At 32.1% G+C, this 140,199-nt stretch overlaps 5 protein-coding genes across 14 annotated transcripts in view; 3 read left to right on the top strand and 2 right to left on the bottom strand.

The window, feature by feature from the left end:
• Positions 1-21,753: 21,753 nt before the first annotated feature.
• Positions 21,754-28,272, bottom strand: LOC111030455 (transcription factor 25). Of its 2 annotated transcripts, XM_022309951.1 has the most exons (11): positions 28,112-28,272; positions 27,805-28,028; positions 27,530-27,721; positions 27,250-27,470; positions 26,251-26,336; positions 26,061-26,191; positions 25,803-25,996; positions 24,437-24,847; positions 24,092-24,344; positions 22,459-22,634; positions 22,170-22,386 (listed from the first exon to the last, which is right to left on the bottom strand). In XM_022309951.1, the coding sequence occupies exons 2-11, from the start codon at positions 27,940-27,942 to the stop codon at positions 22,170-22,172; spliced, it is 2,019 nt and encodes a 672-aa protein (XP_022165643.1). In that variant the 5' UTR covers positions 27,943-28,028; positions 28,112-28,272. The 2 variants fall into 2 exon arrangements, with proteins under 2 accessions (XP_022165644.1, XP_022165643.1); XM_022309952.1 differs by lacking the exon at positions 28,112-28,272 and having other exon boundaries at positions 21,754-22,386; positions 27,805-27,942.
• Positions 28,273-28,403: 131 nt separating this feature from the next.
• Positions 28,404-30,015, top strand: LOC111030457 (histidine--tRNA ligase, cytoplasmic). Its single transcript, XM_022309960.1, has one exon. The coding sequence runs from the start codon at positions 28,427-28,429 to the stop codon at positions 29,909-29,911; it is 1,485 nt and encodes a 494-aa protein (XP_022165652.1). The 5' UTR covers positions 28,404-28,426; the 3' UTR covers positions 29,912-30,015.
• Positions 30,016-30,481: 466 nt separating this feature from the next.
• Positions 30,482-120,275, bottom strand: LOC111030456 (ankyrin repeat domain-containing protein SOWAHB). 9 transcript variants are annotated; one of them, XR_002604113.1, is made up of 17 exons: positions 119,958-120,084; positions 119,825-119,889; positions 119,552-119,760; positions 119,312-119,477; positions 119,007-119,141; positions 110,361-110,399; positions 110,201-110,302; positions 65,174-65,185; positions 52,032-52,037; positions 44,475-44,564; positions 39,505-39,510; positions 37,950-38,022; positions 37,503-37,595; positions 34,291-34,309; positions 33,550-33,579; positions 32,438-32,580; positions 31,542-31,652 (listed from the first exon to the last, which is right to left on the bottom strand). XR_002604113.1 is itself a non-coding variant. In XM_022309953.1 (16 exons), the coding sequence occupies exons 1-16, from the start codon at positions 120,082-120,084 to the stop codon at positions 31,452-31,454; spliced, it is 1,500 nt and encodes a 499-aa protein (XP_022165645.1). In that variant the 5' UTR covers positions 120,085-120,272; the 3' UTR covers positions 30,482-31,451. The 9 variants fall into 9 exon arrangements, 6 of the variants coding, with proteins under 6 accessions (XP_022165645.1, XP_022165648.1, XP_022165647.1 ...); XR_002604112.1 differs by having other exon boundaries at positions 31,546-31,655; XM_022309953.1 differs by lacking the exon at positions 34,291-34,309 and having other exon boundaries at positions 30,482-31,655; positions 119,958-120,272.
• On the top strand, positions 49,741-52,015 carry LOC111030458. The gene is made up of 2 exons (XM_022309961.1): positions 49,741-50,035; positions 51,171-52,015. Exons 1-2 carry the CDS (start codon positions 49,741-49,743, stop codon positions 51,629-51,631), a joined length of 756 nt encoding a protein of 251 aa, XP_022165653.1. The 3' UTR covers positions 51,632-52,015.
• A 13,351-nt stretch (positions 120,276-133,626) lies between the features above and the next one.
• LOC111030459 (homeobox protein caupolican-like) overlaps positions 133,627-140,199 on the top strand; it is a 67,027-nt gene continuing 60,454 nt past the window's right edge. The window contains exon 1 of the mRNA XM_022309962.1: positions 133,627-134,519. Within this exon, the coding sequence (XP_022165654.1) occupies positions 134,250-134,519 (270 nt within the window). The 5' untranslated portion in view covers positions 133,627-134,249. The remainder of the gene's footprint in view (positions 134,520-140,199) is intronic.

Raw genomic sequence — 140,199 nt, 5'->3', positions numbered from 1 at the left:
AAATAGATACGATACAATTTATTTAAACAATGTACACGGATGAAGCCAGGTAATTCGGCTAGTACTCTACATATATTAAGAATATTACAATATATAGGTATAACCATTAACTATTACAATATGTTGATGAGTACCTATTATAAAGGTAATATTATACAAATAATGCATGGATAAAACAAGGATATTTTAGTGGTTGTATGTTATAAACATATAAAACATCAAAAGTAATGTTTTTATAATATTATATTATGTTTATGCTACGCAAATGTGATCCTGCCCATGCAATTTGAATTACGAATGAAAACAAATTCTTTTTTGTGCTTTATTGTTTATTCAGTTTATTATTATATACTAACAATTATAATAAAATGTCGATGAAAAAAACAAAACAAAATATTTTTAATAATTGTAATTATATTATTACCTATTTGTTATGAGCATATTCTTAAAAACAATTAAACAACAACAATAATTATCATACACAATACACATAGGTACTATTGACAGATGATCGACGAACTTGTACGCATCTTAGCATAATAGATAAATGCAAGTTTAGGAGAGTTGCAGACACGCTTTGAAATTCTCAGTGCCATATATTATAATCATGCACCTACTAACAAATTGGTAATAACAAAATCTGGTAGTACAACCGGGGATAGTAATAATACATTTTTGTAAAAAATGTTGCACGAAAGATAACTGCAGGTTTGTAGTTGCGCTTCAAATTTCCCGGGCAGTGCGTACAATGTATTCGTTTTGGTCGTAATTAATCGGTCGACGTGAAATATATGTTTAATATGATACTCACGTTTTAATACATCTAATATATTGAAGCCAACTGCTTAAGAGAATGGAAACACGGTTGAATTTCCGTTTTACTTAAGCTGGACATTTTTTTTTTCTAAATACCTATATTCTCAAAATACCACGTGGAAATAGATATCGGGTGAAAAAAGTTTATCATAAATTCTATACGTCACAACTACAAACTACAGCATAATATATAGGTACGTAGATATTGCACACACCCTAAAACCATCACACAACACCAACCATACTGCAGACCATACAGCAATATAATGTCCTTTTACGACTTATTTTTGTTTATTCGGTATTCCTAATAGTATTCCTTACTTATTTCTTTACATGTTGTATTTTTTAGTGTTGTATAAACTACGCGTTCACGTATAGAATATTATAATATAATACGTATTTAAAAGCGGGGAAATACCAAAATGTATAATAATAATGTCCACCTACACGGGAACGAGTTAATCTAATATGATAGATCTCGGTGAGTACAGTTACACGGACTTTTTGGAACAGAAGCGATAATATATTCGGATGGGAAATATAATATTATACATTTGAAATGAATACAGCTGCAGTGTAGTTGTAGCAGTATGAGGAGCGGCAACATCTCAATTTGACTCAGATGTCGGTTTGAGATAATCGTAAAATGTATCGCACGGATAGAAATATCCAACCATGAATATATTATGGAGAGTGGGTAAATGCGATACCGCTGAAACGAAATGCACAGAACTCGAAGACCAGTCCGTCTGAGGGTCGAACAAATGTACGGACAAGATGAAAAATGTTTAAATGATTGAAAACAATTTTTAGGTTTTGCCACTCAAAGAGATTGAGTTCTCGTAACTATTGAGTACATTGCAGTGCAGGTCGTACATAAAAACATTGTTTTTCTTTTCCAACGCGGCCGATCTGAGTATATACATCCACCGAACAAGGCCCTTTCTGCTAATTTCCACATATCTAATCTATTATCACATAACAGCTATTGTATACACGCGCACACACACACCTTACATATGCGGTGTACCCGGTACTTACACATTGCTATACGTATAATATTATGTCAATCGAGCCATAATCATAATAATATTGTGGTATACAGCGCACGTGTTATGTAGATTATGTGTGCGTAGTACCTTTTCGTATTTTTCAATGTCTTCTCGCGTAAAAATAATAAACGCCGTATAATATTATTACTATGTTCGGTACTGTGTAGTAACATTGACAATATAGAGTATATTATACTGCAGTATATAGACGAACAAAGATTCGCAATAAATGGTAACTACCACCAAATACAAATTTTAGATCCTGAACAGAGCGATGAATGTATTGATTGATTTTATGACGATGTGTGTTTTTTTTCTTATTGTAACTCTATATGCACTGGTTATAGTCGAAAAAATTTGTTGATTTTCAACTTTGACGCGTTTTCTTAGCCCGACAGTGATTCCGATGGGATACTTTTGGGAGGCAAAATTAAAACTGCCAGCGTGTAAACTCACCAAAATAATCGGAAAATCAAAAAAAGACACGGAAAAACGGGAATTTTTAAGCTTATTACTACGTGGTTTTCGATACAATGGTTTTTCTTATTTTGATAAAAAATTCAAAAAACAATAAACTATACCGCAAAATGTTTATATTATAATATTCTATACATGCGGTATAATGTTCAAAATATTTTGACACTTTCTGATTTATTTATAGACAGTCGACATTTTCGATTTTTTAACGAATAATGATTTTAGTTTTTTTTTTTTGTTGTAAGTACTACCTACATAATTTAAAAATATTTTTCGTGGGGATTTGAAACTGCCACGTATATTATTATACTTTTTATATTCAATGACATGGCATATAAATATATCATAGACTGACAGACTGTCTTCTCTCAGAATGATTTATCATTGAATTCGAATTTAACACATGTATTATGAAGTGACCTACTCTATGAAGAAGTACATCTACTGTTGTATAGCTGCAGAGCCGCGGTTACCTATATTCCCACTTTTTTGAATCCATATTAATTACCGTAGATGTAATTAATATAACTATTAACTATTGAGTATAATTTAATGATAATTTCGAGTTTATGTAAATTTTAAATACCATCAACTTTTTTATTATAAATAGAAGACCTCCACTCGATTGGCCGCTATTAGTGTGTTAAATATGTGTTTTTAGTTAATCATTTGTATAATAAATTGTTAAATTTTAGAAACACGAGAGAGCGTGATTTTTGGTGCTGACCGTGCCAACTGCCAGCCTACTTACAAATAATAGTATTTCGTTGTATAATATTTGAGTAGACACTTTTGTGTTATTTAAGTACTCTGGCTGAATATATTACCCCTATATTATGTCGGATGACGTATTTTAAAAATCGACGTTACAAATAATTATTTAAAATTAAAAATATCGTGCGTCTGGTGTCGATAACATTTAACGACGGACAATCTACGGTCAACTTTATGCCTACGTTTTTTCATTATTTTTTTTTTAGCCATGAACGTACGTTGCCCACCCCCGAAACGTGATGGATGCGTTTACACGTTATTGTACGAGTATATGTTGTACAGATACTCTCGTATACGCATTTCATTCGGCCGACCGCGACCGCGACGGCATGGCGCTGTGAAATTTCAAAAACGTATACCTACGCAGCAGCAGCTGTAGACTGTTACGCATTGATTTTGGACCACAATATATCTGTATATTTTAAAATCAACGATAGTAGTAGTAGTGGTAGTAGTAGTAGTAGTAGTAGTGGTAGTAGTATAGTCTGTACAGTATATATCATAAACGCCCGTACAACGCTGCTGCAGCAGCTTTGCAGCGGCACGCGATTCGATAACGTGTATTTTCTTTCGTAATAATAATAATAATAATATATTACATTATATTATTTATATACTACGATGCACCAATGAAATATTCAATCGTCGAGAGGATTGTGAAATACAGTGAGACCGAACAGTCGTCTTCCGATCGGTTGCCGCCGCCGTCGACAGCTAACAGTGTGCTAACACACCATGCAGTTGCGTGGTATACATATAATAATAATAATAATAATAATAATAATAGTATAATGTATAGGTGTTAGACGTATGGTATATATATGTATATATGTATGTATGTATGTTGCATTTTACAGATCAGTTTTCTTCCGCTCGTGTTCTCGATCTGTGTGTTATTATCCATAGAATTATATTTAAAAATATACATCGCTCGGTCATTAGGGTCGACTATTTATACGGTCTGACTAGACTTTGATCGGTTTATTATTAACGACTCTGACGAAATGTTTTTTTCCCTCGTTTTCGTGAGCGCGTTATGCCCACCGTAATAATGTGTATAATGGTAACGCGGAGAAAGCGGTTGGCAGCCATACCCGTTTTTCTCCAACGCCGATCAACGGAAAATACAGCGGTTTTGCCGATCGCGTGTTATGTCGGGTTTCCAATACCGTGTACTGTTCAGTCGTTGAATACACAATATAATGTTATAGTTCCACTTTTAGGCGTAACGTGTTACCAAAACGTTATTTATTTGTTACCTACCCACTACCTAGGTATTACTGTGCTAGGCATTTTGTTTTTTCCCGAGCAGTTGAGAGCAGCGGTGACTGCAATCGAAAAAACAAAATATAACACAATATATTATTTTCAGTTCGGTTTCGATTAAGCGGTTCGTTTTTTTAGCCCGATTTTGCTCATTTTTCTGTACGCTTGTGAGTTGTCACTCGGGATACGGGTTACCGTATTTCAGGCCAAGTTGTGACGTATTACTCTGTCACCGTATTCCCCGTGTAAGCCATGTGCGGGATAAGACGTTACCACATTATATCAAACAGTTTGAAACATTCAACTACTTGGCCATACTATTAGCCAATAGTTATTAAATGTGGTTTTTAATGACTAGGTAGTGTAAGTACTAATATTTTGTTACTTGGCAAATAACAAGGCAATTCTGAATTTCTGAACATGAACCCACACGGTCTACGCGAAACATATGCGGTGATAGGTTAATAGTACCAACAGTACCCAATGGCGCCTAGGTATACCTACTTTATAATATCAAATTAATTTCGATTTCGTACGACCGCTTAAGTAGCACACTAGCATAATATCACTTTACATCAATTTCAAGACTCAAGCCATACTTCACCCACCATATGGTGACAATATTATATTGTGTGAAAATTGAAACACAACCTTAACGTAAAAACAAATGGTAAAATTCATCGTCAATGAAATCATTTACCCGTAATATTAAGTTATTAATAAATAAATTATTATGATATAAATATGACACGTAATTATTACCTAAATACATATTGGAAATACGAACCATCAAAACGCGGTCGGAGGATAATAAACAATTCAACCTAATAATTTAATTACAATTATTTTGTTAAAATAAGAAATTATTTAAATATTTGTCAGTTATTTTAGTGTAGAATATGTTATTATTATAAAAATATTTCAAAATTTCTGATAATATTATTATATGTTATTAATACTAGTTTGATGTGCCGAAGGTTAGAATGTGCATTCATCGGCTACTACGAGAGTATTTACCTTATATAAGGCCTACAATTTTATTCGGACAGGTCAAATGATAAAATATGAAAAATAATTCTAATTACAAAATAAGTTTTTTATTTAAATTTCAAATTGTATTAAGTCAGTGTGGTATCTAGACAGTATAATTGACCAGGGCCACGGAATGTCTGGACTGACCAGTAATTTCGCCCACGAATAAAGAGTTAGCGACATAGTATAATATGCGATTTATAATAAATTTTAGTATCTATCCCTCGAGGTAGATATTGGACGATTTCGTATGTCAATTCGATACCGCGATGATTCGTCGCTTAAAATTAAAGCTTGTCGATGATGTGAAATCTCTGAGCGCGATTCACTACGTATATACATATAATATGTATTGCGTTATGTGTACTTTCATTGCAAATTGTATTTCTACCAAAAGCTCCCCCGGGACTCTCGTATAATCGTATATAATACGGTATTACATGAATATATGTTTTCGATTTATTTCACTCCGAAAGTTCACACGGGACTTTCGTATTGCACAAATAATTTGGATTTATAAATAAGGTTAGTGTTTACTGTTTGCACTGCACGACTATAATACACGCCCGACATGCCCGACTATTTGATTTTCACGGCGATGATCGGTTTCGGGCAAAATAATTATTTACTTTTTATCGGTATAATATTATTGAATAACACCGTTTCATAACTCAGCAAATAGAGAACCTTCCGTAAATGTTTGACAAAAATCCATTTGGATTTGGGAACCAGAAGAAAACGATTGTTGGTTTTAACTTTTAACAATCATTCTATATATAGCTATGTTTGTAATCAATGTTTTACTTAGTTATTTTGTACATACAACTATAACAAACAGTACAAACAACGCAGTGCAAACATTACAGTGACTCAGAGTTTGAAACTTACATTTCTATATTAGATAGGTATACCTCCTACAGGCTACCGCCTAGCTATACCATTCGAAACGTATTATTCAATTAATTTCAAAATGTTTAATTCAAAATCACTATGGATAATATTATACTGTTTTCAATAGATAAGTAGGTACCATTTATGCGTTTAAATCAGACATTATTTGATGAATATATTTGAATAATAATTAATTACCTGAAATACATTAACGGTACATCTACAAAATCATTTACAATATTTAGTGTGTACAATAGATAACCAAAATTTCAAAACGTAAACTATTGTAAATTTATTAAAATAAAAACCGAAAAATATATTTTTTTAACAAATTACATTTTCACCGAATAGTTAATATTTATAAACATATTTTCCAATTATGTATGTTACATTTGGAGGAATGTATTCAATAATTTTCGTCGGAAAGGAGATTTTTTTAACTTCTTCTAAAATAATATTGGACGTTATTTATGGTTCCGAGGTGCGTAGTTAATACATGGATTTATTTTCAATAATATAATAAATCGTGAGCAATAATAAATTGTACTATAATTTAGGCAACACTAGTATGCTTCTAAGTGAGTTTGACACCATAATTGTTTTCGATATTTTTTTTTCTTGTAAACGACAAATCAAATATTTTTCAGTCTTTGTCAAACCGCGTTCTAAGTGCACTCGTTCGCACCTCGTAGACATAAACGCGATCCGAATGGCGATCGCGGGAGAGGGGTGAAATTGGATTGTAGAGATAAAAAAAAGTTAGAAAGAAGAAAAAAAAATAAAAGCACTTATTGTCACTTTGAATACCGCTGCAGGATCGTCGCGCACGTGTATATTTCTATCGATGCCATTATGCTAAACTGACAAACATTTCTTCACAGCTCGATCAGCTTTCGTCCTCCACCCTCTAGCGATTATTTCGTACAAAGTGCTTACTATTATTTTTGGTGGATCCGTTTATAGTTGTATTTACATATCTACATGTCATAGGCAGTTATAGAATAATAGGTCGACTGACACATATTTTATCCAAATAGCTCTGAGCCCTCAAGCCTAACAAATAGTAAAAATGTAAAAATATCACAGTGAAAAAACAAAATACAATGTAAACTACATTATTAATTTTTCGCTTGAACATTTGTAAATATCATACACATTATATGCGTAAACATATTATGATAATACACTAATAATCAACGTTATTTAATATAATATATTTATACTGCAATTTCAATAATAAAAAAAATACAGCTTGTTAATTGGTATTATACGTATATTATCATCCCATTTTTTTTTTTTGATTTTTATTTATATTTTGTGGAAAAGTAATAATTACCTAATAGTCATATTATTATCCAGGTACTATAATGATTTGGGGGCCCGTGCATTAATAATTGTTTTAATGCACGCATGGATACGATGAACATTTTGTCTTGCAATTACAAGTATTTGAAATAAACGAAAACAATTAATATAACAATAATTAATGTCATTCAAACGTTTCAATACAACAATATGGTCCATGCAGTGACTGTATAACGTAAAAATTCCGGGATAAATAATAATACATATTTGAGTGAACACAATAGTCACTGCACACATACATACACACGTTCATACATACATAGAAGTAAGTATAAGTTTGTTGTATATATATGTGCATACGGAGGAGGCCTTCCGTAAGCGCGTAATGAGCGTTTGGTGTTTATACGAAGTGAGAGCCCATGCGCTGCCGCCGACGACCGGTGGCGGCAACGCGATGATTAAAAACAGAACGTTGAGAATTTTTTTTCCTCTCGTCCTCCGCGCGGACCGAAATATCTGTTCTTCCTGTTTACTCATCACCTCCATAAAAAAAAAGGATTTATTGCCAGTGAACGTACGTATACATATATGTGTGTATGTATTATATTTACGGGCGTTCGACAGCTCGTCGTCGAAGGGATTTCCCTTGTGATTTTTATTGCGCGACCGTCATCGTCTTCGTCACCCGATAAAACTCAACAGGGGTAGTATATATAGTAGTTCTGGTTACTTTCGGTCGCGGCCCGACCCCCGCGTAAATTATTTTTCATTTTTACAACCTCCCCGTATGTATATTATACCAGACTGTGAAATATCCGTCCAGTATTTTCCTCGGCCTCACCTCCCGCCCGCACGTTCCGTATCGGTTTTCGGTACAAGACAAAAAAATAAACACCGTCAAAATCACGACTGCAGCTATACGGTAGACGTCGGTCGATTTTATATCGTCGTTTAGGTTTTTTTTCCTTACACATAATATATAGTTATTACAGCATCTATACGCGTTCGCGCATCATAATATACAATGCTCGTGATTTTATTATAGACGCGGACGACTACGGAAAAGATTTTTATAAATAATAATATTACACTACGCTAGCCATTTTATATGTATGTGTATGTATATAATGTATATATAGTATAATACACGTGTGGTTCGAGGTCGGACGATCCGCGCCATAAAAGTTTACGACGCGTCCGTCGTGGTTGTCATAGAAACTATTTATTATATTATATATACGTCTCTATAGTCTTTACTCATTACATTTATACAATTTTACTAAGACCTGGTTATAGTGAGATGCACCGTGCACTGCATCGATGCGAACACCAGGAGCAAGCCACGCATAAAAGCTCACTGGAACGGAATCGGCTCGAATCAAATTAACTAACGAGATCAGAAATTCTAAACTCACTCACGTGAGAAACACTAAAAAAAAACATATTTTATGCAGTGACTGTCAATAAGGAGGTGATGGGGGGGGGGGTTAATGAGGGGGATAGATTTTCCCACACGACCTTTTTTTCTATGTTTAAGATTTGATGACCATAAAATTATATTTTTAATAAATAGTGCATGTTAAAATATTAGCAATATCCCCAGCCCACGAAAAAATCAGTTGACCACCACTGCATATACATATCTTAGGTATGCTTACCATAACATAAATATAAGTATAGCATCGTCATCCTCGGGACTCGGGAATCGGGATCTACATTTCTCCAAAACGAGATTCTTTTTTACGCACCTGATCAACTTTTGTAATACCTATTGGCTATTTATACATCGCTCCTTATAAGAAAGTAGATCGTATAGGGATCTATACTATTGAATATCGACAAAAATAAAGAAAATGTATTATTACTATATTATATTATTATTATATTAATAGGTGTTATACTTTATTAGAATCGCTGAATTCAATTGGTTTATCGTGGATTTAGGGCAATACATTTTGCTCCTTACTGGCCCTCTCCTGAAAAACGACTTATATGCGAATAATTATTGGTCTCCGTCATAATTGTATTATTTAACACAGAAGAATGTTTGGAATAGTTAGATCATGTGTGGTGAATATACATATATTTCAAAATAGTTTGTTAAATACAATTTGAAGGTTGTCTAATTCATAAATTATAATTAAAAACCTATCAAAATTCGTATCTTATCGTATTCTTTTTTTAAATGCGCCCTCAATGGATGATACACAGCAGTCTTTGTTAGTGATACTAAGTGATAATTCAATTTCAGTTTTTTTTTTTAAATGTATTATTTTGATCCAAAAAAAAACTTCAATAAAATGTGTCACATAGAAAAAAAAATTGGCCGAGGACCATTAACTGTCAGCGTACTGTGTATTACGTTTTTCGGTAAGACTGGCACTGCGGAGAATTCACATAGGAAAGGATTCATCTTAAGCCATAAAAAATATCACTAAGTTAGTCGGGAGTGTCTTGCTCCAAAAATGTGTACTCTCATTGTTAATTTATTTTTTAGATTATGGGGTTTTTCCCATCAAAAGAGAGTTTTTGATTGTATTTACTATAATAGTTTGGTGTTTTGTTGTTTCCATTTATTTTGTGTCAATTCTGTTCCTTGTTAGCTTTATATCTAATGCTCATAATATTTTCGTATATTTCGTTCTAGAATTGGTACGTTTGGGTTGGATATAGGTTTCTATTCTATTTGGTTCTCAATTTCGTTGACTTCCATACAACTGATGGTAAAACTGTCGACCGACATGTTATTTCTTTAATTTTAATTTTTCTTGTTTCTTCGAGCTTCTCTTGAATGAGCATTACCTGCACGATTTAATTGTATTTGATTCTATTTTAATTCTATTTATTCCTATATTAAACAATAACCCTCAGCCGCTCATACATAATAACGCCATGATGTTATTTGTTGAATTGAATAAAATTTAATTTATAAATTCCATCGTAATAAAGTAGGTGTAAACTAATAATTTGCTCACCTCAAAGTTACAGGGTCGTTTTGCGGAATCTACTGCAGTATGTACCCTAGTACATTTAAATTTAGTTCAAGGCCTCCCCCAAGTTCTGCAACTTTGTAAGTACCACAATTATCTAGATATTCCTTAACGATAACACTGATCACGAATGCTGTTTACTCTTACGTATTGCACTGTCGTTATACATACACCACAAGAGTATAGTTGATCTCGTCACAAATCAGAATTTTCATCGATTTTAGAGTAAAACTGTACTCATTTAACTATACTATATGTACAATAATGTAATTAATAATTGTTTTAGGGACTGCGGCTGTTTCAATACATCGTGAGTCATGATATTTTCACGCCTGTCATCGATGAAACGTTAAGTAGATCGACACAAGTGTAGTCGGCGTCACATCATAGCTTCAGAGATTTTCACTTCCGGACTTCCGGCATTTTGTCATTAACTGAACCGCCTGTCGGTTTTCGTCCGTGTCCTAACAATGGTTTATATAGGTTTTGCCTATTATAGAACTAACCGGCGGATCGACATTAACTTAACTCGGTCTGTGTAACGTACCTTTGTACTAAACAATGTACGATTACTGCAATATTAGTGTTAACAACGATTTTCGTTATCCAGTCAACGCATCGGTTAAAGTAGCTTAAGTAAATGCATGGAAATCGAATGTGTATTGACTTAAGTATGCCGATCAAATGCTGTCGTCTTGTACCATTCCACGTACAAATAAGCCTATATTTTTTCGTATTTTCGTTACTATAAATGACGTTGCGCGTAGATGACGTTTGTTTCTTTTAAATTTAATTTTTATTTCATACCTACTTGCGATACCATTGTAATTATTGACTATGCCTACAGGATTTATTTAAGATTTTTAATTTAATGTTTAATAAGGTTTCAAGTTAACAGATTTCTAATATATAGTGAACCCTGCAGTATTATATTATATCCATGGGCAACAATAATAAACTATGCTGATCATGTATTCGAGCTTTTATGGTAATTATTTATGCATAAATACATAAAATTATAACGTTGTAATAATATACACGATTGCTCTGTATTGTGAAATTCATTAAAGCAATACATTTTTTTATAACTTTGCAAGTCGTTTTCGAACAAATTAAAATTTTACAAATAAAGATCTTGTAAAAAGTATAACTAGTTAAATATAAACATTAAACACCCGTTTTTAATTTCCCATCGTGGTATATATTATTATGTAATTTGGAAAACCTTTATAGGTATCCGTGTAATTATATGATGTAATGTGTACACAATGTTTAATTAATATAATATGTTATGGAAAATCTATTTTACCCAGTGACAATGTTATAATATTATTATTAGGTACTTCTTGTACTAACCAGTAATCATAATTCGATATCAAAAATATAATAACATTGATTGTATGTTTGTGCACCGCAGTCAAAATGTCGAAATCAAACAGAAATTCCAAAGAAAAACACTCGTACAATAAACAGTTTTACGCTTGACAGGTTTAATGGACTCTAAATTATTAATTAATAATGTATATAGCTTATGTATAGTTGGTAAAATATCGTTTTAGCCAACCAAGACGAATACTTTTATTATGCCAAGTCCTTTTAAGTTTTAACTAATTACTCAAACCCTTAAAATCCGAGGGTAGAAATAATTCTTACATTTTTTTATTTAAACATAATATTGTAGCTATTGGAGGTTAATAAAATATAAATAATGTATTAACAACACAATTAGCGAGAAATATATTAAAAGTAGCAATAATAAATAAATAAATAACGTCTATCGTATTATAATCTAAATTCAATATTATTAAGTCATAATTCATACATTTAGCTTCTCACGGAGTATTTGAAAAACTAGTAAAACCTAACAAATTGTTGCAGTTAGTGAGAAAACGGCGAAATTCCTCTAGTGAAATTACGAAAAAATATGATGTTAGTACGTAAAGTATCTATGGTTATTAGTTATTAGTTTATTACTTATTAACAAGAAAATATTCTGATATTGTCTAGTTCCTGGTACGTCGTACGCGTACCTACATATTAAAGTAAATATAATATTATTAATTACAACATCACCGGAAGTAAGTTCAAGCAAGCAACGATTAAATAGTTATATTCACTCAGTGGACCTCAATAATATTGTATTATAATTAATTTTAGCGTTTTATATATTATTATCTAATTACGTACATCAATTACTATAGTAGCTACCATATATTATATTTTTTTTTGTTCTTTTTCTTTAATAACTTATCATGTATTTGTGATTAATTATTAATTATACATGCTCTAGATTTAAACTATCACCATTCATCATCCCCTACCACTAACTATAAACTTATTGGGAAGGTGTTCATTGCAGTTGATCGTAATATCGTGATAATATCATATTATGTTCGTTGTTATCTTAAAAAAATAAATAAGCGCCTTTCGGTTTGAACGCGAAACGAAAACGGTCTTTTGCGGTCTGAAAACTGTGTAAAAAGAGCTCATCGTCTCTAATACAATCCCCGCCATGAATATCGCTCGGCGCAAAAAACTTATAAACATTTTTCTTATACATTCGCATACAATCTTGACGGTGCAATAGCGGAGTAGTTGGCACGTCGAGCCGAACGTGGGTGGGCAGGACAGGCGATGGTGTTGTACGTGTGTTGCACTCACGCGGTATTATTCTATACATTATTATTGACCATGTAATAATATAGGTACACAGGTAATAAAAAAAAACGGTGCAAAAGTCGCGTTGGCTTCGAAACGATTGCTGCACGGTGTGTGCATTTCGTTAAAATGTGTGTTCTAAAAAAAGGATACGGCGAAAAAGGCTTCGCAGCGATGACGTCAATCCTCGTCCGTCCTGTGGATGCCATGGAAACGGCGAGTCGCCTGTGACGTCAACCACGGCAGGTCGGCACACTCGGAAGCGCGTTTGGTCGCATAAACTTGCCCCCGTAAAAGGTAACAATCGAAACGACGTTTTTATTACCCAAGTATAATAATAATATTATTGTTATGCCGTCGGTCACACGACTCGAAGTGATGACATTATCATTGTTGTCGTCGTTGTCGTTGTCGTTGCAATCACAATGAATAATATCCAACCAACCGTGAGTTGTGTACAATATTGTTCACTGTATCTGCAGGCAAGGCCGTAGCCAGGGGGGGTTTTAGGGTTCAGACCCCACCCGAAATTTTTTTTAAAAATAATATTGAATAGTTTTAAATGCCTATTATATTTGATACGTGTCACTGTGATAACAACACATAAAAAAATAAAACGGTTTAATGGTATATTTCTTAATGTACTTTTGTAAAACCTAATGTATAGCTCACATAGTGCCTAGTGCCTACAGTATCTAATCTTAATTAAGATTAACCCCCCCCCCCCCCCCCCGAAATATTTTTCTGGCTACGGCCTTGTCTGCAGGTATGCACAGTATTGAAATATTTTGTTTTTTACCGACATCGTGGTAAAGCGTATTTTGTAGACATATATTTTTATTTCACCCCAAACTTCGGTGAGAGGTGGTGGTCTTGGAATATGACATAAATTATAAGGGTAAAACTTGGAGCGCCTAATAATATTCAAAACATACATAATAATATATATTATAATAAAGGTTCACCGCTTCGAAGAAAACGTTATAATTATTATAATCACCGCCGTCGTAGTGTTCTCTGAAATTCGAGACTAATCTAGGTAAACAGTTTGGAAATAAGGCCACAGTGAAACAAAACAAAGCAATTAGTTTATCGAAAAATAATTTCCCCTTTACGTTTTTAAATATTATATTATCAGTTCTATAATAATAATTGAGTCGAATAAAATTTTAAATTACAGATTTTTTTGGGGGACCAAAAATCAAAATGCCACCTGTATAATGAATGAAAAACACTAAACAATTTAAAAATCCAGTTAAATATTCTCTTTCTAAGCCAGCTAAAGTACAAACTGAAAGGTATTATGCTTATACAGTATAATATAATCTTAGTATCGCACATTTATCTCCAATATTTGAGCCTTATATATAGTCAAACCTTGTCTTAATTTCCAAGCCCGAGGTTCATTTCATTTTTATATTTTCACGACGGTTAAATAATACTCCGATAGTCGGATATCATTATTTCAATACAAAAAAGTGCCTATTTAGTATTTTATACTTTTGGGATACGTCTTATTTTATATAAGCTATAGATTAGCTATAGTATTTTACTTATTTCAATTTAACTCTGTTGATTCATTTTTCTATTTTAAATAGTTTTTTAACCCACTATACGCAACACGAATATAATATTATGTGTACCTACTCGAATTTCATGATATAATTTAATAATTGAAATGTTATTTGAACGTTAGTACAACTAACTATACAATATGTTTAGTTCCTTTTTTTTATAGATTACAAAAAATCAAATAAGGATTGTAGACGAGAATTTTTATGCAAAACCAGTATTTAAAAAAAATATATTTGAGCTATTTATTGGCATGAGAAATTTCGATTTTTTTTAGGTTTTTTTAATTATCGTATAAAAATATTTTTTGCTTGTTCAATAAACTTGAAAATTGAATACAATGTCTCATTAGTTGTTCTTAATGTAATTTAAATAAGACTTGATCGTAATTTCACAGTATATTAATTTTATGAGCATAAAATGAAGTTTTGCAAATTATTTTGAGTTCAAATTTCATAAAAATGTTTCTTTTTATACCTAAGATTTTAAAATTTAGTACAAGATTCCTCATAACTCATAAGTTTGTCGACTTTTAACAAAAACAAATTTTACAGGATAAAATAAATAAAATAAACTTTTATAATCGTGTAAAGTTCAGATTTGAACGAAATTAAATATTTATTATCCGTTTCATAAAATGTTTTGATAGTCGATACGTCATAACTCATAATAAACGTATTTTCTAGGGTTATATATTTAGTCTATCCTTCCTATCAAGGCCGTAGCCAGGTGGGGGGAGGGTCCAGCCGGTCATACGGCAGAATATTATTATTTACAGGTATATTATATACCTATTACGTATACCTTTATTGTGTACATGCTTACATAATATTTACATGTCGGACATATGACATGCCTCTGCTTAAATCGTGGCCGTGACTGAGTTACGGTGGTCTGCTTAATGTTGAGGAAATAAGTTTTTTTTACACTTCAGTTGGCAGAAGTGTAAAAAAACCTATTGCTTCAACAGCGCGCAGACCGCCCGTATGTCATTCACGGCCAGAGATTTAAACAGAGACGTGACAAATATAACTTGAAGGTAGGTAGTAGGTACACCATAAATTATAAAACGACGTTTTGATTCGGGCGGCGCCAAGCAGTACATTTGAGGCAGGATGCGCCGTTGCCAAACGGTCGGCGGGAAACCGAAAAACACAAGGGCCCACAAAGATTTGCCACGACGCCGGACAAAACAAACAGAGCGACGTCGTTGGGGCCGGTAGCGATACCCCAGCCACGCGAATTAAATGAGTTTAGGCGCGGCGTACGGCTCGACAAGCTTGACACACAACACACGCGGCGGGTAGATGGCCACGTCGCGAAGCATTATAATTATCGACGATACGTCCCGATAAACAAGCGTGTGCAGAGCGCATCTTTAAACGGGGTTACATGTACAAAACACGGCAAAGAGCCGACAGAGGCGTTGCGGGGTCGGGACTCGCGAAATACATGTATGGTCGCACGGTGCAATCACCGCGAGGTCGAAAAAACGCGGGGCGGGTGAACTCGCATAACAGCTATTCCCCGGCGGAATGTCGGCCAACAAAGGGATTGCGATAAGGGCAGTGTGGATACATCACGTCTTGACGGGTCGACCGGCCGTGCACGGAGCTGTTGCTGGGCGAACTGGTTGGCCGTTGGCCAGTGGCCGCAGGACGCCGATTTGACCCGGGGGGAGGGGAACACGTTAAAAACCATACGATATTATGGGCTATATTATGACGATTAAAGTTACCTTTAATCGCGGCGTATATAGTGGCACAGCAAAACATTAGCCTGACAAACTTTTCGTACGGTTCCAAAATGTCGTCTAGGGACTTGCCATGCTGACTACCGTCTGCTCCGTTGTTGCATATTCACTGTAACCGTCGCCGGATCCCAGAAGCTGGCAGTCTCGTGGATCGCCCGGTTTCGTCGAGCCATCTATAGACTCGACCACACTCTGCAAAATCCACTGCACTAAACTGCAGTACAGCCGTGTTCGGCAGTGAAATCGCTCGACTACACGGCCGCGAACACGCGGCGTCACGACTTTCCGACGTGGGCCGAACCTCTGGCGAAGCCGACGACGACAAGGGCGGCAGGTGTCATAACTGCTGCGTAGAAGCAAAACGCCGGACTCGTTTGGCTCGCCACTTCCGTCGGGTTTGGGTCTGCAAGCGGTTTGTCAGCCACGACTGAAGGATTCGTTGTCGGCGAGTCAGAGGACCTTGCTGCGCCCGACTCCTCGGAGATTGCGGAAGCTGCCTGCAGCACTGCCGAATTGGGCATGCATAGGCGTAATCTGGGGTAAAATCTTGGGGGGGCAGTTTATGGTCCAACTAAAATTATATAAGGTAGGTTGGAAGATGGTGGCTTTTCTTCTCCCAATAAATAAATAAATAAATAAATAAATCAGTAAGTATTATATTTATTAGTTACTAGTTAGTAATAGACAACGTTAAAATATTATAAATGAATAAACAACAAATAGTCAACAATATAATTTAGTAATTTTATTTCAATACAAGCCGTCGACCACGAATTGGTGCACCTTCGTCAAATTCATTTATTACTTGATCAAAATCAACTTCTCTATCTCTTTCAATGTAGAGAGTAGCGATACTACTCAGTCTTGTTTGGCCCATAGTAAGCCGTAGATATGTTTTTAGTTTCTTCAACGAAGAGAAACTTCTTTCATTTGAAGCTGTGTTTGTAGGTATTGACAAAAATATAGTTAAACATTTGCTATAATTTTCAAATCCAACTTTCAAATTATTTTTCTTAAAAAAATCTATTCTATTTTCCAATGAATCTTTTATTTCACTCTTTTTTAACATTTTATTTAAAATAGACAGCTCTCCTTTTAATTCTACTTCGGTTAAACTGTATGTTGTACATACTTTTTTATGAAACTAAATCCTGCAATGCGCCGCAAATCTTGGAACCCTCGGGACCGCGATTCGTCAAAGTTTTCGACCGATTTGTCCTGAGATCGGCGAATGCCCGGAGGCCGGAGCATGGCTTCGGTCGAGGACGGCACCTCTATACCGGGGGCGCGTCGCCGGCAGAAGTCATTTGCACTTCCACATTTGCAGGCATTGAACTAACTGTCGAGCGCTGATCCGCAACACCGCGATTCACCTTCGATTTTGAAGGATTCGACATGAGATCAACGAACGCCTTGTGCACCAGTTCGGTCGCTGAATTGGTAAATTCATCGCAAATGATAAGATACGATTACATAGAACAAGATATTTCAGTCAATTAAATTACAAACGAAAAGTTAGTTGTAACTTATGACTTGTATATAGACTGCAAATATAATTCGTCAGAAGTGTCCTTTGCAACAAGCAGATACGATATGATTACAAGATGCAAACTGCAGTGTCAAACATTTATTAGCGAGAAGATGTTTATTATAGTTTTTGTATATCAGATACAAATATTAGCTTATTGATTATCATTTATAAAATATTAATTGTAATCTTAATTTAAATTGTTTCGAGACAAATCGATATGTCAATTATATGTCATACCCTCAAAAATAAAATTCTCTATATTTTTTTTTAATAATTTTTACTTTTTACTCTAAGATAACCCTAAAGGCTAAAACGTAAAACAAATATTATACAAATATAATTTATGTTATTAAAAAAATAAGTTGTTTAAGTTGCGCGTGGGCCAGAGAGAAAACAAACGGTCGGCTGACATTCTCTTGATGGCGAATCTTGATATGAAGTTTGAATGTTATGTTACTAAATTATTAAACAATATTAACAATAAACATTCTAGGAAAAAAGGAACCTAATTACATGGCGCTCCTTCAAAAATAGTAAGCTTAGTAATGCCCATAAAGGCATAAAATGCAAATTACATGAAAGTACAATCAAAAATTCAAAACATATTAAATTGGTTTTTTACCGTGGACTTTTTTTTAATTTCACCATTTTCACCATTCGAGCACTGAGTTTGTTCAAGTTTATCGTCTCATGAAAAATGCACCAATTATCACATAAATAATGTATCTTTTTGTATCATCTATGCTACTTAAAATTTTTAATTTGGTGTCAAATAAATATTATTATTATAATCACTATAGGTAGGTAGATTAATATGGTCTTACTGTTGTAGAATATTATAAATGACAATTCACTAGTGTTATGTCATAAATTAAATACCGGATTAAAGCCGGATTCGCAGCCACGTCGTGTCGTGCGAGGGTGTGGTAACTATCTGGTTATAACTGGTAACCAATATGGTTTCAATGTTGAGCTGTATTCAATCCTTGGTAGTTGGTAGGTATACTCGGTTGCAATTTGGTTATTAAATGATACCAAAAAAGTAATTCCCAATCACAATATACGATTTGATCGGCACGACACGAAACACGACGTAGCTGTGAATTCGGCTTAAGGGTTTATTTGTACAGAATAATTAAGAATAATTAATATAGATACCTAAACCTAATAACTAAAATAATACACCATATACCCAAGTAAATGTAGGCACAGCTCCTTATTACATGAAAATGTTCACACGTGAGTCAGGAGTCTATGCAAACAGTGTACATATTATGGTGACTGTTTAGTTTCTAGCACGATTTAAGATAGTACTACTATCTTAAATCGTGGTTTCTAGTTACTGGACTATAGTAGATGGTGTACCTACCTACATATATTATTTTAAATGATTACTGATCGGTAAATATTGAATGACTGAAACCATTTATGGTTATTTTTAGAAATGTACGATTCTTTCAGCATTGCATGTCAAATATTATTAGTTCAGCAATAGTGAATAGTGGATTTTAAATTGTAATGTCTGACGCAAAGTAAAATGTACTTAAGTAACAAGCTTTTCAAATGATTGGTAGGTAGGCAGTAGGTACACATACTCAATAACATAAGGAAAAATACAAAGAATCAAAAATGATTTATCAATAATTATCAGTTATCACAAAATATATTATAATATTACCACTTAGGTATCTGCTTTTAGGTATGGCCACTAATAACTGATAACCGGGTTGTTACCAGGTATTACTTAATACTTTAAGTGAGTAAGTAGGTAAATGCATGTACAATTACAGGGTAAGGCTGAGAAAAACGCAGCAAGTATTGTTGAAGATACAGCATTTTTAAATTCGGCCGTTAATTGGGGCGTTATGACTTAGTAACCTGGCCCGGTATTGCCACCAACATTTTTTGAAAGAATTTATAAACATAAATATGCTTTCAAGTATAATATTGTATTAAATAATTCTATATAATATAATTTATAATTAATTATATTGTATCAGCAATTGTTTTTTATGGCATTCTCCTTATAAACCAAGTCCATCAATTAATAGCTCATACCAGCTGTAATGCTGTATAATATCATGTACATCTAAAATAATTAGCAATAGTTTTTTTATTGCAAAATTGACATGGTTTTTCTTTTTTAAAATAATAATTTACGCTGTTTATAATTTGTATATAGGTATTAATGTATTATATTTATTATACAATTATAATAGGATAAATGCAATGGTTTTTACAAATTAATCAAACATTATTTTTTTAAATTAAACACAAACATGACTTTCACAAAATTAAAATAATGTAAAATACAATATTAGGATCAATATTTTTATTTTTTGAATTAGCCTACTACAATGTTTATGTTCCAACATATTCTAAAGTTCAATTTCAAAAACTATAAAATAGTCTTATCTCTTCTCAAAAAATATTATATGAATACCTACTGAACATTTATAAGTATGCTGAGAATATTTATTAAAATATTTTAAACAAAAAATTATCATTATACAAAACATAAATATATAATATATAGTAAAAGAAAATAACATATTTGTTTAAAATTGACAAAAAACTGTTAAGACTTCCTTAGATCACAAATCATAATGATAATCTAAAAAACACCATAATAAATTATATGAGCATACATTTTTGGAGAAACTAGATGGAGAGAAAGAAATTTTAATTTGTCGGAAATGAAAGAGGCAAGAAGAATTTATAAAATAAATTAATATTGTACAAAAATACTCAATATAGTTATGAAATCTTGAAATTTGATAACTGATTTTAGTTTTGGAATCTTGAAACAAATATACTTTGTTCTACCCATGATTGGAGCAACCATATTATGGTCAAAATATCTCTAAATGGGTCTTATATTTCAAGCGTTGAACCCTTTACCCTCATTAACCCTTCAGAGTGTTAAATTACTTTTGATATACATAATTTGGTGAGCATTTGATATACAATATTGTTGAATTTGATTGAATTTTTATTTTAAAATTAAATACTGTTGAATATATTTTATGAAACTTTATTTTCAAATAAAGAATAAAAATGTTGTCAGAAGTTTATAGTTATGTTTGATAAACTGTCTTTAAAGTTTAGCCCAATTCTTAGTGAAACTAGGATTAAATTAGGTAGTTACTAATGACATAATCTAATAAAAAATTAAGATTTTGTTTGTTATACCTAAAGTTTTCATACTGTTGTTTAAAGCCAATTCATTTTATAATAAACAATTTTATTATAATTAAAATCCAAGTGTGGCTTTCTACCGGCCAGTGTACATCAGAACCTAATCTAACTTAATCTACACACGCTACCGTCAAGGGGCACTTTTCCTGAAAATGACTTTAGTCCAATGGTACTCACAGATATTTTTATAAGTAATTCTATATGTGTTACAATAGGGATTGTAATCAATAGTCATTTTTGCATCGATTGATTTTGTAGATCATGTGTTAAAAGTTATAGATAGATATGGGGTTGTAGTATGCAAGTATTTTAAATTGTACGGAAAACTTAAAATAATTTAAGACTTTACCTGTGGTTTAAGTAAAATATCAACTGTTAAAAGAGTGAAAATAAAATAAAATAATGGTAAATAAAATTGTCTAATTCTGTGCTCTAGTGTTATTTATTTAATACACACCGAGAAAAACAAAAAAAAAAAATATATAAGTTAAGGTGAGACATGATAGATCAAATATAATTGGATACACATTACTAATTCCTAATATAAATATAATGATAGCCTAAAGATTTATTTGTAGGCATAAAGAAATAAGAAAATGGTTGTATAGAGTAGTATGGGCAGAGTTAAAATTGTTTGAGATTTGTGATGAAAATAATATTTTTAATATTTTTTTTCTATACACAAATTCAATTATATAGTTAAAATAAGATTACAATAGAATATAATACACACATAAGAATGAGCCCAGTCTTCTAATGCAAAATAATTTAAATTTCATAAAAACTTAAAAATAATTATGATATTCGGAACACAAAAAAAAAAATGTCTGAAAAAACTTTATTAAATTTTACTATTATGCTGTATCCGTCAGCTCCGAATCGTCATCTATATCACCATCAGCCGGTACATTTGGTGAGTGTACATTGGACAACAAATCTCTCATGGCGTCCAACAAAGAGTTGACACTTTGACGTAAATCACTCCTCATTTCTTCAATTTGCTCACCGACCATTGTTATAACAGGTCGTGCAACAGCTTCAGCCTCAGCTGCTAATTCTTCGTCAACATTACTGAAAGTTAAAGATAACACACAATTTTATAAAATTGTATCTTTAGTAATAGAAACAATGTTTATACATTACCTTTCATCAGAAAGGGCTTGAAACACAGGGTTTAGTGACCGGAAGAACGTAGAGAAAAGTGAATGGTTTTCTACAGCCGTTCTACTGATGCTATCATGAGATGATCTGGAATTGTAAAATGATGTACCATCTGGTGGAGGAAACGGGTCCATAATGAGAATTGGATTTGTCACCGCCTGACAACAAAAAAATAAAGTAGAAAAACACTAAAGATAGTTTATGACTATTTCAATCTTTTTTTTACCAATATTGATATAAGAAATGACAATAATTAAAACTAAGAATTATATATAATATTACTACTATATTTTATTGTTAGTTTTAATAGATTTCTGTATATGTGTATAATATATTAATATAATACCATAGATAATACAATGAATGATATACATCAATGATAATATATAACATTATACATTTTTTCTACAAGTTTCTAATTTCCACACACATAAAGGTTGGTTATGTTATCAACAAAAATATTATATGATATGTATTTTTTTTAATGTTGTTTTCTAATTTATACTTTTGTTTACTATGGTTAATAAATATTTCAATTCAAAATTATTAGACTTGACAACTATAATCAAATTTAGTTTCAAAAACAATTTATAAATTATTTGTTTTAATATCAAATTAATATGATTAATCAATAATGTAATTACATTATAACATTGGATAGTGAAATTTATTTAGACTTTAAAGCATAAGTCAGTTTCTCGCCACATCAAACCAATTGTGTAGCTCGCTTAATACATTTATAATTGACATACAATTATACATAAAGAGAACATTACAGTGCTCGTAATCTCAGTTAATGTAAAACTATTTCTTGAATCATTTCCATTTGTACAATATTGTGTAATGCACTATATTTTACAGTGTTTGGTTTAAAGTTTACTGTAAATTGCAGTTAAAAATTTTTTTTCGTATGACACTATATTTAGGGGAAGGCACGAAGGTTAGGTTAGTCTTCAGCAGAATTTCTAATTGAGCAAACATAGATTTCTGCTATGCCCGGTTGGGGGATGGCGGTCTTGCCGCCTAAACAGTTGCCTGCCCGGAGAGCAAGGCCGGACTTCAAACCTGAGACGGTGTATGTTAGAACATCTTAGTCCGTTCCATTAAAAATGATTGTCATAATCAGTTAAAATATAAATAACGACCTATTGATACAAAAAAAATAAAACTTTATTTTTTTGTGGCTCTTGATAACATTTCTTCAATTTATATAGTTGTTCATAGGAATATGATTGCAGAACTATGATATAAGGGTATCAAATAAGACACATTTTTAGAGCGAAACGTGCCTCATAGAAAAACCCTTCATTAAATTCTCTTTTTATTTGAATCATAAATTTTGATTTTAAAAACTAGCTTTTCAGAACATATAATAACGTCTTTGTATTGTTACACATCTTTGAGTATTTTGTGACATTATTTTAAAGTTAGTAAAATAATCCAATGAAAAACCTAAGGATAAAATTTCTCTTTTAACCAAAAAAAAAAATAGTATCAAAACCAGACTATTTTATTTAGTACAATAGGTTTTTCCTTGTACTTTCATTTTATTCCAACTATTTTTTATCAACTATTGAATTTTCAAATCAAAATCAATTCATTAATCTAAAATTACCTCAGCTGGTGGGGCGATCGTGTCTGACATGTCTGACAATAACAAATGTCTGTGTATATTCAATGGTGGTTTGGCACTGTATAAAGTAGCTCGTAAGTTTTCCATGTTCTTCACTGCCGGGTCCTTAGCGTCTACTCTATCAAGAACAATTTGCACGTTGCGTTCAAGCCATGGTAACAGTTGAACTTCTTTCCATATATGATAACTCCTCGTTACATACATGGATATCAAGTAGGATAATGATTTTGGTTGTCTATAAAACCAAATGTTTATAAATCAATGTATAGTCAAACAACTATAATGTGATATATACATTAAATATATTTTATTTAAGGTGTAACATACGTTTCAGTGGCATAAGTCGTGAAAAAAGAATGTGCATTGACTCGTTTATCAGCCTGGATGGAACATTTTTCTAACAAAGGTATTAGAACTCCAGGAAACATCATTAATGCTTCTTGTAACAATGTATGTGCAGTTTCAACGTCACCTTTTTGCCACTTAGCAACAGCAAGAGAGAACTTGATATTAGGAAGCTGTGTTAGATTTCTTGCGGAATCAAAAGCATTCACAAAATGAATGAACCATGTATATTCTGAAGAACGTAGAGCGTAAAAATCAATACATAGTACTACAGCAAGAGGATCATCCATTGGGGATAGAGATAAAAGAAGTTTGCAGAATTCCAAAGCTGTACGATAACAAGCTCTAAGTCCAACAAATGTTAAATGTCTGTATAAGGTCAGGAACAGTGCTCTAAAATCAACAATAATAAGTAAAAACAATTATAACTTTTATATTGACATATTAAAGACTAATCATACATTTAAACTGAATACTTAAGTAATTAGTTAATATCCATATGTATTTCTGACTCTTCATACTCATAAAATTCACTTTAAAATTAGATTTATTTGGGCAAATGTCTATTTAATAAATAAATTTTTTTTTTTTTTAATGAACCAATAATTTTTAATGGACTAAAAAGTTTACCTGCCACTTTTTTTTATTGGAGAGGAAAATTTTTTATCAAATGACAATTTGAAATTATACTTACTATTATAAGATAATACAACTATTAGTTCCATCAGCTATCTATACGAATAACCATTAAGGGACCCCCCCCCCCACACACATCAGATCTGTTAACTACAATAAAGTAGTCATTTTAACATCATTGGGACCAAAATTCTGTACTTCAGATTTATTGTTCAAGTAAATCAAAATAATATTGCTTAAGGTTCAAATAACAACCTCGATATTATAATGACAATTATAAGTGTGCACATGCCACGTACGCTATCGGCAGGATAGAGTTGAATAGTAACTAAAAGCTAATAAGTATTCACATTTACAACTAAGCAGTTAACTAAAGTTGTCAGTCAACAGATGATTTATAGATTTTCATATCAAACGTCAACAATTATGTCTGTACATTTTATACTTAACACTATTATTATTAGCACTTGATGACTATCACCTATATAATATTGTAAACATGAACACCTAAAAAAAAAGTTCATAACTGAGTCAACTACTATAGTCTACTTTGACTCCCAGTGTGCACACTTATGATGACAATAATGTAACAAAATGGCCAGGTTTTTAAAATTAAAACATATGGATATTTTCAAAAATGCCAGCAGTAATAAACCAATCAATGAAAATCTTAACATACAAAAGGTATACTTTTTTAAATATAATAAAGTACCTGTTTTCATGTAAACGGTAGTCTAAACGACATTTTCCGTTAGACAAACTAAACATTGGATGGAATGAATTTTCCAACGAGTACAATGCCTGTTCAGTGAGTTCAGCTGCAACTGGCAAGTCTTCACTAAGTCGTGCCCATTCTGTCATTTGTAACAGTACATCAACGTGGTATGGATGGTTATTGATAATATTCTAAAATTAAATTAGGATAAGCATAAGATCTTACTATATAGCTTAAACCTAATTGAAAACCAACCACCAGATTTCCCGATGACATATGAGACACAGCTGTGTAGAGTTGCATCTGAACTTGTTGGTATTCTGGGCTATGTTCAAAGGCAAAATACATAATGCCATTTTTGCTTTCCAAATATTTCATTGTTGAACCTATAATTTATTGGTATTTTTATGTGATAAAAATGTTACTAGAGTACCAATGTAAGTACCTGATTTGCCTACAGGTGGCCAATTGTCTTTAGGCGTCACTAACCATGTAGTTTTCAAATGATTTCTTCCTCTGAACTTGCGTTTGCTAAAAATTAAAACATATTTGTATTATATTTTAATCACTTATTAGTTGTAAGTATCTATTAAATTAGCAAATACATAATTAGATTGTAGTTTATTACAATACAAACTAAATTTACATTTCATTAAAATGCATTTGCACAAAATCAAAATATGCTTATTCAAACAACTTCATCAATACTACCATCACAGTTTGTTTAGAACTAGTAATATTTTAAGGTAAATTAAATTATTTGAAAATAACATTAAACATGATATATATATATATAATATATATTAAATGCTATTTTTATAAGTAATATAAAGCTATAAGAAAATTAAATTAGGTATATTGTGTAGAGTTTAAATGTAATATGATACTTGATATAGGTAGTAAACTAACAACAATAAATTAAAATTTAAGATTTTTTTACCTATTAATATTATTCTATTGTACGTTGATATTAACATATTATGCAATGTGTTATTTCGCAATAATTAAATGAAATAATAATATAAATATAACAGAAGCTGCCTTTCTTGGTAATAGTAAATGATTCTATGTATCCTTCAAAATCCTGTTTATGTATTCAATGATTTATTATTGAATTGAAAATTGAAAGCATTCATTACAGTTTTTTTCATTATAAATTCAGTTGACTTGGAACCTACTATGGACTATGAAGCAGAGAAATTTATATTTTTGTATGTATGTTATAGGCTTAAAAGCTTGGCTATAACGTTACACTTATTTATATTTGTAACATCGTTATTTATGTACCTGTTATTAAAAAAATAATTTACTTTAAGCAGAAAAGGCAGCATAAGTTAAATGTAATAAATTATACATCTATAATTACCAACTAATACATTTGATTACAATTTTTTTAAATTAAATTGTGTCAAGCTTCAAAATCAATGAAATTATTAATTTTTACCTTAGCTCAGCTTGATGAACAACACGTCCAAACATTTTGCGCAATTCATTATTTGGGTTGAGATTTCGATGTTGTACAGAAAGAATATTTTTGAAAAATATAGTTTCACGGTTGTTCAGCATATTCTGTGAAGAAGTAGCTTCATCGTCTTCATCTTCGCCTTTGTCGGGTACTTCACCCAATATTTTATTCACTTCACGAACACTTCTTTCCACTTCGTCCTAAAGACAAACATTTTCAACTATACTTAATATTATTGTTCAATTTGTTATTTACTTACCTCAACATTATCTTCACTGCTACGAGTATGTGATGACAATACTTTACCAGACTTCTTTCTCTTTTTCTTTTTTTTCCTCCTAATGTTTTCTTTATCGTATGACATATTTTCATCTTTCTTGTTTACGGAACCAGTAGTCTCATGGTCATCATCTTCTTTGACTTCAGACTCAGACATAGAACCATTATTCAGCTGTAAAACAATTGTCAACATAACAATAATAACAATATGGGCTGTCAGTAAAGGTTTCTATTTTGATAGACGTTCACACTCACCAAATCATACATGTTTAAGTGTCGCTTTTTGTTCACTCCACCAGAACTAGTTTCAGTATCATCGCTCGCATCGTCTTTAACAGGTGGCAGGTCACGATCGTCCTGCAAGCCCATTTTTCGCAACACCCTCGAAGACATTGTGAATTTGGCAGCTGACTGAAGCACTCGGAATTTGTATTCTTACATATTTCGCGATGACATCAAAAAGGGGACGATTCTTTAATCTATAATACAGCGTTGGAGATTCAGTATCTCAGTGATTGTAATAACTTATGATAGTAAAGTGATATTATGTTAGGTATAATACCTGTGTTATTATATTCTTTTGGCCTTTTGTGAAAACTGACAATTAAGCAATAATAATAATAATAATAATAATAATAATGAAAAACACCAACAGACAGTGTCGTGGTAGACGTCACAATAATAATTTACTCAATTTGCGTTCACACCACTACAATTTTACTGATTGGATTGAAATGTATTTTATCACGTATCACAATTTATCTTAAATAACAGCTGGATGATTTGTTGGTTAGGAAATTAATTTTAGAAAATTCATAATCAGTGTCGCCAGAGCATTGACTGATAAGTGATAACCCAGTGATAATCAGTAATCAGTATGTTGAAAAGTATACTCACGCTTTCACGGTTTTCGAACAAAGTGAAATTGTATAGCATTCATTCGTGTCAGAATTTGTACTGTCTCAATATGTCTGACGAACAGGAAAAACCTCGGGAAAAGCAGCAAGAGAAGTCTTCCAAAGTCCAGTTGAAGACGCCCAAGGGTACACGCGACTACGGCCCCGAACACACGGCCATCCGGAATGACGTACTCGGACGGATTACAGATGTGTTCAAGCGTCATGGTGCCGTCAACATCGACACACCGATATTTGAGCTCAAAGACGTGCTGACAGGTAAGTACGGCGAGGATTCGAAACTCATCTACGATCTTGCCGATCAGGGTGGTGAATCACTGTCGTTGCGATATGACTTGACCGTGCCGTTTGCACGCTACTTGGCCATGAACAAGATCACCAACATCAAACGATACCAAATCGCCAAGGTGTACAGAAGAGATAATCCATCCATCACCAGGGGCCGTTACAGGGAATTTTATCAGTGTGATTATGACATAGCTGGCCAGTATGATGAGATGATACCGGAAGCCGAATGTGTATTTGTCGCTGCTGAAATAATGAAAACGTTAGATGCAGGCAACTTCAAAGTGAAAGTCAACCATAGACTCTTGTTGGATGGTCTATTTGAATCTTGTGGTGTGCCGACAGAGAAATTTAGGACAATTTGTTCTTCAGTAGACAAACTAGACAAGTCACCGTGGGAAGAAGTTAAAAATGAAATGATTAACGAAAAAGGATTATCTGAAGAAGTAGCTGATAAAATTGGAACATACGTGCAGATGAATGGAACTGATGAGCTGGTCACAGCTCTGTTTAAAGATGACCTGCTTACCAAGTCTAAAATGGCAGTGCAAGGGCTTGAATCAATGAAACTATTTTTTGAATACATTAAAGTGTTTGGAATTGAAAATCTTGTATCTTTTGATTTAAGTTTAGCTAGAGGTTTAGATTACTATACAGGAATAATTTATGAAGTGGTTTTATTAGATAAAGGCCAATCTGTTGGCAGTGTAGCCGGTGGTGGTCGCTATGATAATCTTGTTGGTATGTTCCATCCAAAAAACAAAACCATACCTTGTGTGGGTATATCTATAGGCGTTGAGAGGTTGTTCACTGTAATTGAAGCCAAACTTGCCAAAGAGAAACAAAAGATACGTACTACAGAGGTGCAAGTGTTTGTAGCTGCTGCTCAAAAAAACTTGGTCGAACATAGAATGACAGTGTGCAAGGATTTGTGGAATGCTGGTGTTAAAACTGAACATTCGTATAAGAAAAACCCCAAATTGTTGGTTCAACTGCAGCATTGTGAAGAGAATGCAATTCCATGGGCCGTCATAATTGGTGAAGAAGAAGTAGCCAAAGGTGTAGTTAAATTAAGGAATGTTAATACTAGGCAAGAGGAAGAAGTTAAAAGAGAAGACCTCGTTGATGAAGTATTCAAAAGGTTAAATATTAAAAACTAATATGTTTTTTGTAAGTATCTACCCACACATTTCGGTATTAAGTAATTTTTTTACTAAGTAGTTTGTTTATGGTTCTTTCCTAATAAAAATAAAAACAATCTATTTTTAATTACTTATCTCTTTATTATTCCCTATATATTATTACTTGGTTTTATACTATAATCCCAAGTTTATCATGCTGTATATTTATTTAATAATCCCAGGCTTGTCATGCTGTATTATATAAAGTGTACATGTTCAAGCATCAAGTCTAACAACTTGTCATTTACATATTGTCTATTATTAATGTTAGTTACATTAAATTAATTTTGATAGTTATAGATACACCATAAAAGTTATAGTAAGAAGTCACATAACTAAATTGGAAAATTATAGTTTAATGAGGACATAACGTTAGGTGAAATTGAGAATTGGTCAAAAGGTGATCTCAAACCTGACAATTGGTTATGTTTTATGAAAGAATGTGTCAAACATATAATTATTTACATTGTTACTGACTTCTGAGTGCTGTGATATTATAGTATTATTAGTTCTTAATTATGTTGGTAAGTAAACATGGATGATCAAAAATTATTGAAGATATTTTGCTGTATTTTATTAATTAATGAAAATGTTAAGTCATATGGTAAATTAATACTTGTACAAATTTAAAGAACTTAACAACAAAATACAACATCATCAAATCATAAAATGGATAATATTAATAACAGAGAGCATTTTAACTATATAACCATTATTACTACAATTAATCATAAAAGAGCTGATTGTTAGTACAATTTAGTAACAGCACGGACTATAATCTATCAAAGTCCGTAGTAACAATAACTGTTCAATACTAACATTTATAGTTAAAAACAAAATATAATAAATAATAATATATACCTAATATTATATAAGTACAATCGAATATTGAGATAGGTATCAATAATTTAAACAGTGTGTAAAACTAAACGCCTTTTGGTCCTTTTAATAATATGGTTACTAACATAATATCGTTAAAGTAAGTACCTAGGTACCTTAAAAAAAGTTTGGTAATAATGTCTACTGAACTGAATAGTGAATACATAACTATATATTCGATTCAGCCGATTAAGTTATTTACAGTTAGTACACATTACGTTATAATACAGTAAAACAAAAAATAAAATGTTAAGCGTTTGGGCACAAAAAAAAAAAATAATTACCTAAATTTAAAAAAATAACGACTTCTGACCGACGACATACAATCACAACAGACTATTATTATACTATTATAATAAATAAAGTAAAAGCTAATAACTATATTATCTAGTACACAGACTGTCAGAGTGATCGTTACATATTGCTAATAATACTTGGGGTATGTTGAACGTTGATCGTGATGATATCATGATCCATGTGGATGACTGGATGAGACAATGAGAGAGTATAATATGAGACTATCAATATTGTTATTGGGCCCGGGAACGGCTATCGACCGCAGAAGAACGTCTCGAAAATCAGAAGCAAAGCCATACCACCAACGACCGACATGGACACAATGATCTACACGACATGGTAGTCACGACGGTTGCCAATTCGTGCCGAATCCGCAGGCCGTGTCCGAGTCCGAGTCGCCGGTGACGACGATTTCCGCAGATTTTCTCTTGTCCGGCGACCGGTCGGCCGGGGCCGAGGCCCTCCTCAAAAAGTCTTGTGGCCGTTTGGACTTCCTCTTCTTAATCGTAACGCTTTTCGGAGGGGGCATTCTCTTGGCATCGTTCTGCTTCGAAAACAAAAATTAACTCGAATCAATATACAGCTTCAAATATCATTATATTATGTTGTGTAACTGCGATGAAGGCCCATCCTAGTTGCACTACCCCGTTCCCTCACCCATCAAACTTGGATTTAGCCCTCAAAAAAATTGCTACGGTCTTAAGGTTTTAAGTCATTTTTTTATTATGGTATATCTTTGTCGAGACTAATATATAATAGACGTGGCTACTATATTACAATTAATTACAGGTGAGATTTACAAATTTTGCAAATGGAAATTATAAATCATAATATTATATGATTGCATGGATATAATAAATATAATTACTAGGTATATTATATAGTAGCGAATATATGGTGGGGAGATTTTAAATAAATTCGTGACAGTAGCAGAAAAATGTTGCAGTTGTTAAATTACCAATAAAATTATAATTGATATTATAAATTTAGTTTGTTTTGAATATTTTTTTATACTATGCCTCTGCTACAACTTATTAGTTGTATTAATTAAAATTGAGTGGTAGCAGTCCTATTTGGATTGATCAATTTTTTTTAAACTATAACCAACGTCCGCTAGTATTTTGATTTTTGACCCTAGTTTTGCCTTTAATTTCCTGCATCAAATATGCGGATACGCCACTGCACACAACTGTTACAAGAACTTTACAGACAAACAATAATTGCAGTCAGCAATAATAATAGTTAAAATGGCGTTACAATTTAATATTCTTTTTTTTTTATTGATTTATTATGGTCGCCGTATATTATACGGTCGTGCTTTTGGTAAACCTGTTGTATGTTGTCGGCGGAGCCCCAAGTCTTGTGAATCTTTTCTGCGTTGTGTCCGACGCCCAGGAAGTTGCTGAACGCCTCCGTGGTCCGTTTAACGCGCACGTTCAGGGACCCGATCCTCAGAAACCTTAGGTCCTTTTCTGCATGCCGAGAAGGAAAAAAACGACAAAACGATAAAACGAAACCGACAAGACTATTTTTTAGTAAAAAATTACTGCAGCTCGTTTGGCATATATCACATATATATACATGTATATATAATATCATATAATATAGACTAAATATTAAATAAATATCATAAGATGTATACATTTTTTGATATTTTTAGAATTCTGCCTAATTTCGTCGGTTGATTGAGTACCAAAATTGGCCCTCAAAGCCTGACAGTACGAATCTTGGTACTCAAAAGTACGAAATGAAGGAGTAAAAATACTTAAGGCTAGGGTACAAACCATGTAAAGTTCAGATGTGGTACTCATAGCAGTCTACTTGTTAATAGACTATAACGAGCCGAGGGATTGAGTTCAATAATTTTAATTTGCAGACCACGCTGCAAAAGCACTGGAGTTTTATCTGAGTATATTTCATACGATAATTTATTATAATAAAATGATATATATATATATGATATAATACGGCGTAGTGCACTGCAGTGTAAATAATAAAAATAATAATATAATATGTTAGGAGCGCCATTTCTAAGAGGGCAAATATATTCCTATGAGAGCTAAGCTGCCATAAGAGACAATGTCTATTTTTTCTGAGATCGAACTTAATCAGAACATTTTCCATGAACACTATAACCAACAGTTGAGAAAGAGACCTCCGTTAAAATAACCGAAGAAGTACCAGTATAAACTGAATTAAATGTTAAAAAGTATTCAGTGAAATTAAAAATGTTCACTTTTCGAACACATTTCAAAAAAAAAAAATGATCACATCACGCCTATATGTACGCCTTGTACGTCAAACCTTTAAAATATGATATAGGCGTCAAAATAAGATATCGTTCCTCCACTCCAGAAATGGCGCCACTATTTTATATTTGTGTATTATATTATTTTGTGCTACGTGAAAACATAAAGCGATTAGATGCGCTCGAGACTTACCCATGTGTTTGTGTTTTCGGGCGTTTAGTTCTGCAAACAAACAAACACTACAGTATATTATGAACGAAAGTACAAAAAACGAGACAAACAACAACAAAAAATAAAATAAAAACGTGTCTAGACTTAAAGTTGGAGAAAACTCGATTGGAAACGTAAGACGGTAGGTATGGATACTATTAAATAGGACAGAGACTGCGGTCTGCACCGTGTTAACTAATTGTCTAACCGACAGAGCTATTCGTGCGTGTATGTACATTGTACATATTATATTACAGTAGCTACATACATGCGTACATATTGTTTTCAGCAAACTTTTAGGCGAAGAACGTTGTTATGATATTTCGTAAAAGTTTCTAGATAGAAGAGCTGTTTCAGGTAGTACCATAATATTATAGTACAGCATGCGCGATTTGTATAATTGCATAGCGTCAGTTTAATGTACACACACATATATATATACGTAGTATAATATAATATACGAAGAGACTATACATATTATTATTATTACATACACACATACACACACACACACATGACACATACACTCCCACACTCACACACACACACACATACATATAATATATATATATGCTGTATAGGTTATATACGCTTGTAATAATATATTATATTAATGTCTTTGTGTTATGGTGCAGAGTACTGCTACAAGAGAGCATAGCACAATAATAATAATATGTATACAAAATGAAAGCCACACCACTCTTATATAAAAAATGTACTTGCCTTTCCGCGTCCAACAGCCCTATAAGCAAAAGAAATAATTACGGTTAAGTATCGTCGGGTTTCATCGTATTACACGGTAAATTGTAGGGAAGATGACAATAATATTATAATACATTATTTTCTCATAAAGGGCAGATAATATCATAATTTCATTGAAATTTCAAGTCCGGTGCATGTATAATATGGAAAATTAATTTAACAAACGCGAATAATCTGTAAACGCATTATTCGTTTCGTTAGCCCGCGAAATGTTAACACTAGTCCGAGTAAATAAAACATATAATTAGTATTGTTATTGCATTACATAAAATGGAACAGCAGCCGCATGCTCACGCGTACCTATTTTAAGGTATAGGAGGCATTGCAGGTGAGACACACGGTCTGCACGCACCGGTTATCACAAAACGTGGCCTTATTATAACAATAATTATTACTATTTATACAGTATGATTATACTATTATGTTTAGATTTGGTCATAATTGTAGATATATATATATTAGTCGATATATATTTTAATATGACCGACTGATGATTGCGGCATGCAGCATATAAGTATAGATAGGTGTTAATAATATTATACATGCAATAGCAATAATGTTCATTTGATAATAATATACTATTTTATAGGACAAAGCAAATCGGTGACTGCAGTGGTTGTAGTGGTCTATATGGGATGAGGACAAGACAATTTCCAAATGAATATGGCACGTGCAATGTATTATTCCAAACCAAACAGTACACAATGTAGGTTAATAATATAATAATTTTTCATCGAACATTTACCAGCAGCAGTTTCGCGGACCGGAGAAAAAATATTCAACGTCTCTGGCTGCCCGCTGGCAATTTACTTGCCGTAAAACATTATTTATTGTTTAAGCTTTTCAACGGGCTCAATAAACATCATCTCTCGGGTCGGGGTAGTTAAGTAGTGGCTTATATATAGGTACACTCATAACAATATTTGATTTAAACAATTATTCAACTAAAAAAAACATTTTATTATTACTTTTTTTTTAATCCTGGAATTAATTTGATCGAAACACTTATAGACACACTCTCATTTTTGTACGTATATTTGAAATTATTCATGTAACGAGTAGGTGCATTTACATAAAACGCCATTTTAAACCAAATAATACAACCACGATAACAAGTATTCAGTTACAAAGTAGGTAATTAAAGAATAATGATTGTTGTTTAGTTTTTTTTCCTAGAACTTCTGAAGATAACTTTTTACACAGATCAAAAGAGAATTAACAAACATTTTTTATCTTAGGGTTTACGTATAACGTATTTTATTACGTTTTTTTTTTATCGATTGTAATAAACTTTATAAATAAAAGGACACAAAAGATATTTGTATTATAATTGTGTGCAAAAAAATCTCAGTAATATCTACGAATATTAAAATATTTAGATAAGACCGAAAAATTCATTCAATTGGATAAAGATAAAACATTGAAGTTAATCAATAAAACATAAATATTTGATTAAAAACACTCGATTTTAGAATAAATGACTTATAAAAGATATATGTACCTACAATATTGGACATTTATTATTGAATTACCATTTAGATGGTGCCATTTTGTTCGGATAAATATGCAGGATAATAATTATCAAATAATTTACTAAAAGTATTTATTTGCTATAGTATAAAATTATGGTCGAAGATAATAATTATGTTGTTGTTACAAAATAGTTTAAAATAAGCAGGCATTTATGTACCTAATAGCTACTTAATATTGAATTTGTTTTTCCATTAAAATTGACTTTGTTTAAATAACTAAGACAGGTAATAATATGTAGAACACATATAATAATTGTATATTGTTAATTTCATTATGTTTTTCATCGCACAAAAGGTACAATAAAACTAATAAATATAAATGTTTATATATTTATAAAATAGCTTTCTGTGTCTATTCAAATAAAATATAATATATTAACGATAATGACTCGTGTACAAGTAACGGATTCAAATCGCCCATTCTAAACAATTATTAATCAAAACAATAATACATACAACATTGATAAAAATGATTTGATATATTTTAGGATTAAACGCCTTGTCCCGATAACTACTACTAAATGTACAATTACTACGCATAATATGTGTAAGCAATATTATTAGGTACTTATATAGTTAGTTTGTGAAAGTGAAAACCATGCACCGCGAAAATACAATACCTATACCTAATATTATATTATATTACTGTAATACACTACTGTCAACTGCAAATGCATGCTATATAGCAGAGGGATTTTTTTTTATAAATTCATTGAATATGCCACACATTTATTTTATATTCTGTCGCCGAAAAGCGTTTTATAATGTGATTTATCGCAAAACCATATGAAACGAATTTTTATAAATTAAAATATAATTGGGTTTTATATCCGTATTGAATTTAAGTTGAACTTTATGACATAGTTTGACGGCTTTACTATAGCCTACATATGGCTATAAATAACTAGCAATAATAATAATAATATAATATCGATTTCGTCAACGACGTGTACCCGTGTATTATAATAAGATACTTTATATTATCATTATAATATTATATTGTGGTGGCAGCTATTATATTATATATCAGCTGAACTCGATACGCGCCGACATGACGGATTACAGAAAAGTCGAGTATTACCACTATTTATTTAAATGTGCGTGTAACGACGATCGGTGTTCGTACATGGAATATGGGGAGGGTGGCGAGGGTTGGAGACGATGCGTGTGGTATAATTATTATTATTGGTGTGTGTACCTATATAATATATTATATGCAAATAGGTAAGTCGTAAATCGTATATATATATATACATTGTGAATAATATACGTATCGTATAATGCGAGTTCTGCGATAGAATTATAGATGTGTGTGTGTGTGAACTGTGAATAATATCATAATATAGGTATCGTGTTGCGTATCATCGTTATTGTTGTTATTATTATTATGATATTAGAACTACGATAGGGCGGAGAAGTAGTACAGGGCGGAAGACGGCCTAGCGCAGTCGCCGCCACCGTCACCGCCACCGCAGTGTTTGTCTCTGGCGGATTTGGACGACGGGTTAACTACTTGGACGGCATGCGAGAATGACAAGGAAGACAAGTTGGCGGTTTTTTTAGAGCGCCGCTTCGGCCTCGGCAAAGAGCTGAACAGCAGGAGCTTAGCGGCCGTCGAGGGCTTTTCGCGGGCATACTCACTGCGATACGTGTCCGCCGACAGGCTCGTGTCCTGGTTCGTCTGGTACTGCCTGGGCTTCCGTCCGCTGTAGTCCCGCACGTTCGGGTCGGCTCCTGAAGCGCCGCGGAAACCAAGTTTAAATTATTATAATATTATTACACGTACAGATAATGACAAGGGCGCCCGCAGAATAAAATCCCACCTGGGGCAAGATGAACAGTATTACTATAATAATCTAATATATTATTAGTTAAAAGTGTTATTGATATTAATAATTACGCATGTAGTTAAATATTCCTAGGGGTCCCCCCCCCACTACTGGCGCCCTTGTAGAATATGGGTACTATTATTATATTCAATAAATAATAAACTCGTCGTATACTATAAAGATTGCAGAAAAGAGATCAGGCGGTGTTTTTATGTAACGATTATCATTATTATTATTAGTAACAGCGTATTTCGCTTACCGTACGACTCGACCAGTATTTTGTAGATCTCTTCGTGTCCAAACTGCAGGGCTAAGTGACACGGCGTGTAACCCTAAGGAAATCAATCTCGCCGTTAGAACAAGCGATAAATAAATATTATAATACGTCGTTTTGCCGCCCCACCCGCCTAAAATCCCTTGAAATAATGTTCGAATATTCCATGAAAATTAACAACAATCGACATTTAAAATATTTACATCGATTGACTTTATATATAAAAGGTATGTAAAACGGCTATCTCCGATTATTTTGGAACACATGAAAACGAAATTTTAACTTTGTTATTTTGAATTTTTAGGTAAGTCGAAAATCTATGAGAAGTAAGTATATAATATGTATATAATACGTATATAATATGTATATAATAAATATTGTGGTGGCTCTCTAATAAAAATAAGTATTAATTTTCCAAAAAATTAGAAAAAATTCATACACGGATAATGCCGTCGTAGCGATTATAGCACTTTAAAATAATATACATAGGTTCACAGTTCTCAATCGCGGGACGTAGGAAAGTTGCGGAAATATCCTTCTGTGGCGGCAAACATTTGACCGCCCCACAAACTCCCGTTTGCAAGCAACAACATTATATATAATAATAATTATTTTACCACCACTATTATTATATATTATACTATATTTGATAATAATTTTCGACGACGGAGGTGCCATGGCCGAAGGGGCGAAAGGTATAATGACGAAACTGCATCGTAGTGCATATTAAAATAATATGCAGTATAATAATAAGTATTCTATATATACTATTATTAATCCTTTATCTTAAGCGTTACCGCAGTTTGACGCAGCATTTGAATAATTTTAACCAACGTCAGACACATCCTTTATTGTTGTACCGATGAAGTTTTTCGGCAGTGCATCGTTTAGGTTTGAATTTTTATATTATTATATTATTGTATAAATGTAGAGTATTATAGAAGGGTCGACGTCTTTCATTATACTTATATGTTATAATTGTTAGCGGAAAAAACTAGGAATAAAATATATATTATTGCGTATATAATAATAAGTGAATAAGTGCATCGACGCCCAGGAAGGGGTGCGAACATTATTCAACAACAATAATATCTTTTATGCTAATATACACACACACATACACACATGTATTATATATATACACACATATATATTGTGATATGCGATAGCGTTGCTGCTGGGGTGCAGGATTGTCGCGAGAGTGCTATGATTTGTCACCCTTTTTGATTTTTAAATCGTTTCGTAAACGTCCTAGAGGACAATTAAAATTTCGAACAGATGTCGTCGGCCGAGTATTGTATTCTATTTATATATATGGAAATTGAATGAAACGAGCGTACACACACATAAAAAAAAATGACAACAGTGTCAAGGGGTTTGTACAAAGAGGGTAGGTATACATATTATATAGTACTATATACGTGATTTTAAATTCTCTCTTGTTTTTCGAATATTATGCGGTTCGTCACGCTTCTCAGTTGTTTATTGTTTAAATGCCAAACCCTTTCTTCGCAGTATTGAAAATTAGTTTAATACTTACTCCATTCTAATTTGTTCCAATTGTTGTGCAAGGATCCATGTAAAAAAAAAAAACAAAACAAAAATAAGAGCTTGAATTAATATTAAACATTCAGTTGAATCTAGTCGGGATTTTGTTCAGAAAAGGGGGTAAACTTTTGAAATCCCAATGGAACTCCATTTTTGAGTACAGCACACAATGTGGAACTTTTTACGATTTTCGGTCATACCTTCTAAAAGAAAGCATTTTACTTTTCAAGTACGCTTATCCTGTATACAGAAATCTCAGATTTAGTTTCGTTCAATTTCAGTTTTTAATAAAACTGAAATGTGCCAAGTTCAATATTTGAATGATTTGTTTAATAGACGTTTTATAGAATGAAGAACTTAAATGGAAATATGTGACAATGACTATATTAGGTACTATAATAATTATGCACATACGGTTGTAATTAATGTATAATGCATGTATTTACATTATCTTATAGGTACCTACAGGGAATCCTCTAAATTCCGAACACTCTCGGTCACTGAAATTTTGTCTGCTATTCGGACGAGGTGTCTGTTATTCAGAAGATACAGCCTGTAGAAATTGTACCACTTGTTTGTTTCCAAAAAAAAAAACGTCCACTTTTTTAAGGTGCAGATCGTTTAGAGGATATTTGTTTATACATATAGAAAGTAGTCATTTTAATAACTCGTTTTAAATTTTAGTATTGTATAGATATAGATTTAACAAAATTGAAACAATAATATAATCGTAGAAACGGGGTGTTTTTTATTAAAATAATTTGAATTTATAGATTCAGCAAGTTATATAGTTTTCACTTCGCATCGAAGTACAAACAAGCATTATAATAAATTAATATTATCTTAAACCTTAATAATTACAATTATTGAATTGAGTGAGCCGACTACAACAATTACAAATGATAATCGTACCACAAGGTCCCTTTTTCCGTACCTTTCCATTGCACCAATTACGGCAGAAACAAACCAATTGACCGCATGATGCGGTTGGGTAACGAGGGCCCCACCTTTCTTAGTTCACCATAATATTGTGTTATTGATTTTTTAATATCTTTTAATATCTTTTTTATTATTCTGTTATATCGTATATGTAGTTTTATTTATGTCCTAATTATTATAATTTAATTGTACCTGTAAATTTACTATACTTTTGGGTTATCGCCCCTTATATATGTTAAATTACTGTATTATTGTTGCATGCTGTACTAAATAAGGAATTTTTTATTCCGTAAATTAATAAACAAATAAACAAATAAACAAAATAATCAATTTTGTATAAGAACATTTTGGAGGAAAAAATATTAATTTGTTTCGTTCATACACAAATACACAAAAATTTAATATCCTTCCGTATTATGCAGATTTTTTTTCATAATATATAATAGTAAAAAGTAATCGTAATCAATAACAATATCTATCGGTTATTTATAGCACAACATGTAGATATATAATAATATAATGATGATTGTTGAGTGCATTCGGAAGAGAGAGTGGATTACTTTTAAGCTTAGAACTCTAGGGTTAAAGTTAGCGTTGAAAACATTCACAAATCAAATTACGGGAGACGTAAAGTTAAGGCTCATATTTCCGCCACCACAGTTGGGCGTACGTTTATCGTGGGTTTAGTAATCTGGGTTTGGTACATTATGTTTGGTTACAGTTGTAAGGGCATATTACAGTGGCTCCCTGTTCTTGGACAGACATTTTCTCGTTATTCACTAAATAAATAATATTATAAGACGTTTACGTAAAATGAATTCACTTGTCATTAATAACCGTACCTATATAACCACCTAACCTATATGGGGAATAGTTAAAAATATTCGGCAGGTATATAAACTGTAGTTTATATTGTGGTAACGGGTTAACCACAGGGTTCACACGGAATACGGAGACAGTCGTGCAATAGCCCCTTTACTAGGGGACGACGATGGAGTTCTGATAAGAGCTGTAGCCATACATCGATCGAGTTGAGATATTAACTTAAAGGTTAGTACCTGTGGGTTGTGGTATCTATTGATCTGTTGGTAGATAACATGCATCGAGAAATCACCGTGATCGCTTCGTAGTTCGTACGAAGTGGAATGGCGCCTTAAACGTCATAAATATTAACTGAAATAATGGGAATCGAGAAAGAGTCTTAGGCGAAAGAAGAACACTGCACGACCTCCAAAACTCGAAGACATTGTTTGTTGGAATATACCAATAAACAATTACCATTTACCGATGCTTGAAAATGTATATTATTATTAATTATATAACACGATGAGCAATATCATATTTTTATATTCCAGTAGGTATGTACCACGAAATCCGAAACGGAATATCGCGGTGGTGCGGTATAATGCGGTAGAACATGGTGAGCGCGGTCGTCGTATTCCGGTCCGCACCGCACTGATCGGTAACACGCTCTGAGATAAGAATGGGCGATACACGCGCTGCCCGCAACAACAACAACAACACACACACACACACACACACACACAAATTTATTATTATTACGTGTACGAGTTGTGACGGTGACGGTGATTTCTATTTTTTTTCCTTATTTTTAATAATAATAATTTTGGCTTCACCTCCACCCGCCGACGCCTCCGCAGCACTTTCGTCCCGCCCCGCAGTTTTACATGTAAATCGACGAAACTGGCTTAACGGTAGCCGTCGCTTAGATATTATCGCGGTCGCGTATCTGGACGGTGAATCGATATTCGTCGTAAAAACACCACAACGTAAGTACACCTCGTAGGTTTATATGAGTATATTATACTATAATATTATTATACACGGTGCAGCAATGTACCTAAAACGGAGCCGGAGCCAAAGTCGGAGCGATCGCTTCATAGTAGTCCCCGGGGGCGTCGTCGTCGTCTTCGTTGTAAGCGAGGGAAGAACGACTTCTTCGCGTTTTTTTTCTGTCCGCTGCAGAGATTAGAATAATATTATATTTTAATATTTATATATAAGTCGGCCGCGTTTCTCCGGCGGGTAGTCCCTAGCCCCGGAGGATGACGACGACGATGACGGCGATGACGACCACGATATTTTCATCTTTGTGTATAAAAATCGACGACGCGGACAGGCGACGGATATTATAATATTATAAAACTGGAAACGCGGAGGACGAGGAGCTGATGCGAGGCGCGCGCGCGCTCGCGAACGGTCAGGTCGCGGCTGCTATTATATAATTATTATTAAACCGAATCTCTGTATACATATAATTATTGTTATTACTGGAACGCGTACTACTCTACGCACACACACACAATCTCTATATAATAATAATATAATATTATGATATACGTATATAGTACATACGAGCATATAATATATATAATAAACGTGTATAATGAATAATGTATTATTAAAAATCGTTATAATATTATTATCGCTATAGTTATCTCCTGCGTATAGGGAGTTAGCTCCGTAGGAATGTTACTAAAATATTATATACATTTTATTATTATATTATAATATACTAATCGTTTCGGACCTCAGGCAACGTAGGTACAGATAGACTATATATATATATGTAATATGTTTAATGTTAGTATGGTGTACCGACTGGTGAGGACCTCAGGAATTCGGACGATTCGCAAAAGTAATCGTTTGTATATACATCACATATTAAAGTATAACTATAAGTTTATAAGTCATCTCGTCGATTCCAGAAGTATGTGTATAATATCATATGGGAGTATAGTATATACGCATTAAGTGTCTAGATATACCTGCAGCTCTTTTTTCTGAACGATCCCCTACGATCACCTACGAATTACCATTATACCTCACTTCTGTTAATGCAGTTTTATTACAAATACGACTGTATAATATTATGTCGGTCATTGAGAGTAATAATGCTGCAGGATAGGTATAATATATACATAGCTGATAATAATTACCGACGCTTCTATGCAAATTTATAGCCACTCCATAATAATTTTTAGTTATAGAAAATAATATCTTTATTTTTTTTTTTTTATAGTAGGTATGGGCTTTCATTATAATATGTTGGATAAAGCGAAACTGTGAATTCTGTTTACGCCACAAAATTATAATTTTCATTTTTTAAAACAAGTATGTGAACATCACATTTCTGGATACAAGAATATTTTTTAAATTTAGAATGAAGTTTTTTTATTTTTGTGAGAAATTGTAAATACTCAAAAAAAGTATTGAAGTATATCCGTTATTTACAATTACTGTGTACAACCGTTTTGCCTCTCTTGCTAAACCCGATTGCCAAAAGGTGCGAAACAAAACGGTACTTGCATAGGTCCAATAAAAAGTAGTGAACTACGGTAACGCAGCTAATAATAAATTATAATAGCGCGCTATTTCCAATCTCTGATTTACATCATACAAAATCGCTACAGTCCTTTATAGCACATTCACTGCAGACGGTTATTAATAATTGTACACTCCGCTTTTGAATATTATATATTTAGGCTAACGAGGGGAATGAATTTTTCAAAACCGTATCATAAATGCAACATAGCTGTCCTAACCTAACTTGTATCATACTAACACCTGCAGAGTATAAACTACAAACAGGATTGCGATTGTGACTTGGAAATCGAAAAAAAAATATATTAAAACAACGGATTCAAAGAGTTGTGCTCAAACCATTTTCTATTATTATAATAATATAATATAACATGATTACATTGTTTATTTTATGGATTAAAATCGTCATTTTTTGATGTCTAGGTTTTGAATCCAATCAAAAACATATAGTCTACATGTATGATGTAATTGTTTTTAATTAATTAAAAGATATTCTTGTGGAGTTATGAGTTTCTGTGATCGTTCAGCGGTACCGATACCGCATAATAATATTGTGACGATTGTGTATTTGTGTGTAAACGGTAGATACAAAACAATTGTAATTATCGTGGCTTGTGCATGAGGAAAAATAATTTAGCATAAAAACATAAAAAGCACTAGGTCTTTCGTTTTGCTTACCGTTTTAGCGTTGACGTTGGCGTTGTACGTGCCGGCCAACATTTTCACCAGGTCCATGTTGCCGTGTTTTGCCGCCCAGTGTAACGCCGTCTGAAAAAAACGCAACCCGCATTATATTATTATAAATTATAATAATATTATATTAATATTATTTATTTATTTGTTGTGTGTGTGAGTGTGTGTTTACAACGCAAGTCGTGTAGTATTATTATTTTACTCGCACGCACATAATAATATTATATATAATATTATTATAATAGGTATACCTAATCCGCTCGAACGACTAATTAATCTTGCATGTTGCACACTAATTTGTAGGCTATTAGCCACGTAAAACTAGTTCTCGAGGAATAATAATTTTCGTATACACATTATATATTATAATATTATTATTTTACGAGCATAGTTTGTTGTTCCCAAACACAACGAGCATCGTATCAGCTGCTGCTGCCTGCAGTTGCCAGCTCCTCCTCGACTCTTCAAACGGTGGCGCGCGCGCGCGGCTGTGACGATTTCGAGCGCGGCCCCGGATAATAATAATAATAATAATATAATAATTATTATTTTGTTTAATTTACACCTGTACACGACAGCGATAACCCTTTCCCGCGATATTACACGCCGTAAAGTAGTGGCAGTAATAGTATTGTTGCAGTAGTTGTGTGTGCATGTATATGTATATAGTATTTTATATATAGGTACAACGGTACACTCGTTAAACAGACATTACACTATACGCGCTCCCGAGGGACTTGGTTCATTATTTAATTGCGCACGCACACTGTGTACGAAGGCACACACTCGGGTCTATAATCTATATATTATATTGTAATATACACATATCGTCATTATAGTCTTTACACTACATACGGTATACATATTATATACGTATTACAGAAGTACATGCTAAGAGTTTATATTGTGTAGAATTTCAGACGTATCATATTATATTCGTGGGTGAACTGAATGGATTGAATATTGTTCCTCCGAAAAATGTGCGTAGGTAAACTTTCGTTTCCTAAACATTCTAAGAAGATTAAATGCACAACCACCTCGTATTAAAATATTTAGATATTTTTTTTAAATTTGAATAGTATATATTGGGAGGGAAAGGGGAATGTTTATTTTTGTCGGAAACAAATTATGCCCTCATCTTAAGTAGTCCTTCTCAAATAGTCAAACTGACAACCTGCAATCAGTCTACTGATTCGTGAATTTAGTATATACCCTTATAATGCATATAGGTATAGCCCCAGATTCGAGACTATTTACATTATACCATACAGTATCTATATATACACGCATGGAGTATGAACTACACTATAAATATACATATATCTACTTGAACGCTATTCCTCGTCATACATGTCGAGTAATTTTTGTTACGTCTAGAAGCGCGCTTCTCTTTAGATCCAATTAAATTAAAATATAATAACACACGGACGGCCCTCTAAATATGTAGACAGATAATATATAACTACTCATTATTATATCCTCACGCATAACTTCATTTTACATCGTAAAAGTTACACGCACACATACTTGTATGCGGATACTTGTTGTGACCGGGAAAATTAACACAATTTGAAGATTATTTAACATAAATATTACATACTATTATTATCATAGTATTTGAACAAGTTTTGAAAGTTGTAATTTTATTTGTGCCGTAACCAAGTTCAACCGTCGCGATACGGTTTTTTTCTTCGCACGTTTTTATATTTGCACTACCTATAGATACGTATATAACAATTAATAAATATACTATACGTAATTAAAACAAACAATCTAAGAATAATGTATAAATATAATATGTACACGCATTTACTATACAAGCACGTCTCCACCACCGGTTATTATACGTATATAGTATATAATATACATTATAATATTATATATACCCAAGAAGACCTGGTAGGTACAGGCGGTACAGCAATCGAAATCGCTCGGCAAACATTTCGTTCGCGTTGTATGCGACAATAATAATAATAATTATTATTATACACAATAGCTCGTTTTGTTGGAATAGAAAAACTATTTATAATCGACCGGTTTGGAAATGCATAATACTACGCACACGAATACCTATATAATATTATACAATAATAATTGTAATCCTGCTAATGGTTTTTATTATTATTATTATAGGTATCGTCGCGTATACACCGCAGGTCCATATATATATACAGTTATTTAACTGGTCGTTTATATGATAATTTATAATAATAACGTCGTTGGGCAATATATATATATATATTATATTATAATATGGTGAAATGTATACGATAATGCAGCACAATCCATATATACCCGCGCATAAGTGTCTAGGTATATTCGATATGTTCATACGATTGTTGTATATTATTGTGTTACGCTATCAGAAATATGTATAAACATAATAAATAGACAAGGATCGTTAATTGAAAAAAAGTCCATCGCAAAGTTGGACTGTGTGTTTTACTTGCAGTATATTATAATATGTGTGGTACATAAGTATGATGTGTGAACTGTGAAATGTTACGGTGCGTTTCTCGGCGTATTCAACTCTCCAAACCAGAAGTAATTCCAAAAACAGAAGGCTGTAGTGGTACTTCGGAAGGTAACCCAATATGCATAAAAACGGCTCGTTCGAGACACTTAAATTTCGGCTCGCTGATCGCATCGCTGCCGCGTGCACAATATAATAATATACTGTTTAATATATAAACGCGCCCATGTCGGCTGTAGGACTTTTGAATGACACGCGGTGGGGTAGTAGGGGGTTGTTGGCTGGCTCCCCGAGGACGAGTAAGAATATAAATCAAGGAGAAAAACGTGTGTACCCGAGTCGATTTTTTTTTGCTCAATATGTTCCCCGCCCGATGCATCCGCCGAAGACCATATTGCCGTGCCAGGTTCGCGGAAGGATACTGTTCTGTCGTCGTGCATACGTCACACCGCAGCAATTTCGTATACATTATATTATAGCTCTGCACATTACTACACGGGTCGACTAAACGATACGCTGGACCCGGGACACCAAATGTTTAGACGAGCGTACATAAAAGAATCGGTTGTCTGTGCAATTGGACTCCTCCGGACGAGACGATAAATCGCGGTCGGGTTGTCAACGCTAAAAGGTCGGGAGCACGTGTGATTCGGGGAAACGACAGCAGGAGATGGAAAAAAAAAATACAAACGTTTCTCGGCCGTCTGCTTCTGGGCATATAGTTGGTGGTTCCGGTGCCGGAAAACGCATCGTTTTCGTCGTTTGTACAACTTGACAGTATCCAGACTCTGCACGAGAAGCCGACGAGTCTCGTTTACGACGAGCTAGCCTATTAGTATAATATTATACTATTATTATATTATAATATATTATTATACTGTGCGAATAATAATAAATGGAACGCGCTCGCCGCGCGCCGCCGTATATTCGATGCCGAGTTCTAAGACTTTCCATTGTCCGCGCCTCGCGTGAAACGACTCTATTTCTTCCGGCCATGTACCGGTCTTTATAATATACGCAAGTACACGTGTAGTATATACATATACATATATATATATATATTATAAAAGTGCATATTTGTACGCCACAGCAATTTACTATAATCATATGCATACATCGATATATTGTATTAGTGTACTTATACATTATTATTACTATTATTGTACAATGAACGGGCGCGAGGAATATGCGGTGCGACATTTGACCCCATATAATGTGTACACATAGATATAGGTAAATACACATTATTATTATTATCATATTGTGCGAATCCCGTTCTCGATTTAACACGTGTACCCCGCGCAAACGGCTACCATATTATATTATATTGTTGCACGGTCGGCGTCGAGTTTTCTAAATAGTTTCCTCTGCAGTTCTTCTTATCTCACGTGCACTATCTGCATCGCATTGTTTTAAAATAATAATATTATTATTATATCATCGCTTTGCAGCAGACTGCAAACCGTCGGCTGTACAACTCACGCGAGCATACGGCTTGATTACGGACGCCGCCGTCGATCTCGTCGTAGTCTTGATCGCGCATTGCAAGCAGTTATAATAATAAATAATAATAATAATAATATGTATAATAAGTAATAACACATCAATACATCATGGGGGTTTGTATTGATGCACGATACCCATATGGCCATAATATGTAATGTACGTGTAACAATTATTATAATGGTATTACGCGTACGTGTGTGGCTGATCGAGCAAATGCGTGACGTATGTCGTATGTCCACGGGAAAATTTTCATGTTATTGGTGTGAAGGTACTCGAGGCGGGTAATACAGGAATTATTCATTCGAGAGTTTAAAAATGTATTATTTCAACTAAAAAAAACAACAGGTAAAAAACGACAAAGTCATAAGTTATTATACTGATAATATTATAATATCTAAAATCGCCACTATAGGTAACAACAACAGGGGACATTGCCACCTTACATTTATACATGGGTATTAATAACGAAAATCCGACTGGAGGTAGCGAAAATTAGCTCAAATGCATTGGAGACATTTCAAAAAAAAAAAAACAAAGATTTATGCAGTTACAAAATAAATTAAAACATGTATGTGAAGAATATTCAAGTGGGAAAATAGCTGATATCCCACATTTTTTAAAACTATTGTTACCAAATTTATATTTTTGATATTTTATTTGATGTTTTTTACCTTGTACATTTTTTATAACAGCTATATAACAATATTATCCATGCGATAATCGGGATTTTAAGATAGAAGTAAAACTGACGTTTTTACTCTTGTAATCTTGTCGTATTTTACTGTGTCGTTTTTTTTCCTATAGATTCAAATATAATATAGCCATCCTTGTTGGTTTATAGAAATACATTTTTAAATTACTTGTGGTCTACTTTTGATGCCTATAATATTTCAATTTTAAGCCAAAATATGCAATTGATCGTAGGGACACGACACCAGACCTACTCCTATATTATATTATATGGGTGTGTGTATGTGCGCTAGCGGGCGGGAAGAACTAAGTACCACTTCGTAATCGGCAATTAGTTACATAATTATCACGGATGTTGATGATGAGAATTTTTTGACCTGTTTCTTCAAGCAGTTTTCGCGAGTGTATGCTGTTGCGGCATAGTACCGTGGTTACCTCGGCGATAGAAAACTAGATGACAGTACTCATACAATAATATTCAAATGTTATTGTTTAATCAGGAACGCAGACCTATCTATGGAATACACAGCAATTACATGAATATACTAGCTGCGAAATATTTTAGAAAATCGCTTAAAAATTATGGCTCCGACCGCGGTAAATATGCCCATGGAACAGTTGACCGTGCACAGTGCCTCCTACCGGCCGCTCCCGCTCCCGTTGCGGGTGTGTCGCTGTCGGACACCCGTTAAACGGTCGCTCGCTCCGTCGTTCGTCACCACTGCACACCGGGAAGCATATCGACGGAGAGACCCACAGGAACCGATCAAGTCGAAGCCACCTCCAGACCACGGGTTCCTGGCCGGAGACGGCGTTGACCGTTTCCACTGCACGTCGTACAAAATGCATTACCCAGTAAAAGACGGACTGCACCGCGGTAATCATTGCAGTCAGCTTATTAAAGCCGACATCCGTTCTTCACGTTACCGTTCGTTTGTTGCACTCCAGTACACCACCCCTCCCCCCCAAAGAGTGCTCAGGGAGCATGCGATCATTAGTTTCATACATTCATTAGGTGCATATATAATGTATAAGATTCCCGAATAAAACGAATTAACTCTAATCGTTTGATGTTAATAAAATTTATGTATAATACGTTTACACTACATAGTATACCTATCTAAATCTATGAAATGTACCAACATTTTATGAGAATTTTGAACAGCATTATACGTACATAATATTATTCACTTTAATCAACGTGTTAAAGTCACTTGAGTACGAATATATTAGGATACTATACCTACCTACTGCAATATATAGGTTATAGGCCTACACCATTCGAAAACACGAATCGAATATGTTCAATATGACTAGACACACAATTCGCCGATTACAATAATTCGTTCAAAGTAAAATATAACAATAATGGATAGAAATAAAAGGGAGGTTTCTTCTCTAAAAACTTTAAAAAAATAATAAATCGTTTATATTGCTAATTCTGAAGTGTCTTGAAATACAGAAAATGTGGTCTTTCACTATTATGTTATATTATAATATGGTCAATGAATTTCAAAAACCACAATTTTAATTAATAGAAGATTTCAGCATTTTGGAATGGCGGCGAGCGGCCAGTTCCGGTATAACTATACCTTGTAAATAATATTATTCTGAAGTCAGCGCCGGGCCGAAGGCCTGGCAAGGTGGCACTTGCCAGGGGCACAACTTATTCAATAAACAATGAATATGGAGGAGAGCAACATTTGATAGATTTTTGAGGATAGAGGGGAGGTCACAAAATTGTCATCTTGTCAGGAGCATTACAATTGCTAGGCCCGGCTCTGGAGTAAACATACACAACATTTATAGTCAAAAGTTATAAAACATTGCAATAATATATAATATACTACATAAGGAGGTATAAATATATAGATAGAGACGCGGATACGGCGGACTTCTGTAATGTTATAACAATTATTTATATAATATATTAATAAGTATATACCTATTACTGCATAAGTATAAAACGTGTAGTGTCACTGGTAAAACGTTTAAAATATTAATTCTTACAGCTCGACCGGTCACCCCTCCCGTCCGGCCGTCGCTGGTACACGTTTCAATGGAAGCGGAGACGACTACCGGCAACGCGTACCGCCGTCCCGCTACACCGAAACTTTGGCGACGCCCTTCGAGTGCTTACATTGTGTCGCCGGAACCGATGGAGACGACATCAGTGCACCGATCTAGTTACAAACCACCACCGTGTAATTTTGACTCAAAGGCAAAGGCTGACATCTGCCCTAGACGCGCATTTGTCGACGAATCGCTAAGGTCCGCGATGCCCATCAATAGTCACACCACATACACGACCTCGTATCACACGAGACATCCGAATTTAAAACTTCTGGGACCGATACCAGAAAAATTGCGGCAGATGCAGGGGTCGGAAAAAGCGCCAACGGCCCACAGCTACAATATACCGAATAGCAATAAATTGGTTAAATGTACGAGAAAAATTGAACACACAACATAAATACCAGCTTATTTGAATAATGAGTTTTCATGAAAATGCCGTTTTAAATATTGTAGTTATTGCTGGAATATATGTGATATAATTATGCATATATTGGTAAATAATGATAATATATGCATAATGCAGTATATGGTTCACAATTAGCGTGCGATGATGCCGGGGTGCAGAGAAATACGATATGCATGTATTATAATAGGCGAAAATAGGAAATCGATAGAAAATTATTTTGAGATTTATTAGACTATACGTTTCAAATCGAATCTCAAATACTAAATTTGCTACAACACCCCTTATACGCGCACAATAAATTGTGTGCATTATGCGAATAACGCGCGATACATATAGCGTTAAATTCTTACACCCCTAAAATGCATCGGCCGTACAAATTATGGTTCCCGACATAGCTTCCTGTTGTATATTAAATTATAGCTGTACTGTTGCGGTTTGAATGTGCATTTGGATCGTGTGCTTTTCACCCGCACAATTAAGCGCGGCCGGTAAATCACAAGGCTATCATCTGTAGCAAATTGCACGCCGTTAATATTCCCCCCAAAATGCAATTTATACGCAGCTAGTTTTCAACTGCAAAGCGAGTGCAATTAAACGCACCGAGCAACAAGTCACACGCGGAGGGCATACCCGTCGTCGTGCAGCACACACGCCGAGTAATAAAATACTTTCAAATAATTAAAACGTCTTAGCAGCACACGGTACGCAACATACGACTTTGGGAAATTCAATTATTAAAGTCTGCGGGACGACACGCTTAAAGATAATCATATTATATTATCAACTATATACTATAATTAAACGTTGTCGGCACTTGTCGCGCATATTATGTACTTTACATACATCTGTTTACACGCATTGAAAAAGAAATATGCATTCGAACCGAACGATAATATACATCGTTTGAATAAAATATAGTGTGAATTAAAACACCGATTGATGAAACGAGTCCAAGTACCATTTCAACAGCCTGTATAATAATATCCGTCTAAAAACACGCACTTGATTTTTTTCTATATGTCCGCGCGCGAGTCCATACAGCACAACACGACGTACGATTTCCAATACGGTTAAACGTCTAGTATAGGTTAGGTTGTATACATATACGTACTTGTACTGCATTACGATACGAGGGAGAAAACGTAATTTATATATTTAATTTAGGCGGCGACGAGGTGGTAAATTTTCGGTGTTGAATTTCGAACGGCAAAAGTTACGACCAGCGCATATAGCACACGCACATACACACACACACACACACACACACACACACACACACCAGTACACTGCAATTCGCTCAGACCTCCCGAAGACCCGAATGGATCTCAATAAATCGAGTGCGGCCCTGTGTACCTGTACGGACCGGGCCCGATAAATCTGTACGATTTTTATCCCCGCGGACGGTCGGCGGCCGTAAGTACGCACATATAAATACTCGTGCGTCAGTGCATACAGGTACATAATAATATATATATATATATATGTACAATAGAGTGCAGACCGCCGAGAGATAACCGGCTGAACGCGCGGTGGTTTATTGCTTCCTCCGCAAACTGGTCTCGTCTCGGCGCACCGTCGGATCACACACACACACACACACACACACACACACATACACACACACACACACAAACACACACGTGTGTGTGTATGCGTACGCATATGCACGCACAGACACACACGAGAGACGATAGTGTACAATATGTTATATATTATGCGGACACAATGTAAACGACGGACATAATTTTTTAAGCGGATTTCATACCATTTTATTATTGTACAACCCGCGAAACGGAGGTTTCTCTCCAAAAGGGGGACGCGAAATTACGGCGCGCGCGGTGCCCTTGTAGCCTGCATATAATAATAACCTTTGTCGGTTTCGTTTCCTCGCGGCGGCCCCATTGGGGTTCAGCGCCCCGTGCGCGGCGACGACACTCGGCGCGGTAAGAGAAAAAAAGAGCTAGGGGTTGTTTTGTTTTTTTTCTCTCCCCATTCGGTAGCGGATTTCGCGCACACACGCACCGCGGCGTTTGCGGGACAAAAGTGTGTCGTCGCGGCCAAAGACCGATGATAACAATAACAATAATAATATAATATATTATAGCGCCGACAATGGGCAAATGACGAGTTGTTAAAATATTATATATATATACATATGTGTATAAATGGGGGATGATATCGGCGCGACGATCTCCAAGTGTACGCCGAATGCGATACACACGTCATGTACGTATGTTACCTATGATGCGCCCGGTGACGTGCGGGCTGCGGTTTAAACAGGATTACAATTCGTACACGACACGGTGAGCGGGTGTGTTGTTGTCGATCACATATGATATTATAGTGCGCAAATATAATAATAAATGGTACCTATGCGGACGCGGCGTGTATGCGCCTATTATATTATATTGTACACACGATCGTCTCGAGGAGACATGAAAGCGACCGCGGCACACTTTAAGACGCGGTTATCCGAAATTCGTCGACGATTAGGGAGAAATATAATAATAATACCTATATACATACTAATAATAAGATTACACACCGGGTCGGTATATATTATTATTATTATTATTATTATTATTATTTGTGCTGCAGCGGCGACGTACATATTATAATCCTCAATAATGCGAGTGTGTGTATAAAATATATTTAGTGGACGCCGCTCCCGCGAATTGAAAATTTGAAATGTTTACGCGTGTTTGCGGCGAGTGTTCACAAAGGATGACGCGATAAGTACTGTGATAAGTACTTATTGAGGTAGGTATAGCTTTTGTCGAGAGAAAACTGTATCATAAAACCGGCGTAGAAGAATACGATTTGCATTCGTCAAAATACGTTCAATCTCAGTGACCGTAGTCTGCTTGGTCGATAATAACAATTACAAATATGCATAATGTTATAATATTGTATTGGTAACGGATGTATTATTCCGTATGACAGAAACCCTATGGCGATAAAAGCGTATGCGTACAATGTATAATATTAAAATAACGATAACTTGAACTGAATAATTATGTCTTTTGACAGATGTTTTTTTTTGCATTTCTTAATTTAAGGACATGTGTTTTGTTTTTGTATGTAAGTGTACAACACTAGATACATATAAATTAGAACATTCAATTATAGAATAATATGCACATTATATATTATATTTATGACGAAATTACTTTTGGTATTTAATATTTACAGTGAACTGTTATAAACTTATATTATTGTCGTAAATGCACTTAGGAATCGCATTTTAATAATACATTTTGATCCGAAAAACTTAGACCCTGGTAGTAGAAGTATAATTTCACGTTGAAAAATACGTTACTGAATGATTAAAATAAATACTCAACACGTTGCAAAAAAAAATTGAACGATTATACAATTCGTGTTTGACAACGACCAATGTATGACATATATAATGTAGAAAACATTTGCATAACTTAAATATGCTAAAACCGATATGAAGTCAATCGTTTATGCAATTTTTGAAATGTACACATAAGTTAATACTTATACCCATACGACGTCGTATGGGTACAACTCGTGTACGTATACTACGTACAACAGAATTCACGATGAATAAATATGATTTTATATCCTGTCGTTACTCGTTTATATTATAAACTCCACACTATTTGCTATAATAAACGTGGCGAAGTGCATTGGCAGCATGCGTACATTAATCAAGAATGGTATTTTAATTTTTGCAGGAACAACTATACATGCGTACAATGCAGTATATATGTCACTATTATACAGACGCTGATGGTAGGTGGCAGGTGCTTTAGTCGCGGCCTTCGGGAAAGCATACAGTTTTATTCGGTTATGGGCAAGTGACAAAGTGTAGTAAAATAATTGAAATCGATTCTTGAGGAAGTACTAATACTGTACGGGCTAACTAACATCGAACACATAGACGAACTGTTTAGGTGGGTACCTATACATTTATACACATGGTATTTTTAAACATAATATTATAAGGGTACTTAAACAAAAGCGATCGAGAAAAATAACGTTTGATTTTTGAAACGAATGTTTACGTTACGAATGAGCAGCGTCAAACCGAGCAGTATATTTTCAACTAAACACGTTGTTTGTCACAACTAAATAAATCGTTTCGTCGACTGAAAACTAACTATAACTATTTTGCTGAAACCAATTTTTTTTTACGTGTGTACAAAACTGTATAACCAAGAAAGGCGAGAGGTGTGAAGGTACGAAAAAAAACCTACAACCTAATAAACGACGTTTTGATAATAATTATGTGTACAGTAATTTTTTAGCTCGGAAAAAAAATCAAATATTGTCATAAAGTTAAACACGGTGATTTACACAAAAGATAAACGGACTGTACTTATGGGTAGGTATATAATTATTACAAGTGGTCATTTTCGGTTTTTGTTTTTTTTTTTTTGTGGTTGTTTGTTTGAACGAGCCACACTCGAGACACCTGCACGGCCGTTTGGAGAAAATGCAAACCGTCCGCTTAATGACTTTTAATAACGAGTTATCGAATTTGACTTTAATTGTGGTAACAGGTGATTTCATAAAACGGGGTGGAAAAAAAAACAGGTGATAATACATCCTATATGCAATAAATAGGTTACTCCGGGGGATATATTAGAGACAATTACCGGTGGAAACTCTGGAATTTATAACAACGGCTACCGTGGTTGTGGCGGCATGCATATTAATATGACCTCTCGTATTGCTACATAATATACTATTATTATTATAATTTTACCTACACACACATATCATTGCGATTATATTATTCAAAATATCCTGTCCCCCGGAAAAGGTTTAGCCGTATATTATACCTACTCTTAAGTACCTGGTTAGGTGTATTAAGTTAAATTTTTGTCTCATAATAATAATATAATATGACCACATTGTTTTATTTTGGAAAATATTATACCGTGATGAGTATCTCCATAAATCTTGCTACAATAAGTCTAAACAGTAATAATTAGTATTGTGATCATGAAAATATAGGTACTCTAAAATAATTTTTTTCTTCAGGTTTGATGCATTTTTGTATGAAAAAAAACATTCCTGAATATATTACGGCGTACCTACGTATTCTTCATAAACTTGTTTTAGTTTTTTCAATTATTTTACATTTATAATAAAATCTAAAATTTTAATGCACGTTTCACATATATATAGATATATACCTGTATATATAGTGAAATATACCTAAAGTTTTATTGTTAAATTGCCGGAAATTATAGTAAAATATATATCGCACAAACTACGTATTTTACAGAATACATTTTAATTACATATTATATCGCAATGTAAAAAACTGCTGAGGGCAAAATAATAATTTTTAATGAACGTTAAAGTCGAAGTCCATTACAAAATTAGTGAGACGTTATGAGGGGAAATTAACAAAAATAAAATTATTTTCATGCGAGTGAAAATACCGTACGACGTGGGTATAAGCAATAAACGAAATATCGGTTCATATTTGTAACTAATAATATATATATACCTAATCGGTTGAACGCATATCATATCATTGTACATGTTATAAAAAAAAAACACATAACCTTATATTGCATACATGTATATGATTATTTTTTAAAGTTTTTGTTTTTAAAACGCGACCACCATTATGTTTGAGAACTAAATAATAATTAAATTATGGTGCACATTACATCTAGGCGTGTAACAATAAATATACGTCACGCGTAATAATAAATAGCTGCCAGAGTTTTATTTTTGTTGGAGATTGCAACCATTAATAGTTTTTCCCCTAGAAATGTAAACTGAATTTTTTTTTCTTTAAACACACACGTGGTTGAAACTCTGTAGCCGCTTATATTAAGGTAAAAGCGACGGGTAAGCCTTAAAAAGCCACTAAATATCGATAGTTAGGCCGGCTCTGATACCATACGCACACATCATATATGCCTGCAGTGTACCTGTCCACGTCATATTGTTTAACATTAATGTAGGTATAAATATTGCGCTATAGCTAGGTGTATAATATTATATTGTAACCTATACACTCAACACTTTACAATACCGTCGGTGTGAATATTATCGAAGTATGCATTTTTAAATATTTATTATTTTACACACTGACCACAAAACACGTGCCGGATAAAGCCATGAACCCGGATGTCGGTGGCGGGGGTGTTTTACATTAGGCCAATAACTTTACAAGTCTGCGCTTGCACTCCTACGAAAACAACCCATAAACTGTAACACGTCCTGACACGGTATATATGATAATCAAACCCTCTCCCTCCCCCGCGCGCACACACGCCACGACTGTATATTATTATACATACGTATATATACCTGCACGATGTATGGCATTAAACTGTTTAATACGCTTAACTCATATTATACAAATATGATAATTAATTGGAAACAATGGCAGGCCGATTTTAATTAGCATTATTCAACAGTGCGTCGGTGTATGTGAGGAAACTGTCGGTCAAAGTTCCGGTGGTCGCCACGCGGGTGCGGGTAGAAATTTTTCTTTCTCGCTCCCTCGTGTTTGTGTGCATTTTCAATTGATTAAATTTCTCACAGCGTATACACACAGTGCACGACGGTTGTGGTGTACGCGCGGTAATAAATAATAGTAATATCGTATTTATATTAAAACACAAAATATTATGTACTTAATATAAAAAATTAAACTAATAATGGTCAAATGAATATCAAGAATAATAATAATATTATAAAGATGTATAATACTCACATACTGCAGCGTGGTAAACAGACACGGTTGCATGTCCAAATTCATTCGGGAACGGGCGAGTCGTCCACATGGAACAAAACACATTACACAAATTAGTCATAATACACATCCAATATTATGATTATTATTTTATATTGTTTTAAGTGTACGGCAATTTGGTGTTCAAAACCCAGAACTGCGGTCGAGTATAGCACTTTATATACATAATATAGGAACACATACATTATATACCTCTGTGTATATAATATAAAATGTAAGACACAAAAACACATTTATAAAAACATGGAGATAATAATGATTGTAGGTTAATGATAATAATATGATGTATGTATACAAACTTTCAAAATGTATACATTTTTCTTTTTGATAAATGTCTTTTTTGAATTATGTGCACACTAAGTATACATATTTTATACATGAAAAAATACATGTTTTAACATTTTAATTTATAAACTAATAAATTGTCCGTTCTCTGAAATATGTTTATTACGTCTAAATATATAATTTCGCTGGTATATTTTTATCATACACCAAATACTCGCGATTATATATGTTGGCATTTTGTTTTAAATATTTATAATAATATCTATTTTATTGATATTCGTATAAAGTTAAAATTGTAATAACAATAACAATAACAATTATAATGATAAAAAGATATCCATTATAAAAATATTCGGAATACGCGAGGAATGAAATTGACTCCTATGTACCTAAATACTTAGCTATGTTGGAATGAACATGAAGAGGCACGTTTTTTTTTGTTTTACATAAAATGTTGTGGGCTTTTAAAAGCCTCTGCGCTTATTTTTTAAACACGCCGCACAACCAGCGACTTCTAATTTATTCTGGGAACGTCATTATTATATTATATGGTCGGAAAAATAAAATACAAAAGTCTTAGATATTTTTAGGAAACATAAAGTTTTTTTTTTTATGTCGCTAAAATCTTTATCTATATACGCCACGGGCACCCGTGTTCCGGGCCGACAGCGCCAAAAGTCATGAGCCCATAAATTTCGGGCGAACAAAAATTAAGGACATCCCTTGCGCCGCGAACGCAATAATCGTATACTATATATATATATATACGAACGTCGTATAATAATAATAAAATTATTATTATTACGCACACATGCGCACTCGTATATATATATATATATGTATAATATTATGTATTATACGATAATAATAATAATAATATAATATAATATAAAATAAACTCATATGTATGTGCGTGCGTGCGTGTGTGTGTGTGTGTTTAGAAGCCAATTTCAAACAACGTCGAAAAATCTCGATTCGTGATAAGAGCCCCACGCCGTAATATCCACGCATGTCTCGTAGGCTACCGTGTTGGTTGAACACACATAAATTATACGCGGATATCTGTGCGGTGGATCTGAATTATGGTGAGCACCACGGTAGAAAACCCGAGGAAACATATATCATAAAAATAAAAAAATGAAAATAAAAAAAAATATAAATAATAATAATAATAATAATAATAAAAAAAAATTATGCTCGCACAACATTTATAATATATATATTGTTTTACCTCGGCCATATACAGAAACGATGACGCCTACCGAAAAAAGTTTAGCCTACGTGTGTAGACGCTGAGAACGTGGTATGTAAATAATATTACGTGTACATATATATTATATATATATATCATATAGTATATAAATATACACGAGCGCGTATGCGCGTTTGTAAAACCACATTCTTCAGAAATTATGACCGAAAAAATACACACACGCGCGCGTGCACTCGTTTGTAAGTTTGCTTATCATTTCGTATTCTAAACGTGCTGCGTCTTGAAAGATCACCACCACATTTTCCGAATGTTTCGGTGACGGCGGCGGGGCGCGGAAAAATAAGAAGCGAAAGAAAATACATGTTTAAATGTGTATTATATATCATATAATTTTTTTCCCGCGTGCCTCTAAAAAAATTAATTGGACTGACAACCACCGACCGGGTGGGTTATATACATTTCGAAAAAATATTACACATGAATAATATTATACAGGTATACTTACAATTCTACTGTCCTACTGTTTTGGTTTTTTTTTTTCATTCTTTTTAATTTTATTTATCCCGAGCAATTATCTCATAATCCATCATTACGCGGCTCAGTTATTCATATACACGCAACGTGAAATGCTGGCAATGCGATGTGCGGTATTGTGTGTGTGCGTGTGTGTTTGTGCAGGATAAAAAACACGATCCATCTTTTTTGCAACTGACAAATTCATTTACAACATTCTACATAAATTATACTTGTTTCGTTTCAAAAAGGGTAGCGAGAAGTTTTATTTGTACAAACGACGTGAGCGATACTCAATATTGTACTTCCTTTCGATACAACTTTATGCACATCATAAAATTGAAAATGTTTTTAATTTTAAAACAATATTTTGAAAAATGTAATTGTTCGTCATTCGAGTGTATTTATATTATTGATATATTATGTCCAAGTAAACTATTGGTACCGCGAAAACATAATTTTCTATTGCGTAAATGTCCATAATTTTATCAACAATAAGCCAATATATTAATAATTATAGTTTTATTGTGTTCAAATATCTATTTAATGATTGTATTCATACGTAATACATGATAATTATGTTTTGATAATTCAAAGAATATTTTCGTAAATTTGTTATTAAGGACTTTGTATTTTGTAAACATCAACAGTTACTACGAATAACGACCGTCAATTGTTTAAAATATATACTATTAAGTTAAACCTTGTTGAAATATACCACAAAAGCCAAACAGAACAACATTTCTAAACATTTACTAATTTATACTACATTTCGGTTTCAGTAGTAGGTAAATGCTTTTGCCGTGTTTAATACAAATACTAAAATACAATAAAATGTAATATTCTTAAGCAGTTATATTTATTTATATAGTAATAAATGGTTAAAATAGTGCCAAGATTGTATAATAAATAAATAAATATTGAAATCATTTATCTCTGAGAGAGTATTTTGAGTTTCAATCCGAATAACACACGCAACTGAGTGCGTACTCCATATAGAATAAAAATATTTTTGGACGATTTCAAAAAGGATTAGGATTTTTCGAATTTCTAGCGGGGACGAGTCGTGGAAAACTGTAAGTCGCAAATACCATTTAATTACGAATGATTTATTACACTCCGCTAGAGTACATACTAAAACGTAAGAATCCTTTTATTTTTAAACGAAAACGAATTCCGGTATGTTAATCATTACACAATAGAGCTCTTTATCGCGTCGACAAAAGGGAGTGGAAAGACGCCGCCGAATAAAAATAATATATTATACGCTTGTAGTATATGGACGATATCAGACATTTATTATTTTATAATATTATATAAATATATAAACAAGTATACGCATATATAGTACGGCCGTAATCACCACCACCATCACAATATTATGATTGTTCGGCTGTATGCGGTGCTGCAATAACGGACACGACTCGGAGTCGTCTAATTTCGATAGCGTCGAGTGGGTGTAATTTACTTTGCAGTTTATTTTTCTTTTCATTTTTATAATCGGTGAAAATGTCAACCGTGACATCTGCAGCTGCAGCTACCGTACGTTATGGGCACACCGAAAGTATCGTGTAAATAAAATGTACAAAAACTACTACACCATACCATTACTAGCTGGTTATAGTACTCATAGATAGTATACAGTTACATGCGCTGTCTACAGATGACATTTGAAGAGTCGCAAAAAAAATATATTATACACGCGCGAATGATGCATATACCCAGCTCGTAGGTATGTATGTACATGAACCGCCGTTGTTAAACAACAATTTCTCGCGAGGACATATTATATACAACGAAATAATAATATCAACACAACACACACGCATTTGTGTGTAGTAGATACGTTTTCTAAACGCGGTTATTATAACGTGAAAAAAAAAAAAAAAACAAAAAAAAATGTTTATGTAAAATGAATGTAAATTTTATTAGGACAGGTGTCCTCATTAGCATGAACCTAGACCCGGAGGGAGTTATTGCAGCGGCGGGTAGTATACTTACGACGGCGCGCACACATGCACACACATTCACATAATATACGTACAAACATAATATTACATACATATAAATATTACACGTATACCATACATTATATGAGTAATTTTTTTTCCTCATCCGACCCGAAACGGCTTCCGTGGCTTCGTGTATATTATAATATGCGTACATCACCTCTTATCGGCGCGGCGGATCTGACCGAATACCATCCCTGGCCGACCGGCAGCCCTTGGGCAATCTCGGCCGTCCGTCGTATTAACGCTCTAATTGTCGGTTATATTGTATATAGACGCGCACCCGACGCCGCAGCCCCCCCCCACGCCACCTCCTCCCCCGAGGCCCCCGGCCGGACGCCTTCTCACGCGCGAGCTCGCGGAACAAATTTCAAGGGGGAAAATGAAAAAAAAAATATATATATTAAAAATATAATACGTATGTATAGGTATACGCAGGATATTATATTATGTTATTTCTTAATAGTCATCCCGCGGACACTATCGTGCGGTTCGATCGCGGAGAACATTTTATAATTTTTTTTTATATATAATATATAATGATACGTACAAAAAAAAAAGCACGCTACAATGGTTCATTCTTTGGCGTTTATTCCGTATAATATAATAAAATATAATATCGGTGCAGTGTATATATAAGTACATTACTGCGGGTATATAGGGTATTATCCGTTCGTATATATATATACATTATATTATATTATATTATATTATATGGGTACAGCAGATACAGATACGCCGGTCATCGCGCGTATATATTATATTATGTGCTCCGAATTAATGGCCACCCGGGGCCGGATAACGTTCTAAATATACACATGCATATGAATAAATATTTTTTAAATATCAAAAACGATAGAGATTCCGAAAGATTAGAAAACCCACCTGAAATCATATCTACACGATCGACAACCGGCCGATGATCGGCGGACACGTTATAATAATACGCGGGTGTAGTATTATATTATAATACGCGCGTATAATATGCATTATTATACATTATAATATCGTTTTTACTACTACATAATAACAATATTACAATATAATATTATGTCCCTACTACTGGTTATAAACTGGAGTTAAAAATCTGGACGTCAGCGATATTGTCGACACGGACAGGATTTAGTTTACTCTTTACCATGCCTACCGAACTGCCTACTGTAATGTGTACAAACAAAATATCACACAATAGAATAGACAATGCGTGAACAGTTGCAGAAGTAATCTTTATAATTTACAGAAGTATCAATACATAGTATATTATATAAATAATGTATGGTGTCCTATTATTGAGTTTGTCATGGTGAATACCCATCCTTATATTTACTAGTTACTACTGCACAATCAGCTCGAATATTATATATACCTATAATCTGTATAATATGTTCGCTTTGGGTACTCCATTTCCGCATACAATTTAAATTTTAAAAAATGGTATATTTAATTATTTAGAGATTAGGTAAACTGTATAAGCACTAATTGTGACTTTCATATTATATTTTACAGTACCTAATCATTTTCTAAAATCATATTTTAAAAAAATTATACAATAAAAAGTTGTCAGCGGGTGAGACAAACTATAATAAAATATATTATAAGTTTAATCTGCTCCTCAAGTTGATGCGCTTTAACCAAAACTCCTACAAACAGCAAAATATATTTGTCGGATTCACGTAGGAAATGGAAACCGCTCAACGGCTCAAGTACGGTTTGTATTTTAAAGGATTATGATCAAACAGCCATATAATCACAAACAAATCAAGGGAGTCGTATTTACATACACGATATACAAACAGTTTTTGGATTTTTTATTGAATTATTATAATTTATAATATAAACACGCGCAAACGTACATTTGCAGTTCGTTAATATTTCATTTGGCATAATAATATATAATGTGTGTACCTATATTAATTTTATCATCTCTTTACAGCGAATATGTTTACAAGTATACTTTTAATCAACAGTTAAACCTACTAAACCGGAACGTTGTTCAGTTCATGTTTCCACTCCGATCGTTTTGTTTTATTATTTATGAAATTGATCAGTTTTTTCCCACTGCATTACCTACATAATATAGTGGACGACGATGGAGAAAAAAAATTGATGAAAACGATATTTTAACACGTCAACAAATATGTCTGAAGAAAAAAAATCTAACCGTATATAGGTACGTATACCGTCATTTAGATATGCATATAATTCTGTACATTATGTAAATGCAGCCAAGGAAAAAAATGCGTTCTCGTTAATGTTGTATAATTATAGAAAAACTGTTGAGAATATCAATCATTAGATAGGTAGATAATCGTACATTAAAAATTGTCAAAAAATAAATAAAAAAATACTGTCTCTGCATTAATACCATACAATTATCAATTCCAGACTTTAAAACGTATTTACACAATACACAAAGGCACATTATTGCTGCGGAATAATGTAGTGAAGTTGTGAAGTCCGAACGTGATTTCTAAGTAGCACATTGATTAAAAATTTCCAATGTACTGATAAAAATTAATTATATTCCTGATTTGCATAATAGATACATAAGTTTAGTAAATAGTTTGGTCATTCACCACGTTATAATTCTATTATTAATTATTATAATAGATACTAAATATAACCAATACTCACGCTCTGTTGTAGTATCCGGAAAAGGCCAAGTCAAACAACAGGTGATGAAAAATGCGAAAACAACAATAATATTAATATATACGGTTTCAAATAAGAAATAGGTCGTATAAAAAGTGTTTACTTACAGTGATAGGGTCCTGAGTTTGAGAATAACAAATTTCGACCGGAAACAAAATAAAAACATTTTGAATTAGCACACAATTTAATTAATAACTAACACTATTATGTAATATGTATACGTATAGTATATGGGCAATGGGCATATAGGTTATAATATTATGTATTATGTTTATAAATATGATAACGTAACAAAAACATATTATTATAAACAATATAAACCAACAAATTTCCATTTGATTAAAGTACCTACATATTCTTACACATTTAAGCATATATTTTGATAAACTTCACAATATGTGCAAATGATAATTTGCCACCTAAGAAAAAACATTTAAGAAATAAAAAAACAAAAAGTTATAATTTTTCCAACTGTTTGATGACAATTTATTAGCCTTCAAGAGGAACAGCTTTTTAATATAAAAAAAAGTTCTAAGATTAAATTGAATGCATCAATATTCGCCCACACTTAACAGTTACCATATAATATATATGCATATTCTATATATTCACTAAGTTACAAATAGAAGACATAAATAATAATTAGAGGTCCGAAACACATGACTTGAAATGTTTAAATATCGCTAAATAAATTTAAATACCAATATGTACGACATATTATAAGTACTGTAAATAATGTTCGTCATTTATCTTATTAACATGATCTTTATTTTACGCAATAAAAACGTAACTGTTAATTACAGAGTTATTAATAACATAACACCTTATACAAACATAAATTTTGAAATTTAATGTTCGTTTTAATTTATTTAATACGAATTGCGTATAAAAAACTTGCTTATAATAATAAATAAGTTTTTTTTGAAAACAATGTTCTTACACTTAAAATAACTTGAGGCAAAAATAAAAACGTTTTTGGTGTAAAGTTTTCAAAAAACCTTTGAGATGAAATGCAAACCATAGAGAGAACACATCATACGTATTGATATAATGTATAATATTTATATTATATACTTTTAACTTATTTAATTATAATAATAATATGTATTATACACCTTTACATTTGTTGATTATAATTACACTTAATAAGTGATTGTTCTTTGCCAATTATATAGCTAGATGTTAATAAAACGAATGATTAACATCATTATGAACGTAATTAAATTAATGAAACAATGTATACCTATATAGTATCAAATGTTTGAAAAGAATAATAATAAGAATAATAATAAAAAAATTAATTAGTTTTTATAAATTTATTTTTTAGTTTAACTGCAATCAATTTGTATTATATGTAGTACCTTTATAATATTTATACGAATATCAAATGTATATAAAACAATTCATTATTATATTATTAATCAAACGGTTTCATCAGTTGGAATTACTATAATTAGTAATAATTACTAAAGAATTTTCTTCAAATGATCGGAAATAACTACAAATTATACAAGTCAAACAAGTTTGGATGTACACTAAGATAAAGTGGTTGTTTACGTAATATGTTACTAATGTTCCGGCGTCTATTAATGTTGAAACCAATAGTCGGATTAATTTTTTTGTGCACTATTTTGATTAGTATAATTTTAATCATAAATGCGACTAATATACACTCTATATTAAACAAACTTATACTAACTATATAACGTTTAAATTTATAATTAAATTTAAAATAATCCGTTTTAGTAAAAACTTTTTGTCAGTTCAATCGTTGATTCTGAGTTAAGCTAAGAATATATTAGTTAGAAAAAAAAATATTAAGTAGGTATTTTGGAAATATTATTTTTTTAATTTTATCATTTGTTTCTCATTTTTTCCTAAGAAAATCTACCAACAATTTGAGGGAAAATGACTAAATTTACTGTATGAAATCAATTTTAATGCGAATGCAAACGGTGTAGTCTCAATATCCCATCTCGTACTTTTATTTTTTATTCAACGTTTAATCGTTTTAGTCGTTTTAATATTTATGTACTAATTGTAAACTATTTTAGTTTTTGTAAATGTGAAAATTTTAACAGCAGATTTTGGTAATTTGGATTTTACGGTCTACTTCATAAATGTAAAATCATATATACACATTATACACAGTACACAAATAACATTTTTATAGCATTATCCTAATCCATATCACCTAAAGTATTTACTTACAGTGCTTAGTGATTAAAATCGTTAAAATTATCATGTATTATATTGCTATTTGTTTGGTTTTATTCTTGTTTAATCAATCTTACGTGAAATTGAATTCCTGCTATATTTCAAACGATAATATTCAATAATTTGCATTAAAAATAAAATTGCATTATTTCTACAATATTTTCATTTACTAATTAAAAATAAACAACACGTGCACATTAGGTTCTTGGTAAATTATTTACCTGGAGTATAATTATGTTTTCTCACTATAACCATTAACTATTATAAGTACTAATCTGCAGTTCACCCGAAAACATTTAAAAATACAAATAGGAGTAAATAACATTATAATTACTACGTTGAATAAAAATATATCTACAATATGATATACATTGTACCGGCAACCATCGGAAAGTAAACAAAATAATATTATAAAAGGTACAATGGGTACCTATGTATATTTTTCAGATATATTTTGAAAGCATCAATCAATTTGAAATCATTTTAATAATAATGACTGCAGCACGAGTGATCCTAACATCTACTTGAATTCGACAGATTTAAGGTCTTCCAGGCTAACTCGTATACATAAGTATGTCATGATAATAATTTATTAAATATTTAAATCTTCGGCGCAAAACAACGTCATCACTGTACGCGGTTCATTGGACGTTATCGAACTAATACGAAGTACCTATATAATTTCGACGCAAACAGTCATTAAAAAGTTTCGCGAAAGCCATAGGTACACGGCGTTTCACGTCTATTATTATTATCGCTTTAACCCAGGTATACCTATGCATACCACGGACTATACAACGAACACCGACATCATACTCTCGCTGCGTCCACCATGCTCGCATCAACGTGTCAATTTATACGATTTTCTCACGGTTCGTCGGGTAAAATCCAACAACGGTATCACAATATAATAATATAATAATAATAATAATAATAATAATAATAATAATAATAATGTACATCTGCCGGTGGACGCAGTATCAAAACGCGGGGATAAGCACGCGGTCATTACCGGACTCCGGTGAGCGAGCTCGCGCGTGCGCACGAGAAGAAGAAGGCTACCGTCGTCGCCGGGGCCATTGGCGCGCGCGCGCGATAACTCCCGAGTGGGACTTGATAGAGACACGCTCGGGCGGCGGATATTTGGATACCGGCGCAGCGTCTCTCACCGGCAGCAGTGATTAATAGGAAGCACGGGCAAATCATTGTAATTTTCGTCGGTGGGTACGTATATAGGTTATTACGTGTACAACAGTACGTCATGATGTGCGCGCCGACTGACACTGTTGTATAGGTATTATGATGTTGTGTGAGCGAGGCTTCCGCGAAGGAACACAATACGAAGAAAATAATATATGAAAATACAAATCGTCTGAGCTCGATTACACAGTACACTGTACATATTATACGCTATACCGCGGGTGCCCATTATCTAGTCACCGTCCTAAGTGGATATTAATAACACCTCTCGTAAACGCATCAGTGGCGGGTGCTCTCCGCGCATTTGCGTCTCCACTGCCCATGTTATACACACGATATCACATTATTATTATTATTGTTATTATCATCATCATTGTTTATTGTACTATTACAATTATTATTACTACTACTATTATATTGTTATTGCAGCTATAGCGAGAACACGTGTACGCGTAGAGATTACCTCTGTACCTACGTCCATCCGCATTGTCATCGTCGCCCTGTAACGACACAGGCGCAGCAGCAGCAGCAGATTTTGCTGTGATTTCTATATACGTACATAATATATATTATTTTGTGCGGTACAGCTTAATACATTTTGTGTTCCTACGTATACATATACTTGCAACACAATAATGTACTGAGTTAAGACTTAAGACTCCACCAACGCAATTAGGTCAACGCCACTGACGCAATCCAGTCTACAGTATACATAATATAATGTCTATTCCCACTCGAATACTACGGAATTAAACATGCTAATAAGATGCAAACTACGATTTTTTTTTTGTCGTCTGTTAGAAATTGAAAAGAAATTTGTTCATAACCACTTCGAGTCCTTTCTAAGTATATAAAAACAAATTTTGTCCAGTTATCGTCATCGGCACACTCACAAGTCACAAATTCATAAAAACAATAAGATAATTCCACAATATTTTAGAACGTTTCGACAAAATGTCATATAAAAAATGATAACATATCTATTTATAACGTTATATAGAAGGTATATGGAAGTAGAGTAATTCATTATAGGTGTTGTATAATCAGAAATGTTTAATATTAAGAAAATGTAGTGCATTGCAGAAAAATAACTTATTTTTAAGATACTGTTAAGCCATTCTATTCTAAAAGAGAAAATATGAAAGCTGACCTTTTTTTTTATTTTTGTTAAAAACGATAAATATTATTTAGGTGCTATATCATCAAGTATGTGAATGTTGGTTAATGAAACATTGTTGAATGATTATAAATTGTTGAGTAAAAATACCTGCCAAATATACATATATGTATATTGTACAAGCGTCATTATTCATTAGTCATTAATGACTTGCTGAAGTTTGAGATAAAATAAAACAATAAAAAAAAAATCGAGTTTTTTTATAATATTAGAATAGTACAATATAATGCTAGTTTAAAAATTGTTGACACTTTTCTATGAAATGCACGCCATTAATGTTTTATTTACTTCAGTATTTTACTTTTAACGTAGGTAATTAATTTAAAGAATAACTGTGTTACATTTTTTGACACAACAAAAATAGTTTCACTTTGCATGAAAAATATATTTAATTTCATAGTATACTTCTACATCATTATACTTAATATATATATCGATACTTTAAACAAACAAAATATAAAAACAATTTTGAGATTGAATATGCTGGTATATAATGTGTACCTATATGGCTATATAGGTAGTAAAACAACGGCATTCATGGAATCTATATACTCCTTTAATGGTGTGTACGTATTAGTTTTTCATTTAAAACCATATAACCATATAAAACAACCATTATGTTAATACAACTATTTATTTAGAAACCATTTAAGATTTTTTGTTTTTTTTTACTTATTGGAGTAAATCGTTTTACATAACAAACGCACTCTACGCGGCACTCTATAAAGATATTCCATGAAAGAGTCTTAAAAAACGAACTATAGTTTATTATATATGTATAATAAAATCAAGATAGTAAAAACCTATATATCGCGTAATAAACGTCTCGTATAATTACAAACAATATACGTAAATAGTAACTTAACCCATTAATAAAAACCGTGTTCATTAATACACGACAATATGTTTATCATATCGTTAAAGGCAACTCAACTAGATCTAAATAGTAGCTAATCGACCATGACAAATAAAGATAACACAATGTACAACATTCAGATATAATTTAAGGTAAATTAGATAATACGTTTTGGATGATTATAATTTATTTGTAGGTACGCGGGATCGAAAACAATTGGGAATTTTTAAAACAGAAATATTTAAATATCAACACATGTGCACTCTCCAGCAGATTAACAGTTCACGATTTTGAAAGGAGAATCAATACCTATACTTATCTACTACCAATGATTTATATCTACATGCATTTTTTCGAACTGCGAGATTTGCAGCTGATAAAAATGATAAAAGACTTTGTTAAAAGCCATTGCTTACTAAACTTAATTTTTACAATTTATTTTTAACTACAGAAAAATTCGTTAAATAAGTACGATTAATAATCTAGAAATATATCGCATGTCATATCATTACTTACTTACAACAAAATAATGTTCTAGAGAACTATGACTTAATAGGTTTAAATATAGTTACTCAACCTGCAGCCAAGTTGAAAGTTGCCAAAATATTTAATAAGTGCTAAAGTCTGTGCAGGTGTGACAAAATAAAAGGTAGAAGGGGGTAAAATACACAAAAACGGTATTTTGAGAATATACGAATATTAAAGCATTATAGTCTTAACTATGCGTCTTAGTATATTAAAAAATACAAGGGGTGGGTGCCCATGAGCAGTGGTAAAAGATAAAACTATAAACCAGTTCAAAATCGGACGTGGGGTTCGTCGTAAACACAGATAGACTCAAATATTTTTTTTTTTTTTTAATTATTATGGTCGATAAAAAAAAAAATGATGCAATAAAATTAAGCTGCAGTAGGATTTACGACACAGAATAAACAAGAACCGTAAATCATTGCGCGGGCCGCGTCTATATAATATGTTTAAGAAACAGAGCGTGTTTTTGCGCCGAAAAGTGCATCACAACCATAATAATATACATACCTATATGTATATATATTTATGTGAACGCGCGTCTCGTATAATATAGTGACAAAGTCGCTCGCTCGAATAATAATAGTAATAATAATAAAAATACTTCTATCAAATGACCGGATGTCGGGAAGAAAGAAAAAAATCAACCATCAATAAATTACCGGCGTCCGGGACTTTAACGCTTTTTTCACCTTGGTCCGATTTCTATATATTATTATTATTTTATACCTTGCGCGAGCGAGCGCTCACTCGTTCAAGCCGAACTGCACGAGAGGATCTCAAATTATTATTACAATATTGTTTATAGACGCATCGTGAGCGAGCCCGTTGTTTAATGGTCTGTTTAATTGCCAGACCGACGACGACGTCGCGGCCAGCAAACACCGTAACAAATACTTTAACTACAGGGTGTCCCTGAGAATAATTGTTTTTTTCTAATAATTGTTTGAGTAATTAAAAACCCGAGATAACCTGATCGTTTTAAGGTCAATTGTATACATAAAAAAAAAAAAAATACAATGCATTACGGAATATTGTATTTGTCCAGTTCTATAAAATATGTTTGTGCACATCAGAAAAGGATCAGTTGCGTATACAGATTTGAAGCGTAACCTGGCCTGGCGCATAAACTACGTGTACATTGGACGAAAATTAATAATAATTTAGCTTTCAAATTATACAATTGAAGAAAAATGGCGATATTTTAATCACTGCCACCGCACGTACATCTCATCTCATACCTACTGCAGAGAAATGTTATTCGGGTACGGTGTGACTTATATACGTGGCGAGAGACGGCTGCGCGCTGTATACGAATTTATATATATTTTTTTTTTTTTTAGTTTATCGTACTGCGCGGTGCGAGCGTGTGTCGTGTGTGTTTTGGGAGGCGGAAAAAAATTATTACACACACATGATATACGTCGTCAAGGGTATATGTATAATTATTGTGCGCGCACATATAAATATAAAAAAAACCAAATAAATAAAACAACGGCGCGGCGACGTCTGCTCCGCGGCCGGTCGCCGTAGACGGTACGCGGGTCTTGGCGGCGGGCTTTTAATTACGACGTCGTTTTCGGCGACGTCGACGGTATTTTAGGATTGGGTGTCGGACAGTGGCCCGGTGCCAACAGGACCGAAGATTTAGTGAGCTTAGCTCTCATTCTCTTCCCATCCCCTCCCCTTCCCCCAACCCCGACGACGACGATGACCGGGATTGTGGCACGCGGTTTTCGAACGCCACCGCGATCCGATGGCGCATAATATCCTAAATAAATATATTTATATATATATATATTGTATTATTATTGTTGTTATAGTATTACACCGGAGTTGACTACGAATCATATTATATCGTTTCGGGTAAAATACAAGTATTTGGTCGTTGCGGATTGCATCGGACGTTATTGAATCATACATTATAATAATATATATATAGTATATTATTAACGTAAAAATTATATAATATTGTTAATTCACGCGGTTAATTATTCGGAAATCTGACGGTCTACCGCTTACGCGGACGCGAGAACATTATTTATCGAGGTATTTGCATATTATCATAATAGTTGTTACTCGTAAGCATTCAATATGAATATATATGTATAGAGCCACACTGTTGACGACGTCAAGTTTCGTGTCGATTAAACGTAGGTATATTTTATACAGCAGAACGCCAGCGAAAAATCGTCGAACTTCGTATTAGCCAAAGGGCGTACATATTGCAATACGTCGTTTTAATGTATATTTCATTGCATAATATTATTACCTCAAACAAATGAGACGTATGAATATTTGGCGGGAAAGTCATCGGATTATAGGACGAGACTGTAATATCATTATTATTATCATAAAACAAATCAAATGACGCGCGTGGCCGACATTTCACTTGGAAATTGCACGTCCGGGGCGCCGCCGCAAAGTCCGAAAATTTGACCGTCTGTCGGCGGCGGCATCCGCCGATTGCCGAGATTCCATGACGCCCACCGCAAGTGCAACGCCGCCGCCGCGGTCGACCCTCTTCCACCGGACCGCGGCATCGTCCCCTATTATATTATACAGCCACGCGTTTGTATGCGATAAATAAAATCGGCTACAAAACACACACACACACACACACACACATACATGATTAACATAAATGTGCGGTTAACGACCAAGACCGCGTGATACGGAGTATATAAGTATGTATATAAAAAGAAAAAAAATAAGAAAAAACAATAAATAAATAATAAGAAATAAAGAAGAAATACAAAACAAAACGAAGAGGAGGATAAATACCGAATGGAATTCGAGAGAACGACAGAGAGAGAGAGAGAGAGAGACGGTCTTCGCCGTCGTCGTCGACGCATAGACTTCTCCTCTCCGTATAATATATACGTGTATAAATGCACACGCACACATGCGTATAATACATATATTACACATATACATATATATATTATATAGTGCGCGTGCGCGCGTGTGTGTATTGTGTAAAGCTTGGGAACATTATTACCCCTTGCATAGTTGACCGCTCTAAGTGCATTTGCTTGTCGGGACCGACCCCGACCCCGTCCGCCGCGGCGGCCCGGCCAATGGAAATATCCTCCTCCGGGTTCGCCGCCGCCGCCGCCGTGCACTGTTTTATTATAAACACACAACAATTAATTACCGGATCAGATACGGATACGGATCGCCGCCGTACGCGATTCTCATTTGAATCGGACGATTTATTATCCGCGAGACTATTTTTTCCCCCTTCTACTTTTCTTCTCTATTTTTTTTCCTCCTTCGGTTTTCACTCCGTGAAAAAACGTGTGTGTGTGTGTGTGTGTGTGTGTGTGTGTGTGTGTGTGTGTGTGTGTGTGTGTGTGTGTGTGTGTTTGTGACATTGCGTGGTGCACATAACATATACATATATACGTATGTATTATATGTATAACGTATACACCAGATATACCTTCACATTTTTAACTCGATCTCTGTGTAATCACCGCAGGAGATTTTGGCACAAATTTCAAATTTGAGATAAACCGCTTTTTTACGCTGATTTCTGTACGACGGACGATTTTTTTTTAAATACCATTATCAATGTACACGGATTTTTATCTGAACAACGTACCTTTATAACATTTAAATGTAAGGTTAAATACTTTATTAGGTATACGCTTTGTCATTACTCATTACTATACATATTAAGTCATTATTTTTTCACATTTCTGCAGTATAACAACAATAATATATTATGTAACAAGTAATTGAGAATTATAGTTAAGTAGTAGTTCTCATCGTATTTTGTTCACCACATAATGAATGAAATGACTTATTGGTTGTATAAGAGAATCGTATTTATCGTTGTAAACTACACAAAATAACATCTAAAACTGTAAGCCATATTTTACTCCCAAACAATTGATATAGAGCACGTAGATAGGAAGCAAATTTGCAGTATATGAAGCCACACATAATTTCGTTACGCTATCGTAATCATTGGGGCAATAATGTAAGTAATTCCTGAAAAATCGTATTGTTCTCTCGTTTTGGCGCGTGAATAATTTAACGTGCACAGAGCATTCGAAATCCTCAGGGAATGAATTGTATGAAACGAAACTTTCCAAAAAGTTTGACTTTTCGCCTTTGTTCGTGAGATTCCTGGACATCTGTTCTTTTGACTTGTTGGAAAACTCGGATTTCCGGTCACGGCCCAAGAAAAGCAAGAGGAAAAAAAAATCGAAATAGATTAGCCGGTAACAATCCATTATTTTTAGATTAAAGTGTTATTTTATTTATGGTTCACACCACTGCCGCCGTCGCCGGACGGGTTCATGATTAATGACGTTGGGTTAGCTTTATTGGCGTTAAGAGGGGAGATGAAAGAGTGGAGGGGCTGTATGTTAAGAGATACGACGAGGCAAATAATAATATAGAAATTATATATATGTACATAAAATACACACGCTTACACGGACACGTTCTCATATACACGACGAGACGCCAGTCTAGGATCGGAAATGATAACGACTCGGCCGGATATTTGATTAATCGTACACGGTTTCCTCCGGAGAGACGAAATAAAACTTAATGATAGCCATTAGTTTAGGAAACGGGTTAAAGAAAAAAAATGGTTTTTTTTTTGTCAATAGTAAACGAACGATACACGAGTTGTGCAGGAGTGAGGGTATATAGCAAAGAGTGAATTAATTTTTCGTTAAACCGAGGTGGTTTTGGGTGTTTTTTGTAATCGGTTTTTGATTTGACACACAGTCGACCATGAATTTGTTCAACGGAATAATAACGAGTCGAAAACGGACAAGGAAAAGAGATGGATATTATATTAAACACAGATGGAAAAAATTCCAACAAAAAGCTGTTTCCCGGCCAATCGATTTCGAATCCATCTGAATAATTGAACGCTCCTTATAACGGAAAGGGTCGCCTATACATTTCGGAATTTATTTAATAGGATTTAGGGCGGAATTTAATGTATATTTACATTTTATTTTTTTAAATATATATTTAGTTAGGTACGTCATCTTCCCACTGATTTTATATGAACGCTATGTAAATAATCCTTTTAAAATATATTTATAAATTGAATATGGTTCACGCACTAGTCCCGGATTAAAGTATATATTAGTATATAATGCACACACAATATAATATTATAAATCCTCGAGTGCGTACATGCATTTCAAATATAATCATCATATTACACCGAACGGTATTTCAAACGGTTAAAACGATACGAAATCAATTTTAATTTCTCTCGCATATGACATTGTTACAGTTAAAAAATAATTCGAAAAACTAGGTTGTTAATCTTGACATGAAATAACCATGTATTTATACGGCCAAACACGATGTAAACGACTTGTACACCACGATTAGCGTGCGGATAATACGATCGAGTACAAATTTGTGATTGAAAGATTATTATCTACGCCTGTATAATGGCGGTAACTTTGTGACTGTCAAAGTTATTGCGATCTCTATAATGAGTGCCGCTTAATCATCAGATAATGCATGGGAACTTTAAAACAGCTAGTTTAATCAGTAATTACGACATCAATTCAATGTTGTATGATAATAGTAATAATAATACAAATAAAAATACCCAATTAAAAATACTAGGTAGCTAATGCGGTAGGTATAATGAAATCAATTTATTATTTGTATTTGGTTTTGTGATTTATAAATAAACACACTCACATCAGTAAACTCTCTTACTGTCACGTTGGAATTAAAAATATTATTTATCTGCCGTTTTGGTAGGGGGAAATAAAGTACTTAAAAATATGTACAATCACTGCATTTTATAACTAATTTAGGTAAAGTTATTTTTCTTTTTTCTTTCTAAAGGTTATTATAAATGTTGGTTTTAATTCTTGGTCTGAGGTTCTATTAATGAATGGTACCCGCTAATTGTGATTCGAGTTTTGTATACTTTTCTCTCTGTTATCCTCATTACTTGTTGTTTTTATTTTGTAAACAGATGGAATATATTTGAATAAAAAAAAAACAAAAATTCAAAATTCAAATATTGAATATAGTATACTTACAAACAAAAAAATTAGATTAGGTTATTAATTATATATTAAGTTGGAATACAGTTCAAAAAAATAAAAGACTGAACATACAAACTATAGGTCATATAAGCAATGTTGAGACTAGATGATAGATTTGCTTTGCTCTCTATGACCCTCTCTGCCAATGTTATATATTAGAATGGTAGTACTAATATAGTACTTATAATGAATATAATACCAGATTTTATTACAATTTTTAAAGTTAATGTAAAACGAACTAACAGAAAAAGTAATTAAATTTATTTAATGTGCATCTATAGTTAAAATGAATGAATTGAAAAATATATTTTTTTTCTATTAATGCACTTTAACCGTTACTGATTATCAACCATGGATTCCACATTATGGAGGATTTTATATTTATGATAGGTACAATGAATAGTAAAGATAGAATAAATCTTCTAAAAACTGACTATACAATGATCAGTCCTTATCAATGGTCACAAATTCATGGTAATCATGGGAAGAGGGGAGGTATAAAATCTTTAAGCAAATTATACGAGTAAAATGTAGTTTATTATTTATAATTTAATTGCATTTACTCACTCGTGATAAAGAGTTTATATTAAGCTAATGTTTTTAAAATAAATCATACATTATACATTATTCTGAAACAAATTTATTATTCTATAAATAAAAATATACTGCAGTCTTAGCTTAATAACTGATTCAATATCTAAATTCGTCACGAATAATAATAAACAACAATAATAGAAGTTATATTTAACTTTAAATAGAGTTTATATGCAGAAAAAGATAAATAAATAAAAAATAAATTATATTTTCAAAAAACTTTTACAGAAATTCATTTACATATGAATTATGATTGATAGTTTTTAATGTGATCTATGTTTAAACTAATCAATTTTTGTTAATTAAATACCTGATTTAACAAGTAATTGACATTATCGACAAGGTTGATGGTTTGTAAATAATATTTAAAAAAATGTAATGCGTCGATGAAGTGTATTCTATACATTGTAGTGAAAATGAACACACATTTAAACTTAAAACACGTCATTCATCATTTGACCAGTGTCATAAATTATGGGTATAGAAAACCTTTCTGGATAAATAATATTTCATATTTTCATATATTATTAAAATTAACTCATTTTATACACTAAGCAACTTTAACGGTATACTAATATTATTAGGATGCGTTAAAATCAGAAGGTGGACCATCATTCGATGACGGGCAGTAATACATTTATACATTAAAAATACTCGAGGTCGTCTAATGAATAATAAATTGTTCATGCGTTTGAGATGATAAGCTCTGTACCAATAGTGTACATTTTTTACGAAAGATCATGGTTTACGAAATGTCAACGGCATAAACATAATATATCCACATACAGTTCCAATACTGGAACTTGTGAGCGAGGGAAGAATCAATGGGAAATAGTTTTCTTTTTTATCACAGAATAAGATGTATAAGTATAGAGCCAATCGGTGTACAAACGACAAATGTAGGTATACCTATATGTGCACTTAAACTCCCTAAGCGTGCTGAGTGTTGCGGAAGGGTGTGCTTTTATCCCTTTCAGTTTTTTTAACTTCTAGATACCGAACCCCTCGGCTATTTTGAAGAACCTTTTTTTTTGAGAAAAAGTACATACTTGCAAACTTTTCTATACGATCCGCCCCTATTCGAACGACAGTAACACAGACGTACACTAACTTGTTTGACAAAATTAAAACAAATTAAAAAAACGAATTATTATCGCTCCTAAAAACAATATTGTCAACGTTAATAAAAAGCAAACATCTACTTATAAAAGTCATCGATAATGTTAATAGTATAGTCAAGATCAATGGTTTTTTTTAAACTGGTATACGATGTCTGGGTATCACAGAACACATTCTAAAAGTCTTTTATTAGTTTATATCCGTATATTATAAAATTATATTCATATAATATAAATAATGGCCGGTTTAAGTAATTTTTGAGTACATAATTTAAAACTAATTATGTGCCTATATATAGTGCAATACGATGTTGAAATAAAGGCTACAATAAATATAATTGTAATGAGGTAGGCATGCACCAACGAAATAATAATAATTCAGCAGCGGTCACACGGTATATATATTAATATGTCTTTGTTTTCAGATACTTGCGATAATTTTCGCAAGAGTCCATACAGACCTCGTACAATCATGTGGTATTTTGAATTGAAAAAAAAACACAAAAACGAACGTACATACATATAAATGCACAGCAACCTCTATATCATTATTACGATAACCTCGAGGCAGACACACCGTTTCTACCGGTGCGCGACAATGCAGCAGACGCGGACCGATTTGTATAAAATAATAATAATATAATATCGCCGGGATCTGCAGTGCGTGGTGTGGCGGCGGGGGTGGTGCAAAATAATACGTATATAAAATAAAATATATCCGACCGGGACTCGGTCGCGCTCTGAATCGCACACACCACGCGAGTCCTACAATTCGTATATACACGTGATATATAACAGTGCAGATACACGGACCTTTCTCCTCTCCCATGCCTACGTACAGATCGCATATAAATATTTTTTTCCAATCATTATTACTATTATTATTTGTCGCATGCGAAAAGCGCTTCGGCCGCGGCCGACCGTGACCGCTCGATACATAACCGCAGCGGTCGCGGCGCGGTTTCCCGAACCCACAACGGAGCCCACCCATATATATATATATGATACACACGTCGCAGACACACACATACCTATACGCGTATTCGTAATATACTAGTAGTGAGCGCGCCCGCTCGGACAGACGTATATATGATAGTAATATCGTACACGGGGCGAACGGGACGACGATGGACTACTATACGCCACAATATTATATTATAATATAATATCGAGGAAATAATATTATATTGTACGGGGAGAAATCGTGCTTCCAATTACTCGGCAGACCTACACGACGACGACGACGACTACACCACTGGTACTACTGTACATTGTATATTGTCGTATGTGTGTGTGTGTGTGTGTGTGTGTGTGTGTGTGTGTGTGTGTGTGTGTGTGTAAGTACTTACACACACACACACGCGCGCGCGCGCGCGCGGCTACTATAATACGGGGACCGCGTAACGTTAATTAGACGTCAGCCCGGGGGACCCACCGCGTCGACCTCGGCGCGCACTTCGTGTGCAAGTATATAGGCACTGGCAGTGCAGTGTGTGTGTATATATATATATATATGTATTATAATATTATTATATTGTGTACCTCAACTCGGCGACCGCTGGCGCCCCGAGACTGCCTCTCTGTACGCATGTGAGCGTACATATAGGATATAATAATATATGCCTGTAATGCCTCCGTATTGCTGCTGCTGTTGCTGCTGCTGCTGCTGCCCCGGCGATCGCAAATTAATACCGTCCGCCGGGGAGAGAGACCACGGCGGCGCAGTCGCCAATGTCCCGCCACTGAATTAACATACGCCGTGTCACCGCGGTGCTCCTATTGTTGTGCCGCCGCCGCCGCCGCCGCCGCCTTATCGCGGGCCCACATCTCCGGCTCCGGCGGCGGATAGTCGCGCCACATCCGCGGCGTGTGCCCGATTTGCGTGTGTGCTGCAGTGTACAGGTAAACAGAGGATGAGAGGACGAGGCGAAGGTTGGTGTCATTATGTGTGCGGCAGCGATACCACGCACCACCCGCGAGTTGTAGGTTTGATGTTCGGCCGAGAGAGAGTGACAGGGCAGAGAGAGAGAGAGAGAGAGAGAGCTGGGGGGTTACTTGGAAAAGTAAAAAAAAACCAACAGAAACGATCGATTTTAATCGCTGGCTTCGAGTCCACACCGAATCAGTATACTTTTAGTACGCGCAGAATACATAGGTACTACAGAAGCCGATGTGCTATCGGACATTGTGGGGATGTATTGTACGTCTATTATAGGTCTATATACGCATATAGGTGTCGATAGCATACTCGCGATTTTCTTTCACCTGTAGGGAGAGAGATTTTTAATAAATATAAAATAAATTATATCCTTTATGTACATAATGACACCTGTTTTAGCCAGAGGCGTGCAAGAGTGCCGGTATCGCGGGGACGTGGGGTGACACTATTTGTTAGCTGATAGGTATAATCTGGGGGAGGCAAATGAGACATAAACTACTACATCCACTTTAATCTATAGGATTTACTACATTTATACCTTAAAACTATAGTAACAAAATGTGAAATTTAAGCCGATATAGTTTAAGCTTTATACGATATAAACTTGTATATTTTATTTAGTATATATAGGATGGCATGACTTTAATCATTATAATTGTAACTATAATTATTATAAGTAAAAAACTATTTGCGTATCATTTTATTTTAATGACGTGTATTTTAATATTACTGATAACAAGGTTTGTATAATTTTCATTCGTATCAACGTGTACCTACTAAATTAAAATTAAAATTAAAATACTTAATTCCAATGAAAAAAGGTCTATAGTTAGGAATCCATTAGGAATCGCGTATGCAGTGTTTCGATCAGGTATATAGACTGCGACAGTGCGACAGGTTGGGACTTGATATTCATAGGCTTTGCACCATACCAAGACCATGGTAACAAGATACCGTTACGGTTTGCATGTAGCGTCAAACAGTGGAACAGCATGGCGGCGTCGACTTACGTGCGGACCGGTATATATGCAGGTGGCGCTAGACGCTGCAAGGAAAACGTACTAATCTAAGTGTTCCGATACACAACCCCTTTTACATACTCATACGGAACACTCAGTTTACACTCCCCCCACCCCCGAGGCACTAGGTTTTGCTTTTGGTGGTGTATATATTGGTTGCATACTAAATTGTATTGTTCTTCAATATATAATACTATCGACCTATCACCGCCCCATTTTATTTTTCCATCTACGTCCGTATAATTTATGTTTGCAACTAAATAATATAATCGAGCGCATACAAGGTACGATCAAGTATTATTATAAATATACCCGATGGTACCATATCGGAATGGGTTCTGTACGGGTGGACTCGCGGCAGAAAACCGCGAGCAAGCGGAAGACTCGATTTCTACGCATGGCGTGTTACATAAGAGCTTGTTCATTACAACGTTGTATAAACATGGGCAACACGTTCGGGCGGTAAACCATATAATACAGCGTAAGTACTGCAGAGCGTACGGCGTGCATGTGAACGAGTGTATAATAATAAACGTATACACACGGATAATAATATTATTGTCTTGGTCCGTTTTCGTTTGGTCGCTTGCATTTTTCTTCGGTCGAAACGTCACGCGAGCATAAATTTATCGCCGGTCCACCATTGTGAACCGCGGGGGTACACGACGACGACGTCCAACGATCGCGGTCACGATCCCATTGTCGTTGCGGCGGCGGCGGCGGCGGCGGCTGCTGCGGATGACCGTCGAGGCGCAGCGCAATCGGTCTACATTTTTTTTCATTTTCATTTTTTTTTTTTTTTTAAATTTCCGTAAGATTTCAACTACCGTCTCCCACAACACTGGCTCGAGAGCGCGCGGGCTCGCGCGTACGCACGTACGTGTGTGTGTGTGTGTTATTTTTTATTTTCTCATTTTTCGTTCAACAGCGCGGTACAGGTGACCAATTAGCAAGCGAAATGAACATGTTCTCGGCGGCGGCGGGAGCATTGTGTGCGCGTGTAATGAACGTTATCTATACACATCGACAGTATAGGTATAATATGTATGATATATATATATATATATATATATACACAGTGACCAGCAGCCGAGGTCCTGGAAACAATGTGTATACGTGTACACATACAATATTATAACCAACCTACCTACCTATTGCCGTCGCTGTCCAGGGAGCTGAGTTACGAGACAATATTATTATTATTATTATTGTTTTCGTTATTATTATTATTATTTTGTGTGTATATATATATATTAAGTCCACGGCGGTAATGGCGACCGTGTGCCTCGGGAGCTGAAAAACATGCGCTTATCTTGGGCGAGATTTTTTTCCACAGAAAACGCTGCGATGAAGATGAAATTGGATACTGTATGTAATAATAATAATAATAATAATAATAATAATAATATGACGTCGTTGTCGTCGTCGTCGTCGTCGTTGCTATTGCTGATGATGCTGGCGCGTCTATTTCCGTTGTTTTTTGGCTTATTCCGAGGTTTTTCGAAACGATTCTTTTTTATTATTATTATTATTATTATTATTTTAATTCTTTTTTTTTTACGTCTCCCTCTTTAAACGACTTGTCGACAGATCCAAACGTCAACAGGGCTGTTATGTCCGTCAGCGCGCCGTGATTAAAAATCGTCCTCGCAGTTGGACAATAAACGAAGACGGTGGGTCTGCAGCGTGCACACACCGTGTGCTCTTCCCTTGTATTATTATTGCTCCGGTTTGACGACAGCGGTTTTATTTTAATCGCACATACGATATTATAACGCGACACGTTTCGTGATATCATATAATAACAGTAGCAGTTATTCGTCGGTAAACTTGGCTAGGATACTCTGTTAGGAATTCACTCGCAGTGGTTGGTTTTGATGGTGAAGAGACGCGAAAAAAAAACAGTATATTGTATGTTATTAAACTATTCTCCTATATATTATTATGAATATGCAGTAAAGTATGTTAAAAATATAAATAATTCAAACTAGTTTAATTCGTTCGTCTGGGAATGCGTGATGTTTTTATATAACTATACAGTAAAACAGTGTATAGTTTGATTCATCGAGTATACAATGGAAAAAACTGTAGGTTTAATAAGTTTCACTCAACATTACTCCAAAATATGTTCATCCTAATACGAGTACATAATTTAACTTTGATAAGTAATATATTTTCTGGTTATAGATTAAATTACAATCCATACAAATGAGTATCCCCGTATAATTTAAATATTCAATACAATGTGGAATATATTTGATTGATAAAGGTATTACTAAAAAAATGTTTTAAAAAATTGTAAAACGAATAAATTGAATTTTAATTCTGTTTGTTTCAAATTAAACATATTATAAATAAGTAAAATAATAAAAAAAAACGAATGTTATATTATTGAGAACACATTTGTACATTTATCGGGATATTTAAATGGTTCTACACGGATGAATTTGCAGCAGTTTTATTTAGTTCATGGTTGTAAGTAGTAAATAAATACTACAAATTTGATTCATATCTCTAATAGTGTTTTGTTTGAAATCATAAACTGAATACGCATACATTGGGTATAACACCTTACATAGCATGGAAGATTAACTTAAATTGATTAGTAATAAAGAATACAGCCAATATAGTGTCACTAATGGGTGGCTTAATTCTTACTCACTCATTATCCATGTCCGCAATCCATCACTCATCCCATATACGTATTGTACATACAGCAGGTACAGATTGTATATTTAAAATCCAGGAAAAAAAGTTTTAGAATATACATGTATACACATACATAATGTATAGGTACTTAGAACTTATATGCTATCTAAAACAGTGTTATATTGCAGATTAGACAATTATAATTTTAGATCGATTCAATAATAGAATATACAATTTCTCATACAAACGTCTTGATAACATATTTCTCAATCATTAGAATTAAGTCTACTTATATTGTTTTCCGATGGCCTATAATGTCACCGCGAGTATTTTTATTAATAACATTAATATCGGCTATGTGCCTAAGTATATATTAAAATTATAGTATGCGTATGGTCACAAATTGCTTTTATTATAAGTATTTAAATAATATATTAAAAATGAAAATAAATTATATCGTATTTATGTTTGAGAATATATAATTGATTTGCAAAACACAATTAATTTTTAAATTTAAATTATTATTTTTATTATCGACGATTGGAGTATAAAAAAAATGTATTTTATTTAGAATGCATTATTCTAAAATTGGGTAGTTATAAGTTTATAACAATAATGGACAAAATATATTTTTATTTAAATACAGTTATACGGTGTTAATTATTTTAAACGAATATTTGAATTGCATTATAATATATACAAAATAAACTGAAATAAGATTAAGTAAATAATTAAAAAAGTAATAAGTCATCACAAAAATATTATTCTAGTGAAATACTATCACCCAACACAGCGAGAACATCGACTCTTCTGAAACTTCCCCAAAAGACGAATCTATTTCAGAAAATATAACAAGAACACATGAATTATATCACATGTAATTGTAATAACTTAAACCTAAATGTATCATTTAAAAATATTTTGTATACAAATTTAGTAGAAATGTATTTTAAAAATTATAAAATATAGTGTGTTTCTTCAGAAACGTCAATAACTCTAGTTGAGGAGTATTTTTAAATTAAAAAAAATATATATATATATTATTGTGCTCCAAATTTAAAATATAATTGAATACCTACTGCATGCAGTTACATGGTGTACCTATATCATTCAATAGGTATACATATATTTTTAAAACAAATGTTTTTTGAGATAATATCAAAAACAGTCAATCGGAATCATAATAAAATAATTTAATTCGAATAAATTGTATTATAGAATATAATATAATAATATAATGTTTGTATGTATAGACATAAATCGAGTTTCATTCAATGCAGAATTAGTATACGTATTTATTATTACGACCAACAGTGATATCTTGATCAATCCGGTTGTAGGCAGACGGCATTGTTCTCAGGAGCACAAATTAGGATAAAATAACCTAACCAGAAATCTTTTACAAAAAACAATCATACCAAATATCGGGCAATAAACAGATGGAAAACCAAATATAATATACAGTATAACTGATGTGACAGACCGATGGCGCCGGCGGCCGGCATGAGGTCTCCCGAATGATTTATGGATCCCGATGGATATCAGAGACTTCCTGTTCGACCCCCAGCACTTGGAACCGATAAAAACCCGGCTGTTTCAGGGTCGGGTTTCGCGCGTGGAATTTTGGGAAAATTATTTCGAAAAATAAACACCGTTAATTGAGCCGAGAAGTCAAATTTATAACTGGCGCCCGTATCGTATATAATATTGTAATAATAAAACAGTGGGACAGGGCCAATGGTGCCAGACAGCTAATAAACTGCCATTCCCGTGCCCACCGTCCGGGGCCCTGGTGCGGTTTTTATTCGATTCGGCTAGCAACGGTTTTTATTTTTAGACGTTTTCCTCCAGAATACGACGGCCCCTATTGTTCATCGTGGCCGTTTTATTTCGGCGAAAAATATTTATCACCCATCATAACTCATTGGTCGTCCCACGCCCAACATAATAATCATTCCAAGTTGGCGCTATTTTGAATAAAATAGTTTCGACAAAACCATTACCTTGCGGCTTGCGGCCGAGTAGGCGGCAAGATAAAAATTTGAAAAACAACATATTATATAGAACTCAAATGGATTGAAAAAAAAAACCATAAGCACATTTTTAAGAATATTTGAGTTTCTATTCAAGTAATGAAAAAAGTTTATTTGAAGATGACTGGTGTAATGCAGATTACTTACAAGTTTTCCTTAAATATAAAGTTATTGTCTTAATGATTGATATTACATACTTCAATATTAGATGAGCTAATGATACAAAACAAATTTTATATCAAACACCATTTGAATAAAAAATAATAACCTTTTTTTATTTGAAAATGTAAAACAATAACAAAAACATTAAATATTTCTTATGGACTTAAGGAATTTGTATTTTTTAAGAGAAACCATTATAATATATAAGTGTAATTTTTACCTGGATATTAATTTTACGATGCCACAAATCTTGATATGAATTTTCATTTGATGTAATTCGGGATTTTATTACACATTTTAAAGTTTAAACGAGTTTTATGGGGATATTTTATTATTTTATAGCGAGTTTATTAAAACGTGGTTGCAGTGGTTAGATACATATCGTTTATAATATAATACATTTAATAATAAGATATAAATTATTATAGTAGTAATAACTATTTAAAGATATTTGTAAATATAACCTATAACACATTTATTATTTATTATTTAAGTATAGATATACAGATGTTCATTTTTTATAATATCCATAGTCAATATTTGAATTCAAGGAAATAAATAATACAAGGTAGAAAATAGAAATTATGTATAAGCACAAATAATAACTATTTTAATCATAGATTATAGATAGGCGGAAAAAAAGCCAAAGGAAATAAAAATCGATGTGAGTGCCATAAAATTGTACAATTTTACATTTTTTAAAATATTTTGTTGACTATAATTCGAAAAAGCATAATATTATGCAACTGAATACTTAATAGTTCATAATATAGATAACAGATAATAATCATGAATAATAATAATAACTGAAGGCCTGGTAGCTGACGTTACTAAGATAAATAAAAAAAATTAAAAAATAGTAGGTAGGTCCGAGGTGTCCATTATTATTATTGTTTGTATTATTTGACGTATTCCAAATATTTTTAACTTTGAGTACCAATCCATTTATTCACTGTCGTTAGATAATTATTTTTATTTTATAATCTTATAAATATCTAGTATCTATGTAAAGTAAAACTTGAATAAATAAAAAAATAAATAAATTTAAATAATTTTAAATACCTCCTAATAATATAATATTTATACCGTCAAAATATCCTAGGAAGCGTAATATTTTAAATTGTTATTCCTTAGTTTTTTTCAATTTTTGAGTACCTATTACTCACAGAAAAAAAAATAATAGTTAGCAGTTTCAATATAGTTCATACATTCCTCATTCCGCTCAAAACATAAAACAAATCTAAAATGCCCATATTTTATTTAGACACGTTAGTAAACATAATAAACTGTAAGTTGTAACTCGTAGTAACCTGACTGAGCAGTGGTAGAGAAATGGTTCATATTAAAATGTTGACTAACTTTTTTTTATTTCGCTAAACATACATTTAAAGTGTGCCAACAATGCAGCACAAAAAATAAAATATACTGGTCACTAAATAGTAAATACGACGAAATATATAGTAAGAAAGATAAAATGATGGTTATTTTATTGGTCTGGCAAACGTGTTTTTGATTGCGACATCCGATTTGCAACTCGGCGTTAACGTATACGAGTAAATATAGTGTCCGGGGCATTTTCTTCATTTAATAATGCCATTGGCCAGTTTTTCCCGTTATCATCAGAAACATTTTGCATTCCGAAGCCTGTACAGTTTTATGGAAGCAATAACTGTAGAACAAGTAAGTAAATACGAGAGTATAAATTTAGGTGGTTAGGTAAACTGAATAAAACTACAAATCAGATAAAACATTTTCAAAACTCTAAACCTGTCTGCAGCCGAATGGAACTTCTTATGAATGAAAATAATTCTACGTGTTCATTATAGTAAACTATGTATAGGTGGCATAGTGGGCACGTTATAAATGTGTTTTGTTTCCAGATAAATCAGATGAATAATAATAAGCTGATTTTTTTTCTAGCGGCGCACCATTACCATTATTATTAATATGACAATTATTCAAGGAATAGAGTGGTGTATTATTTTGGGTAATCAATTATCATATATTAAGATATGAATCGTATAATTTAAAAGCAAACTCTTTTGTAAACGAATAATGAAACAATACTTTGACTCCGTGTAGGGTATTTCACGTGAGGAAAGTAGAGGGAAAATATATGGTGGGCTGCAGCCTTAGGGGAATTATAATAGGACCCTGTTAGTAAGCTACAAAAAAAAAATCATCGTATTGTAGATACTATGAACCGCATACAAGGTATATGTGATGAGAAATGATCAATTGTGTTGTTTTCAACAAACAAAATTATAATTGGACTGATTCGTTAACTACTGTAGAAAAACAAATATACATAAATATAATTATACATAAACACGTGTTTGTATACATATAACATTATAATTAGTTAATTTTAAGACAAAATCTGTTTAAAAAATCTCTTTAGTTCATATTGCAGTGCTAAATGTTTTAACAAAACAATTATGATATTTAATTTGATTAGTTAATTGAATCAGGAGGGCATTGGACCCTAACACGCATGGTATCCCCTTCTATATTGTTCTCGAACATTAGTGTGAGGGTGATACGTTATCTCTAGTCTGCGTCTTTATAGGTATTTAGATTAAACCCAAAGGGTCTAAGCTTCTAAATTGAAAGGGCTCTGTTCGCACCGAGTAGTCCCGAGGGTAGTATACAACAACTAAAGAAAAAGATAACTTTTACTTGCTCTGCAAAGTAAACGAGAAAAAAGGATTCGAAGTTATCTAATCTTTCGAGTAACTTTAAACAATAAGAGATGTATAGTAACTTGATTTACTCGAAGTATTGTTTATGAAAACGTATACAATTTTTTTCTGAATAAATAAAATAAAAATTGGGGATTGTTTTTAAGATTTTACTGAAAACAATAATTAAAATAATTTACATAAATATCTATACTTATTTGTATATTCTGATTTAAATGGTTGAGCCCAATCACAGTACCTACATAGATATAATGCACTTATATCTATACTCTATAACAGAGGTAGGCAACTGGCGGCCCGAAAGCGTTTTACCTGGCCCTAGTTACATTTTCAAATTACATCATACAATTGTAAGGTTTATCGTCTATACTCAATAATCTATTTAACAACAAATCAATATGTATATTTTTAATGATTTTTTTTGCTTATGCTCTGGCCATCTAGATTTTAATTTTCTAAAAATTGGCCCTCTAGTAACTTCGAGTAGCTCATCCCAGCTCTATAGTATAATATTACATAATATTATGCGGTATATTATGGGTTATGAATTAATACACACAATTTAACATAATAAGTAATAGAAATATAATTTTTATTTTAAAATGTATGATATAGTCATCATAAATGAATACAATGTAATGTATTATAATAAGGACGGTAGTATATATAGGTGGCGGTAACGGTGACGCATTGAAATCGAATATAGCTCAGCGACACTGCAGCCATCAATCTCTTATACGCTCACAATAGAGAACCCTATTATAGCTATTTATGCAAACATACATCAGATGGCCCGTGTTTTTTTCACTAGACCGTCTTAAAATATGTATCCCAGTTAATTATCCGAAAACCACACACGTATTAAGTCATCTGTTTCACATTCCGGACAGTTAAAAAATGTTTTTTGCTCCCTCCATTCCAGGCATACGTCGTGTCATTTTAAGTAGTCCGAGTCACATTCGTCACTGTTGACTTAAGCACAGATCAGCCCTCCTTAACACACCAATTTAAAAAACGATAAATCCCACACAGGTGTATTACTGACTGTCTTTCTATGTATTCGTGTACAATATAAGTACATCGCGCGTTACAATGCGGACAGCGATTGTCACAAACGTCACGTCGAATAACCATTTGTCATCTGCTCGTCAAGGCGGCAAACGGACTCGGCCGAAAAGGGATTGACATAAAAATACGGGTTTTACACTTGTTATTATTATTTTATTGTCGGCGAATTCGCTAGGGAAAAAAGGTAGGTATATGCATTACATTTCTGAGGGCCGCAAAATTTTGACAACTCTTCAAAAACGTTTTACTATAGACCCGATTCCTTTCATTTTGTTGAAAGGGTTTCCGATTCATTTATCACACACACACTAGACATAAAAAAATACGATCCGAACGTTTTTCCCATAAAAGGTACACGCGAAGATTTATGGTGAAACTGTCGTGCAAATATGACATACGTGATGTGTACGATGAATCCTATCGGCGGTGACCACACCCACCAAGTGTTCGCACGTACGTCAGGGGACAGTACTTTAACCCACGAGCAACAAAACTTGACATTGTATAACTTCGATGAACCGTCAATAACAAATTGTATATATACTTGCAGTAAGTGAACAAAGAGATTACCCGAAAAATTGGTATTTTAGAGCCTATAACAAATATTTTTCCACTGTCCCAAAATCGAATAAAGAAAAACATGTGTACAAATGTCGATAGAAATACTTCAGAACATAAAATATGTATACAAAGCGTTATATGAATATTATTGGATTAAAATGTCCACTTGTATTATAACATGATCCAACACTATATTATATAGTACCTATAGCTTACCATTTAAGCGATAACATTTGAAATGTTGAATCAACATAAAACAACAGACACAATCTCTCTTTCATTATTGTAAATTAAATTGGTGATAAGATTTTAAATTGTACATAAGAAAAATTCTTTAATGTTAACAAAATGTGTAAAAAATAAGTAAATAACTTCAGTGAGTAGGTTCTAGTTGTCCATACACTTTTTCACTTTTTTATATAAATCTAAAAATATGGGTTCATTTTATGGTAGATTGAATTGAAATATAAATAGATTTTGCATTACGTGCTCTTTATGTAAGCATTATGTGTTTAATGGTAAGTGTACTCAATATTATAATTATTCGAAAAATTGTTTTGTTTGTTGTCAGCATTATTCTGTACATTGAAACGAAGACGATTGTATTAAGTTATAGAACTATATATGATGTACATTGCACACTCGTGGAACATTCGCACACATTTCACAGCGTCGAGTAGTGTATAAATGTATAGTACACAGCGTAAATACGTAATACAGAAACGGCAAAATCGAACAATTAGAATTAAAGAAAGCGTTTTATATATCGTGCCAAAGAAAGCCATTTGTCTAGTGGCGCGCGATATATCACCCAAGGGTTATTTTCGCACAATCCGTCCGCAGTTATACGGAAATACCGTACGGCGTTGGCATGTGACAATGGAGGGAGGTGGAGGAAGGGTAGAGTTTACACAATTGTCGACAATAAATCCGAAAAACCCGACGGGGCGACGGGGCGACGACGACGGCGACGGCGCGCGAAGGGTAGAAATATTTACTGCGGGGAACCGTAATAAATTTCGGGGGCGCATCGACGCTGCCAAACTTATATATATATACGCAGCGCAGAGCCGCCAGCGAAGGGACAAATAATTAGCTGCGGCGGAGAGAGTAGACTACGGTAGCCACACCACTCATTCGATGGGTTATCGTTGAAGTATATTACACCGGTGGGCCTATGCAGATAGACTTGTGTGACGAGGATACGTTTTTACAGGTCGTGACGGTTTTTATTACGCACGAACGCAATGTAGACGGATTTTTTTTTTTGACGACGACGACGACGACGACAACGACGATATAGAGATTCGTATCGGTCTGGGTATAGGTCAGGGTTGTTTTTTTTTTTTATTAATATTATTATTAAGGTGCAATGATATCATACCGGCGCCCGCCGCGACTTGATGCCCGACGGAGATGTCTGCCGGGAATACGATTTCATTGACAAACAACTGACCTGTGTATAGAAACTAAAAATATCTTTACACCGTGCAGTGTATATCATGAGAACCGAGAAGCAACGAAAAGTACCCGTAGGTGTTAAAATCTAATATCTATCCTAAATACAAAATAGTTTGCCGACGCCATCGTATACCGGCTGTAAACGCTGATTGTGTGTAGAATATCACATTTCGTTTCAAAAAGTAATTTAAAATATACAATATACATAGGTGCTTTAACATTTAACTTAATTTCACAATTCAAAATATTCATTTTGCCTTCAATGACAACAGTGGAGTCAGTTTTGTCACCTCGCACAGACTACCTAGTGAGCCTTATTTCAATTACCAATTGAACTGATATTATTATTTTAAATTAAATTTTAAAAATATGTCCATACCGGCCTCGATGGCTATTGTATGATTGTAAAATAATTGAAACAATACACATTTTATCTTCTTTGCATGTATACGATAGTTATTCGATGTTTAAAATCATTAAATCGTGGTTAAAGGCACAATTGTGTAAATCAATCGTAATTATATTATATATATACATGTAATCACTATTATAAATTAGGAGAAAAAAAACATAATAGTAAAAGTAATAAAATCTTATTATTCACATACAAAACTATTTTAATGTTTATTAGGATCATAAGAAATCGATTTATATAATATATTCCCTTCGGAAGTTCGTTAAACATTTATATTTTTCAAAATCAAACTTTATATAGGTAATTGGGTGAATTTATGTGTGTACGTTTCCTGGTTGGGGTAGACAATGGATTAATAACAGTCGGACACTAGATACCGCGTGTGTTTACGACTCCATTAACGTAGATCATGAGGACTAAACGCGGGCAATTCCAGAGGTTTGTTCTTCACGCGAGCACATTATTATTGCCACGGGGGCCGAGCCAGATGGGGAGCCGGTTCTGCCGGTCGACTCGAATCAAAACAAACACTGCAGCGCCCCTCAAGAGATTTATTGATATTATTTTTATATCAATTAAATACGTAAAATACGGGAAACGCCTACACAATCATAATAGTGTCCGGCAAGAAAATCGATTTCTTAACACAGGGTGGTCTGATACACAAATGAACTTAACATGAATGAGGTTGAATGTAAATAATTTTTCAAGATTTTATTGTTTTTCTAAAATCAAAAATGTAAGTAATAAGATATCGTCATAGTCTCTTAAGCGTATTAAATATTGAAGGCTCAATATGTTAAGAAAACTTAAGTGATAATTGGGCACCTATGCGGATGTGCCTCTAAATATTACATATTGTGTTACAAAATTAAGTAATTTGTTTTTTCGTTACAGTTGGCAGATTTTAACAAATTTAATGAAAATGTAAAAGTGTTCTCTTAATACTTTAAATATTATGTCATAAATGAATACAATATTTACATTATTATAAAAACGAAAAAATACTTGTGTCAGTGGCATACATAAACATAACTTATGTCTGAGAGAGAATCAATGGAAACAATTTAAAAAACACAACCTATATATATATAGAAAATTGATATTTAACATTATACACACTAATTATAACATTGAGACAGCAATTTCGTAGTATAGTCACACTTCTCACCGTGGCAGTCTCTTAATTAAACAATGATGGTAGGTATTGCCTGGTACTTTACTATATTATCATTGCTTATTTGCGTGTAAGCGACTTTAGAATATCAGAGCCCTTCACATAGAGCAGTGCGAGTTAGGCCTATGACCTTATAGGTTATATGTTGGGGCCTCACAAATTATAGAGACCACCCTGAATTCTACTATATCGATTTTGTGTATTTTCACTATACATTTTAATGAAATAACTATTTTTTTTTTTTATTAATATATTAACAACAATATTATATATTTTCAAGATTTTTCTGAAAAACAGTATTTTATAAAATGTCTTTAAAAAAGAGCGCCATGTCATTTAGCTCTATGCACCCCTCCTTTATTTTTCCAAACCTGGGGGACGATCGTATCATCTAATACATTACACATATAACACGACATTTTAAAAATTATATAATATGTAAATTATTTGAAATTCCGGTAACGTAAGTATATTATTTTATCCATCACTAAGAGATTATATCTGCAGTAGAAATACGTACACACACCTATCATATGTGTTATGTTGTAATTGCTAATTTCCTTGTTTGGAATAAAATGGGATTTATTACTGAGACGGCCAGTGACGGTTAATTGCACCGGACAATTATTTTTTTCCTTCTATAAATGTACCCATGCATATATAATATATATATATTTTTTTATTCTGCTCTGCTCTCTCATTCTCTCTCTGTACAGCACATATTATTACATGCTGGCAACTATTCGTGGCTAATCTTCACGATTTTGTACCACATGCACACCGCAGTGAGATAAATAGGCAACAATGCCACACAATTTTCCCACTGAACAATAATAATAACGATAATGAAATCAGCCGCACTATTTCACTGCGGCATACACCTACGCGCAAAGTTGTATTATATTATTATGTATTATTGCACACGCGGCGCGACCAGAAGAGCGGATCGTCGGCGGATCTTAAGCAGCACATATTATATTATACACATAAAATAAAATATACACATACGCATGCGAATAATTTACCTACTATACTCTATGGGCGACAGAAACCACCGCCAATACGCGTACATATGATATTATATGAATAATAAAAACATGTTTTCGAATCGATGATAATACTTTACAGACGTATTATAATAGTATTATCTGCAGTTTTATTTTTTTTTTTTAAATAAGTTAATATAATAAAATGAAAGAGTAGGTACGGTTTTCTTTACTTGCAAACACTCAAATGGAAAAGTGAGTGAGTTCTAAAAATAAGTAATAACACATGGTTACAAGTTCCACGAGAAATTAGATTCAATGATTTTTATTTTTAAACTAATATAATGTTAATTTAAAATTGTAACAATCTTATTTAATGATAATTAGATCACATTACATAACTGATGTTTAAACGACATCTTCTAGAAATTAATAATCTATGTTTCGAATTCCTACAGATATTGTCTTCAATGAATCACATTTCTTTTTTTACTGAAAGATCTAAATGGTTTAGTTCTTGTAAAAGATGATTGAAATTTAATTTAATAAAAATTTGAATTTTTTTTTATATTTCTAAAAATTAATTTATGTATATGCGGGTGAGGTGAATAAAATTACGAGTTAAAGATATACAATTATAAGGACGGATTTTGGCTTTACCAAAAATACTTAATACCTAATAAGTCTATAACAATTATCGCCGAACACAATAAGTTAAAACTTTATAATTTTTTTCAAGCAGGTTAATTATTTCAGACTTAATATGTGGAAAAACAATTGGAATTGTAAAAAGTAGTCTAGACTCCGGAGACGTAAAAACGTACTAAAAAATAATTATTTACGACGATGAAGATTATTTCTAGGAAATTGGTACAAATTATGATTTACATTTAGGTAATGGTGAAAAAAATTGTAAAATTTCAACATTGTGGTTCCTGGGAATCGCACGCCTCGCAGATGGTGGCAAATATCATTCAACTGCAAACGTACTTATATCTATAGTATATACTATAATATTATGATATACATCTCCCCGGAGCGAATCATTTACAACGCCGTGCATGTACATATAATATTATGTTGTTCGAGTTCCGATAGAGCAATAATTTCCCAGCGACCAGCGCGGTATCACTGGTTTCCAAACAAATTGGCCGTATCACATACACGCATAAATAATGGATTATTTGCTTATCCCGGCGGTAAGCAAGTGATACGCTGGCACATAAATAAAAGGCGCACAATTATTACCATCATGCGATACTGCCCGCGGATGTTTGCTCGTCTGGACGCGCAGCGCTTCCGAAGACGGTGACCTGGCGTCCTGCTACAATATAATAACCGGCCGACAGCAACCGCGCGTATACGAATATTACAAAAATATTACATTACGTGCATCACGACCCGCTGCAGTGTGTCGGAGGAGTACGACTGCGACGGCGATGATAATAAAAATAAAATAATAATAATATACGAACACAAAGTAGCCGTGTTTGTTAATTAAACCCGCCGGAATTGAAATCTGGAATTGGATTCGTGTCGTTATAATTATTCTTATTTTTTTTACTCAGCCACCTCGTCCGCTCTCGCGCCACTCGCACGGACGATATACCAGCTACGCATGTACAAACGGTGGGCGTGAACCGAGTAATTTTTCCAATCTAAACGTCGATGATATATACAAAAATCGAATCGTTTCAACGCGGTCAGCGGTATTTCGATATCATTCACCTACCTAATATTATTATTGCGTTGATATTTATCGTGGTGGCTGCAGTGTATATACATAGGATTATAGGAACCTTCCTACCTACATATATATATATATATGGGATTTAAAGAGAATTATATCGAAGGGGCATCCACACAGCAGCCTCCCCGCACGGTTTGATTTATAACATCATCACTATACGGCCGTCCGTTAACAACCTATTAAAAATATGTTACGTGTACGAATAAAGCATAATATTTTATACGTACACGCGTGCGCGCGTGCACACACATTGTTGCTTATTGTGGAATAGTAGTGACTAGTGACTACAAATCACCCGAACGCACCCGCTGGCGGCAATTTTATTTTTCTCCGTCTGCCCGCGATACATACAGCTTTGAGCAGCATTTTTAATTTCGTAATTCTGCGAACACTATTTCCGTCCGCTTCGTTCTAATCCTTAAACCACGTCCGATATAAAACCACAACACGAATATCATCGCTGCATATTGGGGAGGTTCGATCATATTAATGTACATACATAATATTTAAAACATAATTTACTGTTTATATTATATTAGGTATATTATAATTGAACAACAATACTATTTTATGAGATGTTCGAATATTGAGTATAACAGCTCAATAGATTTAAAACTAAAGCAGTGTGTATAGCAGGTAATGTAATATAATATAAATATTATTTTGCCATTTTCACACACACACACACACACACACACACACAAATATTATTTATACATACATGGTTAATTGTAATATTTTAAGATCGAAAATGTACTGTCTATATATCGATTAGAATTATTATTGTAGATATTTTCATTGTGAGACATGATTTAAAACATGTATTATTCATATATATATATATTATACGATTTGGAGTCTGGACACTATATATACACGAACATAAATAGTGTTACATAATACTACTATAGAGAATCGATCGATTGTAAGATAATATACCTACTACTATTGAACATTTGTACAGATTACAAAAACGAAGAGATTATATATTATATATACTTGTTTGTAATTTTGTATTATGGTCAATAGTTATTTATTTCGATATTTTGAAGAAAAAAATAACGTTTTGATAAATGTTCATTGTGTATATTATTCTTATTTTATACACAAAAATGTTTCGTATTCATTAACATATTGTTTTTATACACACGGAATACGTGCGACACCTTCAATTCGAAAATCGTATTTTTCCGGCTAGTACTTTCGAGCGTCTAGTGACCGTTGTATATACACTCATCTTTAGTTTTGAGATTGAATAAATTTGCATCGTAAATGCATTAAAAAATATACGACAATAATTTTGGGTGAACGAAAAAAAAAACAGGTATTTCTCCGTGCGATGAATTTCCGATCGTATCCGGCGAGGTGGCGCCAGGGAGCCGCCGCCCAATTTGGGTTCAAGATATTACAATGCACCAATAGATACCTATTTGGCAGTTGTATCAACTCACAGCCGACGGCCGTACACATTTGTGTCTGTTTGAAAAAAAAAAAAGAAATAATATTTTGTTTGAAGGGGTAACTCTTGAATGAGATTTGTACACGGAACCCGGTTTTTGATGTATTACGTATATATGACGTATATATATGTTTGATATAATTGAGTACAGGTTTATGCCAAAGACCCCTGCACGGAAAAAAAAAGATCCACGTGGAGTCGCGCGCGTTATTCGTTTCCCACGAAACGGACCGCGGTATCAGCGCGGCCGCGGATCGTCCGGACGTATTCCGTGTCGACGGGAGGGTGTAACTATGCCCGTATAAGTCGCGGCCAGCGGTGGTGCGAACAAGACGTCTTGAAGACGTGCAGTTTGCTTGTTTAAACCCCAAACAAATTGCGCGAACACGGAATGCGACACTTTTGCGGAGAACTCGCGTTAATTAGTATAAAAAGGCCACGTGATCTAATTCGGAGGCCCCGCTCACCGCAACCTCCGCCAACACGCTGCATTATAATACGAACGCGTATAATACGCTCGCCGTATATAATAACATGATATACGACCGTCTAATTATGACACACATGGCGAGAGCATAAAAACCCACTACAACCCCCTCTACCCCCCCAACCCCTGCCGAGGTTGGACCCGTCAGCCGTAGTCATCAGAGCCGCAGGGTTGTGTTTTGACTTTTTTTCTGCAGGTTTAATGGAAATTCTCGACACCGTCGAGCGGGATGGGGGGAGCAGGGGAAGGGGGGGGGGTGATGGCTAGTTAATTAGTGGTGAGCGGGACGCGCACGCGGTCGAGGGACTATATTACAGCGTCGTGCGTTTACTATACACTGCAGAGCTGAGTGTGTTAAATATGTGAGTTTTAATTATGCGTACAATGTACGTTGTGTGCTTACGCGGTGTGCATATACATATATGTATATTATATATTATATAAACTATTTAAACACGTTCAGTAGTCAGACGTCAAGTACGCGTAGGTGTATTATATTATATTATGTATGTGGCTATATGAGGATATATCATGCCGAGTGTTGTGTATAATATAATATTATATAGTCATATTTCGAACCGGACGAGCAGTGCACTCGTGCGTGCATGTATGTATGTTGTGTGTGTCGTCCTTCACCCAGTCGAAAACAGACGGAAATAATATTTTTGTGTCCTCTGCTCTTTTAGCGTCATAATACTCATAATGATGCTATACATCCCCCCTGCAGGCAAAAACCATAGTGCTACTAATTAGCTTATATTTTATAATATATAGGTATATGTACGGAATAGCTCATAATAATTTTACTATCGTGTTATTGTTATGTACTGTTTATTATTACGATGATGATTATTGTAACTATTATATTATAGTGTATGTATTATAGATATATCGTAATTCGTCGTCCTAGTCGTATTGCGTTTTTGGACCACTAATTGTGCGGTGGCCGCGGGCACAGGGAGTATGGTAAAGGCGCATGTACCGCGATGTGGGAGTGGAAGATATGACGTGTTCTCCTCGGGCTACCGTTTTTCGAAACCGTCTTATGAAGTTTTAATCGTTCAAATAATATAATTACGGTTAAACTTAACGAGCGCTCGATTCTCCGAAATTTCGGCTACGATGTTCGATACATCATCTCTATACAGTATATCACAGCGCACACCTTGTACACGGTATTGTGTATGGCATAAAAACGACAAAACCCAACGAATGTGATAGGTAGACGTAAATTACAGTAAAGGGTAAATATTTGTAAAAATTATCTACAAATGGGTTAGGTTTATTGTAGGTATCTTGTCAAACGTCAGCGATAGACATACGACCATTAATGCTTCTATAACCGTCGTCATCAAGTACGAATATGATTTATAGCATAAGAATTCATCACATACAAACACGATTTCTTTTATATAATATACGTGTTAATGAATCGTATTAATCCTTAATGTGACACACTGACATAGGATATTAAACACAAATTATATTGATGCGTTGAGATATTTTAATGAAATATTCATCGAGAAACATTTTAAATTTGAATATTTTTAGTAATAGTTATTAGTTCCTGTATAGTGTAAATACCTATAACTACCAATTGTTAAAAGAAATTAAATAATTACATAGGAAAATTGGGATTAATCGAAAAATTAAGGACAAAAATCCATCAAAAATAAAAATAAAAATATCAGCTACTAAAGTCAAAAACTACATATTTTGTCGAATACAACTTATATCTATTTCACAAATCACGCGTCAATGGTTTGCACTTAAAAATTCAACTAGGGTCTGGAACTTTTTCCTATAAAACGTCGGAATCTAATACGGCCGTTTAATGAAACGTTAAGCACTGACAAGTATATCAACACCCACGGGGATTCATCTTTCATAAAGTATCCCCTGCCAATATCAATCTGTCTGATTATAAATCAATTACGTACCTACAATATATGTCTCTATTTTACCTCCTTAATATTTTCGTCCCCACAATATAACGCATGACTCAGTACATTAGTATCTCAGAATTGTTATGCTCGCAGTAATATTATACCGCCTATACGCACACGGCACGCCATCAAATTTAAAATAAATAAAACGGAATAAAAATACACAAATACTATTTTTTAAAACTAATTAAATATATTTCAGCATTTTTACGAGTTATTAGATCAAACGAATAACTAATCCCAATCCTGATGCGATTGTGCAATATAATATTTTTAATCGTTATCATGAAACTGATTTTCCTTGCTACCTAATTGCCGTAATAAAGTAATCTATCGCATTATTGACATTCATTCTGCAACTATTGAGCAACAAGAAATCATCCAATTCGGGAATAACATATCGAACTCGTTTTGCAGTATGCTGTTATAGTTATTAAGTTATAGGTTATATTATGTGTATACACGTTGTCATGTGAACGAATTTATGATATTATATATTGTATTTTTTTTACCAATAGCATTCCACGTGTCTGTAATATCATAAAAGCATATGCGACGACAAGTGTATTTTTTTATAATTCGCAAACTTGTTTTAACGAGACCATCAATTTTTTTCGATTATATTTGTATTCCACGAACGGTAAAGATCGGCATTCATTTTTATGATTTCCCTCGCATTAATCGTCCTACATAAGTCAAGCTCAACAATTAATAATTCGGTAATTAACACCAATCTCTTTGATGTACACCAGAAGTTATTGCTACTGGGGAGTTTTTTTTTACTCTTCATAAAATACCAAGAAAAATGATGTCTGCATCTGAAATTAATAAATCAATCGACGTTCATCTATTGTCCAAACTGATTGATTGTCTACAGCCAAAAAAATTGGACCCCTATACCTATATTCCTAAAATATGTATGGTTCATAACATTGTTCTTATATTCAATTTAATATTTATGCCATGTCAGAAGAACAGATGATAATATTTTACTGAGAATGTTTGCTGTTTCTTTTTTTTAACAATTGTGTTTTTAAAGTTTAAGTGTGGCCCCATATCCTAAATCGGGAGTTTGAATAAAAATAGTTGTTTATACGGTTGATTGCCAAAAACCAACGGACGATCGTTAATAATAATATTATTTCGGTGTCGTAACACCAAAGCGACTACTACGTATAAAATACATTGGACGACGGCACGATGGACGGCGATTAGTCAGTGCCAAAATGTCGGGTGGTATAAAGTAGACGACATTAAGTCGTACAACGGAAAGCACTTGTAAAACACAGCTTGTTAACCCTCTCCCCCTGTAAAGATACTACTCAGGAAAAAATATGAGCTGTTCTACATGTGCAAGTCTTCCAATGATCTCCTCTTCCCCCTCCCTATCTTCGTTATGCTATTTTAAAACTACCGATATTAAATGGTTAATTAACTCCGATCGTGTAAAACAGCAGTGGCTACTTGCTCCGCACAACAATTTGGCTTTGGCACATTTCACTAAACTATATTATAATACACATAAAATTTGTACCCGATATATGCAGTGCATGTAATACATAGCAACAAACAATCGGCAATGCTAATGCATTTCATATACAAACAAATGTATCGTTCACGTTTAACATCAAATCACAGTGTTATGCCTTATGAAATACGACTGTATAATATATTATAAAACTATTATCTTTTTTTCGAAATGACTTATTATAATCACTACAACAGAGCGAAGCGCCGGTCGCCGACATTCGAAAAATGTCACGATCTGTGTAGTGCCGCAGTGTAACTGGTTGTATCAACTGCAGATGGACAAATTATAAATATTATTCTTTATATTATACTAGAGAAACAATGTCACCGACACGTGTTTTCTGACAAAAATGATAAAATTGTATTGAAAATATTATTTATGTTTGCACGTGACATGCGTCGACAAAAAGTGTATGTTATCTATTCAGCCGTCATAATTATCAAGCATCTTGTAAACAATAGTTTTTACAAACATTTTGTAGAAGAACCCATATATACCGCGTTAAGTGAGAGTGCCGCGTTAAAAAAATAAAACAAAATAAATACTGGTCGTGTATTAAGTTAGATAATTTATTGTAAGGTCAACTTTTAATAATTCCTGTTTGTTTTTCCTCTAGTCCAATATGTTTCTCCTTTAAATGGTAGTTATTTAAAAGTTCGGTTATAAAAGAAAATGTGTAACAGATTCAATGTACACAACGCTACTTTTTATTAATTGATAGTAAAGGTTAAGTACAATTTCCAATTTCTTAATTTGAATGGTTAAATTTTAACTCTAAATCTGTTTATTGTAATAAAACATAATTAAAGCGGTGTTGAAAAATGAATGGTTACCACATGTAACAGGAAATTGAAATAGGATGTCTTATTCTAATGTTCTAGGGCGTTTCACGTATAAATATATTTTGGACATTGTATAAGAATACAAAATATGCAAACAGACATAACTTTAAATTAAAATGTACAGATGAACACTCATCGTCAGTTTTGAATATTATTAACACACAAAAGTATTTTAAAAAATGAAATTAATTGAGCATAACCGAATTCATTTTAGAACGTTCCCACCTTAAGTAATTATAATGGCACGATGAAAGTCGATCCGAAACACATGACACATAAATCCCTAACATACATACGAGTATTGCATAGTTAAACCTAAAGTCAACCAGTCATGAGTCAAAACGTAAAATAAGGTAATAATTTAATGTGAACATACCCTTCTTCTCAAATAACACGCACTTCTAGAAAAAGTAAACATTTTAATACGTACATGGATCACACTACTTATTGTACCAAAATATTTCCCCTTATTCCTAATATTTTTCACTTTACTTAGAATACATTTTGAACACATAAAAATTATTATGTATTGGTAACCGGTACTTTATTAAATACTCATATTGTCAATGATAAAAATATGATAATTCATGTTTATTAACATTTCACAATTTCCTTGCACATTGGACATTTCTTTATTCTATAATCATATAAAATGTATTAACATAAAGTTTAAAAAAGATATTTTTTAGGTGTTGAACTGTTTAGGTAAATATATACGGGTATAAAATAAACATGGAATCAATAAGTTTAAACGATGATATACTTTTGGAACTTGTTCACCATTTTTTATAAATAATATTTGTTATTTGACAAAAGTTTTAGTATTTATAATGTTTTATATAAATTAAGTTTTAAAACCTTTTTCTCTGAATTCTAATTTTTGCTCAACAATTTCATTTTATTATGTAACTATACTAACTACAAAAAATATACCTTGAAAGAAAACTTAATTATGACACAAGGTTACAACAAAAGTTAATTATCTAGGAGCTCTTTTGAAAATATTACATTTAGAGCAAGATATATTTTTAACTTGAATTCTTAAAAAATAAATTACTGGTATTTACAATGCAATTGAAAATAGTAATAACTGTGTTTATATTATAATTCATCAGTATATAAATAATCAAATCAAAATAAATATACTATTTAATCCCCATTTAGGTATATGGAATTAATTCGAATATTATAGAACAATGCTGTAAGTTTATTATTCAAATACTCGACAGAATTAGCAGCAATACGAACAAATGAGCGAAGGAGAATCGTATATACGTTAGCATGTTTACCAATGAATTGCAATGAGGTCCAAAAACAGTCGTTCGGATAAGACGTCAATGGGAGCGGAAGAAGGGGTAAAAGAAAAATAGGGGCCGGTTAACGCCTTTCGCTTTCTCCCTCTCGCCCTTTCGAAATCCCCTCCAATCTCACTAGGGGGTCAATGGTGGTATTTTTGGGAACGAGTGGTGGAAATAATATAGGAGGATGGGTGTGTTGCCGAAAAACCATAAATTGGCGGTTTCTCCGCACAACCAATTTATTTGCCGGATAGGCGGCGGCCGCCGCCAGCGAGTACAGCGCGAGCTGCGCTCGCACACAATACGACACGACAACAGATGCAGACTCGGTGTAAAACAAAGGTCCCGCGAGGGCGAAGTGGAAGAGTGTGGCTGCGGATTAAAAGGGTTCGTTGGAGAAGACGGATCGCACTATGACCCGCCTATTCGCTTTGTGACAGCCTCTCCCCGAGGACCATAATAATATATCACCGGCACGCGCTTGAACCGTGTATAATATGTATATATACTCGTATATATATATGCACGTAAACATATATCTACACTACTGCTGCTATGGCTCTGCTATCACGCGCGGTCTCGAGTCAGTGATAATAATATTGAAGTTTGAAGGGTGTCAGAAACGCGTACGGCCACTAAAATAATGGACTTGTTGTTTTTGAAAGGGAACCAAACCATACATTTCCGTTGGGTGCGCCTAAATAAACAACAACGACCAAACGTTTAATGAATTTTCGTTTTTATAGATAAAAAAACCCATCACTACGATTGAGTGTTTTGTAAGTTGTTTCGTTTTTAAATTACCATAATCCGCAATGATCTCCTGGGAAGGATTTTTTTTAAGCCCGAAATCTCTGTTAGTCCGTTAATTCTCAATTGACAGATTGATTCTGTACTACCAAGCCCTATTTAATTGATGTACTTATTGGTAAGACTAATTAATGAGATAAATCAAGTATCAGAAATTTCGAGATTTAAAAATATATATAAATATACGTCTTATTTCTATTTTACATGTATATATTAACGACAAATTAAAAACGTTATTTAATCTTTAATGATATCTTAATATTTAATAGCAGATTACTTAGCTTAAATATAATATAAATAAATTTAACGTAACTCGAAAGTTAATAAATATCATTAACATGAATATTAAAATTGTATTTGTGTCTACACATAACCAAACAATTTGTAAAATATAACCGACTTATATGGACTTTTAAATTTTAACCTAAACCCAAGGGGGCCTTTACCAACGAACCATTATTCATGAATAATTCTATAGTCATTGCTGAATTTTTTGACTTGCAGGGTCACATTATTTTAGGTCAATAATAAGTTCAACAAATTAGTAACTTTCAAGTATATTTTTAAAATGTACAGACATAAATCAGAATTAATTTAAAGTAAATACACCTATATAAATAATATAACGTAAGATTCTTATTAATGTTTCAAAACAATATTGGGTGTTTTTGGTCAATATAAGTAACAGTAATATTATTTGTTCATTGGCTTAGAACTACAATTTTGATTAACAAAATAATGTTCGACAAAATGATTTAACATATTGGTTAAAATTAAATTTAGTCAGCGCCCAACAAATAAATATTTTAATGAGAAATAGAACATAAATAATGTTAATTTTTAAATGTAGTTGATTTAATTAGTATTCACTATTAAACAAGAATTATTAAAATATACTAAACCTATTTTTAATATTTTTTTTGTAAAAAACTAAAAAGTTTACAAAGAAAACACTGATAGATATTAAAATTTACAATTATCAAAGGTAGAATAAAAAAATGAATATAAAACGATCACTGGTGTATAACTGCTTTATAATTTAATTATATAAAACGTCTAAAGTCATAATATATTAATTTTTTTCAAGTAAAAAATTATGTATATGTAGTCATCTGAGCACGAAGTTTCTAGTTACTAATAAATAAATTAAATATCTGTTAACTTATCCAACTAGTACTTTACTTCACTCAAAATATCTTTAACTTATAAGCAAATTCAAAAAAAATATTAACTAATTATATTATATTCCTGAAATTTTCATGTAATTAAAACATTTTAATGTCTCATAATAGTCAACAGCATTATTAAGTCATTAATATACAAACAACGTATTATATAGACCCCACAAATTGTTTCTCATAACTAGAAACCGAAATTAAACATATTGTATAACCAGGCACATAATAATATACGTAATATGTAAAGGCACTATATGCACCTACGAAATAATTTTATAATAAGTTTAATATTTAAGTCTCTCTATAGTATTTTTGATGCCTAATAAATTCAAAACATAATTTAAAAATGTGGAAAAGAATAATGTTTTTATAATTATAATTAAAACTGGATGATTTTAATCTGAAAAAATTATTTGTATGTAATCATTTTTTTTTTTAATCGATCTTTAACTTCGGTGACACAGGCCATTAGCTTAATAGGTTCGTTATATTTTATTTATGGTAACAATTCGATTACAATAATACGAGGAGGGAATTTCAGACTTATATAATTTGTTTTATTACATTATACATGATTTACTAATTATAAAATGATACTAGTATAATTTATCAAGTTAAAAAATGATTCATAATAACTAGAATTTTAAAGAATAAAAATATACATAAAATATAGATATTTTACTTGAGATTAAATTTCCTGACTTCCTGTCATATCTAAAAAGTCGATGTGATCGTCGAATTAAATTATTTATATTGAATATTTGTATAGATTCACCGCATTGCATTATTAATATATTCTAGCGGTATTTTCATACAACAAACGAGTTTGGTAAAATGTTTATATCAATAGGAAGTGTTAATCAAGATTTGTGTTTCAATTAACCCCTTGTCTCCCTTAATTCCCTATTACGTCAGATGTATAGAATTTCAAAAACGTTTTAACATGCGAACATATATTATATGCGAACTATTTACCAATTCATTATATACGAAAGTTAATTATAATAAACATATTATACAGAATATATGGACTGATTGGCCACCTAATTTCGCGAACAACGGATGAGACGGAAGGAGGCGTGTATAGTTTATTGTGAAAATCAATGGGATCGATGGTTTGTTTGGAAGGGACTAGTGGACGGGCGGTGGCAGCGGTGATGGTTGCATTTGGGAAAACCGTGTCCAGCAACGGCGGTGGAATTAATTGAGACCCATGTACGTCCCGAAGGCATCCTGGAGGCCGAATAATATTATTATACACGCGAACTGTACTACCCGTTGGTATTATTCGACAGTACATTGGCCGCGGGCACAGCTATGGGCAAGGGGGGTTAGGTATTGTATATTATAGTCAGAGGGATGACAGCAGACTTGTTTTGCGGCGGTTGGCAAGAGATTCCCGCCTTTTGGCACAGGTCCCCCGGTTTTCGGGCCCGGACATTAATTAAAATATCCCCGGGTCCGGCATTTTAATCGCAGGGGACAATTCCCCCCTCTTCCTCTTTAACACTGTTTTCACCACACCACAGAACTCTGTGTCCTCGGGATGATTTAATTACTACGGGTATGTATGTGTGTGTGTTTATCGGCCACACAAAGAGGAGCGAGGTCCCGGCCGTCAGGATCAATTTACATTTTGGGATTTGCATATTCAAAGCCAACGATTTTGATTATCAAATTTGTTGCACGTCATATACATATTATACACTATGTATATTCATCGCTTATATCTACCCAACCCGAAGACAAGTTTTTCCAGTCCCTTTATAATCCGATTGCTGTGCGAACGTCCTAAGGTTAAGTTCGAAAAGAAATACAATTCCTGTCGACCGTTGTCAAGTTTAAATGTTGATAACACTCGTGATTGTAAAAGCACATGACATTATGAATTCATAAATTATAAATCTCTAAAAATGAAAAATAAAAATCACATATTTTTAATTCGAATAAACAAGTCTCTGTTATCTTTATCTCAATATTTAATCATTTTTAAATAGTTTACAGCAGAATATTCAGCATATATGTATATTTAAATTAAATTTGATTCTAATATTTATTATATTATATTCATTATTCGTCTATGAATTTGAACGGAGAGATGAATGTTTAGATTTTATATTAATGAGTGTTTTTTTTTGTGTGTGTCCGTTATCGTATTTTGGGACAGTAAACATAATTGTAAGCTTTGAGGAAGATTTTTGGTAGAAAATTAAATCCAGTCGGTAATTTAGGAGATTAAAAGTAAAAAATTCTAGTAAGTTTAAGAAACAAAAAAACAAAAAAAAAGAGAAAACAGGAATTTATTGCAAAATCGATTTCTTATATTTGGAGTAACTCAAAAATTTAACCATGGTTATATAATTTTTAGCAGATGTCTATATTATAATTTTATGCACATGGTATAGTTTTAAAAATACTTTGACTTTTTGGGAAAGGTATTTATAAATTATAGACATGAGACACTTTAGATTTTTTCTATAAATATATCATTAAAAAAATGTGGTCCAGTCAAAAAGCTTGAAAATGTTATACAAGGTGTTAAGGTTACTTATAAGTTATTATGTTTAAAAATATTTAAGATACATTAGGATGATTTTTTCTAAGCATACAAAGTTCAAATATTGACAAAATTTGTTGATTATTTTGTAGTTAAAAATGTATGAAATGTTCAATTTATATGAGTAAGACATGAAAATGTACGCTCACCAGTCAAAAATAAATATATTTAATTTAAAAATCAAATTGTTATAATTTAAGGTAATAAATCTATGAAAAATAGATCCCCGAGTGTGTGTAGTAGATTGGATCATAAAAATATCCAATTATACATTGTAATCAATTAATTTTAGAAGACTTCATCAATTATGAAAATAAACGTAGGTGGGCTATATACCAATACCTATAAGGTTTAAACAGTCTAAATCGTTAGAAATAATTTATAGGTAATATGCAAAATAGTATATGGTACAAAACTATTATAGTATAAAGATACCAAAATTATGATAAAAATTGTATACTTAAATGTTTGAATACAATAAATATAATTTAGAATAAAATCTAACTTCGTATACCTATTACCTATTATATACAAGAAACTAATTATTAATGTTTAATCAAAGTAAGTTACACTGATTATGTTTCTTTATTTGAATAAAAACTTATTACACACGCAAATAAATACATAATATTTATAAAATATAATATGATGATAATGTAATACAATATAATATTATTTACTATCTCGCTATATAGTAAATTGAAACTTTAGAATCCATATAATGATCACTGATCAGTCGCTATATCAAACTATTACAATTCCATTGTTCTTTTATCAATAAAATCGTAAAAACAATAGAAATTCACGATAATGATCAAACGTTTCTATAAAGATTAAATTGGATAAATAAGCATCTTAATAGGAAATAAGTTACTTGGTCGTTTCTGTAAACCGAATATACTGTACAAATGTACAATGTACATTGTACATGCCTGCATAATATATTATATTAATATATAATAGTAATAAAAATAACCTTTCTACTTAATATAATCTAATTAGCAAATACAATTTTTTTTCTTTCATTAAAATAAAAATATAATATAGCTTACATTACAAGTGTTCAATATACAATAAAAATAAGAAGATAGTATATGCCTATTTTTGTTTTAAATTGTATTGTAGATGTTTAAAATGATTTTTTTAACAAAAAATAATGCGCATCATTTGAAACCAATAGATAAATGCACGTTCGTTATATGAATATATAGGTACAAATGGTACAATTTTCATACATATTCTACCTATTTTTTTTAAATTCAGATATAATAATATTATCCCTTCTCTTTAATACATTTCTGAATCTGTTTCTTAGAATAATACACTTAGTTGCTCATAGGTTATAATAATAAATAAAATCTTACCTTGAACTTTGCAATTCGAGGATTTTCAGATGCCAGTTTCGCCAAAGCTTGATAGTCACATTTTGCTGATTTGACGACCCATTCTTTAGTCTTGGGATCTAACTGTTAGAAATTAATAATCGGTTAACATGAAAATTAAAAATGACTCTATTACACTTACCGATGTCATAGAAATAGTGTCTTCGTCGTCTTTATCGTTCTGTAAGAAAAACAAACAAATATTTATAATGAGCAATAACATAGACCAATATAATATTGAAACAGTTGAACTGTGGTTTGTGAACCCAAAAACATTGGTCAGCAATTAAATTAACTTGCGTGTTTTCGTCAGCCTATTGCGTATTTATGACCTCGATACAATTTTCGACACATAAGACATATATAAGTAGGTACTCATTGTATATATTTGGCTATTTGCCCCATGCCCCCTGTATGTATTTTAAACCCTCTTTTTCTGGCCGCCAGTTATTAATTACTCTAATAGCCAGTAGGGAGAGAATTTCAAGACCTCTTTATGTTGTCACTCTATTAATCTTCGGAGGGCGCGACGACCAGGAGATTTATGGTTTAATTCTCTATATTTTATACACGAGAAATAGTGGGTTTTCGTATAAATACGTAGAGCGCGCAACAGACACATTTTTATATTATATTTATAAACCGGCTCAATTATCCTAAATGAGTATTCGGGTAAGTTCTGTGTTATATCATCCGAAATTAACATAAATAATAAACGCACACCTATGTACGATAAATGGTGTGCATACTATTGAGTCTAAATAAAAAATAAAAAAACAACATAATAATACACAAGTAGAATGGGCATATAAATATAAGTACTAACATACTAACATTATAATAGTGTGAACAAATTACAATCGGTGATGTGAAAATTTCGTCATCGTGACCCATGACAAATTTCTTATAGTCATCGAATGGCTGAAGTGGGTTGCAAAAACTAATGGACACGTGTACGATGCACGTGTATTTAGGGGAGAAAAATATTAAAAGCTAACGTCTTCGGGCGGCGTGCGGACACGCGGCAACAGCGTCGAAGCCGCCGGGCAACTTGTTGCCGCGGATCATTAGATTTTCGCAATGCACTCGAAACCGCACGGTAAGTGGCGGTTATTCTTTCATATTTTCCCCCCAGAGGCCATATCTCGTTAGTATCGTTATTATTATAAAATGCGAGTACGGGATTAAAAGTTTCGAAAAAAAAAATAATAACAACAGTATAGTAATAATCATAAAAAAAATGCGGTGAGAACTGAAAGGGAAATTTTGTTAGAATTATAAATAAATGACTCATAAATATATGTTTAAAATAAAAATGTCAATAAAAATGTACAAATGACTACATGGTATTATAAAACATATTTTTAGGCTAATTTGTAAGAAAACAATTTGCAATACTTAGTCTGAAAAAAAATGTACTTATTAAATGTTGAACTAATTATTTAAGAATTCGATATATAATTTTTTTTATCAAGAGGTATTAACATATTGACATTTGTTAAATTCATTATACTTTAATGACCAATATTACATTATTAATGTATATCTTTTCAGATAATACTTCAGAGTAAATGCCCATAAAAATCTCTTATAAATAGTTTTTGTAACATTGAATTAAAAAATTAAGTTTATGATAATGAGTGACAACATAACAATATCATCACACATATACTTTATAATTATATCCAAACCAATTTAATATTAATTTGGCAATAACAGTAAACGAAATAAATAAATTCATCCATTTATTATATTGAATACAGTACTTAAAAATAAACATATATGCGTGTATTATATACATCTGTATTATAAATAATTAACTGTAACAAAAACAGGTCGATTGATCTATACAATTTGTTTGATCTTGAAAAGAATAAATAAATAAGCAAAATATGAAATCTTTTTCCACTTAAATATCTAAAACTGTAATTAATTAAATTAAATGACATAGGGAATATAACAAGAACTAAAACCATAGTTTCATACAGCCTAATGTTTTTGATTAAAATCGAATCTACTACATATCTAGCCTACTGTACAAAATATCTACAATTAAAATAATATTTTTTTTATCAGCCTACAGTATAAAAGGTTTTTTACCTGCATTTTTATTTTTAAAGTATAATATATTAAATTTAACACTCAACCACTGAATTCACGAACTACCATATGTGAACTTATCACATCTAGTAATTATATTTCTACTATACAGTACATTTAAAATAGGTTAAAAAAGTTAAAATATGGTTAAAATGTCTGACCGTTTATGGTTCAATATTTTGATCAAACCCATGAATATGTTTAATACTAGGCATACAATGTAAATAATTTTGCATAAATATCAATTAGAATAATAAAAGATAGTCCTATGATATAATCAAAAAATGTATTGTTTAAAATGCACAATTGTGTATTATGTAATAATTAAATATTTCAAAAGTAAAAATGAATCGCTTTGAAACAGATTATTAGTTTAAATTAACCAACAACTTGATAATCACATCTTTAATAAAGTGTTAATATTTTACTATAAAATAAATATATTACGATCTATATGGTGTTGAGATTTTAAATACGTGTCACGTTAAGCTTTTAGAGGAAATGATAGTTTACAAATTTAAATTTATTTTTAAATCACATTATAGCTTAATTTTTTTTAATTATGAGATCCATTAATTATTCAAATTATGTTAATAGTAATGTTGTTATAGATGATAGTTTTAATTTCAAGAAGATAATTATTTTACCTACATCAAATTTACATAAATAGCGTTCTTAAAAGTATTGAACACTGTTGGAGACGATAAATGTTTGGCTTCTATTGTTTTAAATGGCTTCTTTATGTGCACAATGCACAAATTATCTGAATTTTATATCCGTCGCCCAAATAATCCCCTCATGCAATATTGACAGAATCAATATATCATAAGGTTTCGCACAGCCAATAAAACACGCACAATGCTGGTAACACTATAACGAATTGATATTCCGCGTTTCAAAACACCTTGTAAGCAAAATCAGTAAAACTGAACTGTAATCCAATTGATAAATAAATTTAATATTGAAATAAGGTTTCGATTTGAATTTACCCCAACAAGATATCTACTAAGTATTGATTTTGTTTATTGTTATACCAACATTGTTCAGGTCGTAATTTATTACGAAATAGCACCTATAAATAGGAGAGGGGAAAGAGGTAATTTAAAATAAAATAATTGCTCATGACCGTAAATCACGGACAATATAGTTGAAAAGCTGTTCAGCCGTCTGATGTCAAATGGTTTTAAGAATTACATAAATCTTTCCCGAAAACTTCGTTTTGATAATTTATATGTAATGGCAAGATTATTTATTTTTAATTTAATAACAAAAATTTGTCAAAACCGAAAAAATCTTGTCTATCAAACCTCGTTCGTATTAAATGTAATAAAAACATTTTGTGTTTTGAATATTTGCCAATTTTCTATTAAAGAAGTTGGATAAAATGCACAAAAAATTTTAAGATTTGTTTCAGTAGCATTTCCATTAGGTTGAATGTTACAAAAAAAATATCTGATAAGCGAAATGAGTCTATATGGAATACTCAAATTCTTTAAAATTGTATAATAATGGATGTATATTTATTAAAATACACGCTATACCAATGACGGCCGCAATAATAACAATAATAATCATAAACAACAAAGCAACATTGTATATACAAGCACACAAACACCTATACATACCTATAATAATCATATAATGTAGACAATTTGTTACCAAACAACCGCCCGAAGATGCACCTAATGTTAGTTGTAAGTAACATAGATGTTCTCTAATTGCAAGGAAAATAAACAGAAGATATAAGAAAGTTAATAAAACTAGACAATTATTAACATTGATGAGACAATTTTAAAACCATATTTTGTTCGCAATTCATTTTTTTTCTTAACGACATATCTTATTCTTACAACTTAAAAATTATTAATATTTTTCATTGGACCGTGGGAATATTCAAAAACCTAATCTTTCCAACTTAAAATAATAAATGTCATGATAATGCCTTACCACAGTAAAAATATGTTTATTCAAGAATAAATAATTTTATATCTACCACAAAAATTGAGATCGAAAAATATTTAGCTCTATATGTACTCAAGCTACTTTATACTATGGTATAAACACAAATACTACAATGTATACATAAAATGTATTACTGTAGGTAACTATATACATTTTTCAATATAAGTAATATGATTCATAAAACATTATTTTACAAAAATTCAATAATAGTTATTTTGTAACCTAAGATTATCCGTTATGTACCTAGTAAATAATATTTTTATTTTTTATGCATTTCAGTAACTCACCAAACTGCATATTTTTGTTTTCAAATTATTTAGATACATATTTTCATCATCGTATTTGTTTTGTATTACATTCAAGTCGGTTTTTTTGTGTCTCAACGAGAACCACTTATTCAAAAAAAATAAACTCCACCACATATTTTGTAAGTTAATTAAATTTTTTACCAAATATAATATATAGTTACAGACAATAAAATGAATAATTGATTAAACACGTCTTAGAACATACAATGAACTATAATATTATGTTTAATTTTATTCGGAAATAAGCCATACGCTACGTATGACATTATCTAATAAAACTATAAAAACAGAAACATATAATTATCAAAATAATGGTTTGAATCATTAGATATTGCATATCTTAATGTTTAACGTTTAAATATGACTAATCATTGTTAATTGTTATATCAACTACTTTAATAACAAAGCGTTAAGAAACGTTGTTTAACATTTTTTGAAATGTAATATATACATTATACACACATAAAATAAAATATATGATAATTCAGTACATATAAATAAATATTACGTTTAATTTCTCAGAAATTAAGGATTCAGAAATTAGGATAAAATATGAAATTTGTAAGTAAATTGTAATATGTAGGACGAACCTGGTAGGTAGTATAAAAGTAAAAAATAGTAATAGTAAAATCAGTATGAACTGTTTGTTTTCTAAGTCAGTAATTATAATATTAGCAACCGACTGAAGGGTTTAGCATTTAAATCATTTAAATATACTCATTAGATCAAACATTCAAACTATATCTCCCTAGAACAAGATGTAACGAGTAGAAAAAAAATCCATTATCTGTAGAGACAGCTTTATGGCAGCCAAAGAACCATAGTTTCATTAAAAATAATAATAATTCAGTGTTTATATGTTTTAAAATTTTTTTTAAGTTTAATTTAACTTAATTGTTATTTATTGGTAGAAAGTAATTTATTAGCCAAAATTAATGCACGTTACTGTTTATTATGAAGAGAGTATATATAGTTATGTATATTCAAAGCCAGTTATGTATATATGTCTCTCGACAAACAGAAAAAAATATACACACATATCCTCGGGAATACACGTTTTAATGATTACAATGGGTATTTTTCTGTAAAAAAAAATATATGCGTATATATAATGTGACGGTGGCGGTGGTGTGGAGCTCTATACTAATGAATGTTACACTTTTCTCTACCCCCGCCGACCCAAATTTCAATCGAGTTCATTAAGTCCCGCGGTGTATTTAATTAATTAAAATTATCCGCTCTAGGTGGCCATGACGTGGACAATAAATAACAGTGGCTGTGGCCCTTGCCCAATAAATTATATAAACCGAATGTTGGGAGTGGACTTTGCCATAATGTGTCACCGGCCGGCAGCAGCGTCGACGGCAATGGCAGTGATGGCGTGCAGCAGTATATAATATTATGAATAACAACGGTAGTCGTTGGTCATGTTAAACGGAAAATTTACTGGAAAGCTCATCGCCCGCTCAATAATAATAATTATAATAATTTATAACAATAATAATAACGACCATGCAGCCGACTCTCTGTTTTGAATATCAAATTCGTATGCTATTAATTCGGAATACCGTATATATATAGAACGATGGCGCATAATATGATGGCAGAAAACGTAACAAGCGCTCAAGTGCGCCGACACCGGACGGAACGTCCTATATGCGACAGTGCGACACAAACACTGTATACGCGCGGGTTAGAGTGGCAGCCGGTGGCAGCAACTTACGGGTGCGCATTGGGGTATGTTTTATATGGTTTGGCTTGGCTGATTTATAGCTCATCGTCCCCCATGCCCACCCACCCAGCTGGCTCTCACTGATTTCATAATAAACTATATTATATATTGTATACATGTTTACGATTTTTTTCTTCTTTTAACTAACCCGATGTTTATATAGAGAGGAAACCGTTTCATTTTTAATGAGAGCATTACGTGTATATACTTATACGGATGCAGTAATTTTTAGTCAACCATTATTGTGACGATGTTTTTGAGACTACACACACACCGAGGCGGATAACGTTCAGAAAAAGACGAATGATCACATAGAAATTTAAACCCTACAATCTACATACATACCTCGATGGTTGGCAAATATCCAAAAGAAATATTAATTTGTCATATAGACCCGACACAATATTAAGACAAAAATATCTAAAATATATACATTATAAGGCATAAGCCTGTAATAAATATTGAGACCTTAGCCGAATGTTTAAAAAGAGTAACTTCTTTGTGTTATTCAAACCAAATAAAATTTGAACTTCTGATGAACAGGGTGCAGATATATTATGATTAAAACATTTAATACTCAACCAATAATATAGTCGAAGTTTTTGTAAAAGTTATTCAAGTATTCCTACTAAAATAGAATACATTCTTATATTTATTACTGGACAGTGGACACGCAGAGAAACATTTCAATTTTACTTATTAATTGTGATGTTTGGAATATCAAACTACAAACAAAATATAACAACAGACTATGAAAATTATCTAAAATAAAATTTAAAACATTCATCAAATTCTAAATTGTATAATTCAGTTAGAATCTTATAAATATTAAATATTAAACTAGGTAGTGATGTTTTTATCTTCAAAAATAATAAAATATGAATAGTTTTTAACAATTAAGTAAATACATAATGTATGTGACATGAGTTAATGCATTAAGTATAATTAATATTTTTTAGGCAGTTAAATTTTTTTAATAATTTTAAATGATTAAAAAAAATATATAATTTCAAAACCTATTACTACTTGCTAGTTCCCCCGATCTAGGCTGCTAGACACACACATACATCATACATACATAGTAGCATACTGCCATACTATATATACACATCAGTACCTAATGAATTATTATTTTTATAAACATAATATGAATTAGGTAAAGTGAATTAAGTAATCTTAATAATTATTCCACCTAAAGTTAAAATAATTTAGTAATTTATATACTTACCAAAAAAATTGTTTAGTGTATTGTTTACACATATTATCTTAGACTTCTAACTACCCAGAAACCTGTTTTATTATTTATTAATTTTAAATAAAAGTTATTACTTTTTATAGATTCTCTAATAAGGTGTAATCCATAAAATGTTGATGGGTGAAATTGTATTTTACAAGCAATACAGTCACCATACATCTCACTTGAAGGATATCAGGGACTTAATAGGGTTAAAGCTTTATACTCCTTTATTTACACAATAATGGTACTTGTGTAGTATGCTACCTACCGAAAAACTGAGCAAATGCAGTATGCTACCCACCGGAAAATATGACATACTTACTCTTATATGTTATATTTTTGTTTAATTTTATTACAGAAAAGTAAAAGACCTAAGACTTGAGTTATTGGATAAATAACATCTTATAAATTATTATAGCATTCAAATAATATTATAATAGCTTAATAGCTATTATACTGGTAATTATCTAATAAATTATCGGTAAATATCCACCAAAATCCACAATAACATACTTTTGGATATTAAATTATTTTAGTCGGTGTTGGGTCCTTCCACCTTGCTGTGTTAAGTAACAGATTTGTTATACCGCCAATTAAAATAGGGATGGTAGTGGCTCATTTAAACACAATACGACAATTTATTTTAAGTTTTCTGGGATGAAATAAACAAAGCAAAACCTAACCTAACCTACCTAACCTAACAATAAATAATGTATTAAAATAGTTGGCAATGATGATCATCAGCAATACATTAAGTACATTTAAATTTAATAAATTGGTATTATTTATCAATCAGTATGTAAAAATTATAAACACCCATAAACTTTTTTAATGGGTAGGTAGCTTTTTACAGTAGGTATCATACTACACGAGTACTAAAATAATAAATAAAACCTATATAATTATATATTTGCTATTTGTAATTATAGTAAAATAAATAATTATTAGGACAACAATTATAAATTTGGATCAAAACTAAATATCATTTACCATAAACCTTTCTGTCTAAAACGAATATAGTTTTATTGAATCATAATTCTGCCTTTCCACATGGCTACATGATTATCAATGACTGAATAACCGAAGCCCAACTATAATTTATAGCTTACATATTAATTAGCCACTGTTCTTTTAAAATATTTAAGTTAATAGATGCCTATATTTTTTTATAAATATGTACCCACATATTTATTTTTTGGGGTATTAAAAAATTGAATTATTCCTTGAATAATGACTTTAAATTCTGTTATTTAAAGTAAAATCAATTGCTAATATACAATTCTAATGCAATTTAATAAAGTAAAAATGTAAATATTACCTCATCAAATAAAGAAAAAAGCAACAAATTTAAATTTGTAAAACATGAATTCTCTTCATTCCATATTAACTAACTTAATAAATAAAACTAATATAGAACATAAATCAAGCAAATTAATTATTATAAATTACCTTATCTATTTTCTTCTTATTTGGCGATGGTAGTTGACTAGCTAAGTGTAAGGCATTTTCAGATGCTATCCGGTTAAATTTTTGTGTTCTGTCTTTTACACTTATCTGAGGCTGCTGAGGTTGATCGTTTTCTTTCTATATATTACACACACGCAAAAGCAAAACACAAAATAATAATAGAATAAGCAAAACACACAAACATAAAAAAAGATAAGCAAAATAATCCGGCTGTGCTACAATTAACCATTTGAAAAGAAATCCGTAAAAAGAGTTAACAAAAAAAAATATAAACACAGTTTACTTACATAATTATCCTTAGAATTTACTATAACATTGTCACTTAATTCAATCAATTTAATTTTTTCAGAACTTCTGCGCCTAGGAGGAACAGGCGGTGCAGCTTCTTTAGTTGGTGAGCATTCTTTAGGCGATGCAATAGGAGAAGGTGGTGGACGATAAGGTGGGGGTTGTCTACAGAATGAAATTTAAAATAAATTAAAAAATTAACAAATTGCGTAGAACACTTAATTATATGTCGTTCATACCTAGCCGATGGTGATACCATTGGTGATCTTTGTTGGAATCTAGGAGGGTCAATAAGTGAATCTTGTGATAATGAGTGATGTACAGAGGATAAACCAGGATAAGAGGTTAGTGAAGTTAGAGAAGAAGCTGTGCTCATGGAGGGCTCTAATGATAAACCAATACAACCAGCTACTCGAAAGCGACGTTTAAGCATTAAATACTTTTCTCCCTAAAAATTATAATTAGTAATCTTAGTGTACAATTATACAATTCTGACTAAATCTTTGTATTACATCTTCTCCACAAATAACAGTGGCCACAGTATTAACAATTTCTTTAAACTGATGTCTTGCTTCAGCTAGAAAAGAAAAATATAAGTAAATACTAACTATATTATTACAATAATTGTAACACTTATGGATTTACCTCTATTTTGTGGATTTGTTAGAAAATATTTAAAGTGAGTCACTAGGTCATGATTAGTAACTCTACCATCGTTCATAATCATGAAATCACGGACGGATTCCAAACTTAACTCATTCGGAACAGCCATAATCCCAATATAATTTAATCAAGAATGTAACAGACTAAAAGTGAATTTAAATGTATGAACAAATATATGAAAATTAAAAAGCAAATTGCCAAAACAAATGTCTTATAAACGTTTAACACAAATTTCAACGCAGGTAAGTACTTAAAAATTATTTAAATTCAAAACACTTAAATTAAATAGTAAATACTGATAACAAAAAAAAACAAGAATCCGTTATCAATTTATTGTGATATGATAGAATCTACAGGCTACAATATGAACACCGGAACGTACATGGTTGGTACATGGATTTCAGGGGTTCTCATATTATAAATGAAGAATTTTTTTATTATATTCAAAATTCAAATTTAATAATACCTACCTACATCATTATGGTATCTTGAATTGAAAGCTAATTTTTTTTTGTTTTTTTCATTTGTGGGAAACAATTAAAATAATTAAAGCATTAATTGGATTTGATTTACGATATTGTACATTTGTACCTGATTAATGAATAGGGAATTGTTAAGAGTCGAAGTAATAATAGGTAACTTAATATTTTTTACAAAAACCTAATTAATTTTCACAACATAGTTGTTGAGTTTTCTACTCATCTGCTTACTCAAAGTGGTGATAATTCCATCTTTAAAAAAATCAATAATTCGATCTTTTACAAATAATTTTAGTTTCTAGATACTACAATACTCTACATTCATTTCCATGATACATAACAGTCAAAATACTGAAAAACAAAAAAATATTGCTACAGTCACTCAAAGTCCGATAGATACATCAGACTACAGTACGTAGATATCAAACTATCTATATCTAAAAATATTTTATAATAGTATGTGAATGTGTTTATCAGAAAACGCAAAAAATTACCAAATAAAAATTGAAATTGAAATTGAAGTCTGAAGATTCAATACTTGTAAATTGTAATACAAACTGTGACACATGGAACAATAAAAAACAAATGCTTTTCCTGAAATGAACCACATTTATACTAAGGTAAATTTAAGTTATATTGAGTTTTATATTAATAGTATCTTGATACCTAAGTAGCCAAGTAGATACCTATTTATACATACATATACCCAGTGTTGGCCTGGGATATGAAAGGCCTAGGCAGGAATTTTTTTTTAAGGCCTCATTTTTTATCAAAATTTACCTATAATTGGGTTGAAATTATGAAAGTCATGTTTCGTGGTACCTATCATACTTACAAACAAAATATATACATGAATACTTTTGTAGCATATTAATTAATGTATTATTATTGAATTTATAATTACTAGACTTCATACTCAACATATAGAAAATATATATTTAAAATTAAACTATTATTTAGTAGTTACAATTAATGTGTATACAATATTTCTTTTAACTTAAAAAAATAGATGTATTTTCTACAAATTTGAATTTCATACTTTTTTTTTTTTTTGATCCTGAGCCCGGCAACTGTGGCCATTAGCTATTAGTAGGTACTGTAGGTTTTTGTATTGATGGTTTGTATGTTTTTGGTACGGTAGGGGGGAACACGTGTGTGTTTGTTTTGGCAGAATTTCGAATGGGGCACCCGTAGATTTCTACCATTCCCCGGGGGTGGGGGATGGCAGCACTTGTTCTCCGGTCACCGCGACTTGTCCGGAGAAAAATGCCGCCCGGTGGCCGAGGATCGAACCGCGACCGGCTGCTACATACTTTTTATTAGGTACTAAGTTTTACTTACTCTTTTTTAATTAAATTGCCTTAAATTCCCTGATATACTAATTAACAGACTTGGTTAATTGTATTTACAATAACAAATAAATGATATATCACGTTATATCATTATACTAATATACATTTTTTTTATTCATATCGTAAGTAATCTTTTAAATGTATCGGATGAACCAGTGATGCAATTAATAAATGTTCTTTATCAATCTCTATATCTTTCTCTATATTCATTAGCATTGATGGAGTTAAATGTTCTTGATTTATAGACTATAGTAGATCTTAATTTTGATTTAACTAACTTAAGTTTAGAAAAAACTGTTTCACATAATATTACCTGAGTTGATGAAAGAAGTATTACATATTTATATAAAACAAATAAATTATTAAAAATATTGAAAATAAATGCAAGTTCTCTATTTATACGTTGTGTTTTTTTTAAACTGTACGAGCGATAACACTATAAGAAACACGTAGTACCCAAAAATAGAACAAAAATAATTTACGAAAAATTATAAATACTCGTATTTTTATAGACAATAAACCATTATGATGCGATAATAGATTTTATCGTTACATTACAACAAAAAACCCAGGGAATATTTACATTATAAAAACAATTATCCCAATAAACTGAAAGGATTTAATGTTAATAATTTACCGGTACTTATAAATGTACCTACAACCTACAGTTCTCTTTAGGTTTTAGTTTGAAGGAGCAGCTAAGTAACGAATTCAAACATTCATATCATACTATTGGGAACATCGCACATATACTATACATATATTATATATATCTACCTAATGCATACAGAAAGACCCATTTAGGCGTCAACATTCATTATTTTGAAAATATCAACTTTTTTGAAAATATTTTTTACATAATTTAATGTAATTTCAAAATAACATTTCTGAAAAATGTATGTTTCTTACTATTTTTTATCGTTGATCTGCAATCGGAGTAGTGGTACAATGGTACCTCTTAATATGTTGTCCACTACTTTGCAAATCTAAACTTTAAATACTTATAAGTAATAAACAATTAGCAACTTATTTGAAGCTTGGTTTGTATATACATTAAAGTACTTCGAATAATATTCTGATTTGGATTATGAAATAAAAAAATTATGGCATCATTTAAAAAAATTAAAAACTCAAAAACAGATAACGATTTATATAGTTGTGTTATAGTGACAAATATATTATTATCAGAAATGTTGTTTTAAAATGAAATCAAATTATATAAAAGATATTGTAAAAAAAGTTAAAACTCTTTTAAATAATGAGTGGATAGACTTAAATGAATCACCAGCTGATATAATATTATAATATATTAATGATTTAGATTGACGTTATTAATAATTATTAATTAAATCGATGTATGATGACTATTGACTAATAACTATAATTTCTTTGCAAGAAAAGTTTACAAATATTTTTAAAATAAATATTGTGGTTCAATATTTAACTAGAAATTAATATTATTACAACTAAATTATTATTGTGTGGTATATATATATACTGTATGAATAAAAATATTTACTATATCCATTTTTTTTTAAATTTAAAAATGGATCCAAGTTTCGCTGTTTCATGCCATATTTTTTTGTACATTATTGGGCGTTTTTATACTATACCAGTTAACAGTAACCGTCCATGGACTAAAATTAAATCACCCTGTTACAAAAAAGTCAATAATATAGTTTTATTACCTTAATTATAATATAATATCATTACTCAAAAAATATTTTTCAAGATGTTTTGTGAAAAAAATCTGTTTAAGAATCGTATACATTTAAAAAGATCGTTGAAATAAACATAATTATAAAAATATTAGTATGCTTAATAAATTCTATATGATTTTGTTAAAATATCATAAAAAAAATTATTACAACATTATACTTAAACTGAATTAATTTTGGCTATTGTTCTTATTACAATAAATTATCATAATTCTTTACAAATGTTTTACAACAATCGGCTGTTGTTATTACATACCTACCAATATAATTATAAAAATAATACCATGTATTTTTTTAATTTTACGGTTTTATTTATATATCATGGTGTATTGGTATTACCCTCGTATATTATTGTAAGCAACCAGGCGATAATTAAATATCAAAATATCTTTTGCTTCTGTTCTAAACATTAGGTACCTATGTGATATATAATAAGCTTATAAATAGAGTTAGTATGTATTAACTAGAAGAATACTGGATGTAAAATATACATAAAGGTGGGGAAGGTATGTCAGCTAATTAACTGTGAATAACCATAATGGCATAATAATAAAATAATAACTATAATTTAAAATATGTCTGCTATAGTGTGTGTAGATGTAAAATATAGTAAAACCAAATGTAGGTAGACAATATATAATAATTCCATTAACTGTTAAACTATTTTAACAGTAAGAAACAAGGCAAGCATTAACGAGTTATAAGTTAAAAGTTAAGCTATTTTTGACTTATTAACTTAACTTACTAGTTTGATGTTAACTTGACTTGTATTTTACTCATTATTATTTAGGATAACTTAAAAGTTAAAATTAACTTACATTATTTCGCAACAACCAGACAAGTCACATCATTTCCAAAGTTGACTTTTCCATGAAATTATTTTTATGGAAGAAATACCTTTGTATTGGTATACCAACTATACAAACACAGAGCAATAAAACAAAGCTTATAATTTTAAATTTCTGCAACTACAATAAATTATAAATTAATGACTTGAATGCGGTATCTACTCTTTTAAGGATATGAGTATTTAAAATTAAAAACTTTGTGAATTTTCTTGTTGTATAAAAAAGTTTTTTACATTTTATATTATTCATAAGTGTAATATATAATAATTGTTATTGTAGAAAAAACAATGAACAAATAATAAATAACAAAAATAAATATGATAGTTATGATTATTGAAATACCTATACAAAAATGAAAAGCTTTAAAAAGCAATTTGGTTATAACATCCGAGGAGATTGGAAAAATCTAAATTTTACAGGCTAAGTGATCAGTGGTCGATTCCCCCTATATCTTATTTACTTTAAAAAAATTCACAATTTTTCTTTCTTAAACGAATTTCTCTAAAAAATTTCAAGCAATCAAAAATTTTTTCAAAATGTATTTAATGTACTATACCTCTGCAAGAACAATTTACAACCTAATTTATATAAGAACCTTATATAAAGTTGTACACTACATTTTCAAGCTTTTTAACTAAGACATAAAAATATTATCAACATACCTACCCACAACCTACTATATATTTATAAAAAGAACTGAAACAGATATTAAGTGAAAAATATCAAATAGTCTCATTAATTATTCCTTTATAAATAAAACTATAAAAAAAATATTTTTTTGTTGTTGTGTAAATTTCGCACTTCAAAATGTGATGACTGGCATAAAAAAACAACAACAATAACAACACGTTGTAGAACTAAAACGAACTCCACAGTCCACTCAGAATCTATAAAAAGTAAAACCAATCGCTTAAAACAAAAATTTTCTATTGTCAGAAAATAAGTTCAATATTCAAAAAAAAAAATAATAGTTTTATGTAAGCGCATATTTAATAATATTATATGTGTGTAACAATGCCTATAATATATGCAATATTAAGTTTATTTGCACTCTCTAAATTTTATGCGACACAATACCAGTAATATTACTTAAGATATAAAGGTAGGTAGGTATAAATGAGTACCTTTAATATATTTATGACGTATTTATTGGTTGTACAATAATTGAATTTATTAGCTTATGCCGTTAATAAAATGCATGCCATGTAAAATATGGCTCGGGCGAGGTAGCTGGGCAATACCTCTTTAAATGATTTATGAAATATGTCTCTATGGAGTCCTGTATGAGAATGAGCAGAATGGTGACATATAAGAAGATTAATTAAGTTATTTTTAGAATGTAGTACAATTTATGTGTGGGATGTTGTTTGTAAAATATTTCAAATGTTTAGAAATAAGTATATTTGTACTTAAATGCTTTTGAAAATTAGATTGATATTTGGTGCAGCTGATAATTATTAGTGTAAGTATGTTGGTAATTTGGTATCTCAGTAAGATTATATATATATTTTTTGAATAACTATACTTACTAGTTACTACTATTGTTACTATTGTTAGTTGTTAATAATCTTAAACTAGTTAAACTTACTCGAATCCATATTTTATTATATATAATTTCTAATGTTGAATGTACCGTTCGAATTTTTAATATCGACACAACTTTTAAAGATATTGTAAACAGTATTAATATTAATATAATATGTACTTACCTATAATTTCACAATTTATAAAAACTGATGTCTTGCTTCACAAACCTTTTATGAATATTGAATTATGATTGGTGTATAATGTTTATTATAATTAATGTATGTTTGATATTTGCATAATAATGTAATAATGATAAATCTATATCATTGAAAACCCTGCAAGTGCTCAACTGGGTAATAGTGCATATAGCCACATAAGTATAGGTACATTGATATTATGCATAATAATAGGTGCATATAAAATATAATAACGTAAACGGTATAAAAAGTAAGAACGCGTTGTTATACAATATTAATGGTTTTGAATTTTGACGTCGCAAGAAGTCCTATTTTCGTCTAGGTATTAGATAGTATTACATAATATACATAGTACCCGCTTGTACCTATTAGGTATTTTACTTACGCATTAAATTCGTTTGCTCGGTCTCCGGATATCTCTTTAAGGCTTTAGTGACCGCAATATATTCGAGTCGAAAATATATTAATAATTGTCCTAAGGCTAAACAAACAATAGGAGAGTGGTATAATAATATTAAAACGGTCAGTCGCACTATTTAAACGCCCCAACGTAGAACAATATATATATTGTATGCAGTGTGTGTGTGTGTATGTGAAACAAACGCATTGCGGAAAACACTACACACACGAACACATATAAAACAGGTGTTACACACACACAACCTCGTTTTCAGGAAATTCGACCGCTTTTCCCATTCCACTCAGGAAATGACGGTACACGGCAATTCGATTAAAAACCGTTTCGTACAGAAGCTTTTATGGACCGGCTTGTTAAACAGAGTGCCTACGATCATCTATGTGTTTTTGGGTAATGGATATACAGTAGTTTGTTAATTTTTTTTCAGTTTTGTTTTGTTTCAATTCGAAAAACCTGTTCGTTTTGTTGTTTAACCTGTGTAACGCATTTTTTATGTTTCATGGACAATCGGCGGAAATTTGCCTGGATTACCGACAGTACCTAGCTATATACTGTTCTATAGTTCGTGAAAAAGGGGTGTTGTTTCAAAAAGAAATAAAAAAAGCCGAACAAAATCGTTCTGACAGGAAAAGGACGTTGACTAAACTTCAATGGTTGTAGGGTCTCTACTACCCATTTCGGTAGTGTCTTATATGTCGGGAAACAATATTTCATTTGGTTTAAAAAAAAATTGTCAGTAAAACACATTTAGGTAATGTTGTACTCGAGCGAACTGAAAAAAAGGTGTGATTTAAAGCATAATTTTTTTAAAAACAAAACAATAATATGTGAATCAGTATAGGTGCATATCGCCCGTTCACACATTCTTTTTTAAATATAAAGATATTTTTTTATATTTTTTACCTACAAATTTGTCTTAACATATAAGTATCATTATATGAAAACTAAATTTAAAAACAATTTACCTACCGAACAGTAGATACTTAAAATATATTTGAAAAGTTTTCCAATATTGTTATATAGTTATATCAATAATAGTCTAAGATAATTAACTATAATCAAATAGGTACTATATTTAGCATATAATATATAATATGCATACTAATGATCGCATTTTATTTATGTTTCTTAAACTACAATTCTAGGAAGTAAAGTAATTATTGTCTATTGAATCACATAGATACATATATTATATATAGTATAATTATTACTTATATTATATTATGCATATATATTGTTTACGATTTATAGGTTTAAATTATATAGGCATGCTTGTGTTCAAACAGTTGAAAGTGTAATAACCTGTATTTATTAAGCTACTTGTAGACTCGTTTTGAAATTTGAACCCAAGGCTTTTACATGATGTTCTTTTCGGTAAAACGTTTTTGAGGTATAAGAAATTGCATATAATATTGTATCCAATTCTATAGAATTTTCTCAGAGGGCTAATCGCATCTTAGAACACGTATAACATTGTATATAATTCGTACACATATATGCTCAGTTGAAAACAAGTTCGGTGTGACATATATAATACACGAACTACACAATATTCGTCTTCGCCCTTAAGACTCCAGCCACCGCCTCCGTGATTCGTATCTGATACGATATACCTATGTCGCGTCATTGTCGCACACAGTAGGTTGTAATGGTAATAATACATAGTATAGTCGTCAGTAGCTGACAGTCGCTGCGGCGTTGCTCGAGGTGAATAGTTACAACCGTATATACACGGGGAAATAAAGAGTAAGGGAGTAGAGAATGTTTCCGGCGGCCCGCGGTATAGGAAGAGAGATTGCGGCTAGGTTGGGTAGAGTAGATTGAGGAGAAGAAGACACCGTGAAGAGATGGAGAGTAAAGTATTATTATTATTAAGAGTTAGGTCCCGTATATACACGTAAATACGTAATATACTTATACTCGTATAATATAATATTACGAGCGCACCAACATGTACCTATATATTTACATGTATATAAGTATGCATGCACACGGAAGTATTCGTCATATATATATATAAATTACGCGCGTATAGGTACTTCTCTATATATATTGTGTTATAGCGGTAGTAACTGCAGGCGGTGGCGCGGTGTATTTTCATCGCGTACACTATATTATAATGTTGGAAAGTACAACGGCAACGTTGATAGCCTGAGGACGTGCGGGCGGGATAAATAAAATGTTAATTAGTCGACAACACGACGGGGCCAGGCGAAAGTTCACCGTAAAATTGAACTTCGCGGGCGTGCACTCGTGCGGCTGTGTGTTTAGGTATAAGTGTATATGGGAGCGCAAGATATGGTCCCTCTCTGTGAAGGGTATCATTACTAATATTACTACAATATACCCAGACACCAGGGGCGAATATGTATACACACAGTTCGCAGTATATGTATATATATATATATATTATACTGTTATAACTACTGTTAAGCCCAAGGTACGGGGTTAATTATGACAATAGTAATAACTAATAATGGTAATGGTAAATATCGTAATACAGAGAAGGATGGAGTGAGAAAGAGAGAGAGAGAGAGAGAGAGAAAAAGTAAAAGTGAAAGGTCGTGGGGAGCTGCAGTGCAGGCGTGATGATGGTTGTCGAGGGATGTACGGACGGAGAGAGAAAGAGACGAGATGCTGAAGAAGAAGAAGAAAAAGGACAAGGATCGGTCGAAGTGGAAAAGGGCTAGAAAGTTTTAAAAGGATTTTAGCCTCCCTAGTCCCTACTGCACCTTGTGACGTGGCGTTCTCGCAAGTTGGTATTACCTTAGAGCTCAAAATATTTGCTCGGAAATATGAGTATACCAACACCATAATATTATATAGTTAGTATTATAATATACAAGAAAACTGTTGAACATTCGCATGTGGTTTCGCTTTTAAACTGTTGACGAAGCCGCTGCCGTGTAATGTGTATACGAGGTAGTCAGTGCGTTAAGGTCTCGTGCGTTTTCCAAAACGTTTCTGAAGTAATATACACTTAAGGATATAATATTATTATAATGCTTGCGTAATACCTGGTGACAGAAAGATACACCGACGACATAGATTGCCGGAATAATAGCCAAGAAATACAATATATTATTATCGCATAGGTATACATGGTAAGTACGACTGTATAATATGTTAAAATATTCTAAGTATTACACACGCACATACGATTACAATTTACAGTTGTAAATCTTATTATACGAGTTATCGCGTACGGGCGTACGTATTATAAACGTGTTAACATAATATAATATTATATTATAAAATGTACTCGAAAAAAAACATCAATTGCTTTATTATTAACACATTTTTTAAATATATTTTAAAGCAATAAATAATAATGTAGTCTATAGTAATATACTTATACTTATTCAAAGTCTTGATCATACCTTAAATAATTATCACAATAAGATATAATTTATTTAAACAATATTATTAGCACTAATGAAATAAACTTACATTTTTGAATTTATTTACACATCACGTCATCACTAGTATCGGTGTAAATAAATATGATAATAATATTGGGAATGTAATATTGTATAGATGCTTTTATTACGATTTTTTTTTTTTGATGCCAATATGTAACTTTTATAATTATTATGTAGCACGGAGTTTTTATTTAAGGTAAGGTTTTTTTTATCTTAGACCCACTGGGGCATTATTGATATTTGATATAATAATAAAATACGTACTTATGATTATGAACTATATAACAAATCTAATTTTTTACTATTTTCTCAAACCTAATAAGTAGATAACTAAATTTATAATATTATTTTTAGCTTTTCATAAACTCTTTATATACTTAAATTTTACATATCGATATTTTAGGTACTTATGACTTCATTTATTATCCATAGTTAAGATATTGTATTCAAGTAAAAAATGTATAATTAATTAATTGATAACTTAAACAAAAATTATTTTTAAAAATGTTGGTCTGGTACTATAAGAATGACTATAAAAAAAAACGGTTTGTAATTTGAGGTGTTAAAAACTATAGAATTTTCCACCTAAAATTTTACGTATGCCTCTGAACACATAGAAAGTGCTATAAGTATTGTGCTTCCCTATAAAGACTTGTAACTAAATAATATACAGAGCTAAAACTATATTTCTACTTTAAGGAAAAAAAAACAAAAACCTAATTTCTAATGTATACACATTGTGTATTGCACAATATATACAATTTATATATTTATATTCCTATTTACTGCTTATTCGTTATATTGATTTTTATCGAATTAGTTGTACACTTTTGTACAAGTAACAAATATTGGATAGTTGTTTAACTTATATTACATAGTTATTTACCTACCCCGAAGACTGAAGGTTAGATTTCTGATCTACAAAAATATTTATAAAAATATGTCAACCACCCTTCTAGTCACAATCCTTTTAAAAATTATCGTTCTTATTGTCTAGACGAAAAATGTCCTTGGTAACAACCGTACAATATAAAAATCGATAATCTTGATTATTTATTTTCATTCTGGTCATGTTTATTTTTTATACTTCAGTTATAATATTATTACATTTTAAACATCATATAATACTGAGTTTGTGCTTGAATACAATGTTATCAAATCAGCTAAAAAATAATTTATAACTTAAATATATACATTATACCTATAATATGTTATAAAATTATAATAATCAATTTAATATTTAAATTAAATAATCATATTGGAATTTTTCCATTAATTCCTTGATAATAGTTAAAATGTTTAATTTTTAATATTAACCATTCACAATAATTTATTATAATAATATAAATAATTGTAGCTTTTTGAGGTGCGATCGTATGCTCATCCATTGGCCTTTAAACGGTGTATATATATTTATAGTTTATAGTGTTTATACGGCGGTAATCTTTTTTTAGATTTAACAATTTTTAAGTCAACTGACTGAAAATAAATTGAGTATTGAAATTATAATATGTAGGTAGTAAAACAATATTAAACTCTAAGTACATTTTATACTAGAATGTATTCATAGATAGCTAGATTATTAAAATGTAGGTACCTATACCCACCTTGAAACAATTAATAGGTACTTGACTATGGTTTAACCAAATTAAAGATAAAATATAGACTATACATTTTAATCTTCAAAATACGAGTATACAGCCCTCGATGAGAAAAAAAACATTTTAATTCGAACAATATTTGAATTATATACCATACCTATACAGCTATAATTAACAGCTAACACAAAAACATTTGACAATGACAATTGACTGGTAATTTTTAAAGCTATAATTCAAAGGTCTTCTGCTCAAATCTTAGTTATTTTATTATTGACATTTGATGTATTTTAGTTGGAGCGATTGTTTATAAGTTATATACCTCTAATGAGGTGCATAAATATATTTAAGACTTGAAGAGTATTATATAAAAGAAAATGGTATTCTGATGTATTTATGAGTTTTACGATATTAATAACCTCTATGAATCAAAACTAACTTTTATGTAGTGTTAAAAATGTGTACCTATATATATAATTAGGTTTTGGTAATAATTCCAAAACTTTTTTTTATAAATCATTTCAATGATGGTTTTTCACGGTAGCAAAATAATTCAATTTGTATTTTCGGCATCCATTTTTGTTGGATAGAAAACTACAATATACATTGTAAAGTGTTGTTTAAGGTAAAAGGGACGTAATTGTTTGTTCCCCTCTTATAGCCAAAAATACATCGAATGGTCGGAAAAACCGATGACGCTGATATTTTTGTTGCAATTGAGCATTGAATGACCCTCCTAGACGGAGGTTATAGAAGCCTGAATCGGATGGAACTGTAAAACGTTAAAGCTAAAAAAAAATAACTATGGTTAAAATATAAACATTCTGTAGCTATAAGATCTATAGTACCTATATTTAAGATATAAATTTAGTTCTGTACATAATGATAACATATTATAATATAAATATAAATATATTTGAGGATGCAAATAGCACAGTTAATTGTATTAATTAAATTTTACATACTGAATACATGGTTTAATTAACAGATCATAGATGACAATTCATTTTTTACCTGTAAATCATAAATTATCATCGTTAAAAATCTTGAATAAAATCTTGTAGTCAATGAAGTAGAATTTTAAACTAATTAAGTAAGGAATACGACGTATGACTGGGAAAAGAAAATTTAATCTTTCTGATTTCATAATTTAATCATTATATTAGCCATTATAGGCAATATATTATTATACTGTAATATACCTATAGAATTCTAGTTTCTGAATCAATAAAAGTTTTCATAAAGTTGACGTTGATAAAATAAAACAAATCGTTCTATGGATTTACGTGTTCGAAAAACGCTTCAACATGGTGTATTTATATAAATATTTTAACCACGAGTATGACATAATCGAAGTGACATAAGCGATTTGAAATGTATTCGCAAATGTGCACGATATTATGAAGAACATATTACAGAAAAAGTATATTCCATTACTTCGTTAAAAGTATTCTACATTGTATATTATACATATACTACCCAGCGGTCGTATATTATATACCTATATTGCTATACAGTCGAATATACATAATACATATATATTATTTAGAGGTGGCGACGACGAGCAATGTATACCTAAATGTGTAGAGTAAAAAAAAAAAATCTGTGGCGAAAGGATGTGCGGTGGTTATAGTGACCGTATTAATATTGGAAGAGCTTGTTCTGGAGTGGGGGGTGCAAGAAAGGAGTGGATTTAGTGTTTAGGGGTTGTTTTATGCGGAAAGTGGCGCCCGGGGCAATTTGTCGTTAATCCAAACGTACACGGGTATACACACACACACGCACGCGCGCGCACACCCGCGAACACTCACGTGACACACTCGCACACACGCTCACACACGACACACACGCACAGACATTGTCAGCATGCGTATATATCGGGGCGAACGGTGACGTAATCAACCTATCAACGAGCGGAACGCGCGCGCCCGTACGGGGCCGGGCCAGCTCCCACACACATACACACACACACACACACACACGCGCGCGCGTTCTAACACGTTTCACGGACGCACACACACACACGAACACACACGCACGTTGTCCGTCGTTCGCGCGCGTCGTGCTTACCCGTCGTCGTCGCCGTATAGTGTATAATATAGTCGTCGCCGACGTCAAAGTTTCCCGTCTTTTTCTCACTCTCTCTCTCTCTCTCTCTCTCTCTCTTTCTGCCTCACTCATACGTCCGCCGAGTCCGGATTTTTTTTTTTAATTTCACTTCTCTCGGGTAGTGTTTCCGATATTACTAAATATTCGATCAAGTATTAAATGAGTATACATCGTATCATATTAAATTATTAGACGCTTGCTATATACCTAAATATAGATAATAATTATTTTTTCGTGTGCCTTCACTGCATACATCCCTTATAGACTTGTGCCCCAGAGTCCGGCCCTGCAGTCGTTGCGTCTCAGGACTCCCAACTCCCCCCCCCCAAAAAAAAATTAAAATTTGGACTTAATATAAATATAATATAACGCACGTGTGTGCACGCGTGTGCACTATGACCTAACCGCGTACGACCGCCGCCGCGCCGTTCGAACCGCGACGACGACGACGATCACGCCGCCACCACCGCCGCTTGACGCGCGCCAACCGTCCGTAATAGATTACACACAAACGTGCCGCGCCGGGTCGTGCTGAAGTGCGATAAAATAAAGTGAGTACGATCGTCCAAATAATATATTACATAAAAATTCGCGGTCACCGTCACCATGATGGACCCTTTCTACTGGGATCACCACCAACAGCAGCAACCTCACCACTATCACCATCACCTGCACCAGCAGCATCACCAACCGCCGCCGCCGCCGCCACCACCGCTGCTGCCGGTGCAGCCTCACCTGCAACAGCAGCAGCTGGACCACCCTCAGAGATTGCATGACGGAGCTTCCACGTCCGTCGCCACCGCCGCCGGCGTCACCGATAATCGTCAGAACGACACTGATAACGCGTCCGACGATTCGTATCTGACGTCTTCGCACGTGAGTACGATTAATATCTCTCAAACATTGTCAAACTGCACAAAGTATACGTATATTGCGGGTTTTAAATGGTTTTTTTTTTTTTGGCCGATTGTCGACGACCGAATATTCGGACTTATCAATTGCAGTTGCATAAATAATCTGCATAATATAATAAATGCGATTTAAACACCTACATGATATATTACGCGCGAACAAGTCGCATTCCTTTCCAGCGGCAATCGTTTAAAAATAACGCATTTTTGTTCTATCTATATGCACTCGTCGTCGAAAGTTATATAGTAACACGCTCCATTATGTTGTGCATTTTTGTTTATTCGTACATCCCGCCAGTCGCTGTCAAATAGTTTTGAAATACCAACGTCAAACTTTACCTGACAACTTTATTCGTTTTAGATAAAATATGATTTAAGATTTTCATAACTCGTTAGGCGGACTATACGTGAATGAATGCTTATAGGTATTATTTCATAATTTCCAGTGATCAATGATCATTATGTGATTTAAATATATTGATTTTATTGTTTGGTCGATAAAAAAATGTATACGATGTAATAATTTATTGTTTTAATTTACAAATTAAATTTTTCTAAGGTTTTTTATGTTAAGTTAGAAAATACATTTATAAAAATAACGAACCTTTAGTTTATTTATTTGTGTACTTAATACTTATAACTAAAAGTCATCATAAGATATACACTATACATTTATTAGAGGTATATATAATATTGCTTTAATAGTTTCGGTGTATAAATAGTATAGGTACCTATCTACAAGTTTTTAACCAGACATAATAAAACGTAATATTAAAATGGATTTAAGTTTAAAGGTCTGTTACCCTTATATTACTAATCAATTCGTCACGCTAATTTGATGCTTTTAAATGTTTTGTCAGCATGTTTATAATAGGATTGCTATTCCCCCTACCTACGTATCGAATATCAAGTCTTTGCAAATATCACAGTTCAATATAAACGCACAAATGTTAAAAGTAAATTTTTCATAATGGTTTCAGGAAGTCGCACTTTTTTTCAGACGATTGTTTTTATTAATTGTGAAGTATTATACACGAGTAAAAATGTTAGTATTAATTATTAAATAAAATAATTAGTAATTAAACGAGTATAAGTTAGATAATTAAATTGTCATATTATACAATTACTGGACCAGGTGAATTTTTATGCCACTATAAATAACTGTTATTGTTAGTTAATCATTATCAGAATTAGTTAATAATGAAGATTTATGTACCTATTTTTTCATTTTGATTTATTAGTTAGTTCGGAAAATAAATAAATAGCAGCCATCGTTATTGCTTTCCAATTTTTACCCCACGCAACCTCTATATTACTTTAATATTGATGGGCGTGTTTATTTGTGTCGAAACGTATTATTTAACAATTTCCAATATATTTTATTCACTAGTATTAAACCAGTGTTGGCGTTTGATTGAAATCTCTGTTGAAATCTATTAAGTATGTATTTTGTTAACATAATATATTATTAAATGTATAGGTAGCATTAAAATAATTTAAGTACTAATTTAATATTTAAACATTTTTGACTATATAATATTATCAAGATTAGTATTTTATATTTAAATAAATGTAAAGAATTTGATAGTTACATAACTTATTGACGTATGAAATGTACGCATACGTTATATAGTATATACTCGTAGAGTATACCTATATAAAAATTGAATAAACAAACAATAAATGTCAATAATTATTGTCAATTTGTAATTAAATTCGTTTTAATGTGTTTATTAGATGTATTTATTAGAATTAGTCAGGAACAACATCGTTTATTGATAAAATAATATATTACCTACACTAATATAAATTATGAAACCATATTATTACGGAAAATTGGATTTTATAAGATGTGTACTTTGTAATTCAAATTAAACAGTACAATCATTGTGTGTTAATGTGTGTATTCTATAATGTATATTTTATTATGAATTATAAAATGTTAAGAGTAAATCAAGTTAACATCTGCAGTCATTAATTAGAAAAAATAACTTTTATAATTGTACTTATGCCTTATAATACAACATATTTGTATGCTAAAACAATTTTTATTATTTCAAACCTAGATTATTAACAACTCTAAGAATAATAGAATTCAAATTGACTTTAATTATATTCAAAAACTACAAATACATAAACTTTGCGTGGACTTCTATAAAAAGTGTAAAAAATGTTGTTACCTAGCTATATATTACCCGACAAAATATATGAAATGAAGTTTTTTCCGTTGCTAAGAAATATGTAAAACATTTTACACTGTAGATTGATAGGGTAATGGTTTTTACAACATTCGTTAATATACAAGTGTACTTACATAGGACGTGCCGTGAAAACAGCAATAAACAAAATATAAAATGACGCGATTTGTCAACAACTGATTTGAACAAGTACTGAATTATTTGTATATTTGACAATTTTTTAGACACATTTTCATTTTAAATTCATTTCTGTGACAATATAATTCTCGTGTGAATTATATTGGTATATTCGGATATTTTGATTCTTGAAATTCAACATAATATATTCAATATTATATAGGTAGGTTTAACATGGGTTTCAATTAATCGAAGATAAAGATGTTAATAATTTAATATACACCTTATTATTTTATTTAAATCATATATCTACAAACTCAAAACTCCCTCAGTAGTCAGATGATCAGTTCTCACACCAACCCCCCCTCATTTCAAATCTTGCAACTTTCACAATTCCTGGGAACTCTCCTAGGAGGCTCAGAAGGAAATGGTATCGAGATCTGCTTAACGAGTAATGTAAAGTATAGCAATAGACATTGAAAAAAAAATCATTAAGTAAAGGTTAGTGTTACCACTGGTTGACTCCTCTCATCTAGCTTTCATGTATACATTTTTTCTTATAACACATATTCTTATTGTTCCTAAAGGAACAGATTGCATATACCGTAAAAATAAAAAAAAATAAAAAAATCATTTATCTAATATTCCGATAACATATTGTAATTTTACCATTATTTTGTATAATTGTATTGATATATAATAAAATAAAACAATTATGTAGGTAAGATACAGAAATTATTACTCATAAAAAATAAAATAATCAAAATTTATGAGGTGGTTAATTTTGTCTTTTGGTAGTATTTAAAATTATTTTGTTATTTTTAATGACCATTGTAAAACATTTTTAATGAGAGATAACTGCTTAAATATATATTACACTTTATCAATTTCTGGTACTCTTATGTTAAAATTGTACAATTAAGGCAGATCCGGTATTTCAAGTATTATAGCGCCACTATTTGTTTGTATTATATTATATTAATGTAATACACAAATGTAGTACCACCAGTTTTTTGTAAAAATAAGTCGTAAAGTTTTTCAACCCAGATAAAATAAAACCGGCCCTTTTAATTTAAACGGAAATAACAGGGAGGAAAAAAATTAACATTAAGATAGTTTTAGATATAAACAAAAGAATAAAATAAAAATAAAACTGACAATAATAAAATATTGAATATTAAGTCAACGTCAAAAATAATTTATCAACTTTGAGTATAACATGAATATTAGCATATAATATTACCTTTATATTAATTGAATTGGTAGGTACTGGACAAAAAAAATAATATCATTATTAATGTCATCTTTAAATGGTTTTACTATTTAAGCAAAAATGTAGTGAGAAAATGATATAATAAGCTACAATGACTAGTTCCATAGAAACTAAGTTCAAAAAAGAAAAACAATTTTTCAATTTATTTTAAGTATTTTAGTTTTTCCTAATTAAATTAACCAATATGATACTTTTCGTTTATTATCATGAGTTATGACAATGAACATAATAAATTGCACCATTGTTGAACGGTATTAATTACCGCGACAACTTTGTTCTTATACATATTCTTTATTTATAATTTATCATAATATTTAATTATAGTCCAATGTTCAAGTATAAATCCACAATAAATTAATAAAATTTACACGTAGAAAATATGATAAAGTGATAAATTAAGCGATCACCAATATATTATACCACTGTATGTCTGTATATGATATATTTTTACACGTATTAATATATATACGAATGTCTAAATATATTAGATTCTTTATCCACTTTTACGTTATGTGATGTAGAGAGTTCTATATTGATTTATATATTTAATTTAATGAAGCACCTATAAATGATTACAATTTACAATTAGTCTGTACTATACACTATAATGGGTTGGTTAATTTTATAACTTTTCAAAAAACAATACTAAAAAATTACGATAAAAGTATAAAACAATGAATCATAATATTTAGTGCATAAATGTTTTTTTTTTTTATATTAATGTATAAAAGTAAATTTTTAAATCATTAAATAATATACCTAATATTTTAAATACTTATCATACTTTTATCAAAATGTCATTACTAAAATCAATACCAATATGCAATAACCATTTTACATTTTTACCTTGGTTTTTACCGAATATGAAATGATGACCGTATGAGGGAACCCTATAAATGACTGACCGTCATTCATTTGATTTGATTTTTGTCAAAATGTACAATTTTAATTCACTAATTCCAAAAAAATAAATCATATTATAATATATATTTGGTACTATATCAACTACAATATTTTCAAAAATATATAAGTATTATTATTTTATTTTTACATAGAGTACTTCAGCTACTATTCATATATTAAAGATAAATGGAGACTTAAAATGTGGACATTAAATTTATGTTATTGGTTATATAGAAGGTTCCTACTTACAATATTCAAATAACTAAATTTTTTAAATACTAACTCATGTAAGCCGTACATTTTTTAATCATCACTTAAATTTTTTTAAATTCACTTTATAATATATAAAACTTTAATATGAAAATATACATATCCAATCATCCTATAACCTAGCTGATATATACACCTAAAATATGTTTTATTATATTATGTAGTGACCCAATTTTTTCTCAGAATAAATGTTTTTAAAATGAGATGATTTATAATTGATTTTAAATGTTTAACAGGTATACCTACTACATAATATATAATCTAATATACTTATACCTTACACTTGTAATAAGTGTAGTAATTTTATAATATAAATATTATTGCTCGGGCTCTTGCAGACTTCGGAGTTGAGCGAAGCGCACGAGTACCACATCAGTTTCTATAAGTCGTGCAGTTCACGGTACTTTTCAAAAATTACGCGAGATATGTATTATATATTTATGTGTTTCTTGTTTTGTGTGTAGTTACCTATATAGTTAAAAAAATAAAAATAAAACTAGATAAATGAAAAACAAAGTTTTCCGACAGTTTTTACATACATATATATTTATATGTTTATACATATGTACACTGGCAATGGTTTCTTGTAAGTATAAGAACACATATAGACTTACACGAATCCCCGGCGTATATAAGTACCTATATATATGTTGACTTTTGGTGAAACTTGTTTTGTTTCCTTGTCAGGCGCACAACGAGAGTATACGCTTGAGAGAGAAAGAAAAATAGAGGGAGAGAGAATGAGAGAGATGTGAAAAACTGCGATAAATTTACAAGGGCGACGATTTCAACGGTAATCCGAGCATCATACACTTACAGTTTGATAATATTATACACACGTATAATAATATAATATATATATATATATATATATTGCATATTAT

Source organism: Myzus persicae, unplaced genomic scaffold (genome assembly GCF_001856785.1).
Source record: "Myzus persicae strain clone G006 unplaced genomic scaffold, MPER_G0061.0, whole genome shotgun sequence".
Taxonomy (NCBI): Eukaryota; Metazoa; Arthropoda; class Insecta; order Hemiptera; family Aphididae; genus Myzus; species Myzus persicae.
Note: the sequence above shows the minus strand (reverse complement) of the source record. Positions and strands in the feature narration are given on the sequence as shown.

Excerpts from the sequence above, each read along its gene's own strand:
- LOC111030457 (XM_022309960.1), top strand. The coding sequence starts at position 28,427 with ATGTTGAAAAGTATACTCACGCTTTCACGGTTTTCGAACAAAGTGAAA.
- LOC111030455 (XM_022309951.1), bottom strand. The coding sequence starts at position 27,942 with ATGTCTTCGAGGGTGTTGCGAAAAATGGGCTTGCAGGACGATCGTGAC. Across the intron at positions 26,192-26,250 it reads GCCACCTGTAGGCAAATCAG|GTTCAACAATGAAATATTTG; the intron begins GTACTTACATTG and ends AATAAATTATAG. Across the intron at positions 24,848-25,802 it reads TACCGTTTACATGAAAACAG|AGCACTGTTCCTGACCTTAT; the intron begins GTACTTTATTAT and ends TGTTGATTTTAG.
- LOC111030458 (XM_022309961.1), top strand. The coding sequence starts at position 49,741 with ATGGCTCCGACCGCGGTAAATATGCCCATGGAACAGTTGACCGTGCAC. Across the intron at positions 50,036-51,170 it reads AAAAGACGGACTGCACCGCG|CTCGACCGGTCACCCCTCCC; the intron begins GTAATCATTGCA and ends TAATTCTTACAG.
- LOC111030456 (XM_022309953.1), bottom strand. The coding sequence starts at position 120,084 with ATGGCTGTTCCGAATGAGTTAAGTTTGGAATCCGTCCGTGATTTCATG. Across the intron at positions 119,761-119,824 it reads CTGTTATTTGTGGAGAAGAT|GGAGAAAAGTATTTAATGCT; the intron begins GTAATACAAAGA and ends TATAATTTTTAG. Across the intron at positions 31,656-32,437 it reads CCGCCGACAACATACAACAG|CAGAACGATGCCAAGAGAAT; the intron begins GTTTACCAAAAG and ends TTGTTTTCGAAG.